This window comes from Thalassophryne amazonica, chromosome 8 (genome assembly GCF_902500255.1).
Source record: "Thalassophryne amazonica chromosome 8, fThaAma1.1, whole genome shotgun sequence".
NCBI lineage: Eukaryota > Metazoa > Chordata > Actinopteri > Batrachoidiformes > Batrachoididae > Thalassophryne > Thalassophryne amazonica.
Window position 1 is genome coordinate 101689813 of NC_047110.1, and position 121896 is coordinate 101811708.

Consider the following 121896-nt stretch of genomic DNA (forward strand, 5'->3'; position numbering starts at 1 on the left):
TGGTGATGGACAGATTGACGGATGAGATCAGACAGGAGTCCCCATGGACTATGATGTTTGCAGATGACATTGTGATCTGTAGTGAGAGTAGAGAGCAAGTTGAGTCTAGTCTGGAGAAGTGGAGATATGCTTTGGAGAGAAGGGGAATGAAAGTCAGTAGAAGCAAGACTGAGTACATGTGTGTGAATGAGAGGGAGCCCAGTGGAATAGTGCAGTTACAAGGAGTAGAAGTGGTGAAAGTAGATGAGTTTAAATATTTGGGGTCAACTGTTCAAAGTAATGGAGAGTGTGGTAGAGAGGTGAAGAAGAGAGTGCAGGCAGGGTGGAGTGGGTGGAGAAAGGTGGCAGGAGTGATTTGTGACCGAAGAATATCAGCAAGGGTGAAGGGGAAAGTTTACAAAACAGTAGTAAGACCAGCTATGTTGTATGGTTTAGAGACAGTGGCACTAACAAAAAGACAGGAGGCAGAGCTGGAGGTGGCAGAGCTGAAGATGTTGAGATTCTCTTTTGGAGTGACAAGAATGGACAAGATTAGGAATGAACATATCAGAGGGACAGCTCAGGTGGGACGGTTTGGAGACAAAGTCAGAGAGGCGAGATTGAGATGGTTTACACATGTGCAGAGGAGGGACCCAGGGTATATAGGGAGAAGGATGCTGAGGATGGAGCCACCAGGCAGGAGGAGAAGAGGGAGACCAAAGAGGAGGTTCAGGATGTGCTGAGAGAGGACATGCAGGTGGTTGGTGTGACAGAGGAAGATACAGAGGACAGGGTGAGATGGAAACGATTGATCTGCTGTGGCGACCCCTCACGGGAACAGCCGAAAGACAGAAGAAGAAGAAGAAGAAGCTTTGAGCGTCTGATACAGATGGAAAAGCGCTATATAAATGCAGTCCATTTACCATTTACCATCTGTGTACTTGTGAGCCGGGTTGCACAACCTTGCAATGACTGATTGGTCAGTTGTTTGATTGATACTGATCAATTCTTACCCATTACAATGTGTGACATCACCAAATGTTTAAGAACACAGCTTCAGAAAGGTAATAATAAAGCTGAGAAACTGATTGGAAGCACAAAATAACTCAGAGCGAACCCAAAATGATCAAATAATGCGAACCAGATTTGTATATAGTGAATCTGGGCTGAATTCTTATTTTAACTGAGTCCACGACAGCAAAAATAAATTATAAATGTTTGACAGCAACTACTGGAGGAGCAGGGTGCGAATATACTGCAGGGGAATAAGCAGATGATTGGCAGGTGTGGGTAATGAAGGGAAAAGGATCAGCTGCAAGGTGAGAAAAATGACATAAGACACACAGATGGAGGGTTTTAAGTGTGAAAATCCTTAGAAAATTAGGCAGAACCCCTTCACAGCAGATCACTGAACAATTAAGGGCAAAGAGTCCTGCAACAAAACAGAGAGCAGCAGAAATCTGTCATCATCAAAGTGATCAATTGCCCTAATTCTCACTGTAAGCACACACGCAGCACTAAAAAAAAGAACAAGGAATCTATTGCTTCACATTGATCACAGAAATGGAAAAGTTCTCTGTAGGCTTCTCTCCAGAGGCTGTGTGTCTGCAGATAGAAGGTATCCAATAGCAACAAAATGTTGGTTACCCACCGCCTTGGGATGAGAATATGCTGACAGCTCAGGCAGAACAGATTAGCATAAAATTCCTGAGAATTTAACAGAATTTAACAATGCTTGTTTGGCTAAGAACACATTTGGGAGGCATGTAAGAGTTCAATCTACCCAGAACACCTTTTTATAAAACTTCATTTACGATAAAATAATAATAATAATAATAATAATAATAATAATAATAATAATAATAATAATAATAGAATTAAACTCTCTAGTGCAGTAAAGAATTTATTAAATTCTTCAATTATCCAATAACAGCAGTTTGCAGACAAACTTAGTCGTGCATTTCTCCAAATAGTAAATCGTGCAAATGGTGCTAGAAGCACCAAATTCGGCACAAATACACCTTAGACATTACTCTTTTGAGAAAAAAAACAAAAAACGATTGGCCATTTGAATTTTCAGTAGGCAGCCAGGTAGGGGTCAATTGAAGAAGTACACAGGGGTCAAAATTAAAAGATGCTCCAATCATATTGAAACCTATACCATATTATTTGTCTTATCATATCATAACAATTCCAAAAAGGTATAGTTTGGACTATCTGTGACTGAATGTTCTGGAGTTATTCGGGGTTTTCACGTATCCCATAATTCCTTGCATGCCAGAGAGTCGCTGCAGTCAGAACAACATAGAGAATCCACACGATGACAGTTGTAAATATTATACTACAAAAATGTAATTTTTTTATGCTCTTCGTCACGTTAATAAGAGACTGCTGCATGATACCCTGAAAACTTGCTAAAACAATTATAACAAATAATCCGTGTCTGTTACGTTTAATCTGAGTGGAATTTAATAAATGCAAACCGAATTTCAGAAATATTATATGTATTAGTCTGGAACAAAGAGGACAAACAGTGTTGTAAAGAACAATAATCAAGACGTTAAAGAGCAAACTTCGCTTTCTCCCAGAAGGAAGCGAGCGTAGCTCCTCGCAGCAGCACCATTGAAAATAACGGAGAGACAACCTGTGATTCTCGCATGTTTACATAAAACAAACACAATAACAGCGTCTATAAACCCAGAGAATATATTCACGAGAGTTTTAGGCACAATATGAAAACAGTTTTATGTTGCGATGTTAATGGTGTTGTCCGTGTGCAGCGGTTAAAGTTTAGCGTGATCAGAGTGTCTCTATGCAGTTCTCAATGTTACTGAGATCTCGCAGCGCGGCGACCTCTCCGAGGTTTTGCGGGATTTGAAACCTGAAAAGCCTCAATGGAGTAAAAACAGCAAAAATGGTGACAAAGGTCAGTTTCAGTTTGTACAGGGGTCAAAAGTTAAAGTTGCTCTAATTTTGGTAAAAAGTGATGTAAATTATTGGTTGAGTTAATAGGGTTTTAAAAAGGGATAGTTTGCACCATGGGTCATGCTTAGTTATCATGTTACGGTTTAACATATGTCACATGTCATAGAATCCAATGGTCGTCGATACTGTTTGACCTTTCTTTGCAGACCAAACATTCAACATGGTCAAAACTATTCCATTTATTAAATTATTAGCTCAACCAATAATGAGCACCACGTTTTACCAAAACTGAAGCAACTTTAACTTTTGACCCCTGTACAAACTGAAATTGACCTTTGTCACCATTTTTGCTGTTTTTACCCCAGAATGGGCCTTAACATTCAGTCACAGACAGTCCAAACTATACCTTTTTGGAATCTTTATGCTCAGACAAATAATGTGGTGTAGTTTTCAATATGACTTGAGCATCTTTTAATTTTGATCCCTGTGTAATTCTTCAACTGACCCCTACCTGACCATCGACTGAAAATTCAAGTGGCCAGTTGTTTTTGTTTTTTTTCAAAAGAGTAATGTCTAAGGAGTATTTTTCCCAAATTTGTTGCTTCTATCACCATTTGCAGGATTGTTTCAGTTGTCTGCTGCACAAAAAAAAAAAAAAAAAAAAAAAAAATCAATTTCATGAACAGTTTGTTTGAAATTGAAAATGTTCATTGTCTGTTCTTGTGGAAATTATAAAGTAAATATATTTGCTATATTAAAATATAACACAATGCTAAATTACCCTCCGCCGTATGAGCCTTGTGTTCTTTATAATTTGCAGTTGTTTAATTAATTATTAAGATCCTGTTGTCTTACAGACAATTTGTACATGTTCAGTGAAGCCCCTCTATTGATCAGTAAATCAAAAACAATATTCATGTTTTAACAGCATCTGCAGGAGGCTTTGTGTGTGTGTGTACATGAGCTTTTGGCAAAAGCGGACATTATGCAAATCAAGGAATATTTGTAGATCATCCTCTGTGCATTTGGTGGTATTAATGAGACAAATTTAACTCCATAGGAAGTTAACATTAAGTTAGTGGAATTTAGCTGCATGCTAATGCTGCAAAATGTGTTATCAGGTTACAAAAAGAGCATTTTCAGTTTTTGAAGTGTTTATTTCTCGCTATCTTTTACATAATACAACCCCTGGCAAAAATTATGGAATCACCGGCCTCAGAGGATGTTCATTCAGTTGTTTAATTTTGTAGAAAAAAAGCAGATCACAGACATGACACAATACTAAAGTCATTTGAAATGGCAACTTTCTGGCTTTAAGAAACACTATAAGAAATCAAGAAAAAAAGATTGTGGCAGTCAGTAACGGTTACTTTTTTAGACCAAGCAGAGGGAAAAAAATATGGAATCACTCAATTCTGAGGAATAAATTATGGAATCACCGGCCTTGGAGGATGTTCATTCAGTTGTTTAATTTTGTAGATAAAAAGCAGATCACAGACATGACACAAAACTAAAGTCATTTCAAATGGCAACTTTCTGGCTTTAAGAAACACTATAAGAAATCAGGAAAAAAAAATTGTGGCAGTCAGTAACGGTTACTTTTTTAGACCAAGTAGAGGGAAAAAAATATGGAATCACTCAATTCTGAGGAAAAAATTATGGAATCATGAAAAACAAAAGAACGCTCCAACACGTCACTAGTATTTTGTTGCATCACCTCTGGCTTTTATAACAGCTTGCAGTCTGAGGCATGGACTTAATGAGTGACAAACAGTACTCTTCATCAATCTGGCTCCAACTTTCTCTGATTGCTGTTGCCAGATCAACTTTGCAGGTTGGAGCCTTGTCATGGACCATTTTCTTCAACTTCCACCAAAGATTTTCAATTGGATTAAGATCCGGACTATTTGCAGGCCATGACATTGACCCTGTGTGTCTTTTTGCAAGGAATGTTTTCACAGTTTTTGCTCTATGGCAAGATGCATTATCATCTTGAAAAATGATTTCATCATCCCCAAACATCATTTCAATTGATGGGATAAGAAAAGTGTCCAAAATATCAACGTAAACCTGTGCATTTATTGATGACGTAATGACAGCCATCTCCCCAGTGCCTTTACCTGACATGCAGCCCCATATCATCAATGACTGTGGAAATTTACATGTTCTCTTCAGGCAGTCATCTTTATAAATCTCATTGGAACAGCACCAAACAAAAGTTCCAGCATCATCACCTTGCCCAATGCAGATTCGCGATTCATCACTGAATATGACTTTCATCCAGTCATCCACAGTCCACGATTGCTTTTCCTTAGCCCATTGTAACCTTGTTTTTTTCTGTTTAGGTGTTAATGATGGCTTTTGTTTAGCTTTTCTGTATGTAAATCCCATTTCCTTTAGGCGGTTTCTTACAGTTCAGTCACAGATGCTGACTCCAGTTTCCTCCCATTCGTTCATTTGTTTTGTTGTGCATTTTTGATTTTTGAGACATATTGCTTTAAGTTTTCTGTCTTGACGCTTTGATGTCTTCCTTGGCCTACCAGTATGTTTGCCTTTAACAACCTTCACATTGTTTGTATTTGGTCCAGAGTTTAGACACAACTGACTGTGAACAACCAACATCTTTTGCAACATTGCGTGATGATTTACCCTCTTTTAAGAGTTTGATAATCCTCTCCTTTGTTTCAATTGACATCTCTCGTGTTGGAGCCATAATTCATGTCAGTCCACTTGGTGCAACAGCTCTCCAAGGTGTGATCACTCCTTTTTAGATGCAGACTAACGAGCAGATCTGATTTGATGCAGGTGTTAGTTTTGGGGATGAAAATTTACAGGGTGATTCCATAATTTATTCCTCAGAATTGAGTGAGTCCATATTTTTTTCCCTCTGTTTGGTCTAAAAAAGTAACCGTTACTGACTGCTACAATTTTTTTTCTTGATTTCTTTTAGTGTTTCTTAAAGCCAGAAAGTTGCCATTTGAAATGACTTTAGTTTTGTGTCATGTCTGTGATCTGCTTTTTTTCTACGAAATTAAACAACTGAATGAATATCCTCCGAGGCCGGTGATTCCATAATTTTTGCCAGGGGTTGTATATGACAAAGAGGATACACAAAGGAAACAGAGCTTTGCAGCTAGCTACCAGCCTGTGACGTCACCATGCTAATGTCCACGAAATAAGTTCAGCGGTGTTATTAGGTTCCAAAAACAGCATTTTCAGTTTTTGAAGTGTTTATTTCTTGCTATCTTTTACATAATATATGACAAAGAGGATATATTTACACACTAACGAAACAGAGCTTTGCAGCTAGCTACCAGCCTGTGATCTCACCATGCTAATGTCTGCAAAATAAGTTCAGAGGTGTTATTAGGTTCCAAAAATTGCGTTTTCGGTTTTAAATGTGTTTATTTCTCACTAGCATTTACATAATATATGAGAGACATGCATATGAGGTCTGTGAGAAAAGTATTGTACCTTTTTATTTTTTTCAAAAACTATATGGATTTGATTCATATGTTTTTACGTCAGCCAAGCTTGAACCTTCGTGCGCATGCATGAGTTTTTCCACGCCTGTCGGTTGTGTCATTCGCCTGTGGGCAGGCTTTGAGTGAGCACTGCACCTCCCTTAGAACTGGACCTATGCTGTACACAGACAGACGGACGGACGCCAGATCTTTGCAATACCCAATAGCCATTTGTTGGCCTCGGGTAAAAACTAGAAGGGGTGTTCACAGGTTAGTTATGTGATCAATAGAATGGCGATATCACCATCTTCTGGTTGAAATAACTCCGATATTCTTGACTTGCACACACCAGCCATCACGACCCTGCATCAAAATCTGAAGGTCAGTTCAGAGGCATCCAATATCTGAAAAAAGCTGGTCAGTGTAAGTGTTTGCTGGGCGTCGCACTTGAGCGTGGCCATGATGAGTTGTACAGAACATTACTCTCTGATCAATCACTCTCCGGTTCTTGTTTGGTTCATCAATCATGACCAGCAGAATGCTGATGGCGTTCTTGTAAGATGTCAGCGATATATGGGCATTATTATTGTGGCAATCCCTCGGTGGTGAGGAAGATCGTCTCTTGGTCGATTCCTGGATGGTATGGTGGAATTCTACATCCAGGGTCAATCCAGAGACTCATGTGTGTGGGTTTGTTTAATGTGGGAATGTTGACTGTTGAATGCTGACAAACATATGGCCCTTGACGGATCCTTAGCCTGGTCAGACGGCTGGGAAATCCCAGATGATGGAGGTCTGCGGACCTGGTCCAGCTTTCATTCACCTTCATAGCCATTGGGTTACAAGCCATCACCTCCTTCACCTGATCCACCATTGAGGACATCTTGTTTTACCAGAGCCCTGTTAGCCGTCTCATGTTCAGGGTTCCTGTTGGGCCTTTATGGCTACTGGCAATACCCTACATGATCCTTTACCCAGATGTCACAACACAGAGAAGGGATTGGATTTTGACACTTGGCTGGGTGTTTATATGAATTCATACTCATGTTAAATATTAACCAGTTCCTCAAAATAGGCATTTTTATTGAGTTTAACCTGTGAAGGTCACCCAAGGTCAAAGTTTACATGATCAATAGAAAGGCAATATGTGAATTCATATTAAAGGTGTATCTTTAACCAGTTCATCAAAAATAGGTATTATTATATCCCCTATGATTTGGGCCAAAATTTCCTCCTTGACCTTGACTTTTAACTGCCCCCCCCCCCCCCCCAAAAAAAAAAATCTAATTACTTTGTTCTTGATTAATTCTCAGTCATTCCAGCAAACTTGAGATTATTTAAATGTCCCCTTATATAAGCAAGTTTTTATTGAATCTGATTGGAATGAATGACTTCAAGAAGAGATTATTGACAACTTTGATGAAGTCACTGGAGACTGAAAGAAGATTAATACATAAATAACCTAAACATGTGACACACTGGTATAAGTCAAAACTTTATTGGTGACAGTGCCAAAGGTTTTTTCATTTTTTTTTTTTTTTTTAAGTTTCTAGGAGGAACTTTGTGAGCAGTGCACTTTATTAAAACTCTGCCTGATTTGGAGTAAAATTTGCACAAACATTTGTAGAAAGATTTGGAAGTGTTGGAGGTCAAACCGGAGTTACCAGAATGTAATCTGCTCTCCACAGTCTGCAGCTCCAAAGCCATGCCTGCTCGCAGACAGAGAAAAGGAGGAGAAATGTGACTTCAGCGAGAGGAACATGGGCTGTCAAAAAAGACACGATGCAGTGGGAAGGGACAGATATTCAGAACGAAAGCACTCAAAGGTGAGAGCTTTCCGTTCGCTGCAGAACTCAAAGTGAAGCGAGAGGTAAGAGGACAGATTTCCTCACAGCATAAATCAAAGTTACATTTAATCAAGCAGGAAACTAAAGTCAGGGGTCGGGGGTTGACCCTGACTGGGGATGTTGTTGGGCGGTGGAAGGAATACTTCGAGGATCTCCTCAATCCCATTGTCACTTCTTCCAAAGAGGAAGCAGAAACTGGGGACTCAGAGGCGGACTCATCCATCACCCAGGCCGAAGTCACCGAGGTGGTCAGAAAGCTCCATGGTGGCAAACCCCCCATGGTGGATGAAATCCGTCCGGAGTACCTTACGTCTCTGGACGTTGTGGGACTGTCTTGGTTGACACGTCTCTGCAACATCGCGTGGCAGTCAGGGACAGTGCCTCTGGATTGGTAGACCAAGGTGAGGGTCCCTCTGTTTAAGAAGGGGGACCGGAGGGTGTGTTCCAGCTACAGGGGGATCACACTCCTCAGCCTCCCCGGTAAGGTCTATTCCAGAGTACTAGAGAGGAAAATTCGACCGATAGTCGAACCTCAGATTCAGGAGGAGCAGTGTGGTTTTTGTCCTGGTCGCGGCACACTGGACCAGCTCTACACCCTCCATTGGGTGCTCGAGGGTTCATGGGAGTTTGCCCAACCAGTCCATATGTGTTTTTTGGATCTGGAGAAGGCGTTCGACCGTGTCCCTCGAGGCGCCCTGTGGGGGGTGCTGCGGGAGTACGGAGTCCGGGGTCCTTTGTTAAGGGCTATCTGGTCCCATGTACGACTGCAGCAGGAGCTTGGTTTGCATTGCTGGTAGTAAGTCAAGCCTGTTTCCAGTGCACGTTGGCCTCCACTAGGGCTGCCCTTTGTCACTGGTTCTGTTCATTACCTTTAAGGACAGAATTTCTAGGCGCAGTCAGGGTGTAGAGGGGGTCCAGTTTGGGAACTACAGAATCTCTTCTCTGCTGTTTGCGGACGATGTGGTTCTGTTGGCTTCGTCAAATCAGGACCTTCAGCGTGAACTGGAGCGGTTTGCAGCCGAGTGTGAAGCGTACGGGATGAATATCAGCACCTCCAAATCCGAGGCCATGGTTCTCGACCAGAAAAAGGTGCTTTGCCCTCTTCAGGTCGGTGGAGTGTCCTTGCCTCAAGTGGAGGAGTTTAAGAATCTCGGGGTCTTGTTCACGAGAGAGGGACGGATGGAGCGTGAGATCGTCCGCAAACAGCAGAGACGTTCCCCCAGAGGAGCTGGGGGAGGTTTCTGTGGATCGGGCGGTCTGGACGGCATTGCTTGAGCTGCTGCCCCCGTGACCCGATTCCAGATAAAGCGGAAGAAAATGGATGGATGGATGGAAACTAGTAAGTAAAAAAGTAAGGCCCTTCGGCTGCTCCCTTGTTTGCACTCGGGGTCGCCACAGCAAATCCAAGGTGGATCTGCATGTTGAATTGGCACAGGTTTTACGCCGGATGCCCTTCCTTACGCAACTACACATTACATGGAGAAATGTGGCAGGGGTGGGATTTGAACCCGTAACCTTCTGCACTGAAACCAAGCACATTAACCACTTGGCCACCACCCCTACCGAAACTAAAGTCAGGTAATTTAAAGATATTTACACCAGCATCTGTTCTGGTGAAAGGAGCTCCACCACAATCTGAGTCCTGAATGTCTCCAGAGATGCTGCTGTGGGGCCAATCCCTGGAACCTCATTTAACCATTAATGCTGAAATGAGACCTTGCCTTTAATATATAAGACAAATACTGTATATGCAGTGTTTATATAATCAATAAATGTAGTTCCCATTGTTCTAACAATGTTTGGTGGCACAGCAGCCTATATTCAAGGTTCTTGAAATGGTGCAATATCTCCATCTGGTGGTCATTTACCATTAATTCAGATACAATAGAATTTTGAAAAGAGCTCTAGTACAGTATACTTTTGGGTTACTTTGTTAAATACTAAGCAGATATGTGCCCAAAAGAAAGGGGAAAATAATCATAAAATGAAAGGCATTGAGGGTTGATGTATACCCTCTACATAGCAGAATATAAATGTACAAGTAAATATACATGTCTGAAATGGTGTTTTTGACTATGTATCACAGTAAAACGTCTATGTGACCTCAATATGAAGTTATTCCTACCAATAAATCAGAGATATTTAGCTGATTAATATACACTGCAAGATCATCCGTCTAGGCTTCTTGGTTGCTTATATATATATATATATATATATATACAACCCCTGGCAAAAATTATGGAATCACCGGCCTCGGAGGATGTTCATTCAGTTGTTTAATTTTGTAGAAAAAAAGCAGATCACAGACATGACACAAAACTAAAGTCATTTCAAATGGCAACTTTCTGGCTTTAAGAAACCGTATAAGAAATCAAGAAAAATAATTGTGGCAGTCAGTAACGGTTACTTTTTTAGACCAAGTAGAGGGAAAAAAATATGGACTCACTCAATTCTGAGGAATAAATTATGGAATCACCCTGTAAATTTTCATCTTCAAAACTAACACCTGCATCAAATCAGATCTGCTCGTTAGTCTGCATCTAAAAAGGAGTGATCACACCTTGGAGAGCTGTTGCACCAAGTGGACTGACATGAATCATGGCTCCAACACGAGAGATGTCAATTGAAACAAAGGAGAGGATTATCAAACTCTTAAAAGAGGGTAAATCATCACGCAATGTTGCAAAAGATGTTGGTTGTTCACAGTCAGCTGTGTCTAAACTCTGGACCAAATACAAACAACATGGGAAGGTTGTTAAAGGCAAACATACTGGTAGACCAAGGAAGACATCAAAGAGTCAAGACAGAAAACTTAAAGCAATATGTCTCAAAAATCGAAAATGCACAACAAAACAAATGAGGAACGAATGGGAGGAAACTGGAGTCAACGTCTGTGACCGAACTGTAAGAAACCGCCTAAAGGAAATGGGATTTACATACAGAAAAGCTAAACAAAAGCCATCATTAACACCTAAACAGAAAAAAACAAGGTTACAATGGGCTAAGGAAAAGCAATCGTGGACTGTGGATGACTGGATGAAAGTCATATTCAGTGATGAATCTCGAATCTGCATTGGGCAAGGTGATGATGCTGGAACTTTTGTTTGGTGCTGTTCCAATGAGATTTATAAAGATGACTGCCTGAAGAGAACATGTAAATTTCCACAGTCATTGATGATATGGGGCTGCATGTCAGGTAAAGGCACTGGGGAGATGGCTGTCATTACATCATCAATAAATGCACAAGTTTACGTTGATATTTTGGACACTTTTCTTATCCCATCAATTGAAAGGATGTTTGGGGATGATGAAATCATTTTTCAAGATGATAATGCATCTTGCCATAGAGCAAAAACTGTGAAAACATTCCTTGCAAAAAGACACATAGGGTCAATGTCATGGCCTGCAAATAGTCCGGATCTTAATCCAATTGAAAATCTTTGGTGGAAGTTGAAGAAAATGGTCCATGACAAGGCTCCAACCTGCAAAGCTGATCTGGCAACAGCAATCAGAGAAAGTTGGAGCCAGATTGATGAAGAGTACTGTTTGTCACTCATTAAGTCCATGCCTCAGAGACTGCAAGCTGTTATAAAAGCCAGAGGTGGTGCAACAAAATACTAGTGATGTGTTGGAGCGTTCTTTAGTTTTTCATGATTCCATAATTTTTTCCTCAGAATTGAGTGATTCCATATTTTTTTTTCCCTCTGCTTGGTCTAAAAAAGTAACCATTACTGAATGCCACAATTTTTTTCCTGATTTCTTATAGTGTTTCTTAAAGCCAGAAAGTTGCCATTTGAAATGACTTTAGTTTTGTGTCATGTCTGTGATCTGCTTTTTTCCTACAAAATTAAACAACTGAATGAACATCCGCTGAGGCCAGTGATTCCATAACTTTTGCCAGGGGTTGTATATATATATATATATATATATATGAGAGAGAGAGAGAGAGAGAGGGTATAAGTATTGAACACGTCAGCATTTTTTCTCACTAAATATACGAGGTGTATTAGATAAGAAACCGACACTTTTATTTTTTTTTAACTATATGGATTTGAATGACGTGCGATTACACCAATCATGCTTGAACCCTCGTGTGCATGCGTGAGTTTTTTCACGCATGTCGGTGACGTCATTTCCCTGTGGGCAGGCCTTGAGTGAGATGTGGTTCAGCCCTCTCGGCTGAATTCCTTTGTTTCACACGCTGCTTGAGACGGCGCGCGTTGCATTATCAAAATTTTTTCTGGACCTGTGAGGAATATCCGAGTGGACACTATTCGAGAAATTTAGCTTGTTTTCGGTGAAAAGTTTAACGGCTGATGAGAGATTATGGGGTGTTTCTGTCGCTGTAAGGACTTCCCACGGAGCGGGATGTCGCGCAGCGCTTCCAGGCGATGTCGTCTGGCTGTTTCGACCTGAAAACATCCTAATTTAAGGCTTAATTCACCCAGGACGTCGTGAGAGAACAGAGAAGATTCAGAAGAGGCCGGCATGAGGACTTTATGCGGACATTCCACTGTTTAAGGACATTTTGTAATGAAAGACGTGCGCGCAAATTCGCCGAGTCGTCACGAAACGACTCGGCGAATTTGCGCGCGACAGGAAAAACACCTCCGTGTTGAAAACCATTTGTAAAATTCAGGCGGCTTTTGATGGCTTTCAACAAGTGAGTAACTGAGAAATTGTTTAACAGCTTGGGCATGTTCCAACTTGTCCGTTAAGGTTTCCAATGGAGGTGTGTTTCCTGTCGCGACCCCACGCGGTCGGGTCCGGCCCAACATGCGACTCTGCCCGCACGTTCTTTCATTACAAAATGTCCGTTAACTATGGAATGTCGGAATAAACTCCTAAAATTTTTACCGAAAACCAGCTAAATTTATCAAATGGTGTCCACTCAGTTGTGCCTTACAGTTTTTGAGAAAATTTTTATCAAACAAAGCAGCAGTCTCTGAGCCATTCCTAAACAATGAAAAAATCGACGAGAGGGTGGGCGATTTCTCACTCAAAGACTGCCCACAGGCGAATGACGTAACCGACAGGCGTGAAAAAACTCTCGCATGCCCACGAAGGTTCAAGCATGTCTGATGTAATCACACGTGATTCAAATCCATATGGTTTTTGAAAAAAATAATAAGGTTGGATACTTTTCTAACAGACCTCGTATTTATAAAGGTGCTATTAGCATGCAGTTTTCAGATGTCAGTTACAGCCCAAGTAATCCACACATGCAAAGAAACCAAAACAAATAAGTACAGAAATGAACTTATGTGTAGTAAAATGGAATGACTGTTGTGAAAGTGTAGGAACACGGACCCACAACAGGGGGCGCAATGAATGGACAATGGAGGAAGTAAAAAACAAGATTTACTACTGAAACAAGCACGAGTAGTATAACAAACACAATGTTTAGGGTCGAATCCGCTGGTGTCGTGTGGGCAGGCTCGAAGATAGGAGACGTCCGTCTCAGTCGAACCGGAACCACCCAGATCTCCACTGCCACCGAACCCTGGAAATACTGGAACCGCCAAGTCCCGAATTCCCAGGTGGCCACTGCCTCCGCTCGTCGGATCCGGTACTGCTGGCAGGAGAGAGCAAGAACACACAGGAGTGGATGAACGCACCCAGTACAGAGAGGGGAGAAGCCGCCTCCACCTCTTGGCAAAGTTCAGCAGGAAGGTGAGTACTTATCCAAAGAAGGAGGGTCTCAGTAGTCACCAGTCCTGAAAGGTTTAACAGGTTTGTCAATCACAGAATATGCTGCAGAGAATGTTACCTTGGTCTTAGGCGATATCTCGGCACTGAGGTGGAGACGCCGTCCTCCTGATATACCTCGGTGCTGAGTAGAAACAGCTGTGTTTGGTGATGGGTGACAGCTGTCACCCAGATTACTCCCATGATGCGGTAGCGCCCTCTGGTGCCTGGAGCCCGCACTCCAGGCAGGGCGCCCTCTGGTGGTGGTGGGCCAGCAGTACCTCCTCTTCAGCGGCCCACACAACAGGACCCCCCCCCCTCAACGGGCGCCTCCTGGCGCACGACCGGGCTTGTCCGGATGGCGTCGGTAGAAGTCGGCCAGGAGGGCCGGGTCCAGGATGAAGCCCTTCTTCACACAGGAGCGCTCCTCGGGGCCGTACCCCTCCCAGTCCACCAGATACTGAAAACCCCGGCCCATCCGACGGACGTCAAGGAGCCGGCGGACAGTCCAAGCCGGTGCTCCGTCGATGATCCGGGCAGGACGCGGTGCCGGACCCGGGGTGCAGAGGGGTGAGGTGTGAAGAGTCTTGATCCGGGAAACATGGAAAACTGGATGGATCCGCAGTGAGGCCGGAAGCTGGAGCCTCACTGCGGCGGGGTTGATGACCTTGAGGATTTTATACGGTCCGATGTATCGTTCTTGCAGTTTAGGTGAGTCAACCTGTAGGGGAATGTCCTTGGTGGACAACCAGACCTCCTGCCCAGGACGATACTTGGGGGCCGGGGCTCGTCGCCGGTCTGCATGTTTCTTCGCCCTCGTCCGGGCCTGCAACAAGGCAGAGCGGGCGGCCCGCCACACCCGACGGCACTTCCGTAGGTGGGCCTGGACCGAGGGCACACCGACCTCTCCCTCAACCACCGGAAACAAGGGGGGCTGATACCCCAAGCACACCTCAAACGGGGAGAGGCCGGTGGCTGATGACACTTGACTGTTGTGGGCGTACTCGATCCAGGCCAGGTGGGTACTCCAGGCCGTCGGGTGCGCGGCTGTCACACAGCGAAGTGTCTGCTCCAGTTCTTGATTCGCCCGCTCTGCCTGCCCGTTGGTCTGGGGATGGTACCCAGACGAGAGGCTGACCGTGGCCCCCAGTTCCCGGCAGAAGCTCCTCCAGACATGCGAGGTGAACTGGGGACCGCGATCGGAGACGATGTCTGATGGTATGCCATGCAGACGGACGACGTGGTGGACCAGGAGGTCCGCTGTCTCCTGGGCCGTAGGGAGCTTCGGGAGGGCCACGAAGTGGGCCGCCTTGGAGAAACGGTCCACTTTCGTGAAGATGACAGTGTTTCCCTTGGACGGCGGGAGACCCGTGACGAAATCCAGGCCGATGTGGGACCAGGGGCGATGAGGCACAGGCAATGGCTGTAGTTGCCCTGAGGTCTTTCTATGATCGGCCTTGCCCCTGGCGCAGGTGGTACAGGCCTGGACGTAGTCCCGGACGTCGGTCTCCAGGGATGCCCACCAGAAGCGTTGCCGGACGACTGCCACGGTCCTTCGCACCCCTGGGTGACAGGAGAGCTTAGAACCGTGACAGAAGTCCAGGACTGCGGCCCTAGCTTCTGGTGGGACGTACAGTCTGTTTTTTGGTCCGTTTCCGGGGTCCGGGACACGGGTCAGGGCCTCCCGGACGGTCTTCTCCACGTCCCAGGTGAGGGCGGCCACGATAGCGGACTCCGGGATGATGGGATCCGGGGGATCCGACGGTTCCGTTTTGACCTCATCTTCGTGCACCCGGGACAACGCATCCGATCTCTGATTCTTGGTCCCGGGGCGGTAGGTAATCCGGAAGTCAAAACGGCCAAAGAACAGTGACCAGCGGGCTTGCCTGGGGTTCAGACGCTTGGCGGTTCTGATGTACTCCAGGTTCCGATTGTCAGTGAAAACCGTGAATGGCACGGCTGTTCCCTCCAACAGATGTCTCCACTCTTCGAGGGCCTCTTTAGCAGCAAGGAGTTCCAGATTGCCGACGTCATAATTCCGTTCAGCGGGGGTCAACCTGCGAGAAAAATAGGCACACGGGTGAAGGACCTTATCGGTCTTCCCGCTCTGGGAGAGCACCGCTCCTATCCCTGAGTCCGAGGCGTCCACTTCAACCACTAACTGGCGGCTAGGATCGGGCTGCACCAGAACTGGTGCAGACGAGAAGCGCCGTTTCAACTCCTTGAACGCGGCCTCGCACCGGTCCGACCAGGTGAAGGGAACTTTGGGAGAGGTCAGGGCTGTCAGGGGGCTAACTACCTGACTGTAGCCCTTAATGAACCTCCTATAGAAATTAGCAAAACCGAGGAACTGTTGCAGCTTCCTACGGCTTGTTGGTTGGGGCCAATCTCTCACCGCCGCAACCTTGGCCGGGTCCGGGGCGACGGAGTTGGAGGAGATGATAAACCCCAGGAAGGACAAAGAAGTGCGGTGGAACTCACACTTCTCGCCCTTCACAAACAGACGGTTCTCCAACAACCGCTGCAGAACCTGACGGACATGCCGGACATGAGTCTCAGGATCCGGGGAAAAGATGAGTATATCGTCTAGATATACGAAGACGAACCGGTGCAGGAAGTCCCGCAAGACATCGTTTACCAACGCTTGAAAAGTCGCGGGAGCATTAGTGAGACCGAACGGCATGACCAGGTACTCAAAATGACCTAAGGGGGTGTTAAATGCCGTCTTCCATTCGTCTCCCTTCCGAATCCGAACCAAATGATACGCATTTCTAAGATCCAGCTTGGTGAAGATTTTGGCTCCATGCAAGGGAGTGAACACTGAATCCAACAAGAGCAACGGGTATCGGTTGCGAACCGTGATCTCGTTCAACCCCCTGTAATCAATGCATGGACGAAGCCCGCCATCTTTTTTACCCACAAAAAAGAAATCTGCGCCCATCGGTGAGGTGGAATTCCGGATCAATCCGGCAGGTAATGAGTCCCGGATGTAGGTCTCCATTGATTCGCGTTCCGGCCGTGAGAGGTTGTACAGCCTACTGGACGGGAACTCACTGCCTGGAACCAAATCAATGGCACAATCATACGGGCGGTGGGGAGGAAGCGTGAGAGCCAGATCCTTGCTGAACACGTCAGCGAGGTCATGGTACTCCGCCGGCACCGCCTTCAGATTGGGCGGGACTCGGACCTCCTCCTTAGCTTGGGAGCCGGGAGGAACCGAGGAACCTAGACACTCCCGATGGCAGGTTTCGCTCCACTGAACCACTACCCCGGACGGCCAATCGATCCGGGGATTGTGCTTTAGCATCCAGGGAAAACCCAAAACCACACGGGAGGTGGCCTGAGTCACAAAGAACTCGATCACCTCCCGGTGGTTACCTGACACCACCAGAGTTACTGGGGGTGTCTTATGCGTGATTGGTGGGAGTAGGGAGCCATCTAGCGCCCGAACCTGCACAGGCGAGGTAAGAGCCACCAGAGGGAGCCCTATCTCCCTGGCCCATCTACTGTCAAGCAGATTCCCCTCAGAGCCCGTGTCCACCAGTGCTGGGGCCTTCAGGGTTGAATCCTCAAACAGGATCGTGACTGGGAGTCGTGTAGCAATGTGGGTGTGTCCCACGTGAATGTTTTGACCCACCCCTGGCCCAGTCTCTAGGGGCGGGCGTTTGGCGTTTGACCGCTCGGGGCAGTCTCTCACATGGTGCTCTATTGAACCACAAACAAGACACGCTCCGTGGGTCCATCTCCTCTGTGCATCTGGTGCCCTAAATGTTGCCCTACTCGTGTCCCTAGCTTCGTCAGTAGGGGGAGCTGTGACCCCACGGAGCGCAGGAACAGAGGAGCGTGGGGAGGGCGGAGCTCGATCGGACCCGGAAGGGAGAGGGACGACACGTGCCTGGCCACGCCCTTCGCCTCGTTCCCGGCGGCGTTCTTCTAACCAGTTGTCGAGTCGTATGACTAGATCGATGAGCCCATCTAAATCCCGCGGTTCGTCCTTAGCCACCAGGTGCTCTTTTAGGACCAGTGACAGTCCGTTTACAAAGGCAGCGCGGAGGGCAGTGCTATTCCAGCCGGATCTCGCCGCCGCGATGCGGAAGGCGACTGCATAGGCAGCTGCGCTCCGACGCCCCTGTCTTATTGACAGTAGTGCGGTTGAAGCGGACTCTCCTCTGTTGGGATGGTCGAACACTGTTCTGAGCTCCCGTACAAACCCATCGTATGTATGAAGGAGCCGCGAGTGCTGCTCCCAGAGCGCTGTAGCCCAAGCGCGTGCCTCCCCGCGAAGCAGATTTATTACATAAGCTACTTTGCTAGCATCAGTCGCGTACATCACGGGACGCTGTGCGAAGACGAGCGAACACTGCATAAGAAAGTCCGCGCACGTCTCCACACAGCCTCCGTACGGCTCTGGAGGGCTTATGTATGCTTCTGGGGACGGAGGAAGGGACCGTTGAACGACCAGTGGAACGTCACTTTCGCGCGCAGGGTCCTCGGGAGGGAGAGCCGCAGCGGCGCCCGAAGGGCGCGCCTCCACTTGTGCGGCGAGAGCCTCCACCCTGCGGTTTAGGAGAACGTACTGCTCGGTCATTAAATCGATCCGAGAGGTGAAGGCGGTGAGGATCCGCTGCAACTCACCGATTACCCCTCCCGAAGCCTCCGCCGCGCCTTGGTCTTCCATTGGCCGTTCAACAGCCGGTTGACGCCCCTCGGGATCCATGACGCTGGCCGAGATATCCTGTTGTGAAAGTGTAGGAACACGGACCCACAACAGGGGGCGCAATGAATGGCCAATGGAGGAAGTAAAAAACAAGATTTACTACTGAAACAAGCACGAGTAGTATAACAAACACAATGTTTAGGGTCGAATCCGCTGGTGTCGTGTGGGCAGGCTCGAAGATAGGAGACGTCCGTCTCAGTCGAACCGGAACCACCCAGATCTCCACTGCCACCGAACCCTGGAAATACTGGAACCGCCAAGTCCTGAATTCCCAGGTGGCCACTGCCTCCGCTCGTCGGATCCGGTACTGCTGGCAGGAGAGAGCAAGAACACACAGGAGTGGATGAACGCACCCAGTACAGAGAGGGGAGAAGCCGCCTCCACCTCTTGGCAAAGTTCAGCAGGAAGGTGAGTACTTATCCAAAGAAGGAGGGTCTCAGTAGTCACCAGTCCTGAAAGGTTTAACAAGATTGTCAATCACAGAATATGCTGCAGAGAATGTTACCTTGGTCTTAGGCGATATCTCGGCACTGAGGTGGAGACGCCGTCCTCCTGATATACCTCGGTGCTGAGTAGAAACAGCTGTGTTTGGTGATGGGTGACAGCTGTCACCCAGATTACTCCCATGATGCGGTAGCGCCCTCTGGTGCCTGGAGCCCGCACTCCAGGCAGGGCGCCCTCTGGTGGTGGTGGGCCAGCAGTACCTCCTCTTCAGCGGCCCACACAACGACACAGGGAAGAAGTATTGAACATGCTTACTGAAATTTATTGAATTCATTTAATTTAGTTAATTCATCAAATTTGTTGGTAATAAGAGCTTCAAGAGGTCTCCTCTATGGAGAAACTAGTGACATGCATTGCTCAGGTGTGATTTTGTCCCATTCTTCCACACAAACAGTCTTCAAATCTTGAAGGTTCTGTGGTTCTTTTCTATGAACTTTGATCTTTAGTTCATTCCACAGATTTTCTATTGGATTCAAGACAGATGATTGACTGAGCCATTCTAGAAGCTTTATTTTAATTCTGTGAAACCAACTGAGAGATTCCTTGGCTGTGTGGTTGGGATCATTGTCTTGCTGAAATGTCAGTCGTGCATATCTCATTTCATCTTAATCCTGATAGATGGCAGCAGATTTTTATCAAGAATGTCTCTCTACATTTTTCCATTCATCCTTCCTTCAATTACTATATGAGGTTTGTCAGTGCTGTATGCTGAAAAACAGCATCACACCATGATGTTCCCACCTCCAAACTTCACTGTTGTTACAATGTTTTTGGGGTTATGTGCAGCCCCATTTGACCTCCAAACGTGTGCATTACAGAATCCAAAGAGTTCAATTTTGGTCTCATCTGACCAGACTACACTCAACAAAAATATAAACGCAACACTTTTGGTTTTGCTCCCATTTTGTATGAGATGAACTCAAAGATCTAAAACTTTTTCCACATACACAATATCACCATTTCCCTCAAATATTGTTCACAAACCAGTCGAAATCTGTGATAGTGAGCACTTCTCCTTTGCTGAGATAATCCATCCCACCTCACAGGTGTGCCATATCAAGATGCTGATTAGACACCATGATTAGTGCACAGGTGTGCCTTAGACTGCCCACAATAAAAGGCCACTCTGAAAGGTGCAGTTTTATCACACAGCACAATGCCACAGATGTCGCAAGATTTGAGGGAGCGTGCAATTGGCATGCTGACAGCAGGAATATCAACCAGAGCTGCTGCTCGTGTATTGAATGTTCATTTCTCTACCATAAGCCGTCTCCAAAGGCGTTTCAGAGAATTTGGCAGTACATCCAACCAGCCTCACAACCGCAGACCACGTGTAACCACACCAGCCCAGGACCTCCACATCCAGCATGTTCACCTCCAAGATCGTCTGAGACCAGCCACTCGGACAGCTGCTGAAACAATCGGTTTGCATAACCAAAGAATTTCTGCACAAACTGTCAGAAACCATCTCAGGGAAGCTCATCTGCATGCTCGTCGTCCTCATCAGGGTCTCGACCTGACTCCAGTTCGTCATCATAACCGACTTGAGTGGGCAAATGCTCACATTCGCTGGCATTTGGCACGTTGGAGAGGTGTTCTCTTCACGGATGAATCCCGGTTCACACTGTCCAGGGCAGATGGCAGACAGCGTGTGTGGCGTCGTGTGGGTGAGCGGTTTTCTGATGTTAATGTTGTGGATCAAGTGGCCCATGGTGGCGGTGGGGTTATGGTATGGGCAGGCATCTGTTATGGACGAAGAACACAGGTGCATTTTATTGATGGCATTTTGAATGCACAGAGATACCGTGACGAGATCCTGAGACCCATTGTTGTGCCATACATCCAAGAACATCAGCTCATGTTGCAGCAGGATAATGCACGGCCCCATGTTGCAAGGATCTGTACACAATTCTTGGAAGCTGAAAATGTCCCAGTTCTTGCATGGCCGGCATACTCACTGGACATGTCACCCATTGAGCATGTTTGGGATGCTCTGGACCGGCGTATACGACAGCGTGCACCAGTTCCTACCAATATCCAGCAACTTCACACAGCCATTGAAGAGGAGTGGACCAACATTCCACAGGCCACAGTTGACAACCTGATCAACTCTATGCGAAGGAGATGTGTTGCACTGCATGAGGCAAATGGTGGTCACACCAGATGACTGGTATCCCCCCCCAAGTAAAACAAAACTGCACCTTTCAGAGTGGCCTTTTATTGTGGGCAGTCTAAGGCACACCTGTGCACTAATCACGGTGTCTAATCAGCATCTTGGTATGGCACACCTGTGAGGTGGGATGGATTATCTCAGCAAAGGAGAAGTGCTCACTATCGCAGAGTTAGACTGGTTTGTGAACAATATTTGAGGGAAATGGTGATATTGTGTATGTGGAAAAAGTTTTAGATCTTTGAGTTCGTCTCATACAAAATGGGAGCAAAACCAAAAGTGTTGCGTTTATATTTTTGTTGAGTGTATATTCTCCCAGTATTTCACAGGTTTGTATAAATTTTGTGCAGCAAACATTAAACGAGTTTCATCATACTTTTTCTTCAGCAGTGGAGTCTTGTGTGGTGAGCATGTTGACATGGTGGTTGAGTGCATTGCTTATTGTTTTCTTTGGAACAATACTTGCTAATTCTAGGTTAGAATAGAAGGATAGAAGACGTCTGTCCTGAGAAGGAACCACACGATTTCCGCCGCCACCGAACCTGGTGAATACTGGAGCCGCCAAGTCCCGAATTCCCAGGTGATCACCGTCCCCGACTGTCGGATCTGGTACTGCTGGCGAGGAGCACAAACAGTGAGATGTGGGTGTGTGCACACCCAGTAACAAAAAAAGTCAGTAGGTGGAAAGTCACCTCCACCTCTAATCACACACTCGTGCAGCTCCTGTTAACCACTTATCTGGTTGGGGTGTGAAGCGAAGCCGTCGCTGATCACACCGAAACGCCAATCCCACAGATAAGGCAACACCCACAGGAAAACGGCTGCAAAGAAGTTCAGACTATAAAGTCAGTGTTAAGTTCAGATACAGCAGAGAATATTACCTTCACAGGTAGATGATATCTCGGCAGCGAGGTGGAGATGACATCCGGCTTTTATGGAGTGATGAAATGATGGGTGACAGCTGTCATGAGTTGATGTGTGACAGCTGTCACTCCGGTTGTGTCCGTGGCGGCAGCGCCCTCTCGTGCCTGAAGCCCGCACTTCAGGCAGGGCGCCCTCTGGTGGTGGGCCAGCAGTACCTCCTCTTCTGGCGGCCCACACAACATCCATGTCTTTTTGCACCTCCCTTTCTTCAGGTGTTCAATACTTTTTCCCTGTGTCATTTCACATTATTACACATAATTTATGGACATCTGTGGTTTTATGTCTTTGCATGTATGGAGGGGTCTGAAATTTTCATCTTAGGTGCATGTCCACTGTGAGAGACATAATCTAAAAAAAAAAAAAAAGAGGAAATCACAATGTATGATTTTTTTAATAATTTATTTGTATGTTACTGCTGCAAATAAGTATTTGAACACCTACCAACCAGCAAGAATTCTGGCTCACACAGACCTGTTAATTTTTCTTTAAGAAGCCCTCTTATTCTGCACTCTTTACCTGCATTAATTGCACCTGTTTGAACTTGTTACCTGTATAAAAGACACCTGTTCACACATGCAATCAATCATACTCCAACCTGTCCACCATAGCCAAGACCAAAGAGCTGTCTAAGGACACCAGGGACAAAACTGTAGACCTGCACATGGCTGGGATGGACTACAGGACAACAGGCAAGCAGCTTGGTAGAAGACAACAACTGTTATGATTATTTATTAGAAAGTGGAAGAAACACAAGATGACTGTCAATCTCCCTAGGTCTGGGATTCCATGCAAGATCTCACTTTGTGGGGAAAGGATGATTCTGAGAAAGCTCAGAACTACACAGGAGGACCTGATCAATGATCTGAAGAGAGCTGAGACCACAGTCACAAAGATTACATTAGTAACACATGATGCAGTCATGGCTTAAAATCCTGCAGGGCAGCAAGGTCCCTCTGCTCAAGCCAGCACATGTCCAGGCCCGTTTGAATTTCACCAGTGACCATCTGGATGATCCAGAGGAGGCATGGGAGAAGGTCATGTGGTCAGATTAGACCAGAATAGAGCTTTTTGGAATCAACTCCACTTACCATGTTTAGAGGATGAGAACAACCCCAAGAAAACCATCCCAACCATGAAGCATGGGGGGGGGGGGGTGGAAACATCATACTCTGGGGGTGCTCTTCTGCAAAGCGGACAGGACGACTGCACTGTATTGAAGGGAGGATGGATGGGGTCATGTATTGCGAGATTTTTGTTATGTGTCGGACGCGGTCGGAGCACCGACCCAGCGTTTGACAGGACCCAGCATAAAATAAGCAGAGCACGGTCCAAAGGATAACACATTTTAATGAAAGTGAGTGAAGTGATAAACAACTAAAAAGTCCGCGGTCTGCTGAGGTGAAAACACGGCGCGCTCTCAGCAGCGCAAATGGTCCGGAGCCACAGCAGTTCCGACCCAGGGACCCCGCCGACACCCCCCAGGTGGCCGCGACAAACCGAGTCTGTGAAGAAAGAAAACATGAGGTGAGTCCAACACTCTCCACCCAGAGAGACACAGCTCAAAGGTGCACACAATCAGCAAACACTTCCTGGCTTAAATATATATCAGCTTCTCACCCTGCAGGCACGGAACAACTCAGTTCAAATCTCCACTGCAGCAGAAGCTGATTAGACAATTAGCACAATGTGACAGCTCAATAACACAAGGTGTGAGGGACACCAAATCCACTGTCATTACTTCATAAAAGTCACCAAAACCAAATTACCTCAGGAAGTGTACTGAAGAGCGTGAGACCTCACCCAATCCTCCTTCACAGACTGTGGCGTCAAACCTGGAGCGGTCTCTGCGTCCGTGATGGTGAGATTGTTCTCCTGACGTCGATCTCACACGTCTACTCACAAGGTCGAGTCTCTGGCAATCACACACTGTGCATTCAAGGTTTAAATGCAGCAATCTCTGATCAAGACAGAATACACCACAGCTGTGAGTCCTGATGACCTGCACGTGAAAACAAGCCTCAGGTGTTCAGGGTGAGGTCCTAATGCTCAGCCACTCAGTCCTGAATGCATACCACCTGGTGGGAAAAACAGAAACCAAGCCAGCCAAACACCCCAGCACACAACAATTTTGGCAAACAACCTCCTTCCCTCAGTAAGAGCATTGAAGTTGGGTCATGGCTGGGTCTTCCAGCATGGCAATGACCCCAAACACACAGCCAGGGCAACTAAGGAGGGGCTCCGTAAGAAGCATTTCAAGGTCCTGGAGTGGCCTGGCCAGTCTCCAGACCTGAATTCAATAGAAAATTTTAGAAAATGTGAAAGATTTGGAGAAGATCTGTATGGAGGAGTGGACCAAAATCCCTGCTGCAGTGTGTGCAAACCTGGTGAAAAACTACAGGAAACATTTGACCTCTGTAATTGCAAACAAAGGCTACTGTACCAAATATTAACATTGATTTTCACAGGTGTTCAAATACTTATTTCCAGCAGTAACATACAAATAAATTATTTAAAAAAAATCATACATTGTGATTTCCGTTTTTTTTTTTTTAGATTGTGTCTCTCACAGTGGACATGCACCTAAGATGAAAATTTCAGACCCCTCCATGATTTCTAAGTGGGAGAACTTGCAAAATCGCTTTTCCTCACTGTACATATATATATATATATATATATATATATATTTGTATGAGATGAACTCAAAGATCTAAAACTTTTTCCACATACACAATATCACCATTTCTCTCAAATATTGTTCACAAACCAGTCTAAATCTGTGATAGTGAGCACTTCTCCTTTGCTGAGATAATCCATCCCACCTCACAGGTGTGCCATATCAAGATGCTGATTAGACACCATGATTAGTGCACAGGTGTGCCTTAGACTGCCCACAGTCAGTCTTCCAAGGCCTTTCTACATTCCACTAGCTTCCCTTCAACTTCCTGCATTCTAGTGCTTCAGACCACAGTGTCATCTGCAAAAAAGCATACCAGAGGAACTGGGCTTTTATCTCTAACACCAACACATCTATAAAAAACTAAGTGCTTCATGAAAATTTGTGATGCACACCTGCTCTAACTCGAGAATGAGCAGCCAGAGAAGTATCGTCTGGTGAAAGTAGAACTAGAGAAGGTGTGAAAAATGAAAACCAAAATGGGCTCAGTAATAATAGGAGCACATGCTCAGGTTGCAGCATGGGATGAGAAGGGAACTATAACAAGACTATTATTTCTTCTGGCCTGAGAATACGGTGACATCAGTGAGCTACTATATATTCTGGGGGAGGATCATTTGGACAGGATTAAAACAAATGCAAGCCAAACTGACACAACAATAAAGAGCATATGGCTGAAGCACTACATGATGGTGTCGCACTCTTCAGAGCAAATTTCAAACTCAATCACCCCATTTATAACATTAACAAAATTATTTTTTTCCCCCCTGACAGCAGGGAAGAATATTGTCAGGAGCAGATAATTACCAGGGCGAATACCAGTCATCTGACTGATGAAACACAGTGCTCTTCCCTCCAGGGGACAGCTAGTGGAAAAAAATTGTGGAGTCAAAAACAGAAAAACAGTCTCTAGGGAAGAGTTGTTGGAAGACACCCACTCCTCTGAAAGACACGGCCTGTGAGCTCCAAATGAGAAAACCAGAGATTTTCTGCTTGTAATTGTAAATTTAAGGAGAATCTGCTGTTGTGTGGGCCGCTGAAGAGGAGGTACTGCTGGCCCACCACCACCAGAGGGCGCCCTGCCTGGAGTGCGGGCTCCAGGCACCAGAGGGCGCCGCCGCCCCACAGGAGCAGCCTCGGTAACAGCTGTCACCCATCACCTGAGACAGCTGATGGCAATTATCACTGGGGTATATCAGCAGGACGGCATCTCCACCTCATCGCCGAGATATCGTTTCTACCAGAGAGGTAACGTATCAAAGCTACGGAGTGTATCTTTTTGGATTTGTGCTTAGTTTGTGGATTACTGTTCCAACGAGAGGTGGAGGTAACTTCCCTGCTGTTCTGAGTCCTGGGTGCAAACGCGCCCCCATCTAACTGTCCTTTGTTCCTCGCCAGCAGTACCAGGTCCGACACGCGGAGGCAGTGGCCACCTGGGAGTTCGGGACTTGGCGGCTCCAGTATTCCCGGGGTCCTGTGGCGGAGGAAGCCGTGTGGTTCCGGTCTTACCTTGGAGAGGCGTCTCCTATCTTCGAGCCTGCCCACACGACACTTTTGTGAATTGACTGTTGTCCATTGCTGTGATTGGTTGTATACGTTGTGCACATTCACAACAGTAAAGCTTGTTATTTTGACTTACTCCATTGTCCGTTCATTTGCGCCCCCTGTTGTGGGTCCGTGTTCCTACACTATCCCAACATCTGCAGCAACAAAACATCCACAGTTGGTAACGGTGAGTCAGCCACCTGCGATTGCTCGGGAACATCACACAGCGAAGCTTTGTGTTCACTTTCTGTGAGGCTACAACATGGTTATTCAAAAATAAAAAAATCAAGTTGTTAATTTGACTGTATTTATAATAAGAATTTCATGGTCAAAGTGCTTTACAGTGATGCCTCACATTCACCTATTCACATACTCCAATGTCACAGTGCTGCCATGCAAGGCACTCAACGGCACAATGGAAGCAACTTGGGAAATAAGGACCTTGCCCAAGGGACCTTAGTGATTTTTCTCTCTGATGAGGACTTGAACTAACGATTCTGTTGTGAGGCTGGGGGTGCCTGGCTGTCTTTTGTTTCTGTCTTTTGTTTTTCCTTCCAGGTGGTGCGCGTTTAGGACTGAGTGGCTGTGTGGCTGAATTATCAGGACCTCACCCTGATTACCTGAGGCTGATCATGTGCAGCTCGTCAGGACTCACAGCTGTGGTGCATCTACACGGATTGGAGCATGGTGGCATTTAAGTCTGGAGTACACAGTGTGTATTTGCCAGAGACTCGACCTTGTGACCAGACGGGTGAGATCGTCGTCTTGAGAGCCATTTCATCATCACGGATGCAGAGAACGTCCAGGTTTGATGCATGGTCTGTGAAAGAGGAGGGGGTGAGGTCTCACGCTCGTCAGCACACTTCCTGAGGTACGTTAGGTTTTGTGACTAACATAAGTACAGTCAGTAAATGTGGTGTCCCTCACACCTTATTATATTGAGCTGTTATGTTAGTCGTTTAATCAGCTTCCACTGCAGTTGAGTAATGTGAACTGGGTGTTCCATGCCTGCAGAGAGGGAAGCTGATTAGTGATTAAGCCAGGAAGTGTTTGCTGTTTATGTACACCTTTGAGCGGTCTCTCTGTGTGTGGAGTGTGGACTCACATGATGGTTTCTTCTTTCACAGACTCGGTTTGTTGCGGCCACCTGGGGGGTGTCGGCGGGGTCCTTGGGTCCGAACTGTTTCTGGCTCCGGACCGTTTGTGCAGCTGGGAGCGCACCGTAAATCCACCACGCCAGACCGCGCACTCATTTGTTGTCTTTTTTTCACATCACTGTTATGTCATTAAATTTTGTTATCCTTTGTACCGTGCTCTGCTTATTTTATACTGGGTCCTTCAAACGCTGGTCGGTTCTCCGTCCTGCGTCCGACATATAACAGTAGGCTCTGGCCAAACATCACGGACCCAGCGGTAGCAGAGACGGTAACGCGCCGGGAAGACGGCAGCAGACCTTCAGAAGTTATCCGGATCAGTTGCGGGTGCTCTCCGCCCGGATGGTGCGTGTTTGAGAACCCATTATCGAATACTGATTTTAGCTCTTTTGCAGCCATGTTCCTGTGTTTGTTGCCTTATCCGTGGGTCGTGGTGGAGTGTGACTAGCGACGGCTTCGCGTCACACTTCGACCGGATAAGAGGTTTAAACGGGAGCTGCAAGAGTGTGTCTGTAATGGGTGAACGCGCACGGCGGAGCTCTGTGGCACAGGTCGCTGTGCTTCCTGTTGTTACAGTTGTAGCCCCGTTTCCCCGGGTAAAGATAGCTACTGCGTCTGTTGTGACAGCTCCGGCGTAATTTAGTTGAAACACATTTTGGTTGTGTGTTTGCACACAGCTGCGCACAGAAAAGCAGCATGAGTTGGTTTCTCTGTTACCAAAGGGGGTTTTTCATTTTTAGCACTCTGGCTCCCTCTTTTGGTGACTGAGTCACAGTACCGTTAATGCTCTTAAGATGGAACAGGTGTGTTCCATTTGTTTGAGCTTAACGGTATGAGTCACTTATTATTTTTGTGTTGGTTCATTTTTTGTGGGGTTTTTTTTTAGTTGGTTTTTGTGTGGGATTTTTTTCACTATTAGTGTCTGGGGTCGTGCCCTTGCAGGCTGTCTGGAGCATAAACAGGACCCACATAACTGTATGTTAGTCTGTTAGTCTTTCTTTTTATTTCTTTTGGTTTCACCTCCCAGGGTTTGATGGGACGGTCCTCTGGGGGGTGATGGGGGGTAATTGGGTTGTTTTTCCTTTTTTCTTTTTTTTTGTTTGTTTTTGTTATGCCCTCTCTTCTCCTCTGGCTCCAGCCGTGTGAGCCGTGTGTGTCGGCGTTGCTGGAGTGGTGCAGTTTGGTTGTGCTGGGCGTTTCCCAGGTAACCTCTGCACCCGGGAGGGGGGGGAGGGGGGGGTTTGGGGTATTTTCTTTTTATTCCCTCTCTTCTCCTCTGGCTCCAGCCGTGTGAGCCGTAGGTTGTCGGCGTTGCTGGAGTGGTGCAGTTTGGTTATGCTGGGCGTTTCCCAGGTAACCTCTGCACCTGGGAGGGGGGGGGGGTGTTTTTTTTTTTGTTGATTCCCTGTTCCACCTCCAGCTTCAGCGCGCCTTTGAGCCGTCTGCCATCGGCGTGGCTGAGGTTTGGGGCAGTGGAATATACCCGCAGCTGGTGGCTGGTTTGGAAGTCGGAGGGGTGGTGCCGTTTTGTGCCGTCTGCCATAACTGCTGTTCCACTCCTCCCGGTTGACTTCTGGGGTATAGTCATGGTTGGTGACGCTGGATGTGCTTCCAGTTTCCACTGCGCCGAGGGGGTGGGGCTGGGGTTGTTTTGTTTGTTTGTTTTTTTTTCTCCTTTTGTTTTTCCCCCCAGTTTCCGCCCTCAGGGTGTGACTGTGGTGTCCTCTGGGGGGGAAAGGGCTGTGGGTCCATCTAGCCATAGACGGCCGGGGCTGGGTCCATTGGTCATGAGGGGGGGCGTCTCCTGGGGTTGATGGAACGGTCCTCTGGGAGGCGCTGGGAGTCCCCGTGGGTGACTTTGGATCCCAGAGGGACCTCGGTTGTGGTTATTACTCCTGGAGCTGGCGGGATGTCCTCTGGGGGTGTTGGTCCCTACATGTCGTCCGGGGGGGAGGGGTGTGTTGGCGTTTTTATTTGCAATCTTAAGTTTGGGTTGTTTTTCTTTTCTCCTCTTCCCGGAGTTTGATGGGACGGTCCTCTGGGGAGGGGGGGGGGGGGTGTTAGTGTTTTTATTTGCAAGCTTAAGTTTGGGTTGTTTTTCTTTTCTCCCCTTCCTGGGGTTTGATGGAACGGTCCTCTGGGGAGGGGGGGGGGGGTGGTTTGGTTGTTTGTGTTTGTTCTTTTTTGTTTTATGACTAATCAGACTGTAAACATGGTTGGACAAAGGCTGACCGCACAGGTTCAAGAACTCCTGGCCACACCTGTGCAAATTGACTGACAGAAACAAGGGCAAAGATGCAGTCAGAGGAGAAGACGTCAACCGTTCTGTTAGGAGACGATTCTGTTGGAAGATGAATGCAGATACGGTTTCCAGCCATGGTCCCTGGAGGGGGGTGTTTCTCCTGGGCCAGGTTTGTGTGGTCGCCGGGAGGCTTCCCGTGAGGGTGGGGTGCTGTTGTGAGGCTGGGGGTGCCTGGCTGTCTTTTGTTTCTGTCTTTTGTTTTTCCTTCCAAGTGGTGCGCGTATAGGACTGAGTGGCTGTGTGGCTGAATTATCAGGACCTCACCCTGATTACCTGAGGCTGATCATGTGCATCTTGTCAGGACTCACAGCTGTGGTGCATCTACACGGATTGGAGCATGGTGGCATTTAAGTCTGGAGTACACAGTGTGTATTTGCCAGAGACTCGACCTTGTGACCAGACGGGTGAGATCGTCGTCTTGAGAGCCATCTCATCATCACGGATGCAGAGAACGTCCAGGTTTGATGCATGGTCTGTGAAAGAGGAGGGGGTGAGGTCTCACGCTCGTCAGCACACTTCCTGAGGTACGTTAGGTTTTGTGACTAACATAAGTACAGTCAGTAAATGTGGTGTCCCTCACACCTTATTATATTGAGCTGTTATGTTAGTCGTTTAATCAGCTTCCACTGCAGTTGAGTAATGTGAACTGGGTGTTCCATGCCTGCAGAGAGGGAAGCTGATTAGTGATTAAGCCAGGAAGTGTTTGCTGTTTATGTACACCTTTGAGCGGTCTCTCTGTGTGTGGAGTGTGGACTCACATGATGGTTTCTTCTTTCACAGACTCGGTTTGTCGCGGCCACCTGGGGGGTGTCGGCGGGGTCCTTGGGTCCGAACTGTTTCTGGCTCCGGACCGTTTGTGCAGCTGGGAGCGCACCGTAAATCCACCATGCCAGACCGCGCACTCATTTGTTGTCTTTTTTTCACATCACTGTTATGTCATTAAATTTTGTTATCCTTTGTACCGTGCTCTGCTTATTTTATACTGGGTCCTTCAAACGCTGGTCGGTTCTCCATCCTGCGTCCGACATATAACAGATTCTCTAGTTACAAGCCCACTTGAATTAAAATTAAATTAAATGAAATTGAATTAAAAAATAGAAGAGCAAAATCTATTAAAAGCCAAATAAAAGGTGAGCGTTGAATACCAAATGAAGAGAAAAGGTTGGTTGGAAGAAATACCTTTGGAAATGAAGACCTGAATTAAAAACTGTGCCATATGAGTTGTTATATTGTTTGTTAAAGTCAGCAGTGATCTATAAAGGCAACTATAATAACTAGGCCACTGCTATGGAACCGTATGCAAAGTACTAATTGCAATTAGTATTCAATGTTATAGAGACTACTCAATGTCACAGTTCATGTCCAAGCCTAAGTCTAACCCTAAACATTACCTCCTTATCTGATGTTTACAGCTTAAAATTGGTCAGTTGCTTCCTGTACGGCTTCTGCGCCATAATGCCCCTCTTTATCTCATGATAATCACAGCAGTTTCTCAATGGATCCTGTACAATCATGGTGGTTTCTTATTGGATGTAGTACAAAGAGGTAGACTATGGAACCGTATCAATAGGCACTTCATAAAAACTAATGATGGGGAGGTGATGGTCTAGAAGTTGAAGTGGTGAGCTTGAGCCTCAGTTCAAATCCCTATCAGACCGGAAAATCCAGTGACTGGACAAAGTCTGCATGACATCACTCACAGGTTTTCTGTAGTGATCTGGAACAGCTGATATGAAGCCTATGTCTAGGCTTCGCCATGCTGGCAGCAGCAGCAGCGCTAACTCCAGCTCAATGTCTCGATGAACTTAAAGAGGTGGAGCGTGGATGGCTCACTGTGTGATGATGAAAGAAACCTGAACGCACCCCTCTCTTCAAGTCCAACCAGCGATGCTAACAAGCTAACCACAGTTTGTGTGTTTATTAAAGCATATTTTGGGGGACTGTGCAGCGGTTCTCCAAATGGTATTGTGTGGTCTGGACATTAAAAGTTGTGAGCCGCTTATTTTCTCAGTAATCCTGCAATAAAAGTACCTACTGGATGACCACATTATTTGCTCAGACAAATAATGTAGCATAGTTTTCAACAGTATAGTTCGACCCCTACCTGGCTATAACTACCACCCTGGGATGGCTATCATACTTTTTGGGTAGGCCAAGGTACACTGGGGCTGGATTCTAAGTGCTGTTTCCCTTAAGTGGTACCGATTAGGTCAAAATTGATGACTGGCTCATATGCTCCTTAATTTGCAAACATAAAAGATGATTGCATTTATTCTTTCTGAGTTCTTGCCTACATAAGCAAAGCTACCCACATACCCATTCATCTACAGTTGAAGTTCAAGCCTTACACTGTTAGTGTAGCGGCTGCACTCTGCGTTGTGTTGTTATGACTCCCCCCATTCGCTCCCCTCGGGACGCGAACTCATGAGCTCCGGCATGGGAGTCGGACTCTCTAACCAGAAGGCTAAAACCCAGGGCTCTGGCCTTGTGATCAGAGAATCCTTTTGAGCTGTTGGGAGTGAGGTTTACTAACTACATCTGCACAGCGACACCCGCTGGCCTCCGTTACACTCACCCCCCTAAACTCACTCCCATCCAGGTACACGGCACCATTGTAGCGGCTTCACTCTGCATTGTGTTGTTATGACTCCGCCCATTCGCTCCCCTCGAGACGCGAACTCACGATCCTCGGCAAGGAAGTCGGACTCTCTAAGAAGGCTAAAACCCAGGGCTCTGGCCTTGTGACCAGAGAATCCTTTTGAGCTGTTGGGAGTGAGGTGAGATTTACTAACTACATCTGCACAGTGACACCCGCTGGCCTCCGTTACATTAGCAGTGCACAATAACATAACAAATGTCTTTATTTTTGTTATTTTAGCCCATATTGAGTATTTATGGCCCATGCCAATGGATGTAGCTTGTGCAGGGCAGTCTGTGTTCTCCGTGTGTGTGGTGCTGCACTCAAACATGACATCAAATCAAGCAGAAAATTATTTTTCAAGTATCATATCAGCATTTCTCTTAAATATCTGTCAAGAACTACACATACTAACTCTTGCAAGTACTTCAGCCTTTGTTTAAAGCTTTTATCTTCATACCCTCTACAACCTGCAGACCCAGACAGCCAAAAATGAACATACACAGTATATATCCAGGCTGACAGACAGGTAGAGGATGATATTCACAACAACACTGTACACACTCAAGTCCCCAAAGGCATGAAACCAGGGAGTGTAATCCTTCTTAATCCACACAAATACCAATATAGTCAACGAGTGAGAATTGCGTGTTGGTGGATATACTTTGTGTTACTGTCAGGGCCATTTTTCCAAATATAGACTGTCAGATTTATTTGCATAGCAAATTTTCAAACAAACACAACACACAAAGTAGTCAAATAATAAGATAATTATAAGGAAGAAAAGAAGAGCGATTTTTCTCATGTGTTTGATGCATATTTGACACAGTCCCAACATAGGTGCAGTCATCATGCCCAGCGACCAACTCCAGGTCTAGAAACAACTGCCTTGGTCAGTTGCAGTTGAAGCAACATATTGTACATAAACATTTGATGGTGGGAGGAGACCCGTGTAGGAAGGTACTGGGTGTTGGCAGAATCAAACCCAAGACCTTCTTCTTCTGTGGCAAGAGGTAAAGTTGCAGCCGATCCGATCCGATATCAGGATCGGCTTCAATGTCAACGTAATTCAAGCATCGGAAAATACAGATCCAAGAGCTCTCTTCCACAGTGTTCTAGCTGCAGGTAGCGGCAAATTTCTGCCCGGCTCTCAGGTTCAAATTGTCTGTTGAGCATGGATTTTCTGAAAAATTAGCTGAATTGTTACTGAAAATGTTTGCTAAAAAGTTAGCCAGTTCAGTGTCCTGAGGCTGTGACATCCTCAGCAAAAATCTCCATTTAAAATCCTGCACGTGAGTATCGCTGATGACACATTTAGAAATTTACGGTTTATTTTACAGTTGAAAGGCTTTGTGTTTCCAAAAATTTCGAAGTTTACACAGCATGAAAACAGCGAGAGAGAGAGAGAGAGAGAGCGCGAGCAAATGAGAGACAGAAAGAGATGAAGAGAGAGGACTTACTCGTAATTTTTAATTTGTACTCTTAAAACTTGCTTTGACAATGTAAAGATATTTCCCATGTCAATAAAGCTCCATTGAAACTGAAAATTGAGAAGGAGAGACAGACATACAGATAGAGAGAGAGGGAGAGAGAGACAGACATGGAGGGAGGGAGAGAGAGACAGATATACAGACAGACAGAGACAGATATACAGAGATTGACAGACAGAGAGAGAAGGAGGGAGAGAGAGACAGATATACAGACAGAGGAAGAGGGAGGGAGATGGACAGAGAGGGAGGGAGGGAGAGAGAGAGACAGATATACAGACAGAGAGTGCTGTCTTTGCTTTTTAAGTCTATAAAAATAAGGCTATAAAAGTCTATAAAAAATAAAAGTACTTAATTCTTTCACGAAAACTTCAAATCTAGGCTTTCATCTTAGATACACCATTTGGCAAATTGTAGCTGAACTTTCAGGTCTCATTTTTAAGAAAATCCTTGTATAAAATCAACAATAATGATAATAATAATATTAAAGCAAACAGAGTTCTGGTATTGGATCGGAAAAGTATCAGTATATCCAGATATCCAAATTCAGGTATCGGGATCAGATTGGAAGTGAAAAATTGTGGATCGGTGCATCCCTAGCAAGAGCCCTATAACCACCATAACACCATACTGCCCCATACGAACACTGTAACTCTGTTTTGCAGTAGTATCATTTACAGCACAATATCATTTTGACCACATTAACTGATACCACAAAATGTGATCAGTTTCACTGAGAGGACATTCACAGTGTGTACACACACCTGTCAACAGACCTGTTTATGTCTCCTAAACTGTGCTAGTTGATTTTTTAAAAAGCTCTTATTCACAATAAAACATTATTGATCAAGCCTCTGAGGGTTCTTCTCACCTTTGACAACTGTGCCATATGAAAGAAATCCATTTCCACACAAATAGCTGAAAATGAAATACACGGATATCAGTAGTATACTTACTGTAGAGCTTTAAATGAACTCAAACCATTTGTGTCTGAATCTTAAAATTGCATAGTGCAGTTATTAATACATTCTTGCATTTTAAGATAAAATAATATAACATTATACACTCAACAAAAATATAAACACAACACTTTTGGTTTTGCTCCCATTTTGTATGAGATGAACTCAAAGATCTAAAACTTTTTCCACATACACAATATTACCATTTCCCTCAAATATTGTTCACAAATCAGTCTAAAGCTGTGATAGTGAGCACTTCTCCTTTGCTGAGATAATCCAACCCACCTCACAGGTGTGCCATACCAAGATGCTGATTAGACACCATGATTAGTGCACAGGTGTGCCTTAGACTGCCCACAATAAAAGGCCACTCTGAAAGGTGCAGTTTTGTTTCATTGGGGGGGATACCAGTCAGTCTGGTGTGACCACCATTTGCCTCATGCAGTGCAACACATCTCCTTCGCATAGAGTTGATCAGGTTGTCAATTGTGGCCTGTGGAATGTTGGTCCACTTCTCTTCAATGGCTGTGCGAACTTGCTGGATATTGGCAGGAACTGGTACATGCTGTCGTATACGCCAGTCCAGAGCATCCCAAACATGCTCAATGGGTGACATGTCCGGTGAGAATGCCAGCCATGCAAGAACTGGGACATTTTCAGCTTCCAAGAATTGTGTACAGATCCTTGCAACATGGGGCCGTGCATTATCCTGCTGCAACATGAGGTGATGTTCTTGGATGTTGGCACAACAATGGGCCTCAGGATCTCGTCACGGTATCTCTGTGCATTCAAAATGCAATCAATAAAATGCACCTGTGTTCTTCGTCCATAACAGATGCCTGCCCATACCATAACCCCACCGCCACCATGGGCCACTCGATCCACAACATTGACATCAGAAAGCCGCTCACCCACACAACGCCACACACGCTGTCTGCCATCTGCCCTAAACAGTGTGAACCGGGATTCATCCATGAAGAGAACACCTCTCCAACGTGCCAAACGCCAGCGAATGTGAGCATTTGCCCACTCAAGTCGGTTACGACGACAAGCTGGAGTCAGGTCGAGACCCCGATGAGGACGACGAGCATGCAGATGAGCTTCCCTGAGATGGTTTCTGACAGTTTGTGCAGAAATTCTTTGGTTATGCAAACCGATTGTTTCAGCAGCTGTCCGAGTGGCTGGTCTCAGATGATCTTGGAGGTGAACATGCTGGATGTGGAGGTCCTGGGCTGGTGTGGTTACACGTGGTCTGCGGTTGTGAGGCTGGTTGGATGTACTGCCAAATTCTCTGAAACGCCTTTGGAGACGGCTTATGGTAGAGAAATGAACATTCAATACAGGAGCAACAGCTCTGGTTGACATTCCTGCTGTCAGCATGCCAATTGCACGCTCCCTCAAATCTTGCGACATCTGTGACATTGTGCTGTGTGATAAAACTGCACCTTTCAGAGTGGCCTTTTATTGTGGGCAGTCTAAGGCACACCTGTGCACTAATCATGGTGTCTAATCAGCATCTTGATATGGCACACCTGTGAGGTGGGATGGATTATCTCAGCAAAGGAGAAGTGCTCACTATCACAGATTTAGACTGGTTTGTGAACAATATTTGAGGGAAATGGTGATATTGTGTATGTGGAAAAAGTTTTAGATCTTTGAGTTCATCTCATACAAAATGGGAGCAAAACCAAAAGTGTTGCGTTTATATTTTTGTTGAGTGTATAACATAATGTAACATAACATAGCATATAGATTAGTATTAGAATATTTACTCACTGGTTGTATTCATAGTATAAACGTCAACTCAAAATTCGAGACCCACCTTTAGTGGTCAATGAGAAGAGGAGTGGGGAGAGCACACATCCTTGAGGAGTGCCAGTGCTAATTGTGCAGCTGCTAGATGTGAAAGTCACCACCCTCATTGCTGCCATCAGAAAGTGAGGGATCCACCGGTTTGTCAGAGTCTTCACTTGCTTCAGACTGCTGCTGCTAGTCACTTTTTTTATTTGTTTGGCTTGGTCTGTGACTTATGAGCGGGTGCACTCTGTGTTGTGTTGTTATGACTCCGCCCATTCGCTCCCCTCGGGACGCGAACTCACGAGCTCCGGCATGGGAGTCGGACTCTCTAACCAGAAGGCTAAAACCCAGGGCTCTGGCCTTGTGACCAGAGAATCCTTTTGAGCTGTTGGGAGTGAGATTTACTAACTACATCTGCACAGCGACACCTGCTGGCCTCCGTTACACTTATATGTCAAAAATATAATGCTTGTTAGGTAAACATGCACACATTTAGTTCTTCATTGAAGTGACCCATGCACCCGCACACTCCTTTTTGCCTCATACAAAACATTAATTAGCCCATTAGCTTCTGCTTGCTAACACAGCTTCATGACGTGGTAGCACCATATCTCAAAATGAAATGTGACAGACCAGTGTTACATATGTTTTATTCCCTTTCATGGTAATTTTTTTTTTTTGACAGACCTGTATTCAGGTGTAACAAATACAGTAAATGACTTTTAACCACAGTTGTCCATAATTTCTGACAATTTATCCAGCATCAAGTAACTGTGCATAACCTGTTACCTTGTGCTGATGTAAAGGTGGTGGGTACCTCCACCAACCGTCCAGCAGTATATTATAAAGTCAAAACAAAGTTACACTGATAAATTTGGTGCATCAAAGTTATTTTATTTTAATTTGGTGAGTTGTAAGACCAAGCATTTATTGTTTTGAGTTAGTTACTCACTCATCCACTCATCTACATTTTTGCTGTCTCTCGGCATATTCATAGTGTAATTTTGTACTTCCAGTCCCCTGATCTGTTTGAATTTCATTCACTAACTGCCTTTATAAACACTTTGCCGCTGTCTTCCTCACAGATGAATCCCCTTTTTATGGAGGAGAATAATGTTAAACACATCCAGTGACACACATGCAGAATTTTTCAGCAGCTTCCCCTCATATCTGTTCTTTTGTTTTGTTTTAGTTTCTCACATGTGTGACACTCTTGAGAGTACAGGCCTTCTCCTCTCTGCTCTTTGTTTTCCCTCTGCCCTGCTTTTTAAGATTAAATATGCACCAACTCTTATTTTATTTTGCCCCCCCCCCCCCCCCCTTTTTTTTTAGGCACACATAAGCTCGTGCCTCCTGTAAGACATTTGGGCCTGCAGCTGAAGCGCGTGTGCTCAGTGCTGCTGGTAGTTATTAATAAAAGATGGCTCGCCCTGTGGAAGTCTGGGCCTGTATCTGCCTGCAGCTGCTGCTTAAGTGATCTCTCTGGGCCTGTGCTGCAGTAATTGGGAAAGAAAGAAAAGGAGCCTGTGTGCAATGCTGCAATGGCTTTAAAAAAATAAAAATAAAACAAGCATCTTGGTGTGTATTTGAGTACGTGTGGATGTCAGGATTGTGGATGAGTGTTTGTGTGGCCAGAGGTTTTGAACGTAGGAGTTAAACGTCACAGCGATGCTCCGTGGAGTGCAATGAGACCAGAGATATTCGCAACAAGACCCTTTCCAAATAGCACTCAGTCGAAACTAAATAATGCATCAACATCGGATGGGAAGGGAGTGGGCGGGGGTGGGGGGGACAAAACAGGACAGGAATTAGAAGAGAAAGAATAAAAGTGGAGTAGAAGAGTCACATAAAAGAGGGCTGAGACCATATGATGGAAAATAAATCAGAGCATCAGCTAGATTTTATTTTAGGAGGGTCTCATAGATATCACCATTGTAGTACTTTGTACAGTGGCCAAGACAGGCAACAACATTTCCGAATTAACACATTACCAGGTGCATTCATTCATTCATTTTCTGCCGCTTCTCCAGGTCCGGGTCATGGTGGCAGCAGACTAAGCAGCTTGTCCCGCGCATTCTATCCTCCTGAGGTGTTCCCAAGCCAGCTGAGAAATATAAACCATCCAGCATGTCCTGGGTTTTCCCGGGGCCTCCTGCTGGTTGAACGTGCCTGGATGGCCTCCCTAGGGATATGACCAGGGAGCATCCTCACCTGATACCCAAACTACCTCAACTGGCTTCTTTCGATGTGATAAAGCAGCAGCTCTAGTCAGAGACCCTCTAGGATAGTCGAGCTTCTCATTCTGTCCAGGAGTGTAAGCCCAGATCCCTGAAGGAGGAATCTAATTTATGCTGCTTTTATCCACAACCTTATTCTTTCAGTCATTACCCAAAGTTAATCACAACAGCTGAGGATAGGAGTGTAACTGTCCGTGTTCTCAGTATTACAGTGCATCTGGAAAGTAGGCTTAAAACTTTCCTTTTTGCTAAAGCTTATAGTTAGGGCTGGATCAGGTGACCCTGAACCATCCCTTAGTTATTCTGCTATAGACTTAGACTGCTGGGGGGTTCCCATGATGCACTGAGTGTTTCTTTCTCTTTTTGCTCTGTATGCGCCACTCTGCTTTTAATCATTGGTGATTGATCTCTGCTGTCTTCCACAGCATGTCTTTTTCCTGATTCTCTCCCCTCAGCCCCAACCAGTCCCAGCAGAAGACTGCCCCTCCCTGAGCCTGGTTCTGCTGGAGGTTTCTTCCTGTTAAAAGGGAGTTTTTCCTTCCCACTGTCGCCAAGTGCTTGCTCACAGGGGGTCGTTTTGACCATTGGGGTTTTTCTGTGATTATTGTATGGCTTTTGCCTTACAATATAAAGCACCTTGGGGCGACTGTTTGTTGTGATTTGGCGCTATATAAATAAAATTGATTTGATTTGATTTAATTGCTGCCAAAGGTGCATCAACAAAGTATTGCAGAAAGGGTGTAAATACTTACTGTATGTACACGTGATTCCTTTTTTTAAAAATAAATTTGCAAAAGTGAAGTGCTGGGAATACTTTCCAGATGCACCGTACGTACGAGGATGAGGACAGTGTGACAGTGGTGGGATGTGTGGTTGGAATGATGGATGGTTTCAAGGTGGAGGTGGCATTTTGTGGAAGATGCAAAGGATAGTGTACGATGGAGAAAGATAATCTGTTATGGTGACTCCTAATGGTATCAGCCAGAAGAAGAGGAAGAAGAAGAACAAAAAGATCCAAACCAATTAGTGTTTTGAGCATTTCAGTATAATCGCTCATCTGAAAAAGTTGTTCTTGTCGATGGTGCATCAGTGCCTCTTCACAGAGGTTGCAGTTGTGGCATGTCAGTAACTGGAGAATGCATCTGTTAGTCTGACATCATCGCTGGAAGAAAACATCAGCGATATTACCACGGACACTCTCAGGTTGATGGCTGCTTGAAAGGGCTGAAATCTAATTTTGAGGATTTACAAATGGAAGAGCTGTTGCATCGAGGTGTAACGGGAGAGAAGTGCAGCAGCGAAAGATGAAAGGAATCTGAGATGGCCAAAAACAGACAATTAGACACTGTGCTTGAATTTGAAAATATGTAAGATAATTTTGTCTTTCAGCAGCAGTTTGGGCAGCGTTTGCAAGCACTCACTCACACAATTATGGAAATACTGTACTTCAACAATGAACTGAAAACATACACACATCTCTCTCTATATATATATATATATATGTGTGTGTGTAATTATGTATGTATGTGTAGGTGTATGTTGGTGTGTGTATATATGTATGTAAACATGTATGTAGACGAAGACACGATGTTCACTAGATATGTTTATGATAATGGGATTTGAGTTTGTGTTGTTAAATGTGTCTGTAGCATGGCCCAAGCAGAGGGTCACCCCTTAGAATCTGGTCTGCTTGAGGTTTCTTCCTCAATACATCAGAGGGAGTTTTTCCTTACCACTGTCACCTGTGTGCTTGCTCTGGAGGTTGGTAATGTGTATATATATATGGAGTGGGCGTTTAGAAGCTTTGCTTCTGCTCACCCCCCTTTTGGTCACACATGTCACTGTGGAATTGTCTTGTGTATCAGTTTTTGTTATTGTCGAGTTTGTGTGCCAAAATAAGTAAGTTCGAGTTCATATGTGTATGTATGAATAAATGTCCACCGTGTGGAGCTATTGCTCCGTGTCAAGAACCTTGGGACACAGTGATGACCAACCTGCTGCATTTAGCAGTCGATATATATATATATATATACATACATATACATATATATATATATACATATATATATATATATATATATATATATATATATATATATATATATATATGTGTGTGTGTGTGTGTGTGTGTGTGTGTGTATGAGGCTGTACAGTCAGAGAAACCAAGCAAAATGGAATTTTTCACATTTATTTGTTTTTACAATTGAAATATTTCATACACAGGAGGGATGCTTTTTCATTTCTTTGATTCTGTGTGACAAAAAACCTTTCGTGATTGAAAAAAAACATTCACATTTCAGCAGCCCACTCTCAAAAGTATCTCAACCCTCTGCAAGACCTGACCAGAGGTGAGGTTTGCTCTTTGTTTACTGTTTTTTTTTTCTGTTCCGTGCAGGTTGGATGAGTTGTTTCCATAATGAACTCTGTCTGTTGGCAGTGCTGAGATGCTTTTGGGATGCGAGGGCAGAGATCTCTTCACTCAGCCAACAAAAATATTTAATCGATCTGCAATCTTGACAAGCAGCAATGTCTTCTGAACACACATCTGTTCATTTTCAGTGCAAATGATTCAAATGGAAAAAAACCCAGAACAAATTAAGAACACAACAGCATGTGGATGTGTGTTTGTCACTCTCTGAAACTGTAAATCATAACTCTCATGTTATCATGAAGAACAACAATAAATCCTTTGTCGAAAATGTATTGTACACCCTCATGGATCATACAACTGTCACTTTTAGTGCAATTTAGTGTGATTTACACCACAGTTTGCTTTAATTTTGCATTCTGTCCCAAACATGCACAAAGAAGGATGTTTCTAAGTAGATTTTAACCTTCATGGAAACATTTGGTGCAGTTTGCATCAGCTTTGAAAAGGAATAAAACACATTCAGTGTAATGTTCAGGCTGAACGTTACACTGAACGTACCCTCTTACTCCAATCAAGGGAGTGGGTGGCTGATGCCTATTCCAGCAGTCATGGGACATGAGGAGGGGTACACCCTGGACAGGACAGCAGTTTGACCCTTGTCATTTTATTGATTTGAATACATTTAGCACTAATTATTGGAACACAAAATTGGTTTGGTAAGCTCATTGACCCTTGACCTCCTTACACAGCTGAATCCAATCATGAGAAAGGGTATTTAAGGTGGCCATTTGCAAATGTTTCCCGTCTTTGCATCTCTTCTAATGAGTGGCAACATGGGAACCTCTAAACAACTCTCAAATGACCTGAAAACAAAGATTGTTCAACATCATAATTTAGGGGAAGGATACAAAAAGCTATCTCAGAGATTTCAACTGTCAGTTTCCACTGTGAGGAACATAGTGAGGAAATGGAATACCACAGGCACAGTACTAGTTAAGGCTCCAAGTGGCAGGCTAAGAAAAATGTCAGATAAGATGAACAGTCATAGTCAACCTTGAAACCAGAAACCAACAAACCTGAGAGTCTTTGATGCAAAGTAAAAGTAGCTAATCAGAAGAAAACATTCGGATGATTCAGGTTTTAGTGACTATCCATTTATCCATTTTCTATACCCTTTTACTCCAATCAAGGGAGTGGGAGGCCGGAGCCTATTCCAGCAGTCATGGGACATGAGGAGGGGTACACCCTGGACAGGACGGCAGTCTGACCCAGGGCCACAGATAGACAAACACATTCACATGGTTTGTGTGTCTACGCAGACTCATATATAAACCTTTACCTGCAGATTTGTGTTGCTGTTTGTCACTGCACCATCCATTTAACAAAACTATTTTTTGAGAGAAGTGACATATTATTAGTGAAGTATTATTATCATGCTCCACCCTGCCCAACAAAAGTAAGTCCTACATAGACCCATATTTATCTCCAGATTCCACAGCATGATGCAAATGAGAGTCTATGACTCGCCTGGGAGTGGGGGAATATTTACAGCTCGGTGGACTGAGACAATGTAGATTAAGTGGCTTGTCCAAGGACACATATAGGTCGCATGAGCAGGGTTTGATCCCAGGTGTACACTGGCAGGCCAGCTCCTTATCCACTAAATCACCTGCTTTATGTTTCTTTCATCCACTAAGTCACCTGCTTTACGTGCCTGAAAAAGCTTTTAAAGTACGACACAAGTGCTGTCATTGACTGAGAGCATAGTAACTGTTCAGTGGATGCTAAGATTAATGTTCTACTTCAGGCCTTCTACACAGTCACATATAATCTGCACCAATCCACAATTAAAGAAAACAATCAATTAAAGCAACAAACTAATTTTGAGAGGTCTTCAAACAATGCATTAGCCGCCAGCTTCATTCTTTGCTCGTAAAAAGTCTTACTTTCTTTGATTCATGGCTGCATCACTTTCGTCTTCTCAAGATGCAATGTTCTTATAACCACAGCACCTTCTCTCGTGGATTTTGACACAGAAGAAATCCTATATATCTCTAAACCAGGGGTGGCCAAGTTCGGTCCTCGAGAGCCACATTCCTGATACTCTTAGTTGTCTCCCTGCTCCAACACACCTGAATCCAATGAAAAGCTCATTACAAGTCTGCTAACGAGTCCTTCATTGGATTCAGGTGTGTTGGAGCAGGGAGACAACTAAGAGTGTAAGGAATGTGGCTCTCGAGGACCGAACTTGGCCACCCCTGCTCTAAACTGTTTTGCACGTCATGCTCCACCAAATGCTTCTACACACATTCATAGTATGTGTTAGAAACTGCACACCATCTAGCTGTGATGCACAGGTTAACTTTAACTTTGTTAACACATCTTAAGCAGGGATCAGACCATGAGTACGATGTCTGGAAGTATGTGGCGGTTCTGTACTTTGCCACCCTATAGAACTACCCTGGGTGTTGTAGCCACTCAGACAGACGAATGCACCATCCCTACCTCCTGAAAGCAGCCATCTACTGTATCTACTGCAGTCAGGTGATATGCAGGCGTCCTATTGGACTCATTTAGTTGCCGGGGTTCATTGCACTGAGCTAAGTATATGCTCGATCATGCTCAGGGAATTGTGCCCCATGGCTGTAATATTTTAAATGACAGTCCCTCACAATTCAAAGAGTACACTTCTTCTGGGTGTCACTCATTTGACACAAAGTCACCGTAACTGTACCCAAAGATTCTTCAGAAAAGTGACCAGGTATCAAAGACATCCAGTCAGTGTCTTCGGTCACTGGTTAGGATTTGATCTCATCCATTGTGTGTAGTAAGGGCCAATCACTCCCTTCGCCCTACCGCTTCACCCTTTCGAAGGCAAAGAGAGAGTATTAGGACTAAGACGGGAAGGCAATGTTGGATTTGGGCAATGTGCAAAAATCTTGCATCAGCATCACCAAACACTGTGTGGCAAACTGATGAGTCTATGAATTACGTAGATGTTTCTTGACCTGCTAAGCTGTCACTGCCAAGAAAACAGAATTTCAGCAGTGATATTTAAGAGTTTAGCCTGATAGTGGGCAAACCAGGCACATAAGCATCATATCTGACAGTTTTGTTGATTTGTACCACATATGGTGCCGATGTCGAAAACAAACAAACATTGTACTTCTCAGGTAAGTCTCACAAACCTCCCCGGTGAATAACCAGGTTTTCAGAACGATTTTGCCTCCCTTCGCCGAATTTGACCATTTTTCCACTATCCTCAGTGACGCTGAGGACACCGTGGTTTGTGACATTTCAGAATCTGGCAGTTTATATCCAGGCTATCGTCTCTGTTCACTTTTTTGCTCCTGAAAGACCACAAGCTATGCTGAGATTAGGTGTGTGGCATGACTCTCAGCCACATCACAACTGGATATGATGACCATCTCCAAAGACATGAATGTTGTGCCGCTTGATCTCCGTATTTCTATGGTGCTTTTAATTCCACCTCTCACAGTTGTTTTTCCTACATTCCTATGGTCATCCATATATTGCAATTTTTAAGAGTTCTCACAGTTCTGTACAGTATTGCACATTATGTTTCATCTTTGGAAACTTCCACACATAGTATTCAGTGTTATGCTGCACACATCTACAGCTGGAGAGAAGTATGTTTATCTATGAATACATGGCAAATTTTCACCCCTGATTAAAACCCAAGCAAATATTCAACACTGTATGCAATGAACAAAACTTCCATTGCAACAGTAAAACTATATCAACAAACTCATTTTGCACAGTGATTCCTTCTGTATATCATCAGGACATGGAGTTCTATGTTCCAGCTGGCACAAAGCAGTGCACAGCGCAGTAAAAGTACTGCAGCTGACACAGTTTGTCATTTTCATGCACAGTGCCTACCTTGTATGAACAACAGGGGTACTTGTATTCATCTGCTATCACGAGGCTGCAGAAAGTGACTGCAGCACTAAAAGCCCGGTCTGAAGTTGATAGTTTATTTAATATTTATATAGAAGCACCTGCGTAGGTGGGTTCACAATGTGGCTCCACTCTGCTTGTACACAGAGAGATACACATTAGTTCATCAAACTAAAAAGAAACTGAAGAGAAAACAAATATTAAACATGAAATAAAAGGAAACACTCATGGGAAAAAATACAAAACATCACCTTCACCTCAGGGAGCTTCGGTGGCTGTTACCAAAGGGATTCACCGCATTGACACTTTGTGCACGCATCAGTTTCTTAGCCAGAAAATCTCCCACTTGAGCCCACCATGCAAATAGCAATACACCAATATCCAGCACAATGTGGATATTGACGATGACAAATTATGTCATTGGTTTCATTCATGTCATATCCAAAACACACACTGATTAACTGACTAAAGTTCTTCAGTTCACACAAGCGTAAACATTGTTTGTTCATGCTCTCATATATGACCCACATGAGTATTTCCAAACCACGTAACTTGTTTTTTTTTTTTAAAAAGTTCCACAGCATGAAATATATAACTGATGCACAGGTGGATTTCAACAAGCCCTTTCACATTACATATATTCTTCCTGCACAACCAGTAGTTAAACCACTCATGGCTTTCTTTAGTAGTCCAGAAACAGTCAATTACAGACATAAAACTTGGTCTGTTGTCACCAATGCAACAGTCCAGACAGTCAACTAGAGTAAAGTTGGGCTTCCATTGTCAATATCTGACAGTCCATTGTATATATCTTTTGCAGTAAAAAAAAAAAAAAAAAATCAAATCAGATATCTAATCAGGGACTAAAAATTTGTATAATACAACACTTTGAGCAATCAGAAGAGTTTTAAACATTTGTGAAGTTGGGACTCACCGTGAGCCATAAAATATGAATAATTGGATGCATTTTGTGCAAATGGGGTAATGTTTAGCTAAAGTGAGGACATGTGAGCAGAGCAGCATGGAGCAGAATGGAGAGCACTTTCACATACCAGAGCAGTATTGACCTGTACACACTATGTGTCTCAATTTTCATTTCATAGATAACTTTGTTTTTTGTAATTTCTTTAATACATTCTGAAATTCAATTCAATTCAATTTTTTTTTTATATAGCGCCAAATCACAACAAACAGTTGCCCCAAGGCGCTTTATATTGTAAGGCAAGGCCATACAATAATGATGTAAAACCCCAACGGTCAAAACGACCCCCTGTGAGCAAGCACTTGGCTACAGTGGGAAGGAAAAACTCCCTTTTAACAGGAAGAAACCTCCAGCAGAACCAGGCTCAGGGAGGGGCAGTCTTCTGCTGGGACTGGTTGGGGCTGAGGGAGAGAACCAGGAAAAAGACATGCTGTGGAGGGGAGCAGAGATCGATCACTAATGATTAAATGCAGAGTGGTGCATACAGAGCAAAAAGAGAAAGAAACAGTGCATCATGGGAACCCCCCAGCAGTCTACGTCTATAGCAGCATAACTAAGGGATGGTTCAGGGTCACCTGATCCAGCCCTAACTATAAGCTTTAGCAAAAAGGAAAGTTTTAAGCCTAATCTTAAAAGTAGAGAGGGTGTCTGTCTCCCTGATCTGAATTGGGAGCTGGTTCCACAGGAGAGGAGCCTGAAAGCTGAAGGCTCTGCCTCCCATTCTACTCTTACAAACCCTAGGAACTACAAGTAAGCCTGCAGTCTGAGAGCGAAGCGCTCTATTGGGGTGATATGGTACTACGAGGTCCCTAAGATAAGAAGGGACCTGATTATTCAAAACCTTATAAGTAAGAAGAAGAATTTTAAATTCTATTCTAGAATTAACAGGAAGCCAATGAAGAGAGGCCAATATGGGTGAGATATGCTCTCTCCTTCTAGTCCCCGTCAGCACTCTAGCTGCAGCATTTTGAATTAACTGAAGGCTTTTTAGGGAACTTTTAGGACAACCTGATAATAATGAATTACAATAGTCCAGCCTAGAGGAAATAAATGCATGAATTAGTTTTTCAGCATCACTCTGAGACAAGACCTTTCTGATTTTAGAGATATTGCGTAAATGCAAAAAAGCAGTCCTACATATTTGTTTAATATGCGCTTTGAATGACATATCCTGATCAAAAATGACTCCAAGATTTCTCACAGTATTACTAGAGGTCAGGGTAATGCCATCCAGAGTAAGAATCTGGTTAGACACCATGTTTCTAAGATTTGTGGGGCCAAGTACAATAACTTCAGTTTTATCTGAGTTTAAAAGCAGGAAATTAGAGGTCATCCATGTCTTTATGTCTGTAAGACAATCCTGCAGTTTAGCTAATTGGTGTGTGTCGTCTGGCTTCATGGATAGATAAAGCTGGGTATCATCTGCGTAACAATGAAAATTTAAGCAATACCGTCTAATAATACTGCCTAAGGGAAGCATATATAAAGTGAATAAAATTGGTCCTAGCACAGAACCTTGTGGAACTCCATAATTAACTTTAGTCTGTGAAGAAGATTCCCCATTTACATGAACAAATTGTAATCTATTAGACAAATATGATTCAAACCACCGCAGCGCAGTGCCTTTAATACCTATGGCATGCTCTAATCTCTGTAATAAAATTTTATGGTCAACAGTATCAAAAGCAGCACTGAGGTCTAACAGAACAAGCACAGAGATGAGTCCACTGTCCGAGGTCATAAGAAGATCATTTGTAACCTTCACTAATGCTGTTTCTGTACTATGATGAATTCTAAAACCTGACTGAAACTCTTCAAATAGACCATTCCTCTGCAGATGATCAGTTAGCTGTTTTACAACTACCCTTTCAAGAATTTTTGAGAGAAAAGGAAGGTTGGAGATTGGCCTATAATTAGCTAAGATAGCTGGGTCAAGTGATGGCTTTTTAAGTAATGGTTTAATTACTGCCACCTTAAAAGCCTGTGGTACATAGCCAACTAACAAAGATAGATTGATCATATTTAAGATCGAAGCATTAAATAATGGTAGGGCTTCCTTGAGCAGCCTGGTAGGAATGGGGTCTAATAAACATGTTGATGGTTTGGATGAAGTAACTAATGAAAATAACTCAGACAGAACAATCGGAGAGAAAGAGTCTAACCAAATACCGGCATCACTGAAAGCAGCCAAAGATAACGATACGTCTTTGGGATGGTTATGAGTAATTTTTTCTCTAATAGTTAAAATTTTGTTAGCAAAGAAAGTCATGAACTCATTACTAGTTAAAGTTAATGGAATACTCAGCTCAATAGAGCTCTGACTCTTTGTCAGCCTGGCTACAGTGCTGAAAAGAAACCTGGGGTTGTTCTTATTTTCTTCAATTAGTGATGAGTAGAAAGATGTCCTAGCTTTACGGAGGGCTTTTTTATAGAGCAACAGACTCTTTTTCCAGGCTAAGTGAAGATCTTCTAAATTAGTGAGACGCCATTTCCTCTCCAACTTACGGGTTATCTGCTTTAAGCTACGAGTTTGTGAGTTATACCATGGAGTCAGACACTTCTGATTTAAAGCTCTCTTTTTCAGAGGAGCTACAGCATCCAAAGCTGTCTTCAATGAGGATGTAAAACTATTGACGAGATACTCTATCTCCCTTACAGAGTTTAGGTAGCTATTCTGCACTGTGTTGTTATATGGCATTAGAGAACATAAAGAAGGAATCATATCCTTAAACCTAGTTACAGCGCTTTCTGAAAGACTTCTAGTGTAATGAAACTTATTCCCTACTGCTGGGTAGTCCATCAGAGTAAATGTAAATGTTATTAAAAAATGATCAGACAGAAGGGAGTTTTCAGGGAATACTGTTAAGTCTTCTATTTCCATACCATAAGTCAGAACAAGATCTAAGATATGATTAAAGTGGTGGGTGGACTCATTTACTTTTTGAGCAAAGCCAATAGAGTCTAATAATAGATTAAATGCAGTGTTGAGGCTGTCATTCTCAGCATCTGTGTGGATGTTAAAATCGCCCACTATAATTATCTTATCTGAGCTAAGCACTAAGTCAGACAAAAGGTCTGAAAATTCACAGAGAAACTCACAGTAACGACCAGGTGGACGATAGATAATAACAAATAAAACTGGTTTTTGGGACTTCCAATTTGGATGGACAAGACTAAGAGACAAGCTTTCAAATGAATTAAAGCTCTGTCTGGGTTTTTGATTAATTAATAAGCTGGAATGGAAGATTGCTGCTAATCCACCGCCCCGGCCCGTGCTACGAGCATTCTGACAGTTAGTGTGACTCGGGGGTGTTGACTCATTTAAACTAACATATTCATCCTGCTGTAACCAGGTTTCTGTTAGGCAGAATAAATCAATATGTTGATCAATTATTATATCATTTACCAACAGGGACTTAGAAGAGAGAGACCTAATGTTTAATAGACCACATTTAACTGTTTTAGTCTGTGGTGCAGTAGAAGGTGCTATATTATTTTTTCTTTTTGAATTTTTATGCTTAAATAGATTTTTGCTGGTTATTGGTAGTCTGGGAGCAGGCACCGTCTCTACGGGGATGGGGTAATGAGGGGATGGCAGGGGGAGTGAAGCTGCAGAGAGGTGTGTAAGACTACAACTCTGCTTCCTGGTCCCAACCCTGGATAGTCACGGTTTGGAGGATTTAAGAAAATTAGCCAGATTTCTAGAAATGAGAGCTGCTCCATCCAAAGTGGGATGGATGCCGTCTCTCCTAACAAGACCAGGTTTTCCCCAGAAGCTTTGCCAATTATCTATGAAGCCCACCTCATTTTTTGGACACCACTCAGACAGCCAGCAATTCAAGGAGAACATGCGGCTAAACATGTCACTCCCGGTCCGATTGGGGAGGGGCCCAGAGAAAACTACAGAGTCCGACATTGTTTTTGCAAAGTTACACACCGATTTAATGTTAATTTTAGTGACCTCCGATTGGCGTAACCGGGTGTCATTACTGCCGACGTGAATTACAATCTTACCAAATTTACGCTTAGCCTTAACCAGCAGTTTCAAATTTCCTTCAATGTCGCCTGCTCTGGCCCCCGGAAGACAATTGACTATGGTTGCTGGTGTCGCTAACTTCACATTTCTCAAAACAGAGTCGCCAATAACCAGAGTTTGATCCTCGGCGGGTGTGTCGTCGAGTGGGGAAAAACGGTTAGAGATGTGAACGGGTTGACGGTGTACACGGGGCTTCTGTTTAGGGCTACGCTTCCTCCTCACAGTCACCCAGTCAGCCTGCTTTCCCGGCTGCTCGGGATCTGCCAGGGGGGAACTAACGGCGGCTAAGCTACCTTGGTCCGCACCGACTACAGGGGCCTGGCTAGCTGTAGAATTTTCCACGGTGCGGAGCCGAGTCTCCAATTCGCCCAGCCTGGCCTCCAAAGCTACGAATAAGCTACACTTATTACAAGTACCATTACTGCTAAAGGAGGCCGAGGAATAACTAAACATTTCACACCCAGAGCAGAAAAGTGCGGGAGAGACAGGAGAAGCCGGCATGCTAAATCGGCTAAGAGCTAGTAGCTACGCTAAGCTAGCGGATTCCTAAAAACACGCAAAGTGAATAATGTGTAAATAATTTAGAGGTGATTCAGCAGAAGGAGTGCTTTAGTTAAGGCACGTAAAGATTACACTGGGAAACAAATCGTAATCTAGATAACTAGATCAATCTAAGTGCGCAGATTAAACAGCTAACAGATACAGAAAAACACCGCTGTGCTCCGGAACAGGAAGTGATACAATACCGCAGTGAGAGCCAACCACCAGTAGAGGCAAGCAAGCAACCTGTATAGGTTGAAATGGGGAAATGAATAATTTCCCCTTGAATGTGGAATTGGCTGGTCAGTTATTTTGATGACAGGCTACAGTTTAAACTAAAATTAAAATACAATGCAGATTGTTTTCTGTTTTGGAGCAACTGGTAACTGATTTAATTGGAGCCTGGTGAAAACTGACAGGAGTGGGGAGTGATCGTGATTCCAGCGATTTGCTATGGATGTGTGTGGGTGAGCAGGGTGAGCAAACAGCTCAGAGAGCGAGCCACACCATTCTGTGAGTGGAAGCCTCCTTCTGATTTTCCTCTTCAACATAAATCCATAGTATAAATCGCACGAAAGAAGAAGAAGAGCGTCATTTTTAATGTGGGTAGCCAATGAAAGCACTTTATCAGAAGTGCCCATGGCACATGCTAGGTGCCAGTTGGGAGCTTGGTTGCAATTGGGAAGTGAACCCGGATGGCTGGCATCCCAGTCCAACGTGCAAACCATTACACCACCACCTCCCATGAAAAGCATGTTGTGCTCTTCAGCAGAAGACAGTTTCATTATGTTGAAATTCATTTTAGCTTTGTGGAAAACTGTAGTAATAATTGTGGGAGTACTGTATAGACTTATGTCATGGGAATTTTGTGTATTCCGCAATAACAATAGAAAACAGAAATTTTGCCTGTTATTTGAATCAACTGGGCAGAGTTCCTTATTTTTGGAACTGGGTTGCAAATTGGTGCCAAAAATCTGCAATGGCAGACAAGCTTATGTGCTGCTGCACTCTGAAACACTGTCAATGGACATACCCCTGGAATTTGGTGTTGTATGATCAAAATGCTCTCTGCGTTATATGTTCTACGAATGCTGCTGCTCCAGCCCAGTGTCCACCTGACGTCACTCCCTGATCTCCCTCCGTACAGCCTGACTGCATGCTCCAGGTAGGCCTTAAATGGTAAATAACTGGACTGTATTTATATAGCGCTTTTCCATCTGCATCAGACGCTCAAAGCGCTTTACACATCAAATGCCTCACATTCACCCCGATGTCAGGCTGCTGCCATGCAAGGCGCCCACTACATACTGGGAGCAACTAGGGGATTAAGGACCTTGCCCAAGGGTCCTTAGTGATTTTCCAGTCAGGCTGGGATTTGAACCGAGGATCCTGTGCTCCGAAGCCCAACACTCAACCACGAGACCATCACCTCCCCTAATTAGTTCTCTTGCTCTATTCTTATTTACAGATAAAATAAATATTCTGTGTGAGCTGACAGAACTGTGTTAAAGGTTGTGCAAAAATGCAGTGTGATTTGTGGATTTGTCAAATGGGATTTCTCTGAAATTTTGTTAATACTTAACTTCACATTTAAATGGACAAGAAGCAGCTCTAAGTTCATGTTTATATTTAAGGCCTGTGCAAAAGTACATTTGATTAGTGTTTATGCATCCAACACTAGCCAACTAAAAATGATTTTGAATGGATTTCAAAGTGGCTTGAATCCACAGCTTTGCTCGTTACGTTTTCCCTTCACTGAAGGTTTTGTACAACTAAACTGGCACCAGTCTTGATACAGTAAAAGTGATTTAAAATGTGTGTATGGACTTTGTACATTTTTGACAGCCTTACACAGACTCAGTTTTTACAATCTGTAATAACAGCCCTTAGTGTGTTTTTCTAAGTTGGCTCTTCGACACAAACATCATTTAGGTTGAAATACTCTGGACTCTTTCTTTTGTACATCTGCAATATATTTTCTACAAATCGTTATTAGAAAAAGTCACTTCCTCAAGCAAAAACTTCCCACACAAAGACTGAAGTGCTGCGGCCAGCGCCCTACAATGCACCATGCGCAATCTCCAGCTGGCTACATGGTCAAAAATAACAGTGTCAGCATTGCCAGGAAATGTAACCGCTGTTGGAAAACTTATACCCAAAATGGGCATTTTTACTGCTTCTTTTTCTCAGGTATGAGGATGTGATGGAGGAAAGGTTTCTCAGCCTGACAGTCGTGGTGAAGCAAACAGCAGGTTTCGTGACCTGAGAATGGAAACAGGAGAGAGACAGGTCAGGTTCTGGACGCTCAGACGATTCCTACGCTAACTTACATTTAGAACCCCCCACCCCAATAATTAAATAAAACATCAATGAGGCCTTGAACTTCTGACATCTCTAACTCCTACAGAGGGTATCTACAGCACCCTTTCTCAAAAAGTAGTCCATGAGTGACCCCTAGTGGTCGGTAAGTATATTGGTAAGATATCGCATTTCAAATTAATATCGTATTCTAACATAAAATTGTTTCTCAGGTTGTTTAAAATGACTCCAGAGTCTGATAGATAGTAAAATACTGTTGGAGTGGTTATTCTTTTTGGATATTTTGGGATTTAGATGGGCTGTGAGATTTTTTTTTTTTTTTTAATCGTTTAAGTGGTTCTTGGTAGGAAAAAGTTTGAGAAATTCTGGTCTACAACTGTGTGGTTACTACAGGATTCTTCAAGATATACTTCAGTCAATATTCATATCCTGTTGGTTTGAGCCTACCAGCAGTCTCTGCACCTGGAAATGATGATGCCTCACTGCCGACACACATCACATTTGAGCCGATGTCAAGTTATGTCACCATCTGTGATTTTCATGTCCAGCATCTAAAGGTCCAAGTGCTGAAGAGTTTCATTTCTGAATTACACTGGTTCATTTTGTAGTTGAAGTTGAAGCAGCTGGGATGAGGACTAGCACCTCCAAATGTGAGACCAGGGCATTCTGCAAGAAAAACCTGTGGATTGTCCCCTCCGGCTTGGGAGGAAATATCTTCTTCAAGAGAAGGAGTTCCAGCAGCAATGATTAAACAACGTGACTACTGGCTGCAACTGGAGAAAGTTATCAATGAATATGTTTGAGTCCGCTGCGTTCAGGCTTTCAATGACCTGCTGGACCTGCCGATCAAAAGTATAACTGCATGCGATGAAAATGTCAGAATTATAGACAGATTTACTCATCCCAGCAGCGATATTTTTGTCTCCAAGTCCTCTGCCTTTGAGATCAGGAGATGTGTGGAAAGACCTTTTAGAAGTCTTTGGGGTCCTGGTGCTTCCTGTCTTGCTGTATGGTTGTGAGATTTGGACACTAACCACTGACCAAAAGTACAACTGGATGCCTTTGGTTCTAGATTTCTTTGGGTATAACTGTCAAAATAACAGTTACTTAAGGACAGTACCACCTGGACTGTGAGGGAACATCAGCCACAACATTTTGGTTTTGTGGTGTTCTTCTCTGAGCAAGACCCAGCGTGCAGGTGCATCAGTGCTGAAGACCCCAGCAAGTGGTGAAAGTCAAGGGAATGCTCACATTATCACATGATGGCAACAAATAGATGGTGTGATTGCCACCCTGGTTCAAAGGCAGTTCTGCAGTGAGGTGGATGCAGTGACCAGCTGGTGCTCCAAGATCTGACCTGCTGCATTAACAACCACAACAGAACCCCCCGCCATGCTCTAGTTGGCTAATTAAAACCACCGCCAGTATATAAACCAGCCAAAACGCCTTTATGGGAATGGAAAAGATTATTACCTTCCACTTCAGAATGGACAGTTCCCAGTTTCTGACTGATCAGTCACTGCTCCTCACAGCTCATAGCTGGAAAGGCCTCCGTGTCCTGGTTCTGGAACATGTACTGGGGGAAAAAAACAATCAAAACCCATTAACCTGTTTCTTGGTCCAGTGAGACATCGGCATCAATTTGACCAGTTAACACTCAGCCTCGGCTCGTGTGTCATACATCACACTGACAAAGTGAGGAACCTTGGGGTAATTTTTGATCCTTCGTTGTCCTTTGGCCTCCACATTAGAAATATTACTAGGACTGCTTTCTTCCACCTGTGAAATATAGCGAAGATTCGTCCCATCCTGTTTATGGCTGATGCTGAGACCCTGATCCATGCATTTATCTCTTCTAGATTGGACTACTGCAATGTTCTATTTTCTGGTTTACTGCAGTCTAGCATTAGGGCTCTCTAACTGGTTCAAAATGCTGCAGCCAGACTTTTGACACGAAACGTTCGACCACATTACACCCATTTTGGCATCCCTTCACTGGCTTCCTGTCCCAGTGAGATCAGATTTTAAGGTTCTGCTACTAACCTATAAAATTATTCATGGACTGGCACCTCCCTACCTAGCTGACCTAATTAAACCTTACGTACCAGCCCGGGCTTTACGTTCTCAGGGTGCAGGACTACTTTGTGTCCCTAGGGTGAATAAGAAGTCTGCGGGTCACAGAGCTTTCTCTTATCGTGCCCCTGTTCTGTAGAATGATCTCCCTGCGTCAATAAAACAGTCAGATTCTGTGGAGACTTTCAAGTCCAGACTTAAGACGCACTTATTTTCCCTTTCATATGGCTAGCATACTGGTACAGTTTTGTTTTACGCTTGTTACTCTTTTAATTCATTTATTAGTAATTGGAGCAGGCCGCGGCCTCAACTTTACCTAAATTCTGGGTCTTTTAGTGAAGTTTAGGGCTAGTGGCCGGCGATCGCCTTAGTATTTCTCTGTTTTTCTTGTTTAATGCTGACAAATTATACAGTATTTTTTGTCTTTCTGATGCCTGATTCTGTTTTTTCTCTCTGTTTAAGGTGCAGCTACATCCAGAGATGGGAGTTGTATTCGTGTTGGCGATCCTCCTGTCCTGTGCGCCAATAGCATTTCTTGTATATTCGTCCGTGAATTGTTCTGTAATTTATGTTTGTAGCATGGCCCAAGCAGAGGGTCACCCCTTTGAGTCTGGTCTGCTTGAGGTTTCTTCCTCAGAGGGAGTTTTTCCTTACCACTGTTGCTCTGGGGGTTGGTAAGGTTAGACCTTACCTGTGTGAAGCGCTTTGAGGCAACTCTGTTGTGATTTGGCGCTATATAAAAATGAAAATAAAAACTGAACCTGCAGTAGACTGTGAAGACAGACACAACAGAATGTCCCCCCTCATGTCCTGCAAGACACAGTAAGAGTTTAAAATAGGAAAATTTAATTAACTCCTTCGCTTAAGCAGTTGAGCGGAAAACAAATTCCATTTCAAACACATGCTCATCCTTTCATACTTTATGCATTTCTCTCTTTGATGTGGCTGTTTTGTTGTAGGATTTTAGGATTTAATCATTCATTCAAGCAATGCTAAATTTTCCCAGACAGCATGATTGTATTTTACGGCTAATTCAGATTTATAGGGTTTCCTGAAGCTCTACCCTGCTTTACTACATTTGAAGTTGTAAAAGTCGGCATGTGCATTGATCAAGACAATGAAGGAAGGAAGGAAGGAAGGCAGGTAGGCATTTGTGTGATAAACATATAAACACATGAGAGAAAGAGTAAGTGCATGTAACAGAAGTCACTCCTGTCTGGTTTTTCCCTTTAGCGTATCTCAGACAAAGTGCACATCATCACAACCTCAACAGAGTTATTACTGACACTAACAAGCAAAACAAGAAGCTATAGCTCCTGATTTTTCAGATGCATCTTTGCTCTTATGTTCTCTCTCTTCTATATATTAGGGCTGAGCAAGTTAATGCATTATTATTGCGTTAATTAATTAAAGCCGACAATTATTTTATCATGCATTTGTCATGGTTCGTGGTGACTTGGCCCTGAAAGTTGTAGGAGGCATATGCAGACTCACAGACACAGGTGTAGAATTAAGAAAAAGGGCTTTATCTGGTAAGCAGGCAACTGGTTCGGTACACAGGATATCAGTCAATGTAGTGGAGGTACAAGCTGGTAGCAAGTTGAGGGAAAGTCCAAAAAACAACCAAAGTTAAAAATACATGGCGTCAAGGAGTTCACAGGGCTGAGGCAAAGGCAAAGTCAAAAACGAGTTCAGGGATTAGACGAGGCGGAGATCGATAACACAAGCAAGGTCAGAAATACAACAAGACAAAACAGGGCTATGGCATGAGGCTGGAAAGTGCAAAAATACAACAATCTAGCAAGGGACTGAGAGACTGTGAGGGCTTAAATACTAGTGGAATAATCGGGGTGTGAAATGAGAAACAGGTGTGCAGAAGGTGCTGGAAGGGGGCGTGACCAGAGAAGACAAAGGTAAGTGCAAGAGAGTGCAGTAAGACAAAAGCTGGGGCAAGATAATTAAGTGACGGAAAACCCAACGGTGCTTGACAAACCATAATAAACGCGAACAAAACAAAGGGGCAAACCTAAGAACTAAGGTGGTGAGTCAAAGAGTGGAAAACCAGAAAACTAATGATTACAACTAAACCTAGAGAGGACCTGATACAGGAAAGTGAATACAATTAACATGACAAAACAAACTATTGACTGAATAGAAAATAAATGATGAACAAAAAACAAAACCAGCAGAATACAGGTAATGCAATGAATGACTAAACAACAAATAAATGATACACAGAGATTCAAACCAGTAACAAAAGCATTACACAAAGAAAAGAAATGAACAGAACCAAACCAAGACTTAAATGACAACATATAATAATATGAAAAGTAAAACCGTAAAATCCTCAGCGGAAGCCTAGACCTAAATAAGGGGAAAAACCACACATGAGCCCCGGGCTAGGACAGATCCTGACAACATTTTTACCATTATTTTGAAAATCTGTTGCTCACTGACTCTGAATGGCAGGGGTGGGATGTTGATCAGGACTGGATGTCATCACATGTCCCAATCAATGAGAGCATTTGGGGTGGGCCTAAAACTGCTGCAGCATTCACATGAACTGGAACAGAAAATAACTGCACTGAAAAAAGAGAATCTTTAAATCAACTTTAAAAAGTGTTACAATTGAATGAATTACGTTGTTTGAACTTAAGTTTATTCGAACTGATCTAGAGTTGATCTAACTTACGAACGTAAGTTCAAACAACTTAATTCATTCAGCTTTTACCAGCTGTAACACTTTTTAAATTTGGTGTGGTGGGGCAAAAAAACAAACAAAAAACCCCCCAAAACAAAACAAAAAATGACAATGGTAGGGAACTCTTACATGGACGTTTTCATTTTAAATCTCTTCCAGACAGCGGAGCTGATAGAACCAAAGTTTTTTGTTCCTACTGCCAAGTTGAATTTTCTTAAGACCGGAGTACTTTGAGTTTGCAGTATCACTTAAATGCAATACACACTGTTGATGCCAGCAAATCACCCAAACAAACAGTGGGGAGGCTGCGGCAGACTACACTGGATAGAGTTTGTGGGAGAAGTATAGATAAACAAAAGCAAGACAAGCTAACAAAAGTCATGGTGAAGTGGATAGCTACAAACTGCAGGCCGATAAATACTGTGGAAGATGTTGGTCTGAGGAGCGTTCTTAGGATGAGCCTCGCTCCAAACGAGCCATCAAGAGAAGAATACATGAATTGTATGAAAAGGAAAGGACTACAAAAGTGATGGCATTACAACGTGCACTAACTGGTGCTCTCACTGGAGACTCCTGGACATCGCTAGGTAAGCACCTTATTTGTGTAACGTATTTTTCCAGATTTTCTACGTTCCTGTTATAAGCTGTCACCACAACACATATGTCTTCAGCTCTTATTTTAAAGGCTCAGCAGTAGTGCTATTATGCAGTGTGGTGTGTTTTTTATTGTTGAGAGAGAAGCAAAATAAAGCGGACCTCATGAGACCTGGAGCCTCTGTGTATATTACGTACTCAACAAAAATATAAACGCAACACTTTTGGTTTTGCTCCCATTTTGTATGAGATGAACTCAAAGATCTAAAACTTTTTCCCCATATACAATATCACCATTTCTCTCAAATATTGTTCACAAACCAGTCTAAATCTGTGATAGTGAGCACTTCTCCTTTGCTGAGATAATCCATCCCACCTCACAGGTGTGCCATATCAAGATGCTGATTAGACACCATGATTAGTGCACAGGTGTGCCTTAGACTGCCCACAATAAAAGGCCACTCTGAAAGGTGCAGTTTTATCACACAGCACAATGCCACAGATGTCGCAAGATTTGAAGGAGCGCGCAATTGGCATGCTGACAGCAGGAATCTCAACCAGAGCTGTTGCTCGTGTATTGAATGTTCATTTCTCTACCATAAGCCGTCTCCAAAGGCGTTTCAGAGAATTTGGCAGTACATCCAACCAGCCTCACAACCGCAGACCACGTGTAACCACACCAGCCCAGGACCTCCACATCCAGCATGTTCACTTCGAAGATCGTCTGAGACCAGCCACTCGGACAGCTGCTGAAACAATCGGTTTGCATAACCAAAGAATTTCTGCACAAACTGTCAGAAACTGTCTCAGGGAAGCTCATCTGCATGCTCGTCATCCTCATCGGGGTCTCGACCTGACTCCAGTTCGTCGTCGTAACCGATTTGAGTGGGCAAATGCTCACATTTGCTGCCGTTTGGCACGTTGGAGAGGTGTTCTCTTCACGGATGATGCGAAGGAGATGTGTTGCACTGCATGAGGCAAATGGTGGTCACACCAGATACTGACTGGTACCCCCCCCAATAAAACAAAACTGCACCTTTCAGAGTGGCCTTTTATTGTGGACAGTCTAAGGCACACCTGTGCACTAATCATGGTGTCTAATCAGCATCTTGGTATGGCACACCTGTGAGGTGGGATGGATTATCTCAGCAAAGGAGAAATGCTCACTATCACAGATTTAGACTGGTTTGTGCACAGTATTTGAGGGAAATGGTGATATTGTGTATGTGGAAAAAGTTTTAGATCGTTGAGTTAATCTCATACAAAATGGGAGCAAAACCAAAAGGGTTGCGTTTATATTTTTGTTGAGTATAGTTTATAGTTCTCTATAGTATAAAGCTACTTTGGTGGTGGGATGCTTGTGCTCATGTCCAACCAAAGAAAGATGTTTAGGTTAGACGTTCAGTTAGCCTTAGCTAGCAACACCGGAGCTTCGCATCGGAGTTCAGGTGCATCGCATGAAAACCTCACTCATCCTGCTGCTGTTGGGTGAGAAATATAACAAGGACCCGCTGAACTGTAACCACAGAGAGCGACATGGAGAAAAGCTATTTGCCAGTAACCTGATGTTTGAACTGCCGCCACCATTTTCCGGTGAGGAAAAACAAATTTTCCCCTGCTGGGCCAGATGATACGAAGTGACAATAAAGGCGCCGGTTGGAGGCACTGGAGGTGACTTTGACTATGAACTGATGAAGATTTTACCCACGCGCCTGACAAAGGCTGCTTTTCTTCTGTGGGACAGTTTGTGAGCAACCGTCCAGGCAGATTATGATAAGGTAAAGAAGAAACTGCAGGAGGCTTTCGGACAAAGACATTTTCTTGACTGTTTTAGAGCCAACCTCTCTGCTCACCTCCATGCTCCTGGTGAGAGTCTGGAAGTATATGCAGCAGAAATAAGCAAGCTAGTCCAAGAAGCATTCCCAGGCTACCGTGATATACAGTGAGGAAAATAAGTATGACACTGCCCCCCCAGCGAGATACTGGTGCCTGCGAGTGTGTCCCCACCATGGGCCAGTTGACCCGCTCCCTGACACTGTGATCACCCAACCTCAAAAGTACAAGTGAGTGTGTCATAGCTCACACAGTGACATCCGTTAAAGACGGCGTTACCACAGCCCGTGTGTTGAACCCTACAAATGTGGACATTTGTTCTCATCCTCCTAAGAAGTGGGTGAGAGGTAGTTCCCAGTGGCTTTGAAAATTACAGACTGAATATCCCTGCCTCTCTGTTGTTGATGGACTTCTCTGCAGGCTGGTGAACTCTCCCCTCGCAAGTGATGCTCTGTATCAGGAGGTCATGCCTTTGACACTTGTTCCTAATGTGCTGCAGTATCTGCATGTGGGCTCTACATCTGCACATTTCTCAGTGGAGCGAGTGTGGGAACGTGCAAGAAAAGCTTGTTACTGGCCCTTCATGTTCAAAGATATTCAACAGTGTTGTGAGCAGGGCATCCCATGTCAAATCCGCAAGGCCCTGGTGCCTAAGCATCGTACACTGATGGGAGGTGTCCAAGCAAGTTTGTTTGCAGACTATGTGCTTGTGCATGGCATTCCTGAGGTGCTTCACAGGAATCAAGGCTGGCAGTTTGAAGCAGAGATTGTTCAACAGCTTTGTCAGCTTCTGGAAATTAAGAAAATAGGCACAGCATCTTATAATCCCAAGTCAGATGGAAAGGTTGAACGCTTTAATTGCACCCTCATTGACCAGCTGGCCAAAATGTTGCTCGCCTGTGGTGATGAGTGAGATGATTTTCTGAAACAGGTGGCCTTTGCCTATAACACATCTGTTCATGCCCGCACCAGCTACACTCCATACTATCTAACTCACGGACAGGAAGCTCGTGTTCCTGTGGATGTGCTGGTGCCATTTCTGCTGGTGAGTTTGGACTTACCTCTGGCAGAGAAGCTGCACACTACTTTTGCTGGTGCCAGGCAGGGTGGCACCGAGGCTCATGAGAAGCAAAAGCTGCACCATAATGGAGCAGTTCGTCATCAGCTATATGCAGAAGGGGATCTAGTGTGGCTTCATAATTCGATGGAGGGCCGTATGAAACTTGCGCCACACTGGATTTTCAGCTTCCTCCAAAGATTTTCTTTTAGGTTCAGGTCTGGAGACTGGCTAGGCCACTCCAGGACCTTGAAATGCTTCTTATGGAGCCACTCTTTAGTTGCCCTGGTTGTGTGTTTGGGGTCATTGTCATGCTGTAAGACCCAACCACAACTCATCTTCATTGCTCTTACTGAAGGGAGGAGGTTGCTTGCCAAAAGGTCACAATACATGACCCCATCCAAGTCCCCCATGGCTTGCCTCTACTGGTGGTTGGCTCTCACTGCGGTATTGTATCACTTCCTGTTCCGGAGCACAGCAGTGTTTTGCTGTATCTGCTAGCTGTTTAATCTGCGCAGTTAGATTGATCTAGTTAACTAGATAATGATTTGTTTCACAGTGTAATCTTCACGTGCCTTAACTAAAGCACTCCCTCTGCTGAATCACCTCTAAATTATTTACACATTATTCACTTTGTGTGTTTTTAGGAATCCGCTAGCTTAGCGCAGCTACTAGCTCTTAGCCGATTTAGCATGGCGGCTTCTCCTGTCTCTCCCGCACTTTTCTGCTCTGGGTGTGAAATGTTTAGTTATTCCTCGGCCTCCTTTAGCAGTAATGGTACTTGTAATAAGTGTAGCTTATTTGTAGCTTTGGAGGCCAGGCTGGGCGAATTGGAGACTCGGCTCCGCACCTTGGAAAATTCTACAGCTAGCCAGGCCCCTGTAGTCGGTGCGGACCAAGGTAGCTTAGATGCCGTTAGTTCCCTTCCAGCAGATCCCGAGCAGCCGGGAAAGCAGGCTGACTGGGTGACTGTGAGGAGGAAGTGTAGCCCTAAACAGAAGCCCCGTGTACACCGCCAACCCGTTCACATTTCTAACTGTTTTTCCCCACTCTGCGACACACCCGCCGAGGATCAAACTCTGGTTATTGGCGACTCTGTTTTGAGAAATGTGAAGTTAGCGACACCAGCAACCATAGTCAATTGTCTTCCGGGGGCCAGAGCAGGCGACATTGAAGGAAATTTGAAACTGCTGGCTAAGGCTAAGCGTAAATTTGGTAAGATTGTAATTCACGTCGGCAGTAATGACACCCGGTTACGCCAATCGGAGGTCACTAAAATTAACATTGAATCGGTGTGTAACTTTGCAAAAACAATGTCGGACTCTGTAGTTTTCTCTGGGCCCCTCCCCAATCGGACTGGGAGTGACATGTTTAGCCGCATGTTCTCCTTGAATTGCTGGCTGTCTGAGTGGTGTCCAAAAAATGAGGTGGGCTTCATAGATAATTGGCAAATCTTCTGGGGAAAACCTGGTCTTGTTAGGAGAGACGGCATCCATCCCACTTTGGATGGAGCAGCTCTCATTTCTAGAAATCTGGCCAATTTTCTTAAATCCTCCAAACGGTGACTATCCAGGGTTGGGACCAGGAAGCAGAGTTGTAGTCTTACACACCTCTCTGCAGCTTCTCTCCCCCTGCCATCCCCTCATTACCCCATCCCCGTAGAGACGGTGCCTGCTCCCAGACCACCAATAACCAGTAAAAATCTATTTAAGCATAAAAATTCAAAAAGAAAAAATAATATAGCACCTTCAACTGCACCACAGACTAAAACAGTTAAATTTGGTCTATTAAACATTAGGTCTCTCTCTTCTAAGTCCCTGTTAGTAAATGATATAATAATTGATCAACATATTGATTTATTCTGCCTTACAGAAACCTGGTTACAGCAGGATGAATATGTTAGTTTAAATGAGTCAACACCCCCGAGTCACACTAACTGCCAGAACGCTCGTAGCACGGGCCGAGGCGGAGGATTAGCAGCAATCTTTCACTCCAGCTTATTAATTAATCAAAAACCCAGACAGAGCTTTAATTCATTTGAAAGCTTGACTCTTAGTCTTGTCCATCCAAATTGGAAGTCCCAAAAACCAGTTTTATTTGTTGTTATCTATCGTCCACCTGGTCGTTACTGTGAGTTTCTCTGAATTTTTGGACCTTTTGTCTGACTTAGTGCTTAGCTCAGATAAGATAATTATAGTGGGCGATTTTAACATCCACACAGATGCTGAGAATGACAGCCTCAACACTGCATTTAATCTATTATTAGACTCAATTGGCTTTGCTCAAAATGTAATGAGTCCACCCACCACTTTAATCATACCTTAGATCTTGTTCTGACTTATGGTATGGAAATTGAAGACTTAACAGTATTCCCTGAAAACTCCCTTCTGTCTGATCATTTCTTAATAACATTTACATTTACTCTGATGGACTACCCAGCAGTGGGGAATAAGTTTCATTACACTTTAAGTCTTTCAGAAAGCGCTGTAACTAGGTTTAAGGATATGATTCCTTCTTTATGTTCTCTAATGCCATATACCAACACAGTGCAGAGTAGCTACCTAAACTCTGTGAGTGAGATAGAGTATCTCGTCAGTAGTTTTACATCCTCATTGAAGACAACTTTGGATGCTGTAGCTCCTCTGAAAAAGAGAGCCTTAAATCAGAAGTGCCTGACTCTGTGGTATAACTCACAAACTCGCAGCTTAAAGCAGATAACCCGTAAGTTGGAGAGGAAATGGCGTCTCACTAATTTAGAAGATCTTCACTTAGCCTGGAAAAAGAGTCTGTTGCTCTATAAAAAAGCCCTCCGTAAAGCTAGGACATCTTACTACTCATCACTAATTGAAGAAAATAAGAACAACCCCAGGTTTCTTTTCAGCACTGTAGCCAGGCTGACAGAGTCAGAGCTCTATTGAGCTGAGTATTCCTTTAACTTTAACTAGTAATGACTTCATGACTTTCTTTGCTAATAAAATTTTAACTATTAGAGAAAAAATTACTCATAACCATCCCAAAGACATATCGTTATCTTTGGCTGCTTTCAGTGATGCCGGTATTTGGTTAGACTCTTTCTCTCCGATTGTTCTGTCTGAGTTATTTTCATTAGTTACTTCCTCCAAACCATCAACATGTCAATTAGACCCCATTCCTACCAGGCTGCTCAAGGAAGCCCTACCATTAATTAATGCTTCGATCTTAAATATGATCAATCTATCTTTATTAGTTGGCTATGTACCACAGGCTTTTAAGGTGGCAGTAATTAAACCATTACTTAAAAAGCCATCACTTGACCCAGCTATCTTAGCTAATTATAGACCAATCTCCAACCTTCCTTTTCTCTCAAAAATTCTTGAAAGGGTAGTTGTAAAACAGCTAACTGATCATCTGCAGAGGAATGGTCTATTTGAAGAGTTTCAGTCAGGTTTTAGAATCCATCATAGTACAGAAACAGCATTAGTGAAGGTTACAAATGATCTTCTTATGGCCTCAGACAGTGGACTCATCTCTGTGCTTGTTCTGTTAGACCTCAGTGCTGCTTTTGATACTGTTGACCATAAAATGTTATTACAGAGATTAGAGCATGCCATAGGTATTAAAGGCACTGCGCTGCGGTGGTTTGAATCATATTTATCTAATAGATTACAATTTGTTCATGTAAATGGGGAATTTTCTTCACAGACTAAGGTTAATTATGGAGTTCCACAAGGTTCTGTGCTAGGACCAATTTTATTCACTTTATACATGTTTCCCTTAGGCAGTATTGTTAGACAGCATTGCTTAAATTTTCATTGTTACGCAGATGATACCCCGCTTTATCTATCCATGAAGCCAGAGGACACACATCAATTAGCTAAACTGCAGGATTGTCTTACAGACATAAAGACATGGATGACCTCTAATTTTCTGCTTTTAAACTCAGATAAAACTGAAGTTATTGTACTTGGCCCCACAAATCTTAGAAACATGGTGTCTAACCAGATCCTTACTCTGGATGGCATTACCCTGACCTCTAGTAATACTGTGAGAAATCTTGGAGTCACTTTTGATCAGGATATGTCATTCAATGTGCATATTAAACAAATATGTAGGACTGCTTTTTTGCATTTACGCAATATCTCTAAAATCAGAAAGGTCTTGTCTCAGAGTGATGCTGAAAAACTAATTCATGCATTTATTTCCTCTAGGCTGGACTATTGTAATTCATTATTATCAGGTTGTCCTAAAAGTTCCCTGAAAAGCCTTCAGTTAATTCAAAATGCTGCAGCTAGAGTACTGACAGGGACTAGAAGGAGAGAGCATATCTCACCCATATTGACCTCTCTTCATTGGCTTCCTGTTAATTCTAGAATAGAATTTAAAATTCTTCTTCTTACTTATAAGGTTTTGAATAATCAGGTCCCATCTTATCTTAGGGACCTCATAGTACCATATCACCCCAATAGAGCGCTTCGCTCTCAGACTGCATGCTTACTTGTAGTTCCTAGGGTTTGTAAGAGTAGAATGGGAGGTAGAGCCTTCAGCTTTCAGGCTCCTCTCCTGTGGAACCAGCTCCCAATTCAGATCAGGGAGACAGACACCCTCTCTACTTTTAAGATTAGGCTTAAAACTTTCCTTTTTGCTAAAGCTTATAGTTAGGGCTGGATCAGGTGACCCTGAACCATCCCTTATTTATGCTGCTATAGACTTAGACTGCCGGGGGGTTCCCATGATGCACTGAGTGTTTCTTTCTCTTTTTGCTCTGTATGCACCACTCTGCATTTAATCATTAGTGATTGATCTCTGCTCCCCTCCACAGCATGTCTTTTTCCTGGTTCTCTCCCTCAGCCCCAACCAGTCCCAGCAGAAGACTGCCCCTCCCTGAGCCTGGTTCTGCTGGAGGTTTCTTCCTGTTAAAAGGGAGTTTTTCCTTCCCACTGTCGCCAAGTGCTTGCTCACAGGGTGTCGTTTTGACCGTTGGGGTTTTTCCGTAATTATTGTATGGCCTTGCCTTACAATATAAAGCGCCTTGGGGCAACTGTTTGTTGTGATTTGGCCCTATATAAATAAAATTGATTTGATTTTATCCATCCTCCCTTCAATACAGTGCAGTCTTCCTGTTCACTTTGCAGAAGAGCACCCCCAAAAATTATGTTTGGACCCCCATGCTTCATGGCCGGGACAGTGTTTTTGGGGTTGTTCTCATCCTCCAAACACGGCGAGTGGAGTTGATGCTAAAAGGTCTATTTTGGTCTCATCTGACCACATGACCTTCTCCCATGCCTCCTCTGGATCATCCAGATGGTCACTGGTGAACTTAAAATGGGCCTGGACATGTGCTGGCTTGAGCAGGGGGACCTTGCTGCCCTGCATGATTTTAAACCATGACGGCATCATGTGTTACTAATGTAATCTTTGTGACTGTGGTCCCACATCTCTTCAGGTCATTGACTAGGTCCTCCTGTGTTATTCTGGACTTTCTCAGAATCATACTTACCCCACGAGGCGAGATCTTGCATGGAGCCCAAAACTGCAGAAGACTGACAGTTAAAACAGGTGCATTTAATACAGGTAAAGAGTGCAGAATAAGAGGGCTTCTTATAGAAAAATTAACAGGTCTGTGAGAGCCAGAATTCTTGTTGGTAGGTAGGTGATCAAATACTTATTTGCCCCACTGTATAAATCAACTGAAAGAGTCAACAGTGGCACTGAGACAAGTTTTTCTGGCAAACTCCACTGCTGTTGGATCTGTACGAGGTCAAAAAACCTTCTGCAATGAATATGGCTTGTTCCATCGATTTCTATTTAATCCATTAGATGGAGGATGCAGCCTGAGCTGTTGCTAGACAGCCGCCATCTTGCTTAGCATCATTACGTGTCGTCAGACATTAGCTTAAATACAAATCTATGATGCACTGACTTAAACTTGGGTTAAAGTGATCTGAAAATGTTGTTTTGTGCAGCGCTCGGGTGCAGCAACAAGGTGACAAAGGATTCTCCGATGGTTAAATAAAGGTTAAATAAATAAAAAATAAATAATAATAAATTGTGGAATGAACTTTCATGAGTGTGTATTATATGTAATATAAATGTTGTGGGGAAATGAATAAAATTCCTGAAAAAAAGGTTAGAAAATGATCTATTTTTTTTAGTGTTGATATGTATTCTGTAAAATAGCGGCTTCAGTTTTACTGCCTGAATGCTTTGTCATGATAAATATCTCACCATTCGTTTAATGATTCATTTAGAATTCTCACGTTCATAAGTCTCAGTTTAATCCATTTTTAATCAGCCTCAGGTTTTTTTTCCCTTCACATCAGGTTTTCCATCCTGAGATATTCTGTAAGAGCAAATTTATAGAATGGAAATGCTTTTTCTCTCAATTTGGTGGGTCACATGACAGTCGTTTTGACAGTGTATATTCTAATAATATAGGACTATACACAAATGAGATTCATTTCTCTATGATATACAACATATTCCAGTGAAGTGTTTTCAGATTTCTGTTAACCTGACCCAGAAATGATTGCTTAATCTTACTTTCACCCTGGCTGGTGTGATTGTTTCATTTTATTTTATTTGAAATTTTCATGGAGAAGCACTGCATAAAAGCAGCTCCGCAGGCGGGTTAATATTAATATCTTTAATATGATGCGAGCGTGCAAAGCTCTTGCTTTCACCCCTGATTATTTCCCATCTTTATAATGAAATTAATTAAGGATCAGGCTAGTATCTTGTGTCGTGGCAGACATAGTGTGTTTGACAAATGTATGGTATTATTTTCTATCTTGCTTCACAACATCTGGACAAACAAATTTATTCATGTCTAATATGCATATGTTGCAGACATGAACGAGTGAAGCTCATCAGCATCTAACCAGCGAGGTTACCTGCGAGGCCTTTGCGTTCACAGGGCGCAGGGCTTCTGTGTGTTCCGAGGATGAACAAAAAGTCTGTGGGGTATAGAGCCTTCTCCTACCGTGGTCCGGCTCTTTGGAATGATCTACCTGCTGTTATTCGGCAGTCTGACACGGTGGAGATTTTTAAATCAAGACTGAAGACCCACTTTTTTAGACTGTCTTATCATTAATTTTTTAATCTGTGTTTGCTTTGTAATTTCTTTTTATTCTACTGTGTTTTATCTTTTAACTGTGCTTTTCGTGCTTTTAATTTTGATTTTAGATTAATTTGTGTTGTTGTGAATTATGTGAAGCGCCTTGGGGCGACTTTGTCGTGATTTGGCGCTATATAAATTAATAAATTGAAAAAAATTGAAATTGAACCATGTCCTTTAGGTCCTTCAGACTTTATTTTGAGTAAATGCTTCAGGGGAGCATTAGAATGGCAACCCCCCCCCCGCCAAGCATTTTTCTTTATTTGCCTCTCACATGCCTGGAAAAGCTCCTCACCATCTAACCATGTCCTTTAGGTTCTTCAGACTTTTTTCAGTAAAATGGTTCTTGGGAGCATGAGCATGACTAAAACCTTTCAGCTTCTAGGGGAGCTCCGCCCCTCCAACCCCTGCCCCCCAACACCTTTTTAAGCATTTTCCTTATTTTGCCTTTCATCTTCTGGAGGGGCTCTGCCCCCAAACCCCCGACATTTTAAGCATTTTTCTTTTTTTGCTTTTCAGCTGACCCCCCAATTACAGCCCTCTTAATACCCTGCCACTTTAAGCTTTTTTAAATGAAGATGTAAATTAATATTAAAAGTTTTCAGCTAGTTGACAGTAGGGCTGTACAATATGGCCAAATTATCGTATCTCAATATTGTCAATATTGAGCTGCTTAGGTGGGTAGGGAGAGTTCCCATCAGATAAAAAAAGCTTTTCAACCTACCATCCCTGGTTCTCAAGGCCAGGCACCTAAGTGGCTCTACTCTCTCTCTCTCTCTCTCTCTCTCTCTCTCTCTCTAGATATTTAGGTGTACCTTAGTAAACACTAGTAGAGTTCCACATTAGATTTGTAATGTAGAATAGAAGATATACTTTACTGAATTTTCATATCAATATGATATATGATATGACTATGAGTTGACACAAAGTGCAGCAACAGTGAAAATTAAACATTCTTAAACAAAACAGTAATATTACCACACTCATTTTACACTCACCATAAGGTTACGATACTGTGCCCTCCAAACGTATGGAAGATTTGGAATTTCAAATATTTTAATTTGTTTATGCCATTTTAAATACAAGAAATACAATAAACAAACAAATAAATGAATAAAGAATAAAAATTTCTAAAATTGTCTTCCTCAAACTCAAACTGAAAGCAAATCTCTAAAACTTGATAATACCTGGAAATAATAATCAGTTTTATTGCCAGTTTTCTTTAGACAAGTCAGAGGATGGAAACATGAACATTTCCAAGTCACTGAAAATGTCTTGGAATTTATTTACATCAATTATGAAGAAATACAAAAGTTTCTTTCACCAAAACATCAAATCTAGGCTTTCATCTCAAATGTACTTTCTGGCAAATTGTAGCTGAACTTTCAGGTCTTCTTTTTAAGAAAATCCTCATCTACACCACTTCATCAAGAAGTTGGATTTTATATTTTTAATTAATTTATATCAAGTTGTAGAGATTTGCTTTCAGTTTGAGTTAAGGAAGATAGTTTTAGAAAAAAATGTATTTGAAATGGAATAAACAAATTAAAATGTTTGAAATACCAACTGTTCCAATGCTTTTGAGGGCAACTGAGAAACACTGAGGAGCAGCATCTTACATCTCATATATAGTACAGCAGATAAGAGAATATTTAGAATGGAATCCTGCAAATGGTGATACAAGCATCAAATTTAGCACAAATAATCCACAGACAGGGGTCAAAATTTAAAGTTGCTTCATTAAGTTTGCTCCAGCTGTATTTGTGCTGAATTTGATGCTTGTATCACCATTTGAAGGATTGTTTCAGTTATCTGCTGCTCTAATAAGCCAACAGAGCATGAACCAGCTGTTGTCTGTTAGCTTAAACATGTGTATATAACGCAACCCGAATTAAAGGAGAAATGCTGCTTTTAACAACCTGGACCTCATTTCTGACATAAAATACAGTTGTTTACTCACCAACATGAGTTTGGTGTGATTAGAAGTCCATAGTTCAAACAATGTGTTCAGTTCTACTAAGGTGGATTAGAACTTTTGTGGTACACAGCACAAACTACTGGACAGGAGGAACCTGTTGTGTGGGCCGCTGAAGAGGAGGTACTGCTGGCCCACCAGCAGAGGGCGCCCTGCCTGAATGGCGGGCTTCAGGCACCAGAGGGCGCACCCACCTCCCAGGAGCACCCTGGAGTGACAGCTGTCACACATCTACATCAATCACCACATCCCATAAGAGCCGGGCAGCAACTCCACCTCCCTGCCGAGAAATCGTCAAAACCTTCAGGTAAAACGACTCAGCCGTTTGGTGCAGTTCGCACATATTTAGTTTGCAGCAAGTTTAGATGTAACGTTCTTTGCATCTAGGCTTGGAGAGCTGTTAAACTGTCAATTCTGAGTTTGCAGATGTAACCCATTACACTTACAGCTTGAAGCTGAGGTTGTAGAAGTTGGGAGGAGTAGGCGTTCCCGCTCCTCACTCCTGCAGTGGTTGAGTGTAATTTGGGATCTGCACGAACTTTGGACATAGTGAGATCAGGAGGTGGAAGTGTTTTTCCCACTAAAAAGGAACTGCTTGCTGACTGTTTTACTGGCTGTGTGCACACACACCCACCATTAACTGTTTCTGCTTCCTGCCAGCAGTACCAGGTCTGACAGCTGGAGACAGTGGCCACCTGGGGATTCAGGACTTGGTGGCTCCGGTGTGTTCCAGATCCGTTGGCAGTGGAAATCGTGTGGGACCTGGCTCTTCTCTGGACAGACGTCTTCTATCCTCGAGCCTGCCCACACATCACCTTTGTACATTGACTGTCTTCAAAATCTGTGATTGTTTGTATGTCGTTGTGCACATTCACAACAGTAAATTGTTGTTTTTGGCTTATCCATTGTCCGTTCATTTACGTCCCCTGTTGTAGGCCCGTGTCACTACACTTTCCCAACAGAAACTAGCTGTCAATGTGACTCACTGATTTGAAAATGCAGGTCTTTCGACCAGACATGTGGTGCTGTGACATGTCAATCATCTGTGTCCAATCAGATTTCAGGGGAGTCCAGTGAAACCCCGGCCTCTGCTCTAGCTCCACCCATGCCAGGAAGTGTTCAACATTTGACATTTCCTGTTCACTGTGACTGAAAATTTGGCACTTCCTGTTTGAGTGTGAGCTTGTCACTGAGTTCCCGCGAGATTCCATGGGATCTCGTCTGTCAATCCAGGAAGTTTTTGACATTTTAACATTTCCTGTTTGACTGTGGATTAAGAATTTGGTACTTCCTCTTTAGGACTCCCTGTACCATGAGCGAGCTTCGCGCCACTGATCGTCGTTTTGCTCATATTATATAAATAGTCTGAATCTCTTCTGTATTTGTTTTGACAAATATTGGTTGTACAAGTGTGGGACTGAGTTTGAATAAATCTAATAGCACAGTAATAGCACAGAAAATGCAGATTTGCATGCAGAAATGCAGATAAAACTCTCTTGAAAACATTGATCATGCCCATCGATTTCTATTCATGTCTGGTTGTCAGACGCTAACCAAGAAGGCGGTGCTCTGGCAACAGCCAGCAAATGAGCAGATCGCAAGTTAAAAGTCTGCATGTGTAAAAACATGTGCAAACAGCATAGAACTTGCAAAAAAGTGTGCATGCTGATTTATGCACTGTGGCTTGAGTCTTTCTCATCTGCAAAATAGTGCATTTTGTCATTTGGCATGTTTGCTTTCAGAAATATGCAATTTAGGGTGTGTCCACTTGAGTGTGCAAAATTATGGGTGCTGAACATGGAAACAGGTGAGGTTTGCACACGCACTGAGATTTATCTTGATCAAAAGGAAATGTATCAGAATTTGACTGAGTTTGCAGTTTGAAATTGGGTGTTAAAATTCACCAACCCAAGTTGGGAAAGCCTGCACAATTTAGCACTCATTATGTTTTGATCTCAGTAGATCACACCCTATTTCTACAACAATTTTCCATCTCGTAGATTATATGTGTCAAACTCATATCCGGCCAGGCGTGTAATTTTATCTGGCCCGCGAGATCATTTTATATATTGTTATTAATGGCCCGGTGATATGAAGCGCTGATAACACAATAAACTACAGATCCCATAATGCAGCGCTTCAGCTGCCTTGCCAGATCCCATAATGCAGCGCTTCAGCTGCCTTGCCAAACGCTTCACGCTCATTTAGCCTAGCTTATGATGCTGCAAGTTATTGCGCCGGAATTACTGAGCCCTCACGATGCCGAAGAGAAAAGTCAATTCTGAAAACAGAGCCTTTAAAAGCTGATGGGAGGCTGAGTATATTTTTACTGACATTGCCGGTAAACCAGTGTGTCTCATTTGTGGAGCTAATGTGGCTGTAATTAAAGAATTTAATCTAAGACGGCACTATGAGACAAAACATCAGGATAACCTGAAAGACCTGAATGCAGAGCAGAAGATACAGAAAGCAGAAGAGTTAAAGAAGAATTTGACACTTAAGCAGACATACCTGTGCAAAATCACAAAGTGAAGCTGCTGTGAAAGCAAGTTTTATCACGGCAGAGGAGATCGTCAAATCAGCCAGGCCATTTACAGAAGGAGAATTTCTGAAGAGCTGCATGATCAATGTAAGCCCGAGTAGAAATACGATTGCTGATTGAGTTTGTGAGATGGCCACTGATTTAAGAACACAGTTGAGTGAAAGAAGCAAAGACTTTATTGCATACTCTCTTGCTGTGGATGAAAGTACTGACATGACTGATACTGCACAGCTGGCCATCTTCATCCGTGGAGTGGACTCCAATTTGCGCATTACAGAGGAAATAATGGACATTAAATCGATGCACGGGACAACGACTGGAAAAGACATTTTTGAAAATGTATGTCAAAGTATAACCGACATGAAACTGCCCTAGGACAAACTTATTGCACTTACTACTGATGGAGCGCCATCTATGTGTAGTGAAAAAAGAGGACTAGTGGGAAGGATGCGAGTAAAGATGCAGGAGGAGAACTGTACTGGTGAGTTAACTGCATATCACTGCATTATACGCCAGGAAGCACTCTGTGGCAAAGTCCTGAAGATGGACCATGTAATGAGCACTGTAACACAAACCGTAAACTTTATCCGAGCTAAAGGTTTAAATCATCGGCAATTTCAGTCCTTTATGTGGGAGATAGATTCAGAGTTTGCTGACATTCCTTATCATACAGAGGTGCATTGGCTAAGTCGGGGAAAAGTTCTCAACAGAATTTTTGAGCTCAGCAACGAAATCTGTCAGTTCATGGACAGCAAAGGAAAAGACCACCAATTTTAGGGATGAAAAGTGGAAATGCGAGTTGGCATTTCTGGCTGACATAACAGCTCATCTCAACGCCTTAAACCTCCAGCTCCAGGGACGTGACCACATGATCACTGACATGTATGATGCAGTGAAGGCATTTCAAGTGAAGCTGCTTTTATGGGAGACACAAATGCACCAGTGCAACTTGTCCCACTTTCCCTGTTGCCAAGTAATGTTGAACCAAGTGGGCACAACGGTGTTCCCAAAGATGCACTTTGCTGATAAACTGAGGGCACTGCGCATTGAGTTTGCACGGCGCTTTGGTGACTTTGAAGAACAAAAAAAGAATTTTGAGTTGCTTCGCAACCCATTTGCCGTCGATGTGGAAACTGCACCTGTGCAGATTCAGATGGAGCTGATTGAGCTGCAGTGTAATGGCACACTGAAGGCAAAGTATGACACTGCAGGGCCCGCACAGTTTATTCACGCCATTCCTGCAGAAATACCCCAGCTCCGTCTACATGTGGCTCGAACTTTATGCATGTTTGGTAGCACATACCTGTGTGAGAAGCTCTTCTCAGTGATGAAGACTAACAAAACAGCACACACCTGCAGTCCATCCTGAGACTCTCCACAACACAGAAACTCACACCAAACATAAATGAACTTGTTGGCAAAAAAAAGATGCCAGGCATCCAGCTCTGATAAAACGACATAAGAGCAAAGAAAACTGAATGATTTGATTTGTTATTACTGAAATTTTAATTATATTTCCAGGTTTTGTTATGCAGCATGTTCATATTTTGAATTTGAATAATTTTGACAGGATATAATTTTATGGAGAGCAAAATCTTTTGGGATATTTTAGTAAGTTTAAATTTAAGTTTATTTTTTATATAAAATGACGTAAGAGTAAAGACATTTGAATGTTTGTTCTTTTAACGTTTACTTTTTTCTAACTTGTATAATTTAGAAAGGATATATTTTATGGAGAGCAAAATATTACAAGTTATTTAAGGTTTAAATTGATTTATTCCGGAATAATAGTCCTGTCTGTTTTTATTCACATTCATGTTCAAAAAAGTTAAGTTTTAAAAGTTTTAAAGTTTTAGTGTGTTCAATAAATGTTCATCCTGTTCGGCCCGCGACCTAAAGTGCGTTTTGGATTTTGGCCCCCTGTGCAATTGAGTTTGACACCCCTGTCGTAGATGCTCAAAGCGCATTACAATGATGCCTCACATTTACTTCTGCAGCCAAGCCCTGGACCCATTTTTGCAGCTGAGTGGACTGAGACAATGCAGATTAAAAGTCTTGCCCAATGACAGAGATAGCAGGAGCAAGAGGGGTTAAGCAGCTCTAACACCTGGAGTTTCAGGTCAGATCGGGTCAGCTCTGGGAACATACGCTGTTGACTCGCATGGCCGCATCCACCACAACACAAAACCGCCTTGTGATGGTAACCACTCAGGCAGACATCCTGTCCATCCCCACCTCTCAAAACTAACCATCTATCTGCAGCAGGCAGCTGAAAAAAGGGCATCCACTTGGTTTTTTCCAGGTGCTGCAGAGGTCTTCAACACTGAGCCACATGAGTGTTGGATCATGCACAGAGAAACGTGCCACATGGCTGAAATATCATACTGTTCCCTGACAAGGCAAGTGAAATACCACATTTGAGTCTCCCTAAGCAACTGTTCACTTGACTCAAAGTCATCATCCAAAGAGACTTAGTACCAAAGACATCTACTCATCTCCTCAGGTCACCCGTTAGCAACCAAGTCTCACAACCCTACAGTATGACTGGAAGCACAAGGACCCTAAAGACATGGATGTTTATTCCTCTGCAAAGGTATTGGCATTGCCAAACACCTCTCTCCAGCAACCTCATGACTCCATAAGCTCTTCCCAGGATCCAGTATCCTGATCACAAATACAGAGAATGTTGAATTTGGCGCGTGTTTTCCTGATTAGTGACATGGCACAGCTCCTGGTTTTGGGGGATGGGGTGGGGGGGTCGAGTTATACTGCTTGGTGTGCAAGTCAGGAAAGGTCAGTTAAACTCATAGCAGTTTCAAGCATTTTCTGTCGTTTGATAGTTCTCCTGGGTGCCTCAGCTTAACGTGCTGAGCTCAAGATAAGATGGCTCGTTACAGGAGCTACAACCCCTGGCAAAAATTATGGAATCACCGGCCTCGGAGGATGTTCATTCAGTTGTTTAATTTTGTAGAAAAAAAGCAGATCACAGACATGACACAAAACTAAAGTCATTTCAAATGGCAACTTTCTGGCTTTACGAAACACTATAAGAAAAAAAGATTGTGGCAGTCAGTAACGGTTACTTTTTTAGACCAAGCACAGGAAAAAAAATATGGAATCACTCAATTCTGAGGAAAGAATTATGGAATCACCCTGTAAATGTTCATCCCCAAAACTAACACCTGCATCATATCAGATCTGCTCGTTAGTCTGCATCTAAAAAGGAGTGAACACACCTTGGAGAGCTGTTGCACCAAGTGGACTGACATGAATCATGGTTCCAACACGAGAGATGTCAATTGAAACAAAGGAGAGGATTATCAAACTCTTAAAAGAGAGTAAATCATCACGCAATGTTGCAAAAGATGTTGGTTGTTCACAGTCAGCTGTGTCTAAACTCTGTACCAAATACAAACAACATGGGAAGGTTGTTAAAGGCAAACATACTGGTAGACCAAGGAAGACATCAAAGCGTCAAGACAGAAAACTTAAAGCAATATGTCTCAAAAATCGAAAAATGTACAACAAAACAAATGAGGAACGAATGGGAGAAAACTGGAGTCAACGTCTGTGACCGAACTGTAAGAAACCACCTAAAGGAAATGGGATTTACATACAGAAAAGCTAAACGAAAGGCATCATTAACACCTAAACAGAAAAAAACAAGGTTACAATGGGCTAAGAAAAAGCAATTGTGGACTGTGGATGACTGGATGAAAGTCATATTCAGTGATGAATCTCGAATCTGCATTGGGCAAGGTGATGATGCTGGAACTTTTGTTTGGTGCCGTTCCAATGAGATTTATAAAGATGACTGCCTGAAGAGAACGTAAATTTCCACAGTCATTGATGATATGGGGCTGCATGTCAGGTAAAGGCACTGGGGAGATGGCTGTCATTACATCATCAATAAATGCACAAGTTTATGTTGATATTTTGGACAATTGAAAAGATGTTTGGGGATGATGAAATCATTTTTCAAGACGATAATGCATCTTGCCATAGAGCAAAAACTGCAAAAACATTCCTTGCAAAAAGACACATAGGGTCAATGTCAATGAGCAGATCTGATTTGATGCAGGTGTTAATTTGAGGGATGAAAATTTACAGGGTGATTCCATAATTTTTTCCTCTGCTTGGTCTAAAAAATTAACCGTTACTGACTGCCACAATCTTTTTTTCTTGATTTCTTATAGTGTTTCTTAAAGCCAGAAAGTTGCCATTTGAAATGACTTTAGTTTTGTGTCATGTCTGTGATCTGCTTTTTTTCTACAAAATTAAACAACTGAATGAACATCCTCTGAGGCCGGTGATTCCATAATTTTTTGCCAGGGGTTGTACAAAACACAACAGGCAGTTTTCATGCTGAGCACAAAAAGAGTTACCCAGAAATATATGTAGTTGAGTATGAATTTGCCAGATTAGTCCACTGAATTTGCCCAGTGTTACACCGAGTTGGGAGTGCTATGCTGAACTATGTTGAGTGATTTCAAACCTTTATTTAACCAGGAAAAGCTCATTGAGATTGAAAATCTCTTTACCAAGAGAGTCCTGGCCAAGACAGGCAGCAAAAGAGACAAAGTTAAAACAAACAAAACAGGATAAAACAAACATTGATACTCATGAAACATGTTGTTTAAAAATAAGCATCATGTGATCATTTGTCCAAGCATCTACAGACTGATGTTTCAGCCTCCAAGTCTTGTAGTAGTGCTTTAAAAGTATTTAAAGAGACCAGCTCCTGAAGTTTCAGGTCATTTTGTAAGTTGTTCCAAGTGAAGTTTGCGGTGAATTTAAAAGCCTTCTTTCCCCATTCTGTTCTGACCTTAGGAACAGACAGCAACAGCAGATCCTGGGAGCGCAGACTATAACTACCTGCGGCTTTTGTGCTGATAAAAACCTGGAGATATGAGGGAAGTAAGCCTAAAATACATCTGTAAATTAAAAGATGCCAGTGGCTTTTTCTGGTCCACCCCTCCCGTCGGAATTCCTTTGACTTCTTGCTGAGAGACTGGCGCTTTGCTTGATCAAAATTTTTTCAGAAACTGTAAGGCACATCCAAGTGGACACCATTCGAGAAATACAGACGGGTTTTGGTGAAAATGTTAACGGCTGATGAGAGATTAAGGAGTGTTACTATCGCTTTAAGGACAGCCCACGGTGACAGACGGCGTGCCGCGCCCCGAGCCGCCGTCATCAGCCTGTTTCGAGCTGAAAACTTCCAAATTTAAGCCTCTGTTGACCCAGGACGTTGTGAGAGAACAGAGAAGTTTCAGAAGAGGTCGGGATCAGCAGTTTATCCGGACATTCCACTGTTAAAGGAGATTTTGTAATGAAAGACGTGCGGACGGATTTGCACGTCGGCACCCAGCCACTCATGGCGCGGCGCCACAGCAAAACACCTCTGTGTTGATAACCATTCGTAAGATTCAGGCGGTTTTCGATGGCTTTCAGTCGAGTGAGTATCCGAGAAATTGTTTAACAGCTGGGCATGTTCAAACTTGTCCTGTAATGCTTCCAACGGAGGTATTTTGCCGTGGCGCCGCGCGATGAGCGGCTGGGTGGCGACGCGCACACCCGTCGCTATGGGCGGGCCCTAGGGGGCAGTGTCCGCCCACTAATATGCTTGGGCCCGCCCACCCAAGCCAGATCACAGTCACAGATCTCAAATAAATAAATAGATAAATAAAATCCTAATTTCATTTTATTGTACTTGCTTTGGGTTAAAACAGCCAGTGTTGCATAATCACTAAGATATTAAATATATTAAAACCGTGTGAGTTTGTTGGAAAGTTTGTCTACATATGTAATCACGTCAGTGTTGCCCAGCAACAATCAGTTACCGCGTTTATGGGGGAAACGAAGTGTGAGTTTTTGCCAGCAGACAGCAGCTAGTTTTTGTGCTTTCCTAAATATGGATATACGTAACTGGTTTAAAACCCCAGCTTCAGATAAACCAACACATGATGTCGTTGGCAAAGAAAACCCTGGACCCATTTCTGCCTCCGTGGATTCTGTACTGACACAGGGTGGACGAAAGAGAGGACAGCGCTGGCACTCTACTCAAAGTAGGTCCAAATTTTTATTGTGTGTGTGTGTCAGAGGAGATTGCTAAGACTGCAAGGGAAGCTCAGCTTCCCCTAAAATGTCAAAAAATAAGTGATCAAATATATCCTGTTGTGTGTACATGTCACTGACTAAATATGCGCTACAACGCGCTCAGCTTTTGTTCAGAATCAGCTTCTTAGCACTGGTAACGACGCGGCTTCCCTCTCACTCAAACCCACAGCTTCACAGTGCTTTAAACAGTGTGGACGCTGAGCGTCCACAGACTTCAATAGCGCAGCGAAACGAGACGAGTCATTGGATAAATGCTGGGCTTTGTCCCGCCCATCGGACGCTCAGTGTGTCTGGGGGTCTATGGGGCAGTGGGCTGGCCTCGGCTGGCCCGGACGCTCAGCTTCTGCATGATGATTGGATGATCTGTCTGAGGCTGAATCCCTTTTTTGATTGACAGCGAAATGAGCAAATCAGCGATCTTTTGGTGTAAACATCCGTGGGACCATTTTTTAATTTTCATTCTGTTCTGAATTGAACCGGAGAGTTTCCTAATCAGCTTAGCGGGATTTTCTTTGTTAAAAACGACTAGCGACAAATCGAGCTTCTATTTCTGGTGTGTTTTTTGTAGCTGTTTGGAGACTGACTTCGCAGTTTCTGTCCCTACCGAGCAGCGGGTGCTGCTGAGCTCCTACACCGTCACAAAGCACTCACAGGCGGACAAACTTCACACTAGCCTCGCGCCAGTCCCAGCTAGCGAGCTAGCTAGGTAGCAAGCTGCACATAATGGCAGACAATTTGAATGTTGTGGACCGGATTTCTTCCTTAACGAAGAAAAACTTAGAGTTAAACAGCAGGGCAGATCAACTCCTCAGATTAATTTGGTGCAAAAGGTGGGGAAAAGTAACAGGTCTTTTCAGCTGTCCTGGTATGACAAAGTGAGCTGGCTGACTGGAAGTGCTGTAACAAATAAAATGTACTGTTTCTTGAAAAGGAACGGAGGGTAGAATTTACATATAAATAAACCGACACATTTTATGATGTAGGCCGAAATTGAGCTTCCCCTCCTTGAAAGACCAGCATCCGCCACTGGTGTGTTTGTGTGTGATGGCAATTGGTACTATTGCTACTGCTACCTCTCTGTTGGTTGCTTTGAAATGCACCCGCCGTGGTGTTTTTTTGTTTGTTTAGTTCGAGATGCTGCATGTGATCTAATACGTTATTTGTACTTGTGTGTGTGTGTGTGTGTGTGTGTGCGTGCAAACGTGAGTGAGTGAGTGAGTGTGTGTGTGTGAGAGAGAGAGAGAGAGAGAGAGAGAGAGAGAGAGAGAGAGAGCTGGTCTGGTCATGGTTAATGTGATGATTATTGTGAGGGATTAGGGCTGCGTGAATAGTAAAAATAAGCAAAAATAAGCTATTAATAGTGGTGCCCACCTGGTGGATTTCATAAGCTCCCCTTAAGACTGAGATCTGGCGACGGGACTGGTGACGCGCAAATCCGTCCGCACGTCTTTCCTTTAACAGTGGAATGTCTGGATAAACTGCTGATCCCGACCTCTTCTGAAACTTCTCTGTTCTCTCACGACGTCCTGGGTCAACAGAGGCTTAAATTTGGAAGTTTTCACCTCGAAACAGGCTGACGATGGCGGCTCGGGGTGCGGCGCGCCGTCCGGCACCGTGGGCTGTCCTTGAAGCGATAGTAACACTCCTTAATCTCTCATCAGCCGTTAAAATTTTCACCGAAAACAGTCTGAATATCTCGAATGGTGTCCACTTGGATGTGCCTTACAGTTTCTGAAAAAATTTTGATCAAGCAAAGTGCCAGTCTCTCAGCAAGAAGTCAGACAAAGGAATTCCGACGGGAGGGGTGGACCAGTGCTCACTCAAAGCCTGCCCACAGGCGAATGACGCAACCGACAGGCGTGAAAAAACTCACGCATGCGCACGAGGGTTCAAGCTTGTCTGACACAATCACACGTGATTCAAATCCATATAGTTTTTGAAAAAATAAAAAGGTCTGTTTCTTTTCTAATAGACCTCGTATTTGTTGATCATTACAAATAAAACATTGGCATGCATTAGAAACAAGCATGGAACATTGGAACGTGTATCAACAAAATATCAAAGGCAAAATGGTTGTTAATCAGTTAAGATGACATGTTTTATGGGAAAATCAAAACATGCACATTAGGGTCATGCATCTGCATCCTTCTTTCTATACACTTGACCAAGGCTGCATCTAACTTATAAGAAGGCTGGATTAAATGCAGATGACAAATTTAACTGAATGTATGCATAATGATAATAAAGGCCCTTGTTCTTCTAAATTTGGAATAATAAAAAAACGGACTAGTTCAGAAAGTTTGTGCACATATCAGCTTTTTTAAGAGTCCAGAAGTGGCAGAAGTGGCCCGTGATGCTGCACTTATCAACCAAATATTTCATGGTAAGCTGGTAAACCACTGGAATTAAACGCAGTGGTTTGTGTAATCCCCATTTACTGGTGAAGCTGCAACAACTGATGGTGAGATAAGCAGAGAAGCTTCATCCCACAACATGATTAAAGCAGGAGAACATTTTAATTCCTGGCTGTTCAGTTTAAACCACCTTATCATCTTATGTATTTATGAACAGTCACACTATATGACTTACTGATTTGAGATTTGACTCAATTTCTGTGAAATTCCACTCAGGCAGGGGCAGGCTTAAAGTGAAGGGCTATAGAGAGAGAAAGAGAGACAGAGAGCAAATAGTGGTGAGAACATTTTGATCCATTCAGTTTAGTGTCCAAGATACAACTATCAGTTTGAGTGTGTCACAGGTTGCGGGCACGCGTGGGCCATTGTGGGGCATTTCTTTGTTCAGTTATGGTTTGTTCCGTGTTATTTTCGTCCCTCGCAGAGAACCTACAGTATGTTTTCTGGTTTGTTTGTTATCCCCCTGCAGAGCAATGTGCAGGTGTCTTTCTGTTACTTTCAGCTTGACGCTCTCTTATTGCTTTCGTTTTGTTTTATTTTATCACCTGTGCACCTTTTATGTTCTTTCTCACCTCTCCTCAGCGATCATAGCTTAATAATAGACTTCTCATGATTACGGCCCTCTGTTGTAATTTGTTGTCATAGTTTCCTTGTGCACCACTCCTTCCGAGTTTTAACTTTTCAAGTTCTCATGCTTGCGTGCTTCCACAGTTAATAAATGAGCATCCTTTATGATGTGTTTCTTTTGATGTGATCCCTGCCAGATCAGTGTGGTTCTATCCCACTTTCTTGCATCCTCCTTGAGTTCACAGTGTTCCTAGTGTGTATTCCTAGCATTCTGGAGTTTATCATTGTCGATCACTGCAAGGGGGTCCATAGCCTGGTCTGTGACAGAATGTCAGTAAAGTGGACACACAAGAGCTGGACATCAGCCATTTTCCGGAAGATTTCACTTTTAACAAGAGATTTTGTCATGGAAAGCCGTGCGGAGGCTTCGCGCGTCACGACCGATTCGCTTTGGAAGCGAGACAAAGGAACACCTCCGTTTCGGCGTGTCAGAGGACAAGTTTGGACATGTCTATCTCGGCTTTCAATGCTTACCAGTCCAGTAAGTATCAGTGAAATTGTGGAGAGCTGGACATGTCCAAACTTGTCCTCTGACACGCCGAAACGGAGGTGTTCCTTTGTCTCGCTTCCAAAGCGAATTGGTCGTGACGCGCGAAGCCTCCGCGCGGCTTTCCATGACAAAATCTCTTGTTAAAAGTGAAATCTGCCAGAAAATGGCTGATGTCCAGCTCTTGTGATAACCAGAGAAAGAGCACACGACGGTCTCGTATCCACAGAGCCATCAGCTCAGAAATGGTCCAGTGGCCTGTGCCGTGTCGTCGCAGCTTGGAGCGTGGCGTGCTGAGCGTGGCGCGCTGAGCGTCCTTAAAAGGGTCCTTAAAGCTGTACTACCAGACCTTATTCTCTGTGAAGCCCGTAAAATTTTCACCAAAAGCCAGATAAATTTTTCGAATAGTTTCCAGGTGCCAGTCTCTAACAGCTTCTGAAAAAATTCTGATGGGAAAAAACCCCAAATCATTCCGCCATTTCCAGACAATGAAAATCCGACGACGGGGCGGGACCACTCCTTCCACAAGGCGTGCTCACAGGCGAATGACGTCACCAACAGGCGTGGAAAAACTCACGCATGCGTACAAGGGTTCAAGCTTGTCTGACGTGAAAACATGTGAATCAAATCCATATAGTTAAAAAAAAAAAAAAAAAAAAGGTACAATACTTTATGGACAGACCTCGTATGTGTCACTGTGTGTTTGTATAAAAGCCGACTTACATCTATCACGGCCCTGTTGCCTGCTTCCACACTGCTGTGCTGATGGCTCCTTAGAAGCAGCTGCTGCAGCTCTTCCAGACTCATATCCATGTTTTCTACAGCATCGCACGCCTCCACTCTGCACACACCAGCAGGAGCATGTTAACAAAGAGGCATATGGAAATTGCTCCCCTTTATTTTTGCTCACGGCGTTATTGTGCCCTTTTACATCTGTGCAAACATCTGTGCATTGTTGTATTTTTTACACACTCACCGTTCCAGTGCAGGTCTCTTACTCCTTCTCTCCACTGTAGAGCCCCGCCCCTCAAGAACAGATTGGACCATCGCAACTGGGAGAACAGGGGGTTCTGAGGAGCACACCTCACAGGCGGATGTCATCCCAACAGCTTCTCCTCCTCTCACGCTGCCTCCTTTTGCTCCTCCTCCTTTCATTCCTGGACTCACAGGCTCCTCTTTGATGAGCGTCATGCACTTCTCTCTGCAAGAGTCATAAAGGAAGAATATACTTCCAAAAGCATAAAGATAAGAGGTCAGTTCACAGAGCTGGTGAAGGAAGTGTTAAATGGCGGCCTCATCTCAGCAATCTGTAGCACCTTAAAGATGCCACACAATCGGGGTGGCACAGACTGGTCACTCAATTGAACAATCTGCTTTACTGCTCTGCAATGATGCTTTAAGCTTGAGATCAAAGAGTCATCGTGAGACCTCTGTGCACTGTAGTACCAGCAGCACTTGGTTAGACTCTCATGCCGTTAGAATTCCTGCAACATGGGAGTCGGACACAACGTGCATGAGAGGCCAAGGGGAGGAGACAGACCATCAAGAGCAATGATTGAGACTGGCACAAGGATCAAAGTCTTCCACTTCCCACTACTCTGCATATGCGTGTAGTCTCCGAGTGGTGTTCAAATCTGCCACCAAAATTAAACACTGTGAATGGAAGGAACACAACGGCAAGGAAAAAACTTAAAGTCAGTGTTACACATGACAACTAGATAAAACACAACACACCAGGAACAGTACACGTCTGCCTCATCCTGGCATGGAGCTCAATTAAATGTGTTGAGATGAATCGGTGACCCAGTTTTCAGTACAGGAAATGGCAGACAACATGGAAGTCACCAGAACAGTTACTGTTGTCATCGCCACTCGACAAACTACTGCCAGCCCCTGTCATTCACCGCCAGATCAAACCATGACAACAACACACAAATCTATAGGCTCAAGTCTACACCGGACACTTACAAATGACTGATGGCTGAGTATGACATTCCAAGGTTTATATACTACATATACAGTAGTGTACCCGGACAGCGTCTGCCTCCCTGCGGATAATAAGGTGAGTTTAGCAGAAAATATTCCCTTGGTTACACATAACAGACTGAATCCTGTGTGAATCTTTTTCTGTTACAGTTTACAAATGTAGTTCATTTTAATTATTTAGGCTCGAGTCTCCCATGTGCCTTCTGCCAAACTGCAGCTGAAATTTCTAATCTTTTTTTGGAAATCCTTCTCTGTGCCACTCAAAAAACGTTGGTGATGAAACAGAAAAAAGTTGCACTATGAACCCAGACACACCCACAGAAGTCATGGGTGTGGTTCCCTCATTCAGTTTTTGAGAACTGCCTGCTGTAGACAGACTAAGGGCCATACTGTGTATTTCGTAATGATTTATGTAAATGTAGACCAAGACATATTCATCAATCCATCCATCCATTTTCTAAACCCAGTTTTTCCAGTTAAGGGTCACAGGGGGTGGGGGCTGGAGCCTATTCCAGAGGTCACTGGGTAAGTGGCCTGGACAGTCTATTGCCAGTCTATATAGTTTTCTTTTCTGGCTGTTCCAATAAAGCACAAAAAAGACAAGTTGGTCCTATCGACAACAGAAGACAAAATAAATAATAATGATGACTTGGATTTCTACACCCAAAGTGCTTTACAAGTTGTATTATTTCAATTTCAATTCATTTTCAATTTATTTTCATTTATATAGCGCCAAATCACAACAAGGCAAGGCTGCCTCAAGGTGCTTCGCACAAGTAAGGTCTAACCTTATCAACCCCCAGAGCAACAGTGGTAAGGAAAAACTCCTTCTGAGGAAGAAACCTCAAGCAGACCAGGGGTGACCCTCTGCGTGGGCCATGCTACAAACATAAATTACAATTACAAATTACAAAAAGTATTCAAGCTACTAGTGTAGCCACATTTGCCCTGGGGCAAACTGACAGAAGTGTGGCCGCCATTCTGCCCCTCCGACCACCACCTCATTCATACACAAAAAAGGCGGGTTATGGTAAGTGTCTCGCCCAAGGACACAACTGCAATATGTAGATTTTTGACTGGGTAGGAGGCGGATTTGAGCCACCGACCCTTCGGTCACAAGGTGGCTCACTCTACCAACTGAGCTATTGCCCCCATACATAAATACATAAACAATTAGGAATGTTTCATCTCTGACCAAAATGTCTCACATCTCTCTATAATTATAATTACCAGCCACTCACCTGGTGTCATCAGGATGCATCTGGAGCACCATATTGGCCTGTGTTAAATCAGTAACATCTGATATGATTGGGCCTCCTGTCAGGCCACTGGAGGAGCAGGAAGCACTCTCATTGGATGGCTGCAGAGGAAAAGGTAGTGAATGAACCCACCTTCTGCTCTGTGTGTGTGTGTGTGACTCCAAATCCATCCTGCATTTTTACAGCATCACCATGATTTACAGTTAATCCAGAATGTGAACACACACACACACACACACACACACACACACACACACACACACACACACACACACACACACACACACACACACACACACACACACGCACACACACACACACACACACACACGCTCCTGTACGTCCAGCACTATGCACTGCTTCCCTCTAGTGTTGCTCAGTAACAAGAGCCACAGTACAGAACCGTGTTAAATAGATGTTTATATTCAGTAAAATATAGTGAACTGTCCTAATGATGATTTTAATACATATTGTTGGCCAGATTCTTTTAGTCACACTGTAAAAAAAAAACAAAAAACATTAAACTGCTTAGCAATTCAAAAAATACTAATGAAATAAGTTAACTATTTGTTGTAACTGGGAATTGAATCCACGTCTACATATTGGTCACCCAACTCCTCCCTGGTCTGATGCCGTTTTTCTCCTTTCCCATAAATATACAAATTACAAACAGAATCAAAGAAGGACTGTAAAGATGTTTGCTAGTTTGCTATTAATGTGTGCCGATAACTGTTGAAATTATTTGACTGCATAATCATGTAAATCAGAATGTAGGTTGTGTACACTTATTTTGTTTCAGATCATGTTCTTGATTCAAGGTATAATTCCATCAACTTTTTTGTTGCTTTTTCTAAAATGTGCTAAATATACAGGTTGCAATTTTAATTTCAGACACTGTTTTCAGCTTCAAAGGACACACAGCCTGTTATACAGTAAACATATACTAAATATTCCTCTCTGTTTGATAAAGGAGGGCACCAAAGTCAATGTGAAGCAAATGTGTATTATTTAAAATAAAGTAGGGTCTATTTTATTGTGACAATCCCTAACATGCCTATTAATGTGTTTTTGGGCTCCTTTCTGGCCTCTGAATAAAATTATGTGACATTAAAACCTTTCACTCTTGTTTACATTTTATTATTTTATATTTTTTTTATTCTGGCACTTTGTAGTGCTACTATGTGCCATCACATGCCAGCATCTTCTCCTCCAATGATGCCTCCTGTTTCAAAATTTACTGCCATACTGAATATGGCTGCCGACAGCCATATTGAAAAAAGGCAGCCATCTTGGATTTTTGTTTGGCTCATCAACTAATTTTGAAGGGAACCCTAATATGAATGCTCTGGCCAAGATCCCTGCTTGTATCATCATAATATTGGACATCATACATATGTGTGAGGCAGACTGTTGTATGTGTGTGTATCTTTGAATGACTTGTGAACAAGCCTTTGTATAATTTGGTGATTCTCACCGACTGAATGAAGAAGGGCTCGTGGAGGGGTTCCATCGGGTGACTGTGGCTGAATTTGGAGGCAGGAGGACTGGAAGAACCATCAACCAACATAAGGGACCTGAAAGGAAATCCAGGTTTTGAATTGTTATATTTCATGCAGTAACCCAAATTCTTGAGTGTAAGAAAGTCCCTGAATTGTTATTTTACCTCCATGATAAAGGGAAATCCGTGTCATTGCTAATGAAAGTATATGCTGGTGAGTCTCATATGTCGATAATGTGAACCCTGTCAGTCTTAACGAGTAAAAACACTCTGAAACACGCCCAGTGCTGTGTGGCCCCCCTGACACCTGACTCGGTCACAGAGCTGAAGCAGCACTTTGTACACGTAGCTTGTGGCAGGGCCACGCACGGTGCTCGGCCTTCGCTCCGTGTAACTGCGACCCACTGATTCAGCACTTGTCTCCATTCACGTTGCTCGTCGGCTTGGATTGTTCAGTGAGTCAGCTGAGCCAGCCCTTCCCTCTGCCCCTGCTCTGCCCCGTTGTGTCACTTTTGTTGTCGGTGTGTACTCACAGCTTTCTCTTTAGGCCCACAGTGCCGGCCGCGTTCGGCTGCATCTGGCTGAACAGAAAGTGAATCAGCTGGCAAAGACAGAAAAGGCACAGCATGAATCAGCATCCCCAGCTTCAGCACAAACACACAAACACAAACACACTCGAAACAAAGGCTGCCAGCAGAGAAACACAACCGCGCGGACTGCGTGTCGTTGAACGCATCTCTCTCACACACACAACACACAGCAAAATCATCAGCCTTAAAAACCTCAAACATCAACACTCTTGGTGTTAAAATTTACTCCGCTTTGGAGTTGTTTCTCTGTCTTTGCAAATTTAACCAGAGGGTTGTGTGTTCGAGCCTCATCTGAGGCCTTGGTCTTCAGTGTTCCAGTAACAATGCTCAAGCATTTCTGTTTTTAATGCTGGAAGTTTCATCATCTCAGTGCATATTTAATGGCAGCGTATTGCAGCTGACTTGTCTAGAGGGTGGGGTTGATGGAGCCGCAGCCCCCGAAAGAAATTTCATAACCTCATCAAAACACCGGAAAATGGAAATTTAAAAAGCATGTAATTTCCTAATAGTTTCAGAGGCAGATTTCCTTTTGTTGGAATGTTTCCGCTGCCTCAACTTCATCTAAATTCTGGGTCTTTTAGTGAAGCTTAGGGCTAGTGGCCGGTGATCACCTTAATCCTGATAAATTACACTGTATTTGTTGTCTTTCTGATGCCCGATTCTGCTTCATTTTCTCTCTGTTTGAGGTGCGGCTCCATCCAGAGATGGGTGTGGTATCTGTTCCAGAAACCCTCCTGTCCTGTGCACCGGTAACAATTCCTGTATGTTCATTTTGTGAATTGTTTTGTAATTTATTAAGAAGCAAAAGTTGTTCCACAGCGGCACACCTGGCAGTTGGGGGAGGGATAATGACACCCCTGTACACCCCCCGAGCTGCCGATCAAAGGTGGGATAAAATACAGAAAAGGCTGATTGAACAGTGCTGCATGCAGAATTAGAAGATTTCCTGTATTTAAAATAAAATTTGTGCACTAAAAGCACTGACTTGAGTCTTCCCAGCTTTCCATAGAATGCAGGACACAGGTTATAGATTTCACCCATAATAGGGGCATGTCTTCAGCACACCCAGCCAACTCACAACCCCCACCCCCTTCACCTGAAACTAGATCCGCCCCTGCCACCATGTCCACTGTGATGTTTCAGCATACCATATGTCTTCATCAAGCAGCTAGGACCTGGTCCAGTTTAGAAACCAGTCCAACATTTACAAAGAGTGGAGAAGAGTGTCACCTAAAGGACAGCAGCCTCTACAGTATCCTGACTGTGTCCTTTCTTTTAAGATGTTTTGTTCTTGTCATGCTTTAGCCCTGGACCTGCCCCGAATCTGATTTTGTCCCCCAGTCTCGGTCTGTTTCCCTCTCTTTGTCCTTCTGTCTGACCCTGAATGTTTATTTTCTGTTTCTTCCACTTTGGTCTTGGTTTTATGATCTGTTACACTTCAGCCATGTTAAGTTCTGTCCTAGTTTAGTCTCAGCTTTTTATTTAGTCATGCTATGTTATCACATTAGGTTTTGAGGATTATGTCACACATCAGCCACCTATTGAGTTCTGTTCTAGTTTAGTCTTTGTCTTATTTTCTGGTTATTCAGTCACTCTGTTTTCAGCACATTAGTCCCTCAGGTTTTTCTGTACACTCCTGCCACATGTTGAGATCTTCTCTAGTTTTGATCCAGCCTTTAATTTTCTGTTTCTGCCTTTTCAGTTGTTGATCCTGTTTCTCACTTTTGGATTTTAGGAATTGTTTAACATTTGTTCTGTCACATTCCTCTCCTTGCTGCTTTTGTCTGACATGCCCACCTGTCACTCCACTCTTCTCTCACTCAGCCACGCCTTCTTTCCTGCACCTACTTCTCATCACACCCTGATTATCCTCTGCTGTTAAACCCCTTGTCTTCCACCACTCACGGCTAGTTCGTTGTGCGTTTTGCCTCATTCCAAGCCTCTCGTGTTTTCTGCCATAGCCTGTTTTTCTTGCTGTGTATGACCTTTGCCTGTTTTGACCTTGCCTTTTGCCTGAGCCAGTTAACCTGCTTCTCTGTGCCTGAACCCTGCTTGTTTTTTGACTCTGTTTTTTTGCCTCCTCTGATACACCTGTTTGCCCGTGCTGGAACTCTGCTCGTTACTGACCACGCCGCCGCCTCACGACTGTCTGTATCTCCACCTGCCTGCTTGTGACCGTGTGTATGGACCAGAGCCTGTTTTTTTAATTAAACCTTTTTCTAAATCCGTCCTCTGAGCCATGAGTCTGCATTTGTGTCCACCTGCCTGTTGTGCCAAATCCTCACAGTTCCTGTCAGTTCTGCCTGTGTGAGTTCCAATATTTGCATTTGAATCCCATTAGAATTGTTACAATTTTTTGAACAGTTGCTAGTGTTTATCCCAAAAGTTGTGTACTGTGCACATGACACAGCAACATATACACAGTAAATTGCTCGACTTTTGGCCGCCTCCATTAGTCTGGGGTCTGGACAGCAGATCTCTTCCCAATGCAACTCTAGTTTGCACCTGGAAAAACAAGGGCAGCCGTCTGGTCTTCCTAAGTGGTCTCCCATCCAAGTACTAACAGGACCTACCGTGCTTAGCTCCTGAGACCTGACAGGATCAGGATTACACAGAGCAGAGTGACTACACAACATATAAGTACCCAGAAGTAATTACTACTCACTTCACTGTTTTTATTCTGGTCCAGTGACTTTACCACAAAAAAAAACAAAAAAACACAGTTTATTTTATTAAAAAGACCACAAGTTTACTTAGTAAGGATTCTTTATAGTATACTTCTAAGTTTACTATTTCAATACTTCCTAGGACTAAATTGGCCCAGTATTTAGTTTCTAAATGTAGACTTGTAAGTACACTTTAAGACTAATCATGTTCGAGTACACAATTAGTTTTTGTTTACAGTCTGAGTGAACTTATAGGCATGAAGTCTGTACTTGTTGCCCAGTTTTTTAGTTCATGAAAATACACAAGTCATTTTAGTCTGTGTAGGTTCTCTGTCATTCAGGTGAAGGTAAGAAGCTTCCTGATGTTTAGTCAAGATAACTGGACTTTTTGTTTAGCTGGGAAATATTTCACCACTGGTCCATTTGGGTTCGTTACTTTGTTACAACGCTGTTGATATACACTCAACGTTTTTGGCTGCACCTGTTCAGCAGCTTGTTAACACAAATTGCTAATCAGCCAATCACATGGCAACAATTCAATGCATTTAAGTGTCTAGGTGTGGTGAAGATGAGCTGCAGCTGTCTGGATGAAAATGCCTTGTTGATGTTAGAGGTAAAAGGAGAATAAGCCGACTGTTTGAATGGGCGACTGCGTGATGCATCATGTCAATATGGACCAACATCTCTGAGGAATGTTTCCAACACCTTGTTGAATCAAAGCCACATGAATTAAGGCAGTTTTGAAAGTCAAAGGGGCCAGCACGGTGGATTAGCGGTTAGCACTGTTGCCTCACAGCAAAAAGTTCATAGGATCGATTCCCACCTGTGGCCTTTCTGTGTGGAGTTTGCATATTCTCTCCCAGGTGCTCCAGCTTCCTCCCACATCCAAAGACATGCAGGTTAGGTGGATTGAAAACTTTAAATTGTCTGTAGGTGTGCATGCAGGTGTGACTTGTTTGTTTGTATGTAGCACTGTGACAGACTGGCATCTCGTCTAGGGTGTACTCCACCTCATGACTTATGACTGCTGTGATAGGCTCCAGTCCCACTGTAACACTTAATTGGAGTAAGCGGTTGAAGATGAGTGAGTGAGTGAGTGAGTGAGTGAGTGAGTGAGTGAGTGAGTGAGTGAAGGCTAAAGGGTTAGGGTTCCAACCCAGTACCAGCAAGGGGTATCTAATAAAGTGGCTGGTGAGTGTACTTCTCCAGGATGGAGTACTTTAGTGGTTACCCAGTGTGATTGGGATTTGAAATCAAGGATCATCTGGTCAAAAGCTCAAGACCCAGAAGTCCAGTTGTCCAGTCAGCCACTTATCTTCACCTGAAGATACTTGCCTCGTATAGCAGCTAATATAAGCCACTGAACAGTAGTTCAGTACAGTACAGTAGTACAGTAGTTTTCACTTTACCCAAGTACGAGGTCTGTCCATAAAGTATAGGTCCTTTTTATTTTTTTCAAAAACTATATGGATTTCATTCATATGTTTTTATGTCAGACATGCTTGAACCCTCGTGCGCATGCGTGAGTTTTTCCACGCCTGTCGGTGACGTCATTCGCCTGTGAGCACTCCTTGTGGGAGGAGTCGTCCAGCCCCTCGTTGGAATTCCTTTGTCTGAGACGTTGCTGAGAGACTGGCGCTTTGTTTGATCAAAATTTTTTCTAAACCTGTGAGACACATCGAAGTGGACATGGTTCGAAAAATTAAGCTGGTTTTCAGTGAAAATTTTAACGGCTGATGAGAGATTTTGAGGTGACACTGTCGCTTTAAGGACTTCCCACAGTGCGAGACGTCGCGCAGCGCTCTCAGGCGGCGTCATCAGCCTGTTTCAAGCTTAAAACCTCCACATTTCAGGCTCTATTGATCCAGGACGTCGTGAGAGAACAGAGAAGTTTCAGAAGAAGTCGGTTTCAGCATTTTATCCGGATATTCCACTGTTAAAGGAGATTTTTTTAATGAAAGACGTGCGGACGGGTCCGCGCGTCGGGACGCAGCCGACGCGGTGCGGCGGCACAGGAAAAACACCTCCATGTTGATAACCATTTGTAAAATCCAGGCGGCTTTTGATGGCTTTCAGTGGAGTGAGTATATGAGAAATTGTTTAACAGCTGGACATGTTCCAACTTGTCCTTAAGGCTTCCAGCAGAGGTGTTTTTCCTGTGGCGGAGCGTCGCGGCGGCTGCGTCCCGACGCGCGGACCCATCCGCACGTCTTTCATGAAAAAAATCTCCTTTAACAGTGGAATATCCGGATAAAATGCTGAAACCGACTTCTTCTGAAACTTCTCTGTTCACTCACGACGTCCTGGATCAATAGAGCCTGAAATGTGGAGGTTTTAAGCTTGAAACAGGCTGATGACGCTGCCTGAGAGCGCTGCGCGACGTCTTGCACTGTGGGAAGTCCTTAAAGCGACAGTGTCACCTCAAAATCTCTCATCAGCCGTTAAAATTTTCACTGAAAACCAGCTTAATTTTACGAACCGTGTCCACTTCGATGTGTCTCACAGGTTTAGAAAAAACTTTGATCAAACAAAGCGCCAGTCTCTCAGCAACTTCTCAGACAAAGGAATTCCGACGAGGGGCTGGACGACTCCTCCCACAAGGAGTGCTCACAGGCGAATGACGTCACCGACAGGCGTGGAGAAACTCACGCATGCGCACGAGGGTTCAAGCATGTCTGACGTAAAAATATATGAATGAAATCCATATAGTTTTTGAAAAAAATTAAAAGGACCTATACTTTATGGACAGCCCTCGTATACCATATTTTTGGGAGTATAAGTCGCACCTATTAACACATTTTGCCCCACTGGCCACAACTGTTGCCAAAGTGTATCACTGTCATTTTCTACTCACAATAAAAAGTCTCAAAGGTACAAATGCAACTTTTTCCACTTATAAAAAAAATATCTGGGCATAAACGGGTTAAAAATGGTCTCTTGAAGAGGAAAAATTTACAAATAAGTTGCATCGAAGTATAAGTTGCACATTTTCTGTCTTATCAGTTCTTCAATGTGGGACTTTTGTGCATTGTTGTGGAAAAACTCCTTAAAAATGTGTCTTATACTTTGGATAACACGGTACTTAGACTTTCCACTATACTTGTTATGAGACACCAGAAATATTTCCCTATATTTGTCAGTATATGCCAAGCATACTTTGCTTTTTTGGCATAGTTATACGTTGCTTAGTTTAAAAGCGCTATGCTGGTAGTTAAGTTGGATAAACTTGTTTTCGTGAGGGTGACCAGGATCTACATGCTGATTTAACCTGTTTTACGCCGTTTTAGACAACTCCATATGTACATGGAGAATGGGGCATAGGTGGACAAATATCCCCACAAATATCTGATACATCAACACTAAATAATGATGACCTCCACCACAAGAAACACCTGGTGCAGTTGGTGCTCAGTGTAAACGCACGGACAGACTGACCTTGTTCATGACGTTCTGCTGCTGAGTGTGATTCTGTCGTAGTGACACCACCTCTCTCCAAAGAACTTCATTCTGCCTGCAAATATCAGAGAAAGAGACAGAGAGCACAAGGAGAGACAGAAATGAGTTGGTTTGGCACTTGCTCACTTTAAAGCAGTTTTGCCTGATTTTAGTTTCACCTGTGCTGTGCCCTCACGGTCTCACATACTGTGAATTTGTGTTTCATGCATTTTAATCTGAATCATTGAAGTCAGGTAGGGTTGCAGAACTGCTTGACACTCTGTGTGTGTGTGTGTGTGTGTGTGTGTGTGTGTGTGTGTGTGTGTGTGTGTGTGTAGTCAAAAAGTGGATGGACCACAGATTTTTGTGCAGTTTTAAACTTGCCCAGACTTCCACAATGGAACCTGATCACCCAGATATCACACTGGAAGAGTTGTATTCTAGATACATTCTGAAACAGCTCAAACAGTCCAGAACGGCTGATAATAGTGTGTGATGCCGGCTTTAGGGTTTATTTTCTCTGAAATAGAGAAAAAGCCTGAAAATTTGAAGAATTCCTTCCGGATCTGTGCATTGACTTTACACACTTTTTCTTGGTGGGTGTCTCTCTCTGTGTGGCCACACCCCGGTTCTGGGACTTTCTCCACACATCTGTTCTGAGTTTGCTATTAATCACCTGGGTGCTTTATAAGCCTCACAGTTTGTCTCTGTCCTTCGCCAGATCGTTGTGCCTTGTGCCTTCACTTCCAGCCTTGTTCTTGTACTCTAGCCTTGTTTTGTTGCCTCGTCGGTTTTTCTGACTTCCTGCCTGTGTACTCGGACCACGCTTACTCGCTTGATGTTTCTGATCCTGTTGCTTTGTTTGGACTGCCTTTTTGTGTACCGACCCCAGCTTGTTCACCAAGTAAACTTTTCGTCTCCTCTAAACTGTGTTCCAGCGTTGTGCATTTGCATTCAGCCCATCCTGCCTATCGAGCCTGATAGAATTCCAATATGGTCTGGTTCCAATTCCAAAATTTTCCAACTTTCCATGCTGCACATGCAGATAGGTGAGTGGGATAAAGATTAGGCTGTCTATATTGTGTCCTGGGTTCGATTCTACATCACTCTGTCTTTGTCCTCAGAAAAGTAATGCAAGGCGTCCACTACACACCGGGAGCAACTATGGGATTAAAGACCTTGCCCAAGGAGCCCAAGCACACCCTTTAACAGCATCAACAAATCAGTAGTGTTGCAACTAACTACTAATACCAGATTGTGCTAATGGTTCTAGTATTTTAAAATACTTACTAAGAACTGCTTATTATTCTCCGAAAACATCACCAAACACTACATTTTTTTATATTTAAATAACAGGGAAACTATTTTAAATGTTTTAACACATTTATTAATTTATGTTATTATTATATTTTTGTCATCTGGTATGGGGCACGGCAACATCGTTTTTTCCAGCAGGGGGTGCCACAGCACCCCCACTTCCTGCAGCTCTGTTACAGACATATGTACTGTATATACTTGTACATGTATGCAGTTGTGTGTAGCGTGCACAGAGTAGGCATCAGCCTTCTGATGACCCCTGCCATCCACCACTGCACCCTCATCTGTTTCATGCAGTGAATTCTGGGAATAAGCATCAGCACCAACGGGCCTCAGGGCCCATATAAGACTTACTACTTCGTCCATACTGCATGGTATAGATGATTTGCTGCTGTGCAGTTACTATGCACCAGTGGCAGTTTCTTTGTTGAGCGTCGGTGGATGTATGACAGGATGGTGCCTTCATACACACTTTACATTTTACAGAAGTCTTTTTTAAATTCCTGACAAAGGCCAATGTGACAAAGTTAGAGCTTCATGTGTGACTGAAACTGAGCCATGTTTGAGCAGATCTACTGTGTGAAGTCACTTCTGCACTCATGTCTGTCCAGTCTCATTGTGTGTGCGAGTTCATCACATCACACTTGTTTATGTGCCAGTGTGTCAAAAAGGATGCTCTCTGCCTCTCCTCTGCCTTCCATTCTGCTGCTGAGAAGAAGTTATTTTCAGAGTCAGGGTGCGATAACGCCATGGCAGATGCCAAACAGTTAGCACCAGCGACACTAATGGAGAGCACTGTCACAGAGACGTGGCCACAAATTGGCGATGCACATTGCCAGGTTTGTGTATTCAGAGTTGGAAGTTATTGCTGTTTTAAACACTGCACAGAATGTGTGTCAGTGTTGCCACGTCTTCCGAGAGAAATAAGCAACTGCAGCTTCAACACAAGCCCAGTTGTTCCACCTGGCTGTGGCAGATACAGTCAACGGCTACTTTTGAGAATTGGGGGTGCAGCAGTTGTCTGCCGTGGTAGTCGGGGTGCAGGACCAAGAGTGGTTCAATAGTGTGTTGGCATGCAGCACCAGCACATGCTCCAAGAGCTGATCTGATCATTGCCATACTGACATGATAAGCAAGTGCATTACAAAGCGTGGCATTATATCCCTGCTCGTATGTTAAATTTGTTGTTTTTAGAACCAAACACCATTTTAATTTGGGACTGGATTCTAAAAAGTTTTGTGTTGCCCTGTTTCTTGATCTATCGAAGGTATTTGACACTGTGGATCACAATCTCTCCCTAGGAATTCACTCACTCACTCACTCACTCATCTTCACCTGCTTATCCGGGATCGGGTCGCGGGGGCAACAGCTCCAGCAGGGGGACCCCAAGCTTCCCTTTCCTGGGCCACATTAAAACCACCTCTGACTGGGGGATGCTGAGGAGTTTCCAGGCCAGTGGGTTTCCAGATCTCAATGGTTAAATGAAGGTAGTTCTAGTGTTGATATAAAACCTGGTGCATAGGTTTATTGTAGAGGTGATAATGAAGTCTGGAAATTATTTCTAGAGCAAAAGACTGGTGCTTTCAAGATGTATATGATGTATTCATATTGTAAACGTTTGATGCTTTACAGTTGGTATGCAGTGTATTGACCCCCATTTTCTAACGGAACCTTCCTCTGGCCTCCCCCAGTACATGACCAAGAAATGGTTTTAATCAGATGAAACGTTCTATAGTTATTGCCTGGAAATGATAATCATGAAGGTGCTCATGACAGTTATACTGGATGATGGATGACCCTCATTTTGGATAGAAACCTTCCTATAACCTCCTCTTTATGTGACCGCAGGAAGGCAAAAAGTAAGGAAAGGATTTTAAGCTTAGTTTGTGGAGGCATGGTTCTATGTAGGCCCTGAGGCCCCTTGGTGCTGGTGCTTACTCTCAGATCCCATAGCGTTAAATATGTGAGAGCCTGTGAATCCCCTTATATTGGAAAAGATTTAATGTTTTATTATTTTTCATTATTGTCATGATGGGAGAATGTGAAGTTTTTCTTTTAATTGATATCATGTATGCTGAATATATATTGTGCTAACTTTACATTTAAGTGTGACCACTTAACGCTGAGGGTTTTTTCATGTGAAAAGCCAATAGACAGCTCTCCTCAGGGAATAAGATAAGAGAAGGCCACTCTCCCCCATTTGAGAAAATATTTTGTTTGTTTTGGCCAACCTTGGGTTAGATAAGTCCGGCAGCTGTGTTGGAGATGTGGGGAGAGTTATGGCTGGAGAAACTGTTGCTACGTAATGCCTTCGATGTGATTCAGGCTGTATATATCTGAGGTTTTGCTAACGTCCTTCAGTGGTTGCACTCCTGCAGTAATAAAGACTTCAAATTGAAGCAAGATGTCTGTTTCCCTCTTCCTCTGACCATGAGTCAGGAGCGGTGACTTTTTCTCTGACACCCTGAGTGAGACATCTTCCAACCTCAGCATCCTTCTCCCTATATACCCTGGGTCCACATGTCCATACAATCTGAATCTTGCTTCTCTGACCATGTCCCCATACAGTTCTACCTTCTTCCTCTGATATGTTCATTCCTAATCCTGTCCATTCTCGTCACTCACAAAGAAAATCACAGCATCTTCAGCTCTGCCTTCTGTCTTTTTGTTAGTGCCACAGTCTGTAAGCTGTACAACATAGCTGGTCTCACTCCTGTCTTGTAGACTTTCCCCTTCACTCTTACAGATATCCTTCTGTCACAAATCACTCATGCCATCTTTCTGCACCCACTCCACCCTGCCTGCACTCTCTTATTCACCTCTCTACCACACTCTCCATTACTTTGAATAGTTGACCCCAAGTATTTAAACTCATCTACCTTAATGACCACTATTCCTTTTAACCACATTATTCCACCAAGCTCCCTCTCATTCACACATTTACTCAGTCTTGCTCCTACTGATTTTCATTCCACTTGTCTCCAGAGCATATCTTCCAATCTCCAAGCTCAACATGCTCTCTAGCTCACAATGTCATCTGCAAACATCATAGTCCATGAAGACTCCTGTCTAATCTCGTCTGTCAACCCGTCCATCATCACTGCGAACAAGAAAGGACTCAGAGCCGATCCTTGATGTATAATCCCACCTCCACCTTGAAGGCATCTATCATTCCTACTACACATCTCACTGCTGTCATACTGTCCTTGTACATATCTTGCACCACCCTCACCTGCTTCTCTGCCACTCCAGACTTCCTTAAACAACACCCCAACTTTTCTCTTGGCACCTTGTCAGAAGCTTTCTCTGAGTCTACAAACGCACAACATAACTCCATCTGGTCTTCGCTGTACTTCTCCATCAGCACTCTTAGAGCAAACACTGCATCTGTAGTGCTCTTTTTTGGCATGAAACCTTATTGCTGCTCATATAAAGCCAATCGTGTACATTTTAATTTATGTAACATCAATGGAAAAAATATTGTTCTCCTTGTTTTAATAGCTATTTGAAATCATTAATACATTTGCTTACTAATTTATGTTTCAAATAGTTTCTTGTTCTTAGTTTAAAAATACATTCCTTATATTTGAGCACAAAAAAAATTTATTTGGAGCACACGAGAATATTTAAACTATGCAGCCTTTCAAATTTCACTAAACTGACAAAATTTTGTTTCTACTGAAATCCAAGCATTATAATGTTGGTTTATTTTTGAAACATGTTTCATAATTGCATGTCATTTTAAGGAACAGGACATATTTTCCTGATGGGAATTCCATAAAGAATATATTATTTTCATTCTTATGCTGTCTCCAGGAGTTAGTGTGCGCGTGCATCTACAAGTATGAGCTTTTGAAATGACCAGTTTCAAATGAGTTATCTTTGACCATGGGTGAGGCACGCACATGTAGCGTGCATGTTGACGTCTGTGCGATGTCTTGTAAATCACTTCAGAAGTGTTATTTGGTTACAAAAACAGTATTTAGAAGTGTTTATTTCTTGCAACTTTTGCGAAACATATACAGAAATAAGCCATTTCAGAGTATTTTCCATCATCTTGGATTTTTTTGTTCAAGCGAACAAGGAGATGATATCGTCCTACGTTTCTGTACTCTGATTGGCTGTCACTGTGTGCTTTCCAGCATTCCTCATGCTGATGTCACTAACATAGACTGTAAGGGTCGCTACTGTAGGTAGTTCAAGGCCTTCTGTTCTTTTGAAAACATTTTCTTCAGGGGAACTACTTATGAACACAAATTTTGATCATATTGGCAATGTCATATTATAAATCCCCTATTTAAAGGCTAAGAAATAAATTATAGTGGTCCCAAAGAAAGTTCTTTTGAAAGGCTGTATACTACTTTTAAGTTGTACGACCCTGACAATGATCAATGTAGGTATAAATGACACACACACACGCATTTATTATATATATATATATATATATATATATATATATATACACATACAGTAGTGTTCAGAATAATAGTAGTGCTATGTGACTAAAAAGATTAATTCAGGTTTTGAGTATATTTGTTATTGTTACATGGGAAACAAGGTACCAGTAGATTCAGTAGAGTCTCACAAATCCAACAAGACCAAGCATTCATGATATGCACACTCTTAAGGCTATGAAATTGGTCTATTAGTAAAACAAGAGTAGACAAGGGGGTGTTCACAATAATAGTAGTGTGGCATTCAGTCAGTGAGTTCGTCAGTTTTGTGGAACAAACAGGTGTGAATCAGGTGTCCCCTATTTAAGGATGAAGCCAGCACCTGTTGAACATGCTTTTATCTTTGAAAGCCTGAGGAAAATGGGACGTTCAAGACATTGTTCAGAAGAACAGCATAGTTTAAAAAGTTGACTGGAGAAGGGAAAACCTATACGCAGGTGCAAAAAATTATAGGACGTTCATCTACAATGATCTCCAATACTTTAAAATGGACAAAAAAACAAACAAACAAAAAACAGACGCGTGGAAGAAAACGGAAAACAACCATCAAAATGGATAGAACAATAACCAGAATGGCAAAGGCTCACCCATTGATCAGCTCCAGGATAATCAAAGACAGTCTGGAGTTACCTTTAAGTGCTGTGACAGTTAGAAGACGCCTGTGTGAAGCTAAATTATTTGCAAGAATCCCCCGCAAAGTTCCTCTGTTAAATAAAAGACATGTGCAGAAGAGGTTACAATTTGCCAAAGAACACATCAACTGGCCTAAAGAGAAATGGAGGAATATTTTGTGGACTTATGAGAGTAAAATTGTTCTTTTTGGGTTCAAAGGCCACAGACCATTTGTGAGACGACCCCCAAACTCTGAATTCAAGCCACAGTTCACAGTGAAGATAGTGAAGCATGGTGGTGCAAGCATCATGATATGGGCATGTTTCTCCTGCTATGGTGTTGGGACTATATATCGCATACCAGGTATCATGGATCAGTTTGGATATGTCAAAATACTTGAAGAGGTCGTGTTGCCTTATGCTGAAGAGGACATGCCCTTGAAATGGGTGTTTCAACAAGACAGTGACCCCAAGCACACTAGTAAATGAGCAAAATCTTGGTTCCAAACCAACAAAATTAATGCCTCACAGATGTGAAGAAATCATGAAAAACTGTGGTTATACAACTAAATACTAGTTTAGTGATTCACAGGATTGCTACAACCCCTGGCAAAAATTATGGAATCACCGGCCTCGGAGGATGTTCATTCAGTTGTTTAATTTTGTAGAAAAAAAGCAGATCACAGACATGACACAAAACTAAAGTCATTTCAAATGGCAACTTTCTGGCTTTAAGAAACACTATAAGAAATCAAGAAAAAAAGATTGTGGCAGTCAGTAACGGTTACTTTTTTAGACCAAGCAGAGGAAAAAAATATGGAATCACTCAATTCTGAGGAAAAAATTATGGAATCACCCTGTAAATTTTCATCCCCAAAACTAACACCTGCATCATATCAGATCTGCTCGTTAGTCTGCATCTAAAAAGGAGTGAACACACCTTGGAGAGCTGTTGCACCAAGTGGACTGACATGAATCATGGCTCCAACACGAGAGATGTCAATTGAAACAAAGGAGAGGATTATCAAACTCTTAAAAGAGAGTAAATCATCACGCAATATTGCAAAAGATGTTGGTTGTTCACAGTCAGCTGTGTCTAAACTCTGGACCAAATACAAACAACATGGGAAGGTTGTTAAAGGCAAACATACTGGTAGACCAAGGAAGACAAAGCGTCAAGACAGAAAACTTAAAGCAATATGTCTCAAAAATCGAAAAATGTACAACAAAACAAATGAGGAACGAATGGGAGGAAACTGGAGTCAATGTCTGTGACCAAACTGTAAGAAACCGCCTAACGGAAATGGGATTTACATACAGAAAAGCTAAACGAAAGGCATCATTAACACCTAAACAGAAAAAAACAAGGTTACAATGGGCTAAGGAAAAGCAATTGTGGACTGTGGATGACTGGATGAAAGTCATATTCAGTGATGAATCTCGAATCTGCATTGGGCAAGGTGATGATGCTGGAACTTTTGTTTGGTGCCGTTCCAATGAGATTTATAAAGATGACTGCCTGAAGACAACATGTAAATTTCCACAGTCATTGATGATATGGGGCTGCATGTCAGGTAAAGGCACTGGGGAGATGGCTCTCATTACATCATCAATAAATGCACAAGTTTATGTTGATATTTTGGACAATTGAAAGGATGTTTGGGGATGATGAAATCATTTTTCAAGACGATAATGCATCTTGCCATAGAGCAAAAACTGCAAAAACATTCCTTGCAAAAAGACACATAGGGTCAATGTCAATGAGCAGATATGATTTGATGCAGGTGTTAATTTGGGGGATGAAAATTTACAGGGTGATTCCATAATTTTTTCCTCAGAATTGAGTGATGCCATATTTTTTTCCTCTGCTTGGTCTAAAAAAGTAACCGTTACTGACTGCCACAATCTTTTTTTCTTGATTTTTTATAGTGTTTCTTAAAGCCAAAAAGTTGCCATTTGAAATGACTTTAGTTTTGTGTCATGTGTGTGATCTGCTTTTTTTCTACAAAATTAAATAACTGAATGAACATCCTCTGAGGCTGGTGATTCCATAATTTTTGCCAGGGGTTGTACAAAAGCAGTTTGAACATAATAGTTTTGAGTTTGTAGTGTCAACAGCAGATGCTACTATTATTGTGAAAACCCCCTTTTCTACTTTTTTTTTTACTAATAGCCCAATTTCATAGCCTTAAGAGTGTGTATATCATGAATGCTTGGTCTTGTTGGATTTGTGAGAATCTACTGAATCTACTGGTACCTTGTTTCCCATGTAACAATAAGAAATATACTCAAAACCTGGATTAATCGTTTTAGTCACATATTATTCTGAACACTACTATATATATATATATATATATATATATATATATATATATATATATATATATATATATATATATAAAATAAATGCGTGTGTGTGTGTGTGATTTAAACATACTTTGATCATTGTCAGGGTCGTACAACCTATATATATATATATACAACGTATATATATATATATATATATATATATATATATATATATATATATATATAAAAACAAATCTGAATGTGCCTTCTGAGAATGTCATTAGCCACTCTTCATGTGTGCATGTGTGAGTGAGTGAATGAGTGAGTCTGGTGAGCAGGTGAACATTCTCTGCGCACAAAAGAGGCAATAGTGAGCACAAAGCAGCAGCAGCAGCAGCACACAATAGCAGCTATTTTCAGCAACAGCAGGATCTAAAGGTAGCGGGGGATCACGTCATCCACTACGTGATTTGTTCCAACTTTCAATTTATCTCTGGTGCTTTTCTCACACGTTCACCTGCAAATGTGATGAAAATTAGCGTCTTTGAAATAGCTGACCTGACCCCAAGTTTTAACGTTCTGCTCTTTGATGGTATTCACATGTGGTCATACAGGTCATAAACTAAGCCATTACTCTGAGAACAGTTATTGATTTGGTTTTGTAAATTTTATCTGCCTTATTGCTTCAATTCTGGAGACAACCACTTATTTTGCCTAAAATATAAAGCAACAAATACATAATTTATGTTGTATTTAGGGGGTTGATTTGCTTCTGAATGTGGATATTCTTAATGGCACTTATATTTTATGCATGTATGTGCAGCTTGGTGCTGAAGTGGTTTGTTTGTTTCCAGAGTTGAAGTTTTCCCAGTTCAAGACCACCCGTGCCCATTCTCAGTGTAAGGTGGAGGAAGGGCATCGCCATAAAACTTGTGCCAAATCACCGTGCAGATTCATATTGATCCACACATACTCTGCTGTGGTGACTAAAGTGGGAAAAGGGAGATACAGGTGAACCTCATTAACTCGTGTATGCGTAACTCGTGTTTCGGCTTTACTCACGGTCGATTTGTGGACTCTGAAAATTTAGGCAACTGTACTGTATAAAGACTACTGTATGTTTTTGGTCAACCTCATTAACTCAAGGTTTCAGATAACTCACGAATTTGTGGACCCCAACTTGCGGGAGTTAATGAGGTTCACCTGTACCTAAAGAACTTAATGGCTCCAGATTTATTTATTTTTTTGTAGTATGGGTTTACGCAAACTTTACTCCGAGCACCCTCTGGTGGCAATTTTTTTTGGCTGATGAAAACATCACCGAGTTCAGTACAAATACATGTAATTTGGTCACTTTTTGAAGGCGTCAGACTCGTCAGTAAAGTCAGTTTAATGTACAATGGTTCACTTCAGATCAGCTTGGTGTATAAATCTTATCTTTTCAGGCAATGAGAGCAACCAGCTGGCTGTTACAATTAGAGATAGACCGATATATCGGCCAGCCGATCACTGGCTGTGTATGGGCCATGCCAGTTATCGGCATTAATACAATAACATGTTTTTGGAGGGTTATTCGCCCTCGTCTAACTCGGGCGAATAGCTGTCATTTTGGGCGACTGGGCATGGACATAGGGCCTCTTGAAAATGCATACCGCACGACAACAGCATGTTATTTGCATTATTATCACTTTTTACTGAGATACACAACACGTAAAATGTACATAAAAAGTTAGCTCACTTAACTTTTGTCGTGTCTCTTGGCGCACGCAGTTCTCCAAATTCGGCAGTGCGTCCTCATCAAGCTGGCTGCTTTAGCTGCTGTTCATTGTTGTACTATCCATGAGAAAATCATCCGGAATATCCATATTGGGACCAAAACACACTTCTCGCCTTTTCATCTTTTCCTCTGCGGACAGTTTTTTTCACCTCTGCGGACAGTTCTTGGGCTGCACGTGCACTATGATGTCATTTGTTTACGCACAGCAGGCGGGTATAGACAGATAGCGGCGACGTAAATCTATGATACCGGCCAAGCAACGCCCCGGTAAAGTGATAATAATGGCTGATATACCAGCTGGGGCCGATAATCACCCCTGGCCAAGTGATGGCTCAGCCATTTATTGGTCTATCCCTACAGAGTACCCAGCGGGATTATCGGCCAATGCCGATGATCAACCAACCAATTTTCGGTCTATCCCTACAGAGTACCCAGGGGGATTATCGGCAGATGATGATTATCGCCCAACCAATTATCCGTCTATTCCTACAGAGCACCCAGAGGGATTATCGGCCAATGCTGATTATCACCCAACTGATTATCGGTCTATCCCTACAGAGTACCCAGAGGGATTATCGGCCAATGCCGATGATCACCCAACCGATTATCGGTCTATCCCTACAGAGTACCCAGAGCGATTATCGGCCGATGCGGATTATCACCCAACCAATTATTGGTCTATCCCTACACAGTAACCAGAGGTATTATCGGCCAATGCTGATTATCACCCAACCGATTATCGGTCTATCCCTACAGAGTACCCAGGGGGATTATTGGCTGATGCAGATTATCACGCAATCGATTGTGCTGAGTGCTCTGTAGGTCTATCCCTACAGAGTACCCAGAGTGATTACGGCCGATGCAGATTATCACCCAACCGATTATTGGTCTATCACTACACAGTACCCAGAGGGATTATCGGCCAATGATGATTATCACCCAGCCGATTATGCTGGGTACTCTGTAGGTCTATCCCTACAGAGTACCCAGAGTGATTATCAGCCAATGCCGATGATCACCCAACCAATTATCGGTCTATCCCTACAGAGTACCCAGAGCGATTATCAGCCGATGCGGATTATCACCCAACCAATTATTGGTCTATCCCTACACAGTACCCAGAGGGATTATCGGCCAGTGATGATTATCACCCAACCGATTATCCGTCTATCCCTACAGAGCACCCAGAGGGATTATCGGCCAATGCTGATTATCACCGAACCGATTATCGGTCAATCCCTACAGAGTACCCAGAGGGATTATCGGCCAATGCCGATGATCAACCAACCGATTATCGGTCTATCTCCACAGAGTACCCAGGGGGATTATCGGCAGATGATGATTATCACCCAACCAATTATCCGTCTATTCCTACAGAGCACCCAGAGGGATTATCGGCCAATGCCGATTATCACCCAACTGATTATCGGTCTATCCCTACAGAGTACCCAGAGGGATTATCGGCCAATGCCGATGATCACCCAACCGATTATCGGTCTATCCCTACAGAGTACCCAGAGCGATTATCGGCCGATGCGGATTATCACCCAACCAATTATTGGTCTATCCCTACACAGTAACCAGAGGGATTATCGGCCAATGATGATTATCACCCAACCGATTATCGGTCTATCCCTACAGAGTATCCAGGGGGATTATTGGCCGATGCAGATTATCACCCAACCAATTGTGCTGAGTGCTCTGTAGGTCTATCCCTACAGAGTACCCAGAGTGATTATCAGCCAATGCCGATGATCACCCAACCGATTATCGGTCTATCCCTACAGAGTACCCAGAGCGATTATTGGCCGATGCGGATTATCACCCAACCAATTATTGGTCTATCCCTACAGAGCACCCAGGGGGATTATTGGCTGATGCAGATTATCACCCAATCGACTGTGCTGAGTGCTCTGTAGGTCTATCCCTACAGAGTACCCAGAGTGATTACGGCCGATGCGGATTATCACCCAACCAATTATTGGTCTATCCCTACACAGTAACCAGAGGGATTATCGGCCAATGATGATTATCACCCAACCGATTATTGGTCTATCCCTACAGAGTACCCAGGGGGATTATTGGCCGATGCAGATTATCACCCAACCGATTGTGCTGAGTGCTCTGTAGGTCTATCCCTACAGAGTACCCAGAGTGATTATCAGCCAATGCCGATGATCACCCAACCGATTATCGGTCTATCCCTACAGAGTACCCAGAGCGATTATTGGCCGATGCGGATTATCACCCAACCAATTATTGGTCTATCCCTACAGAGCACCCAGAGGGATTATCGGCCAATGCTGATTATCACCCAACCGATTATCAGTCTATCCCTACAAAGTACCCAGGGGGATTATTGGCTGATGCAGATTATCACCCAATCGATTGTGCTGAGTGCTCTGTAGGTCTATCCCTACAGAGTACCCAGAGTGATTACGGCCGATGCAGATTATCACCCAACCGATTATTGGTCTATCCCTACACAGTACCCAGAGGGATAGACCTACAGAGTACCCAGAGTGATTATCAGCCAATGCCGATGATCACCCAACCAATTATCGGTCTATCCCTACAGAGTACCCAGAGCGATTATCGGCCGATGCGGATTACCACCCAACCAATTATTAGTCTATCCCTACACAGTACCCAGAGGGATTATCGGCCAGTGATGATTATCACCCAACCGATTATCCGTCTATCCCTACAGAGCACCCAGACGGATTATTGGCCAATGCTGATTATCACCCAACCGATTATCGGTCAATCCCTACAGAGTACCCAGAGGGATTATCGGCCAATGCCGATGATCAACGAACCGATTATCGGTCTATCTCCACAGAGTACCCAGGGGGATTATTGGCCGATGCAGATTATCACCCAACCGATTATCGTCTATCCCTACAGACTACCCAGCGGGATTATCGGCCAATGCCGATGATCACCCAACCAATTATCGGTCTATCCCTACAGAGTACCCATGGGGATTATTGGCCGATGATGATTATCACCCAACCGATTATCCGTCTATTCCTACAGAGCACCCAGAGGGATTATCGGCCAATGCTGATTATCACCCAACCGATTATCGGTCTATCCCTACAGAGTACCCAGAGGGATTATCAGCCAATGCCGATGATCACCCAACCGATATCTATCCCTACAGAGTACCGGCAAAGTATCGGCTGATGCAGATTATCGTCTGGCTGATATATCTGTCTATTTCTAGTTAGAAACAAGTTAGAGACAAAACAAAACCAGATGGTTTCAATAGACAATCAATGCAGCCCGAGCTTGTTTTCAATGGGCAGCCAGTTGCAGAAGTATGAATTCTCGCCTTCGGATTCACCACTTCGCCAGAAGTGATGTGTTCTCGCTCCAACACATAGCTTGGTGGTGGGGCATTATTTTTAATTGTTCTTAATTAATTGCAATTGACCAAGTCCAATGTGTGTACTTCTCCCTTTAAGACTGGGTGTGAAATGAACAATTTCTTAAAGATGTCATAGCTTTGAAGACACGTGACCAATGAAATGCATCATGCATAATTGCATGATTGACCTTAGCACCACATGAGTCTGCAGAGCGCAGACTCGTGGTGAAGTTTGTTATTCTTTAAAATTTGAAGACTCAGTGATTTGATGTGTTGCTTCTTTGTGTTATTTTTTTTAAATTCCTACATCTCAGGTGATAAGAGCATTTGGATGAGTCCGAAGACAGCGTCTCCATACTCACTGTTTCATGTCCTGCATCTGACACTCCATGTTGTCCTGTTGGGTTCGGAGAAGCTGAACTTCATACATCAGTTTACTGAGATCCTCCTGACGGACTTTAGTCCCCTCATTCTTTACAATGGACACCTGGACACACAATAACCTAATCAAAATCTGTATGCTCATTACAATAAGGCATTTTTTTTGGTTTGCACAGTTTTCTTTTGCATGTTAGGTAGAGGATGGAAAATTAGGAGCAGGTGTGGTGGTCAGAAATCCACTAAATCAAAGAGGTACACCTTTACTTTCTGATTGTTTTGCAGTGTTTGTGTTCTAAAAGTCAAATAACACGGTCACACCGTGTGGGTCTCCATACCTTCCTCTTAATGTGTTCCAGCAGATGTTCGTTTCCCTGGAGGAAATAAACATGCTGGAACTCTGTGTCGTCTCGCTCAGGTTTCACCAGGCCGCTCTGCTCGATGTTCACAACTTTACGGAAACCATCTAGATGCACATCAACAAGCATACACCACATGCAATCAGATATTTGTTTTCACTTTACTGGAGATCAGTGTTTTCACTGGACACAAATGGGTTAAGAAGGGTTCTGACTGGTGTCTCATTTAGATGTGGATTACTCACACATGTTGAGCTGCCGGACAAAGCTTGCCATATTATTGTGTTTAAAGTACTTTGGTAGAACCTCCTTGGCGAATCGTCCCTGGTCAAACACATGGAAACTAGTTCCTGCCTGTAAGAAGAAAAACAGTCAAGAATCAGTGATGGTTTTTAAAAGAAATTGTAATAAATTGGTCAAATAATGTAATTAATTTTAATGCACTTCTTACAGTCATATTGAGAAGTTTACATGTACTCTTCATGGGCCTGATTGTCATGGTAATTTTAGGCTTTTAATGATGTCTTTGAGTTGTTGTTTGTCAGGGTGGAATGATTTTACAGCTTACCTCACAATAGTCACCAAGTAGTTAAGAATTAAAGCTTCATCCCAGCAGTATGTGAAATGTCAAGTTAAGTATGAGTGTGCACCAGTGCTGTGTTGCTCCATCCCACAGTCAGTGTCAAAGACCCAAGAAGGCCAGCGGACCATCTCTATGTACCCAAAGCAGCGGTCTACCATATCTGCTGCTACCCAGGCCCCGGTTTATGAAGCAATACTCAGGGAGGTAGACTGAGACTGAGGCTTAGTACTCAAACATCAGTCAGTGACTAAAAGTGGTTGTGTGCTATGGGTACAGAGACAAGTTAGATGTGTCTAACTCTAGTCCAAAGGTCTAAAATTTTGACACTTCCAGTTGAAGTGGTCAAAGGCCAAGTATCGGAGCAGATATGTGGATGAATCATGACTTTGACGATAAAAACATGAAATTTGGTACAGTGTTCGAGCATACCCTAAAAATAATTTTTGGTTATAGGGGCATCGCGGATACAGCCATTTTCCAAGATGGCCGCCATGCAATGTTGTTTTATTAGCAGCTCAGGCTCTAGACCACCAAGGGTCTTGATCCCTGTGCCTAATCCTACATTTTCATGCATGAGGAATGCAGTGGTACTATTTATATCCCCAAATGATGAGTCAGGGAGGGATATTATGGTTTTTCGTGGCCCTCCACCATGTCTGCTAGAGTTTTTACATTAGTGCGTTAGCTACAAGAGCTTTTATGTGATTCTTTTCAAATGATCTGGAAACATTTATGGCCCCCTGGGGATGATGTCTATTTTGGTGACCCTAGGACCTTCCCTCTAGTGCCATCATTAGGTCAAATGTTTGAATTAGGATTAGTGTATCTTTAAAAGCTTTCATCTAAATCAATTTTGTTTGTTTTTAAAGACAACAAAAAAGAGGTCACACAGTTACAGCGAATGCTGAATTGCAATGCTAGCTCTGAAAGCACCACTGCAGTGGCATAGTGACAACAAAAAAGAAAGTAATAGTTAAATGCAACGTTAGTTCTGAAAACACAAACCACCACAGTGGCAAAACGCAGTGCACTTAAGCTCTGCCTTGAAACATTTGCACTTTCCACTGCATCCCTTTTTTGCATCCACAGCAGAGCAGTTCATGACAGGCCCTGGTAGATTCTGGTGATACAAGAAGTTCAGCTATGGTCTTGTATCCTTCACCATCTCTGCCATGTGTTGTATTAGCTGGACATTTCAGTATCTCATATCTGTCTTCCTTACACAGAACACATTTATTCCAGTCTGTGGTCCAGCACTGTGTAGCTGACATTCCAGGCTCACTAACTTGAATAGTTTGTCCATTGTCTCACAATTCACTATGCTACTTAAAGAACAGTATGTACTAGCTCTAGCACCACCAATCCAGCATCATCTGAAACCACCAGGAAGATATGTCAGCCACCAGCACAGTCACATGGAAGAGTATAATTGAGGCCCCCTGACATTTGCATGACTTTGATCCACGCACTTGTACGCACTTTGCCATGCAGGAGAGTAAACTCGTCTCAAACTTGTTGTAAACCATTGTAAACTTTGCGCGGCTTAGTGCAAGTGTGCAAAGAAAATTTTGAAATGTTCAAAATCTCCATCACACATTAATAACGTGAACTTCACATGTACATTACGCAAACAATTAAAAAACTCTGTGTGTGAGTGTGAGTGATTGATTCAGTGCATACAGCGCAGCTCATCTGAATGATTATAACGAGATGTTAAATCAATCATAAACATAATTTTACAGCTACTCATGAGAAGGAAAGAACATGCAACTGTTTTACCAAGCCATTACATACATTCTCCACCTCATGGAGCGGACGAGAGTGAGAGAGAGAAAAAGGTCCAGCTGCAACAGTCCTCTGTGATTCCGGAAGCAATTAGATGTGTTTTCAACAGCCAACTCTGACAGAAAACTAATTTTCTTAAAATTTGATGAAAATTTCTTTCTTTTCTTTTAGATTTTAAATTTTAACTATTAAAAGGACAGTATGTTAAAAAAAACTGACAAATAACAGTCACTAGCAGATCTTTGAATGTCAGCGAACATTGTGAATGAACTTAATGAATTTTATTGAGTCCATTGTATTAACTGCACTTGACTTGTCTGCTCTGATTATATAATATTAATATAATTCCAAACACTTGCATTGTGTTGGAAAGCTTGAAAAGACTGATTTTCATGTATCTGTTCACAGCTGGGATGGCACAGTGTTACAGCGAGAAGGTCATGTGATCGCTTCCCACCCAGTACTTTCTGTGTAAAATTTGAATGTTCTCCACGTGTATACCTTTGACAGGAGTGAGCAGGTATAGAAAATGAATGAATATTCACAGCTACGTGAATGTGGGCTGAGTCACAAACTGCTCTTAGTGGGCAAAGAAATATGGGTCCCTGAAAGACAACATAAATCGCATCTTTTTCTGTATGGGGAACTCAATTTCTAATGGACTGTTTCTTAACATGGTATTCTTAAATACCTTTTGATTTGATGGCTTACAACACTGGAAACACTACAAGGAAAACATATTGTATTGCTTTAATGAGTTCTTTAATTTGTTTTTTTGTGTGTAGTTGTAGTATACTTTTATGGTATTTATTCTTTTACTACAGGAAATTATTTTGATTAGTGCTTTAATTCCTGGCAAAGTGCTATATTATTATTGTTATTATTATTATTATTATTATTATTATTGTTATGCATTCTAGCTTGGGTAGTGTTTATATAAATAGGTATACCTATTTTATTTTCTGTTCTATTTCCTTGTATTTCCTGTTAATTATGTATTTTAATGTTAATTTGCTGTCTTAATGTATTTATAAATTGCTTAGGTTCTTGTTATCATATACAAACTATTATTATTATTAATTTATTTTATTACTGCTATTTTGTCATTTGATTTTTAAGTGGACCACAATGGAAATAAGTGTTTTCACTTTCTTGTGTCATCCATGTATTTTTAACATATTTACAGTTATATTATGTACTTACAATGAACTTACTAAATAAAATTACGCATTAGTCCTATCAACTTTCCATTTTGGTGGTGTTAATCCTTGATCCAAGATACGTAAGCATACCAAACAGCAAACATCAGCTCCCCCCACTTTGACCGTGATCGAAGTTATACACACGTATGCATACATGTACACAGACAACACTTTTAGTGCAGTGAGGAAAGTAAGTATTTGATCCACTGTCGATTTTGCAAGTTTTTCCACTTACAACAAACGTAGAGGTCTGTAATTTTTATTGTAGGTGAATCTAAAAAAACAAAATTCAGAAAATCACATTGCATGATTTTTAAATAATTAATTTGCATTTTATTGCATGAAATCAGTATTTGATCCACTGTCAATTTTGCAGGTTTTCTCACTTACAATGAACGTAGAGGTCTGTAATTTATAAGTACACTTCAACTGTGAGAGACAGAATCTAAAAAACAAAATTCAGAAAATCACATTGCATGATTTTAAATAATTAATTTGCATTTTATTGCATGAAATAAGTATTTGCTCACTGACCAACCAGCAAGAATTCTGGCTCACACAGACCTGTTAATTTGTCTTTAAGAAGCCCTCTTATTCTACACTCTTTACCTGTATTAATTGCACCTATTTGAACTTGTTACCTGTATAAAAGACACCTGTTCACACACTCAATCAATCACACTCCAACCTGTCCACCATAGCCAAGACCAAAGAGCTGTCTAAGGACACCAGGGACAAAACTGTAGACCTGCACAAGGCTGGGATGGACTACAGGACAACAGGCAAGCAGCTTGGTAGAAGACAACAACTGTTATGATTATTTATTAGAAAGTGGAAGAAACACAAGATGACTGTCAATCTCCCTAGGTCTGGGATTCCATGCAAGATCTCACTTTGTGGGGTAAGGATGATTCTGAGAAAGCTCAGAACTACACAGGAGGACCTGGTCAATGACCTGAAGAGAGCTGGGACCACAGTCACAAAGATTACATTAGTAAGACATGATGCTGTCATGGTTTAAAATCCTGCAGGGCAGCAAGGTCCCCCTGCTCAAGCCAGCACATGCCCAGGCCCGTTTGAAGTTCACCAGTGACCATCTGGATGATCCAGAGGAGGCATGGGAGAAGGTCATGTGGTCAGATGAGGCCAGAATAGAGCGTTTTGGTAACAACTCCAATCGCCATGTTTGTTTTATAGCTTTCTGAAGCTGTTTTGCTGCCATTTCATTAATGCATGTGCATTATTTTAAGGTAACATATTACACTGTGCAGCAGCCAGCACAGTATTTATATTAAAAATGATAATAACCTACTGATGAGAAGGAAAAGCTGCTGACTTTATGGAAACATGGATTCTTTCTGTTGTGATGTTCTGTGTCCGTGTCATAAACAGGACTCAGCTTTTATGAATGCACAACAAAACAGATAATCTATGGAAATTAATTAATTTAATTAATCAATTAATTTATTTATTTCATTTATATAGCACCAAATCACAACAAAGTTGCCTCAAGGTGCTTCACACATAATATTGTTAATTGAGGGCTGTTTTGTCAGGAGATATACTTTCCCCTGCAGCAGTGAACTGTTAACCAGCAGCTGAATGTAGCTCGTGCACTCTCAGAGATGAGTCATGTTTTCTTTCTTTTTACAACCTTCAAAGGTTCAAAACAACAGTTTGCTCTAAAAATGCCTTTGATAATGAATATTTTACTTTAAAGTGAGCCAAGGTAACTAAAGTCAGTTCATCCTTGTGCTTTCAGTTAGTCACAGCTTGTTCACTAATGTGCATCAGTGGATTCATTTGAGTTTTCAAATATTAACTGCAGTGGTTTCTTCATTCAGTCATTCACACATTGAAACTAGAGCAGCACGCTTGTAGAGCACAAACCTCCATTTCCAATTCCACACATTTTTACCTTGGAAAAAGTTTTCAAGGTCAAAATCCTGTTAGAAGTAGCTTTTCATAAGCTAAATTAGATGTGATCAAATTTCAGGAGGATGTATTTAGTTCATGAACTTGAACTGAAGATTTTTGTGGTGTTGTCAGAGCTTTTTTATGGTTTTTGAATTATTTTTCTGGTAATTTTGATTGATTGATTGAAGTTTTTATTTCAGACATGAACAACAAAACAAATATAGAAGAAAACAAAGGCAAAACAACAAAGACAAAGTCAACATAATGTGTCCAAAAGGGAAGAATAATATGCGTATTCAAACCTACCCTTTGTCCTTTCTAAGTACTTTTCTTAATCATCAGTTGATTTCAAAATACTCTCTTTTAAACATATTTGCAACTATCCATCCATCCATCCATCCATCCATCCATCCATCCATCCATCCATCCATCCATCCATCCATCCATCCATCCATCCATCCATCCATTTTCTTCTGCTTTATCCGGAGTCGGGTCGAGGGGGCAGCAGCTCAAGCAAAGCCGCCCAGACCTCCCGATCCACACACACACACACACACACACACACACACACACACACACACACACACACACACACACACACACACACACACACACACACACACACACACACACACACACACACATATTTGCAACTAAATATATGTAAATACTAACATCTCATGATTATACATTTTTATATATGTGCATATTTACAGACAAAAAATATTGATAAATAAATGTAAGTAAAAAGTGAATCTGTGAAACAACTGGTGACCATAAAAGCCCTTGATAGTGTTATATGGCTGGGGGGGCCTGGCTGCCGGTTTGTTTGTCTTTTTGTTTTCCTCCCAGGTGGCGTGCATTTGGGACTGAGTGGCTGTGTTGCTGAGGCTGTCAGGACCTCACCCTGATCACCTGCGACTCGTCAGGACTCACAGCTGTGGTGCATCTGGATGGATTGGAACATGTTGGCATTTAAGACTGGAGTGCACAGTGTGTATTTGCCAGAGACTCGACCTTGTGACCAGACGGGTGAGATCGTCGTCTCGGGAGCCATCTCATCAGCAGCGGATGCTGAGAACGTCCAGGTTTGATGCACAGTCTGTGAAAGAGGAGGGGGTGAGGTCTCACGCTCGTCAGCACACTTCCTGAGGTACGTTAGATTTTGTGACTAACAGTTATACAGTCAGTAAATGTGGTGTCCCTCACACCTTATTGTATTGAGCTGTTTGTTAGTCATGTATCAGCTTCCACTGCAGTGGAGTTTTGTGAACGGGATGTTCCATGCCTGCAGGTTGGGAAGCTGATCAGTAATCAAGCCAGGAAGTGTTTGCTGTTTGTACACCTTTAAGTGTTCTGTGTGTAGAGTGTGGACTCACATAATGGTTCCTTCTTTCACAGACTCGGTTGTTGCGGCCACCTGGGGGGTGTCGGCGGGGTCCTTGGGTCCGAAACAGCTTCTGGCTCCGGACCGTTAGCGCTGCTGGGAGCGCACCACGCCAGGCCGCACCTTTTTGTTATTATCACTGTTATGTATTAAATTCAGTTAGCCTTTGTACCGTGCTCTGCTTATTTCATACTGGGTCCTTCAAACGCTGGTCGGTTCTCCGAGCTGCGTCCGACACATAACAGATAGTGCAGTTTATGTGGTAGGGAGGGAAATCCATCAAGTTGAGACTGTGGCCTCTTTCCGCAGACGTGCCCATAAAGAGCTGAGAGGGATATGCTTTACAAACTTAGTACCTATTACTACATTGGAGAATACTAAAATTGAAGACGCCCCACTGGCTGATCCTGCAACATCAAATATTCCATGTCTGCTACCTTCGTGGAACTTCTTAAACCCAAACCTGATTTTAGGAATCTTATATATATTACCCTGGAACTACCCCAAATCCCAATAGTCCAAGTATCAACCCCACTGAGATCCTTAGTTTGGTTCTCATTAACATAAGGACGCTGTCCTCAAAATCACTGTTGATAAATGATCTAAATATGGAACACCACTTAGATATGATTGGTTTATGTGAAACCTGGCTTAAACCTACTGCTGCCCTCCCCTTAATTGAAGCCTGCCCACCTGAGTACGCATTTAGTCATGTCCCTCATGATACAAAGCAAGGCGGGGGTGTTGCTTTAATTCATAAATCTGGGTTTAGTTTACTAACTATTGGGGGTCTAAAATATAATTTGTTTTAACATTTGACTCTCTGCTCTGCCCTGGTGTTTATGTGTAGCCAAGGTAAGAAGAATTAAAAAATCAACCATGTTATTTTGTCACCGTATATAGGCCCCCGGGCCCATATTCTGAATTCTTAGATGAATTTGGTGAGTTTATCTCTAATTTGGCAACCTGTGCAGATAACATTCTGATTGTTGGTGACTTCACCATTCATGTAAATCAGCCTTCTGAACCCCTCTGCAAATCATTCATGGACATTATGTATGTATTAGGATTCCAGCACTACTATCAGGGTTCGACACGCATTCGTGGAAATACCTTGCATTTGGACCTCATTCGCGGTATCGCTGTCACAAATATTGACATTGTGCCTCTTACGTCAGTGGACTCCAATCACTAACTTATTACATTTACAGTCTCTGCATTGGTGACTGAAACAAGAACCTTATTATTGTAGCAGATAAGAGAATATTTAGAGCGGAATCCTGCAAATGGTGATACAAGTATTAAATTTGGCACAAATACTCCTTAAACATTCCTCTTTTGAAAAAAACAAATTGCCACTTGATTTTTCAATCGGCGGTCAGGTAGGGGTCAAATGAAGAATTACACAGGGGTCAAAATAAAAAGATGATTATAAAGATTTCAAAAAAATTATAGTTTGGACTATGTGTGACTGAATTCTATGGAGTTATGGGATAAAACAGCAAGAGTGGTAACAAAGTTAATTTACTGGCTACAAAGTGGGCCTATTACTCTGATTTGATTAACAAAAACAAGCATATTTTATTTGCTGATGACACGACTGTTTCGTAGTGGGGATAATTTGGGACAGGTTCTGGACACGATGGAGAGGGAACTACAGAATTTTAAGGAATGGTTTGAGTCTAACAAATTGTCGCTTCACTTTGGTTAAACAAAGTTTATCATATTTGGTAAAAAGCCCAGGAACGCATGTAGAAATTTACGAATATGCAATGTTGAAATTGAACTCCTTAATGAAACTAAATTTCTTTACTGACGATAATTTAAGTTGGAAAACACATAAATTATGTTAAATCTAAAATGTCAAAGATCATTGCCCTATTGTATAAAACACAAGACTTCCTCTCCCAACACTCATTAGTTACTTTATATCACTCATTACTTGTTCCATACCTGACCTACTGTACTGAAGTTTGGGGAACCACCGACAAATCTAATACAAATCGTATATTTTTACTTCAAAAGAAAGCTATAAGAATTATTAGTAAGAAACCTTATCGTGAGCCAACAAATCCATTGTTTGTCTGTTTACATATTTTGAAATTTGGGGACTTGATTGATTACATCATAGCAGTCTGTGTCAGTCTGATCCCGTCAGATCTCAGAAGCTAAGCAGCGTGGGACCTGGTTAGTACTTGGATGGGAGCCCTCTTTGGATCACCAGCGGCTGTATGTGTTTCTCCAGGTTACACTGGAGTTGCATCAGGAAGGGCATCTGGCGTAAAACTTGTGCCAAATGCCAACGCAGATCTGGCTGTATCAGCTGTGGTGACCCCAAACAAAATGGGAGCAGCCAAATGGACAACAACATTGATTACATCGTAATACAAATTATGTTCAAAGTGACAAATGGACTTCTGCCACAACACATCCAGGACCTGTTTGGAATTAGGGACTCCAGTTACAATTTACAAGGAACATTATTGTTTCAGAAATCAAAGATTCAAACTACCTTAAATAGTCATTGTATTTCTGTTAAAGGTGTAAATATTTGGAATAATTGCACGGATAATATAAAATCACTCAGTAGTTTGGTTGGTTTTAAAACGCTCTATAAAAAGCATTTGATTACTTGCTATGACATGTTAAATTAGGTTTATTGAATCTGTTTTTATGCGCTGCTAGGTGGGGCATATAGCATCCAGGTTGTCCGGCTGTCCGTCCTTCCGTCTGTCTGTCTGTCTGTCTGTCTGTCTGTCCGTGCCTCTGTCCGGCCGCAATTCATTTGCCGCAGCGTAGCTCGGCACCTATTGCTCGCAAAAACTTCATATTTGCCTTGGAGGAGTACTTTGCATGGGTTCGAAGGCCGGTGACCTTGACCTACTTTTCAAGGTCACTAGTGGTCACAACTGTCCAATCCTTCACCGCAATGTAGCTTGGCACCTTGCAGAAACTTCATATTTGGTGGGTACATGCCTTGGAGGAGTACTTTGCATGGGTTCGAAAGCCAGTGACATTGACCTACCTTTGAAGGTCACCAATGGTCACAACTGTCCAATCCTTCACCGCAATGTAGCTTGGCACCTATTTCTCACAGAAACTTCATATTTGGTGGGTACCTGCCTTGGAGGAGTACTTTGCATGGGTTTGAAGGCCAGTGACCTTGACCTACTTTTCAAGGTCACCAACGGTCACAAATGTCCAATCCTTTGCTGCAACATAGCTCGGCACCTATTGCTCGCAGAAACTACATATATAGTGGGTACATGCCTTGGAGGAGTACTTCGCATGGGTTTGAAGGGTGGTGACCTTGACCTACTTTTCAAGGTCACCAGTGATCACAAGTGTCAAATCGTTCGCCTGAAATTTGTTCGCCGCAATGTGTGTGTGCAGAATAAATTCATTCATTCATTCATTCATATCATGCATAAACTACCTTGGGATGTTGAGTGTGCAATCCAGGAAAGCAACTTCAGCAAATGTCACTTCAACACAACACCGTATAAGCAGCACCCTCCACTGACAGCAAAACATTTTGCAATTTGCCAGACCTTCTCTCATCACAGATTGGCACCAACCAAAATGAAGCTCGACAGTTATTGGCACAGAGATATAAAAAATAAATTAAAAAATAATTTTTAAGTAATCCTATTTTGGCCCTCAAGAAATTGACCTTTCTAGGGGCCCTGGGAGTGGGGGTATGGTTTGGTTTAGGGACCTAGAATTTAAGGATTTTAAAAAAAAAATCTACACATAGACCTTCCACCATTAAATAAATAAATCCTTAATCCCGCAGTTGCTCCTCGTGTGCAGTTGAGCACCATGACAATGGTCTGTGTGTGTGTGTGTGTGTGTGTGTGGGTGAATGGATGAATCATTGTAAAGCGGTTTCAGCTTCTGATTCAGATGAAAAAGTTATATAAATGGAGTCAATTTATGGAAAAGGGCTGCATCTATATTATAACAGCCAAGTGGCCTCTGTGTGTGTGTGTGTGTGTGTGTGTATATGCATGCATGTGTATGACTTCAATCAGACATTTGCCGTTTGGTATGTTTATGTATTTTGGGTCAGCGATGAACACTGCCAAAACAGAATGTTGATAGGACTAATATTTTTGGAGAAACTACAGATATTATCTAACAACAGTGAACAATGGACGTTGATAATTGCATTCTGGACTCATACACCATTCTAACAGTGTAAATCATCTATATATTAAAAGCGTGTGTATGTGAGTGATTTTATTTAATAACACATTAAAAATACATGGATGACACAAGAAAGTGAAAACACTTATTTCCATTGTGGTCCATTTAAAAATTAAATAACAAAATAGAGGTAATAATAAAATAATAATAATAATAGTATGTTTAAACAATTTATAAATACATTAAGACAGTAAATTAACATAAAAATATGTAATTAACAGGAAATAAATGGTAAAAAATGGTAAATGGACTGCATTTATATAGCGCTTTTCCATCTGCATCAGACGCTCAAAGCGCTTTACAATTATGCCTCACATTCACCCTGATGTCAGGGTGCTGCCACACAAGGTGCTCACTACACACCGGGAGCATAGGGGATTAAAGGCCTTGCCCAAGGGCCCTTAGTGATTTTCCAGTCAGGCGGGGATTTGAACCCATGATCTTCTGGACTCAAGCCCAACACCTTAACCACTAGGCCATCACCTCCCCTAAATAAAAGGGTTGAGTTCTTCTTCTAAAAAGTCTAAAGGTTCTAAAGATATTCTGAACTCACACACCATTCCAACTCATTATAGAAACTTTGCACAATTTATTCCCACCCTTGGAAAATGTTGGCTCCCTATTTTATAAACACTACCCAATCTGGAGCCCGTGGATCCCCACGGGCAACACGCTAGTTTATGTTTATTTTTTATGTACATCAACACCAATGTTTGTGAGCGATGTCTGTGTCGCTGTGACTCACAGCACTCCAGCAGATCAGGTGGTTGGTGTCCGGGTCCTCGACCAGGGTCCAGAGTTTGGTGAGAAAGGCTGGAACATTGCTGGCATAGCTGCCATCTATTCCCATCGCACCTGGAGATTCCTGCATGCTGACACGTACCCGCGGACCAGACCCGGCAAAGCAGGAAAATAAAGCGTCTTTGAGGATATGTGTGCGAGTGTGGGTACACGATTCCAGACTAGTCCATGTTTGAGGAACTGTTGATGATCCGTTATTGATAATCCCAAATTAGCTTCAGTCTCTCTGATTCCATATCAGGCGATCAAACATTCGTTGTGTGTCCTTGTTGACACAATCTCACTTTCTCTTGTATTTTCTTTATGTTTTTCCTGTTCTGGGTCTTTTATTTTACAATATATATCCTTTAATCCTTGTGTTTGTCTCTCCTTCGGTTATACTCGTCTCCACTCTTCTCTCTGTTGTGCACCACCCAGCTGAACTAAATGTCATCACAGAAGGCTGGAGTCAGCACACACACACACACGGTTAAAAGCCACCAGCCCCCCCGGCCTCCCGCTGACAATCAGCACAATAATACAGGATCCACACAAAAGCTTATATAATACAAACACCACAACCACACTGAACAGTGCAGTGAGCACGCAGCCCTTTATTTCCAAAACCTCAGCCTCTTGACACAACACTGAGCCTATTAAACATTCAGCTGAAACAAATGACATCATCGGGTACTAAAAATGAGTCAGAGTCCAGTAATCAGTTTGTATGGCAAACACTGATAAACCTGGACTCATCATCACCTAACTGCGTGAGATGTCTACTGAGGGGAGGATTGTTAGAACTACTTACGTGCATGCATGTGCACCACCATGTGGCAGCTTGATGGAGCTGCACCTGAAACACCAGTTACCTTCTTCCCCCAGACTATAAGATGCTAAATCTTCTTGTTTCTTCACAACTATCAATTAAGCATAGCTTGTTAACATCAATATATGACTTCCCATCCATCATCCACGGGGAAATATTTAAGTTCAAAACAATATTCAAGGATTCAAGGATTCAAAAGGATTCAAAATAATTTTATTGTCATATGCACAAAAGAACATGTTCCCTGCACAATGAAATGTGTCTACTGCATTTAACCCATCCTAATTGCCAGTTAGGAGCAGAAGTCGCCATTAGGCGCCCGGGGACCAGGTCCAGATGTACATCCCTGCCTTGTTCAACAGCAGGGCTGAGCAAACCAAGACCGACCCATAACAAACCACACACACATAACACACAACACACATAGGCCGGCCCGGTACATAAACACATATAAAAAGCACACACGAGGGAAGAAAGAGAAAAAACCCTCATAGACAGACAACAAACAAAGACGCA

The 121896-nt window shown here is 43.0% G+C and overlaps 2 protein-coding genes across 5 annotated transcripts; one reads left to right on the top strand and one right to left on the bottom strand.

Moving 5' to 3' along the window:
- Window positions 1-52906: 52906 nt before the first annotated feature.
- hsf4 (heat shock transcription factor 4) lies at window positions 52907-120644 on the bottom strand. Its single transcript, XM_034177100.1, has 13 exons — window positions 120517-120644; window positions 108934-109042; window positions 108668-108795; window positions 108314-108438; window positions 94131-94206; window positions 87973-88040; window positions 87416-87515; window positions 85924-86042; window positions 83673-83897; window positions 83420-83537; window positions 81758-81823; window positions 54654-54756; window positions 52907-53123 (listed from the first exon to the last, which is right to left on the bottom strand). Exons 1-12 carry the CDS (start codon window positions 120640-120642, stop codon window positions 54697-54699), a joined length of 1320 nt encoding a protein of 439 aa, XP_034032991.1. The 5' UTR covers window positions 120643-120644; the 3' UTR covers window positions 52907-53123; window positions 54654-54696.
- On the top strand, window positions 104917-107710 carry LOC117516187. Of its 4 annotated transcripts, XM_034177096.1 has the most exons (6): window positions 104917-105320; window positions 105546-106205; window positions 106286-106417; window positions 106709-106906; window positions 106987-107560; window positions 107627-107710. In XM_034177096.1, the coding sequence occupies exons 1-5, from the start codon at window positions 104963-104965 to the stop codon at window positions 107517-107519; spliced, it is 1881 nt and encodes a 626-aa protein (XP_034032987.1). In that variant the 5' UTR covers window positions 104917-104962; the 3' UTR covers window positions 107520-107560; window positions 107627-107710. The 4 variants fall into 4 exon arrangements, with proteins under 4 accessions (XP_034032987.1, XP_034032986.1, XP_034032988.1 ...); XM_034177095.1 differs by lacking the exon at window positions 107627-107710 and having other exon boundaries at window positions 106987-107586; XM_034177097.1 differs by lacking the exon at window positions 107627-107710 and having other exon boundaries at window positions 104948-105320; window positions 107085-107172.
- Window positions 120645-121896: the final 1252 nt, after the last annotated feature.

Coding starts and splice junctions, on each gene's coding strand:
- hsf4 (XM_034177100.1), bottom strand. CDS start 120,642: ATGCAGGAATCTCCAGGTGCGATGGGAATAGATGGCAGCTATGCCAGC. Junction 83,898..85,923: donor ATGCATCCTGATGACACCAG/GTGAGTGGCTGG, acceptor TGACTCTTGCAG/AGAGAAGTGCATGACGCTCA. Junction 54,757..81,757: donor TTGAGTCAAATCTCAAATCA/GTAAGTCATATA, acceptor TTTTTCCCCCAG/TACATGTTCCAGAACCAGGA.
- LOC117516187 (XM_034177096.1), top strand. CDS start 104,963: ATGCCGATGATCAACCAACCAATTTTCGGTCTATCCCTACAGAGTACC. Junction 105,321..105,545: donor TATCACCCAACCGATTATCG/GTCTATCCCTAC, acceptor GGTACTCTGTAG/GTCTATCCCTACAGAGTACC. Junction 106,206..106,285: donor TATCACCCAACCGATTATCG/GTCTATCCCTAC, acceptor AGTGCTCTGTAG/GTCTATCCCTACAGAGTACC.